At 46.5% G+C, this 143763-nt stretch overlaps 5 protein-coding genes and 4 pseudogenes across 27 annotated transcripts; 6 read left to right on the plus strand and 3 right to left on the minus strand.

The window, feature by feature from the left end:
• Positions 1–13397: 13397 nt before the first annotated feature.
• Positions 13398–14246, plus strand: LOC127326023 (uncharacterized). The gene has a single exon (XM_051352855.2). It carries the CDS (start codon positions 13608–13610, stop codon positions 14145–14147), a length of 540 nt encoding a protein of 179 aa, XP_051208815.1. The 5' UTR covers positions 13398–13607; the 3' UTR covers positions 14148–14246.
• A 494-nt stretch (positions 14247–14740) lies between these two features.
• LOC127325982 (osmotin-like protein) lies at positions 14741–16176 on the minus strand (annotated as a pseudogene).
• A 14754-nt stretch (positions 16177–30930) lies between these two features.
• Positions 30931–31604, plus strand: LOC127325983 (uncharacterized). Its single transcript, XM_051352824.2, has one exon. It carries the CDS (start codon positions 30954–30956, stop codon positions 31491–31493), a length of 540 nt encoding a protein of 179 aa, XP_051208784.1. The 5' UTR covers positions 30931–30953; the 3' UTR covers positions 31494–31604.
• Positions 31605–32568: 964 nt separating this feature from the next.
• LOC139831379 (uncharacterized) lies at positions 32569–36070 on the minus strand (annotated as a pseudogene).
• Positions 35542–53461, plus strand: LOC139829849 (uncharacterized). Of its 13 annotated transcripts, none has more exons than XM_071826075.1 (17): positions 35542–36105; positions 36202–36328; positions 36852–37036; positions 37143–37585; positions 38409–38760; positions 38867–39054; positions 40311–40384; positions 40472–40854; positions 44238–44469; positions 47418–48797; positions 49414–49556; positions 49868–49968; positions 50455–50715; positions 51184–51324; positions 52126–52236; positions 52445–52525; positions 52842–53461. In XM_071826075.1, exons 2-6 carry the CDS (start codon positions 36310–36312, stop codon positions 38903–38905), a joined length of 1038 nt encoding a protein of 345 aa, XP_071682176.1. In that variant the 5' UTR covers positions 35542–36105; positions 36202–36309; the 3' UTR covers positions 38906–39054; positions 40311–40384; positions 40472–40854; positions 44238–44469; positions 47418–48797; positions 49414–49556; positions 49868–49968; positions 50455–50715; positions 51184–51324; positions 52126–52236; positions 52445–52525; positions 52842–53461. The 13 variants fall into 13 exon arrangements, with proteins under 13 accessions (XP_071682176.1, XP_071682180.1, XP_071682178.1 ...); XM_071826079.1 differs by having other exon boundaries at positions 52911–53461; XM_071826077.1 differs by having other exon boundaries at positions 52445–52521.
• An 8250-nt stretch (positions 53462–61711) lies between these two features.
• LOC127325984 (uncharacterized) lies at positions 61712–62361 on the plus strand (annotated as a pseudogene).
• A 1325-nt stretch (positions 62362–63686) lies between these two features.
• On the minus strand, positions 63687–64929 carry LOC139831381 (thaumatin-like protein 2; annotated as a pseudogene).
• Positions 64930–66652: 1723 nt separating this feature from the next.
• LOC127325979 (uncharacterized) lies at positions 66653–84576 on the plus strand. Of its 9 annotated transcripts, none has more exons than XM_071826052.1 (18): positions 66653–67217; positions 67964–68148; positions 68255–68696; positions 69520–69704; positions 69811–69871; positions 69978–70165; positions 71422–71495; positions 71583–71965; positions 75351–75582; positions 78528–78719; positions 79624–79907; positions 80524–80666; positions 80978–81077; positions 81564–81824; positions 82296–82438; positions 83241–83351; positions 83560–83640; positions 83957–84576. In XM_071826052.1, the coding sequence occupies exons 1-6, from the start codon at positions 66918–66920 to the stop codon at positions 70014–70016; spliced, it is 1212 nt and encodes a 403-aa protein (XP_071682153.1). In that variant the 5' UTR covers positions 66653–66917; the 3' UTR covers positions 70017–70165; positions 71422–71495; positions 71583–71965; positions 75351–75582; positions 78528–78719; positions 79624–79907; positions 80524–80666; positions 80978–81077; positions 81564–81824; positions 82296–82438; positions 83241–83351; positions 83560–83640; positions 83957–84576. The 9 variants fall into 9 exon arrangements, with proteins under 9 accessions (XP_071682153.1, XP_071682155.1, XP_071682158.1 ...); XM_071826054.1 differs by having other exon boundaries at positions 83560–83636; XM_071826057.1 differs by having other exon boundaries at positions 83241–83346.
• A 1890-nt stretch (positions 84577–86466) lies between these two features.
• LOC127325977 (cytochrome P450 CYP72A616-like) lies at positions 86467–91510 on the plus strand. 3 transcript variants are annotated; one of them, XM_051352787.2, is made up of 5 exons: positions 86467–87125; positions 89764–89984; positions 90090–90337; positions 90440–90818; positions 90888–91510. In XM_051352787.2, exons 1-5 carry the CDS (start codon positions 86780–86782, stop codon positions 91329–91331), a joined length of 1638 nt encoding a protein of 545 aa, XP_051208747.1. In that variant the 5' UTR covers positions 86467–86779; the 3' UTR covers positions 91332–91510. The 3 variants fall into 3 exon arrangements, with proteins under 3 accessions (XP_051208747.1, XP_051208748.1, XP_071682198.1); XM_051352788.2 differs by lacking the exon at positions 86467–87125 and adding an exon at positions 88715–89096; XM_071826097.1 differs by lacking the exon at positions 86467–87125 and adding an exon at positions 88716–89066.
• Positions 91511–143763: the final 52253 nt, after the last annotated feature.

Raw genomic sequence — 143763 nt, forward strand, 5'->3', positions numbered from 1 at the left:
TTCCTACCGCGAACACGCAATCCAAGCCAAGATGCAATCTAGAAGACGGTAGCAACGAGGGGATTATCGAGTCTCACCCTTGAAGAGATTTCAAAGCCTACAAGATGAGGCTCTTGTTGCTGCGGTAGACGTTCACTTGCCGCTTGCAAAAGCGCGTAGAATATCTTGATCACGGCGCCACGAACGGGCAGCACCTCCGTACTCGGTCACACGTTCGGTTGTTGATGAAGACGACGTCCACCTCCCGTTCCAGCGGGCAGCGGAAGTAGTAGCTCCTCTTGAATCCGACAGCACGACGGCGTGGTGTCGGTGGTGGTGGAGAAATCCGGTGGAGCTTCGCTAAGCGTGCGGGATGTGGTGGAGGAGAGAGGGCCGCTAGGGTTTGGGAGAGGGGGGCGCCGGCCACTAGGGGGTGCGGCCACCTTCTGGTCTTGGGGTGGCCGGCCCCCTCCCCTTGGCCCCTCATTATATAGGTGGAAGCCCCAAGTGTTGGACTACAAGTCTTCGAATAAGACCCGAACCCAAAACCTTCCATGTGATAGGGAAACCTACCCAAGGTGGGAATCCCACTTGGGGTGGGATTCCCCCCTTCCATGTGGGGGGGTGGCCGGCCCCCTTGGTGGAGACCAAGGTGGACTCCACTCTCCTAGGGTTGGCCGGCCATGGGAGGTGGAGTCCCTCCGGGACTCCGCCTTCCTTAGTGGTTTCTTCCGGACTTTTCTAGAACCTTCTAGAACCTTCCATAGAACCTTCCGGATCATTTTAAATCTTATAAAATGACTTCCTATATATGAATCTTATTCTCTGGACCATTCCGGAACTCCTCGTGATGTCCGGGATATCATCCGGGACTCCGAACAAATATTTGAACTCCATTCCATATTCAAGTTCTACCATTTCAACATCCAACTTTAAGTGTGTCACCCTACGGTTCGCGAACTATGCGGACATGGTTGAGTACTCACTCCGACCAATAACCAATAGCGGGATCTGGAGATCCATAATGGCTCCCACATATTCAACAATGACTTTAGTGATCGAATGAACCATTCACATATGATACCAATTCCCTTTGTCACGCGATATTTTACTTGTCCGAGGTTTGATCATCGGTATCACTCTATACCTTGTTCAACCTCGTCTCCTGACAAGTACTCTTTACTCGTACCGTGGTATGTGGTCTCTTATGAACTTATTCATATGCTTGCAAGACATTAGACGACATTCCACCGAGAGGGCCCAGAGTATATCTATCCGTCATCGGGATGGACAAATCCCACTGTTGATCCATATGCCTCAACTCATACTTTCCGGATACTTAATCCCACCTTTATAACCACCCATTTACGCAGTGGCGTTTGGTGTAATCAAAGTACCTTTCCGGTATAAGTGATTTACATGATCTCATGGTCATAAGGACTAGGTAACTATGTATCGAAAGCTTATAGCAAATAACTTAATGACGAGATCTTATGCTACGCTTAATTGGGTGTGTCCATTACATCATTCATATAATGATATAACCTTGTTATTAATAACATCCAATGTTCATGATTATGAAACTAATCATCCATTAATCAACAAGCTAGTTAAGAGGCATACTAGGGACTCTCTGTTTGTTTACATATCACACATGTACTAATGTTTCGGTTAATACAATTATAGCATGATATATAAACATTTATCATAAACATAAAGATATATAATAACCACTTTTATTATTGCCTCTTGGGCATATCTCCTTCAGTCTCCCACTTGCACTAGAGTCAATAATCTAGATTACATTGTAATATACCTAACACCCATGGCATTCTGGTGTTGGTCATGCTTTGCCCTAGGGAGAGCTTTAGTCAACGGATCTGCTACATTCAGATCAGTGTGTACTTTGCAAATCTTTACTTCTCCATCTTCGATGTACTCGCGAATCGAGTGGTAACGCAGCTTGATATGCTTCAGCCTCTTGTGTGACCTTGGCTCTTGTGCATTGGCGATGGCACCCATGTTATCACAGTAGATGATTAATGGGTCCAATGCACTAGGAACCACACCGAGCTCTACAATGAACCTCTTCATCCATACCGCTTCTGATGAAGCCTCTGAAGCCGCTATGTACTCTGATTCTGTTGAAGACTTCGCCACCGTGCACTGCTTCGAGCTTGCCCAGCTTACTGCAGCACCATTCAATATAAACACGTACCCAGACTGTGACTTAGAGTCATCAGGATCAGTGTTCCAACTTGCATCGGTGTAACCACTTAAAATGAGCTCTTGGTCACCTCCATAACAAAGAAACATATCCTTAGTTCTTTTCAAGTACTTCAGGATATTCTTGACCGCTGTCCTGTCTTCCATTCCTGGATCACTTTGATATCTGCTAGTCAAACTAACAGTATGTGCTATATCCGGTCTAGTACATAGCATGGCATACATGATAGATCCTACTGCCGAGGCATAGGGGATATTACTCATCCTTTCTCTTTCTTCTGCCGTAGCCGGTCCTTGAGTCTTACTCAAGACCTTGCCTGGTAACATAGGTAAGAACCCTTTCTTACTTTCGCCCATTCTAAACTTCTTTAGAATCTTATCCAGATATGTACTCTGTGATAGCCCTATTAGGCGTCTTGATCTATCTCTATAAATCTTGATGCCTAATATATACGATGCTTCACCAAGGTCTTTCATTGAAAAACTATTATTCAAATAACCTTTTACACTGCTTAATAGTTCTATATCATTCCCAATCAATAATATGTCATCTACATATAATATTAGGAATGCTACAGAGCTCCCACTCACTTTCTTGTAAATACAGGCCTCTCCATGACACTGTATAAACCCGAAGTCTTTGATCACCTTATCAAAGCGTCGGTTCCAACTTCTTGATGCTTGCTTCAGTCCATAGATTGAACGCTGAAGTTTGCATACTTTGTGAGCATTTTTAGGATCGACAAAACCTTTGGGTTGTACCATATACAACTCTTCCTCAATGTCTCCATTAAGGAACGCCGTTTTGACATCCATCTGCCAAATCTCATAATCGAAAAATGCAGCTATTGCTAACAAAATCCTCACAGATTTTAGCTTCGCTACTGGTGAGAAAGTCTCATCGTAGTCAACTCCTTGAATTTGTCGGAAACCCTTTGCGACAAGTCGAGCTTTATAGACAGTAATATTACCATCAGCATCTGTTTTTCTCTTGAAGATCCATTTATTCTCAACAGCCTTGCGGCTATCAGGTAAGTCTACCAAAGTCCATACTTTGTTATCATACATGGATCCCATTTCGGATTTCATGGCTTCTTGCCATTTGTTGGAATCTGGGCTCATCATCGCTTCTTCATACGTCGCAGGGTCCTCATCATTGTTATCCACAATCATGACATTTAGACAAGGATCATACCAATCAGGAGTGGCACGTTCCATTGTCGATCAGCGAGGTTCAGTAGTTTCCTCGTTCGAAGTTTCATGATCATTATCATTAGCTTCCTCTGTTGCTGGTGTAGGTGGTACAGGTACAACTTCCGGTACTGCGCTACTCTGATCAACGAGTATAGATTCATCAATCTCATCGAGTTCTACTTTTCTTCCAGTCACTTCTTTAGTGAGAAATTCTTTCTCAAGAAAGGTTCCGTTCTTAGCAACAAAGATTTTGCCTTCGGATCTGTGATAGAAAGTGTACCCTATAGTTTCCTTAGGGTATCCTATGAAGACGCATTTCTCCGCTTTGGGTTCTAGCTTGTCCGGTTGTAACTTCTTTACATAGGCTTCGCAACCCCAAACTTTAAGGAACGAAAGCTTAGGTTTCTTATTAAACCATGATTCATACGGTGTCGTTTCTACGGATTTTGATGGTGCTCTATTTAAAGTGAATGCGGCTGTCTCTAATGCATAACTCCAAAATGATAACGGCAAATCAGTAAGAGACATCATAGAACGAACCATATCTAAAAGAGTTCGATTACGACGTTCGGACACACCGTTTCGTTGTGGTGTTCCCGGCGGTGTCAATTGTGAAAGTATTCCGCATTTCTTTAAATGCATGCCAAACTCATAACTCAGATATTCACCTCCACGATCAGATCGTAGAAATTTAATCTTCTTGTTACGTTGATTTTCTACTTCACTTTGGAATTCCTTAAACTTCTCGAAAGTTTCGGATTTATGTTTCATGAAATAGATATACCCATATCTACTCAGATCATCTGTGAAGGTTAGAACATAACGATAACCACCGCGCGATGCTACGCTCATTGGTCTGCACACATCGGTATGTATGATTTCTAATAAGTCAGTAGCTCGCTCCATCATACCAGAAAATGGAGTCTTAGTCATTTTTCCCATTAGACATGCTTCGCATCTATCAAGTGACTCAAAGTCAAGTGATTCAAGTAATCCATCGGTATGGAGTTTCTTCATGCGTTTCACTCCAATATGACCAAGACGACAGTGCCACATATAAGTAGAATTATCATTCAATTTAATTCGCTTAGCATCAATGTTATGTATATGCGTATCACTACTATCGAGATCTAACAGAAATAAGCCATTCTTTTCAGGTGCTCGACCATAAAAGATATTATTCATAAAAATAGAACAACCATTATTCTCAGACTTGAATGAATAACCGTCTTGCATTAAACAAGATCCAGATATAATGTTCATGCTCAACGCGGGTACAAAATAACAATTATTTAGGCTTAAAACTAATCCCGAAGGTAGATATAGAGGAAGTGTGCCGACAGCGATCACATCGACTTTGGATCCGTTTCCAACGCGCATCGTCACTTCATCTTTCAGTAGTCTTCGTTTATTCTTTAGTTCCTGTTTCGAGTTACAAATATGAGCAACCGAACCAGTATCAAATACCCAGGTACTAGAACGAGAACCAGTGAGATAAACATCTATAACATGTATATCAGATATACCTTCTTTCTTCTTCTTGACAAGGCCGCTCTTCAGATCAGCCAGATACTTGAAGCAATTACGCTTCCAGTGTCCCTTCTCCTTGCAGTAATAGCACTCAGCATCAGGCTTAGGGCCATTCTTAGGTTTCATAGGAGGCGTGGCAGCTTTCTTGCCACCCTTCTTGAATTTTCCCTTAGACTTGCCCTGTTTCTTGAAACTGGTGGTCTTGTTGACCATCAACACTTGGTGCTCTTTCTTGATCTCAATCTCAGTAGCTTTTAGCATGCCAAAGAGTTCAGGTAACTCCTTGTTCATGTTCTGCATATTTTAGTTCATCACAAAGTTCTTGTAACTTGGTGGCAGTGATTGAAGGACACGATTAATCCCTAGTCTGTTAGGAATCACTATTCCCAAGTCACTGAGTTTCTTCGCATGCCCGGTCATGGCGAGCATGTGCTCACTAACGGAGTTGCCTTCTTCCATCATACAGCTGAAGAAATGTTTCGATGCTTCATAGCATTCCACTGCCGCATGAGTTTCAAATATATCTTTCAGCTCTTTCATCAACTCATGAGGATCGTGGTGCTCAAAACGTTTTTGAAGATCGGATTCCAGACTGCACAGGATAGCACACTGAACTTGAGAGTACCGAGTTTTTCGAGTCGCGTAAACAGCTTTTACTTCATCGGTTTCAGTTTCTGCAGGAGGGTCACCTAGCGGTGCATCAAGCACATATTGCAGATTTCCGCCAGAGAGGAAGATCCTTACATGACGGAACCAGTCGGTGAAGTTGCTACCGTTGCTCTTAAGTTTTTCTTTCTCTAGGAACTGGTTAAAATTGATTGGGGACGCCATCTCTACAACATATATTTGCAAAAGTTTAGACTAAGTTTATGACAAATTGAGTTCAAATTTTAATTCAACATAATTAAAAATCTAGGTGAACTCCCACTCAAAACAATATCCCTCGCATTGTCTTAGTGATCACACAAACCAAATCCACCGCACCTAAGTCCGATCATCACGAGACAAGGTGTGATTTCAATGGCGAACACTCAAAGTGTTCATCATATCAACCATATGATTCATGCTCTACCTTTCGGTATCACGTGTTCCGATACCATGTCTGTACATGCTAGGCTCGTCAAGGCCACCTTAGTATCCGCATGTGCAAAACTGTCTTGCACCCGTTGTATGCACTTGTTGATTCTATCACACCCGATCATCACGAGATGCTTCGAAACGACAAGTCTTGGCAACGGTGCTACTAAGGATGAACACTTTATTATCTTGAGATTTTATTGAGGGATCATCTTATAATGCTACCGTCGCGATCTAAGCAAAATAAGATGCATAAAAGGATTAACATCACATGCAGTTCATATGTGATATGATATGGCCCTTTTGTCTTTGCGCCTTTGATCTTCATCTCCAAAGCACGAACATGATCTCCATCATCTTCGGGCATGATCTCCATCATCGTCGGCGTAGCGTCAAGGTCAATGGTGCCGTCTTCATGATTGTCCTCCATGTAGCAACTATTACAACTACTTTGAAATACTACTCAACATGAAATTTAAAGACAACCATAAGGCTCCTGCCGGTTGCCACAATACAATAATGATCATCTCATACATATTCATCATCACATTATGGCCATATCACATCACCAAACCCTGCAAAAACAAGTTAGACGTCTCTAATTTGGTTTGCATATTTTACGTGGTTTAGGGTTTTCGAGAGAGATCTAATCTACCTACGAACATGAACCACAACGTTGATACTAATGTTGTCAATAGAAGAGTAAATTGAATCTTCACTATAGTAGGAGAGACAGACACCCGCAAAGCCACTTATGCAATACAAGTTGCATGTCGAACGAGGAACAAGTCTCATGAACGCGGTCATGTAAAGTTAGTCCGAGCCGCTTCATCCCACTATGCCACAAAGATGCAAAGTACTCAAACTAAAGATAACAAGAGCATCAACGCCCACAAAACCATTTGTGTTCTATTCGTGCAACCATCTATGCATAGACACGGCTCTGATACCACTGTAGGATAACGTTGCATAGAAAACAAAAATTTTCCTACCGCGAACACGCAATCCAAGCCAAGATGCAATCTAGAAGACGGTAGCAACGAGGGGATTATCGAGTCTCACCCTTGAAGAGATTCCAAAGCCTACAAGATGAGGCTCTTGTTGCTGCGGTAGACGTTCACTTGCCGCTTGCAAAAGCGCGTAGAAGATCGTGATCACGGCGCCACGAACGGGCAGCACCTCCGTACTCGGTCACACGTTCTGTTGTTGATGAAGATGATGTCCACCTCCCGTTCCAGCGGGCAGCGGAAGTAGTAGCTCCTCTTGAATCCAACAGCACGACGGCATGGTGTCGGTGGTGGTGGAGAAATCCGGCGGAGCTTCGCTAAGCGTGCGGGATGTGGTGGAGGAGAGAGGGCCGCTAGGGTTTGGGAGAGGGGGGCGCCGGCCACTAGGGGGTGCGGCCACCTTGTGGTCTTGGGGTGGCCGGCCCCCTCCCCTTGACCCCTCATTATATAGGTGGAAGCCCCAAGTGTTGGACTACAAGTCTTCGAATAAGAGCCGAACCCAAAACCTTCCATGTGATAGGGAAACCTACCCAAGGTGGGAATCCCACTTGGGGTGGGATTCCCCCCTTCCATGTGGGGGGGGGTGGCCGGCCCCCTTGGTGGAGACCAAGGTGGACTCCACCCTCCTAGGGTTTGCCGGCCATGGGAGGTGGAGTCCCTCCGGGACTCCGCCTTCCTTAGTGGTTTCTTCCGGACTTTTCTAGAACCTTCTAGAACCTTCCATAGAACCTTCCGGATCATTTTAAATCTTATAAAATGACTTCCTATATATGAATCTTATTCTCCGGACCATTCCGGAACTCCTCGTGATGTCCGGGATCTCATCCGGGACTCCGAACAAATATTCAAACTCCATTCCATATTCAAGTTCTACCATTTCAACATCCAACTTTAAGTTTGTCACCCTACGGTTCGCGAACTATGCGGACATGGTTGAGTACTCACTCCGACCAATAACCAATAGCGGGATCTGGAGATCCATAATGGCTCCCACATATTCAACGATGACTTTAGTGATCGAATGAACCATTCACATATGATACCAATTCCCTTTGTCACGCGATATTTTACTTGTCCGAGGTTTGATCATCGGTATCACTCTATACCTTGTTCAACCTCGTCTCCTGACAAGTACTCTTTACTCGTACCGTGGTATGTGGTCTCTTATGAACTTATTCATATGCTTGCAAGACATTAGACGACATTCCACCGAGAGGGCCCAGAGTATATCTATCCGTCATCGGGATGGACAAATCCCACTGTTGATCCATATGCCTCAACTCATACTTTCCGGATACTTAATCCCACCTTTATAACCACCCATTTACGCAGTGGCGTTTGGTGTAATCAAAGTACCTTTCCGGTATAAGTGATTTACATGATCTCATGGTCATAAGGACTAGGTAACTATGTATCGAAAGCTTATAGCAAATAACTTAATGACGAGATCTTATGCTACGCTTAATTGGGTGTGTCCATTACATCATTCATATAATGATATAACCTTGTTATTAATAACATCCAATGTTCATGATTATGAAACTAATCATCCATTAATCAACAAGCTAGTTAAGAGGCATACCTGTTTGTTTACATATCACACATGTACTAATGTTTCGGTTAATACAATTATAGCATGATATATAAACATTTATCATAAACATAAAGATATATAATAACCACTTTTATTATTGCCTCTTGGGCATATCTCCTTCAGACGGCCCCTCTCACGCGCGCCCGTGCGGGGATTCGCGTCCCGAGTCCGCGGTACCCCTCAGACGAGTACGTCTGCACCGCGTCGACTTCCGCGCCTTCACCAGTCCTGTCATCACCCCTGCCCGCCTCTGCCCGGGCCGCTCTGCAGCGGAACCAGACATGGAGGCTTGTTCCCCGCCCCCCTCACGCCAACATCATCACCGGGAAGTGGGTCTTCAAGCACAAGTTCCATCCGGATGGTACCCTCAACCGCCACAAGGCGCGGTGGGTGGTTCGCGGTTTTCGCCAGCGCGCCGGCGTCGACTTCACCGACACCTTCGCCCCGGTTGTCAAGCCCAGGACGATCCGCACCGTTCTTCAGCTCGCGGTCTCCCGCGCATGGCCCGTGCATCAGATGGACGTCTCCAACGCCTTTCTTCACGGCCATCTCGAGGAGCAGATCTTCTGCCAGCAGCCCACTGGGTTCGTCGACAGCGCCCACCCCGACCATGTGTGCCTGCTCTCGCGCTCGTTATACGGGCTCAAGCAGGCCCCACGCGCCTGGTACCAGCGCATCGCAGCGTTTCTTCACCAACTCGGCTTCCGCTCCACCCGCTCCGATGCATCGCTGTTCGTGTACAACAATGGCGCCACCAACGCGTACCTGCTGCTCTACGTCGACGACATCATCTTAACGGCCAGCTCCACGGACCTACTGCGCTAGCTCACCGACCGTCTTCGCGCTGAGTTTGCCCTCAAGGACTTGGGGCCTCTGCACTACTTCCTCGGCATCGAGGTCGTACGTCGCACCGACGGCTTCTTCCTTCATCAGCGCAAGTACGCCCATGAGCTCCTGGACCGCGCCGGTATGCTTAATTGCAAACCCGCGGCCATGCCTGTCGACACGAAGTCCAAGCTCTCCGCCACAGATGGTTCCTTGGCCACGGACGCGTCATCTTACCGCTCCATCGTCGGTGCCCTGCAGTACCTCACCCTGACTCGCCCCAACAGAAGTGGACAATTCCTTGATTCATGGTCTGGGCTCTAACAACAATCACAAATCTGAGGGTCATTAAGACAATGTCCTGGTTTCCCACAACGAAAACACCCGGATCCCTTCTTCTTCTTAGCCATGCGATACTATTCTCATATACTACATCGGTACGATGGATGAGCTTATTATTTCCCCAGAGGTTGATTGTGTCTTTTGCTGTGCATATTCAGTTCGAAGTCCACTTTCCTGTTTGGTTCCAAGGTTCTTAGGCAGCCTTGAGCTTGTTAGATCCACCTGTAAGGAGAGGAATAGATCTGAGAGTGGACATATTATACTTCTAACTTGATTAATTCATGTGTCTCATCTGTTTAGGTGAATGATTTATTAGTCTCATTTAATCTGTGTGTCGAACAAATTACGAGTCTCATCTAAGAAACTGAACATCCTTTGTAATGCAAAGAGCGATGTGGTACAGGCTGCACAAGTGACAGGCTAGTCAACCATCTTCTAGCGCTCAGTGCAAAATACGGGTGAAGCCCTCCTATGGCAACGGTGGAATGCTAGAATCAAGAAGAACGCTGCTGAGAACTTGAGAAGGAGATGACTACCGGCATAGCAGAAACTACAGTTTTTGGGTTTTAAAGTTTCAGAAGTTGTTGAAGCCTGAAGGGGTCGCTTGATCGGGAGATGGCTTGACACGTTTTGCTCAAAATGCTTTGCATATTGGAAAGCGTGCATCCAAGCGATCTCGGCGGCGAGTCATTTTGGGCACGACCAACACCCAGATCGAGACGGACTGCCAAGTGCCAAGTTCTTGGTTCAGGACCTCGGACTATGATTGATCGAGTCATATATGGAGTCGTGGCTTCGTTTAAATTTGGATTCAGTTTCGGTTGGTTTGGTACTTGGAGTTGGACGTGAGTACATGTGTTCATTTCGCTGGTTCGTATTCGGATTTGGATTCAAGGCGATGTCGGTGGATTAATTGATTGATTTTTTGCATCGGTTTCCAACCGCAGGCTCGGAAGCTCGAAAAAGAAAATGACTGCAGGCTCGAGGGTCGCTCTGTAGAAGAGTTGAGGTGAGAGGGAGGGGATCAGCACATCAGACCAGACCTGGGTCGTAGGTGTGTATAGAAAGAAACAAGGTCAAGGAGGGTGCCGAAGAGGCGCTCCGATGTTTCCTGAAAGGCTAATACCCTCTCCCCCATTCTTCTGCCGCAAAAAAGATGATGCGGCGCGTAACCCTAGTCGCCACACTCAATACCGTCTCCCCCATTCTTCTGCCGTGCACGTGAAACCAAAGTTACCACATCATTTTGTGCCGCTATGCTAGGCTTGACCGAGATCCTTTGAGCATCAGCGAAGCTCCACCACCTTTCCACCGACACAAGCTTGGTGGGAAGCTCAGAATCGAGCCAATCAATCTCATATATTCGAAGTCTTTCCAACACCGTCCGGTCATCTCTAGCCACACAAACCCCTCCATTGCAAATGTGGCAAGTCTCTAGTCCATGGACTCCTCTCCATCTCCCTCTCGCTCGGCAGCCTCCCCGCACAAAACACCATCGTTTGCCACCGCTCGACATCATTGCCTGCATCAGTCCAGTGGTCAATAACAAATGGCGCAGCCCCTATTTGGTGCCCATTAGTCGTCAACATCCAACATGCTTGCTCGCGTAGACCCTCTTTGCCCTCCTTTGTCGTAGGGTTGGTTATTTGGAGAGCAGCCAGCCATGCTGACCAAGCACAGAAGTTTGAGGAGAACTGTAGGTCGGCAAAAAAGTTTTCTTAGTTTTTACTATAGTTATGTAAAGAATTGATAGAAATAAGATTGCGTCCAATAGATTTGAACCCCTCTGTCTCCTACATGGACCCAGTAAAATTGAATTCTCCGTGAAGATTGTAAGCATTATGAGAAATACAAAAACAATAGGTCGAAATGTTTGGCGTAATAAGCTCTATCTCAACATAAATTTTAATCATGTAGATATGTTCACGGTGATCTTGCAAACTTAAAGTTGATATGTTGATTCTTGTGTGGTAAACTATTTTACATCATCTGTGATGGAAGTGTGCTCTATTTTACATCATCTGCTAGGACAAAATGTGTTTGATGTTCTAAAATAATTTCTAGGTGCCTTAAAATACATCATATATTCGATGCACTTTTACATTTCAAACTCATAGTACTACATTGGATAGTAGTCCATTTATGGCCAATTATGTCAAAATTATTTCATGATAAAGGCATATATTTACTTTTGCCTTTTGTCATGTTATCTTACCATTAGCTGTGCATTCATTAAGAAGATCCAAAGATAATGTGTCTGATTCCTGTGGTTGGCAATTTAGCACAGCTGGCTCATAGGCCGGCGAGGCCATCTTGGATGGGCAAGCGGTCCAAAGTCCAGGATCTGCTCTGCATTGTTAATTTTTTTTTCGAGAATACACCCTGGAAGGTGTACTAATCATATAGAAGAAAGGGCAAGAAAGCCCGAGCCACGAGTATCACTGCCAACAAGGGGTGGCAACTCCCCTTTTGAACGAAAGCCTAATCTCCATCTCGCCAGGAGAAAGGAAAAGGCTCAGGAAATCCAAAGGACTCCGAGCGGAACAGCCTAGCTACACGCCATCTCTGGTACTCCTCCCTAATCCTATGCCTAATGGCCGCCCCTGCCGGGGTGGCGCCATCGAACACCACCTCGTTCCGCCGCACTGTTAATTTAAAGATTGAACAGTATTAAGTACCTTCTAAAATATAATTGATAGAAATAAGATTGCGTCCAATAGATTTGAACCCCTCTGTCTCCGACATGGACCCAGTAAAATTGAATTCTCCGTGAAGATTGTAAGCATTATGAGAAATACAAAAACAATAGGTCGAAATGCTTGGTGTAATAAGCTCTATCTCAACATGTCGAAATTATTCATGCATAAATAAATTTTAATCGTGTAGATATGTTCACGGTGATCTTGATAGGTGTGTGGTACCCTATTTTACATCATCTACGATGGAAGTGTGCTCTATTTTACATCATCTGCTATGACAAAAAGTGTTTGATGTTCTAAAATAATTTCTAGGTGCCTTAAAATACATCATATATTCGATGCACTTTTACATTTCAAACTCATAGTACATTGGATAGTAGTACATTTATGGCCAATTATGTCAAAATTATTTCACGATAAAGGCATATATTTACTTTTGCCTTTTGTCATGTTATCTTACCATTAGCTGTGCATTCATTAAGATCCAAAGATAATAATGTGTCTGATTCCTGTCGTTGGCAATTTAGCACAGCTGCTGGCTCATAGGCCGGCGAGGCCACCTTGGATGGGCAAGCGGTCCAAAGTCCAGGATCTGCTCTGCACTGTTAACTTAAACATTGAACAGTATTAAGTCCCTTCTAAAATATAAGTATTTTTAGCTTTCCATAAATGTTTATATTTCAGGAACGAGGTAACGTTTATGTGTCTTAATTCCCGCATTGGAAGCTGTACGTTTATGGTGAATAATATAATTGAAAAAAAAATATGCCGCAAGACACTTCTTTTGTTTATTGCTAGCATAATAAAGTATGACCAAGACTCGTTCGTCTTCATTAAGAAAATCCATTTATGGCGCAAATACACCTATCTCAACAAATTTCATCTCCCATTGTCACTTCATAAAGAAAATCCATTTTAGCAGCGTATCACAAAAGATTTGCCTCACAAAAGATCTCCCATTGTTTATTGCTAGCATAATAAATCTCCCAGTTATGCCTCAAGATTTGCCTCATCTTACTACATAGACCCACCAAATTAAAGCCTCACGATTTGCCCACGGGATCTTACTACATAAACCCACCAAAAGCCTCAAGATTTGCCTCCTCTCCATTCTCCCCAAACGAGACACCCAAAATGGCAGCGAGGCTTCTCATCCCCATCCTCCTAGTGCTCCTTGTCGTCTCCCAGGTGGCGCTCGCCTCCATCGTGGAGGAGACGTGCGCGAAGGTGGAAAACATATCGCTCCGCAAGGAACTGGAGGCCGTCTGCGTGACCACGCTCCAGGCGGCGCCGGGGAGCGCCACCGCCGACACACACGGGCTGGCCGTGATCGCCACGAACCTGACGCTGGTCAACTACACGGCGGCGGTGGCCACGATCAAGGACCTGCAGCGGCACGGCGGCTGGACGGACGGCCAGCAGGCTGCGCTGGCCACGTGCCGTGAGCGGTACACCGAGGCGCTCAACGCGATGCATAGCGCCATCCACGCACTGGCCACGGGGCAGAAGCAGGCATACGAGGACAACATGATCGCAGCCAGGAGGGCCTCCACCGACTGCACAGCCGCGGCCGTGGCCGCGGATAAGGAGGAGTCGCCTCTGCGCAAGGTGAACGCCGACGCCGAGCACCTCACCGTCGTGGCCATGGTGATCTTTTTCTTGTTGTACTTGTAGCAAGCAGGATACCTGTGGATCTTGCCGTGTGACCTGTGTTACATAGATCGATAGATCTTTGAAAATAAAAACAGTAATTGAATGCGTGATTTGATTGCTTTGTGCCATTAATTTCATGTTCGTAATATTGAGATTTAGCTGTCTCCTTCGTGCTTCCCGTGAATGAGAACGGCCATCGTTACTGCTTCAGAACTTGACAAGTTTCAAGTCCAACTAGACGCAGACGCAGCGCGGAGCTTCACAGGTCTCAGAGGCAAAAAGAGCGGTCTACAAGCCCACGTGTCTTGAAGCTAAATTCCAGTGTTGCATGGATAGAGGATTGTGGAAGATCGCTAGTAGAGGGCCGGAGGAACGTGAGCACTAGAGGCCAGGCCCTTTTTCTTCTCTTAGCGGGGCAGCTCTACACTTTTCTTTCTTGCTCGAGCCGGATGATGATAAATGACATACAAAATGAATTGGAAAAGGGATGACGCATGAGCACCGGAAGGTAACTTAGCTACAACAGTTAAATAATTGTGTCATCTTCCAAAAGCATTCTGTCATCTTCCAATCTATTCATCATTAGTTGTGGGAGCTCATTGGAAGTATTCGTCATTAATTATAGCATGTTCAGCCTTTCAGGCATCCATACATGCCAACCAAAATCTAATGAACACAACAAGCACATCTGTCAACATTACGAACATCGATCCCAGTCCCATTGCTTCTCTTTTCTCGTGAACAAGCTGCACACCAGTGCGACATACAGTTTCAGAAAAGAGGCTTACCAATGGTCGGAAACTTTTTGATAAGTGTTGACGTTGCATGGCTGATGATATCTTGGTTCGAATTGGTAACTTTCTTGGTAATCCAGCGCGGTAATCCTGGACGTACGGACCAATAGGCTTACGGAAAATGTACGGGCTGACATGGGCTACATTGGTTTGTTGAAGTTTCATCCCCTCCTGAAAAAACCGGGGCTGAGTTTGGATTTCCGGCTCTGCTATGTGAGTCCGTATGACTTTTTTGTAAAATATTTTTGTAGGTGTAGCATTACTCAATCCAGCGTGTGTTGTTCATTCCTCCTTATTATCTTCACATGCATTCATTTGCTTAAGGAATTCAATTTTATATTTGCAAAGAATGGGACTTCACTATCATCATTTAATTTATGTGTGGGCTGCCTCTATATCGACCGGCCAGTTACAATGGAGGCGGCACCGACCATGGTCAGATGGGCGAGCTCCGTCTGGCAGAAGACGACCTTGAGCTCGCGGGGCGCGATGCAGCTCTGTAGCAGTGGCTCACACGGTCGGTACCGTTCACCCGCGTCAGCGGGCACCACCGCTTGAAGTACCCGGGGTCCCCCTTGCACGCCACCATGACGCCGCAGTCGTCGAATTTGACCTGATCCACGGGGCACCCGTTGGTGAGGTTCAGCGGGCAGCCCAGCGCCGAGCACTGCCCGCCGCGGCTGAACAGCGGGGTGACCACCGTCGCCAGGTTGAAGCCGTCCTCGAGGCTGACGCTGTACGTCGCCAGGTCCTCGGTGGAGTGCACGGCCAGCTGCACCACCGTCCTCGGCGGCGACGAGCCCGTGTCGCAGCTGGTGGGCGTCCTGCGGAAGGTGCGCGCCACCACGCTGCCAGCCCAGAAGGTGTCCGGGAAGGGGAAGGAGACCAGCCCCCCGTTGGGGTCGAGCTCGATGGTGTTGTCGGAGATGGAGGAGAAGTTCCCGTTGGGGGTGACCAGCGGGCGCACGGGGAACGGGCACAGGTTCTGCAGGGTCAGCTTGGTGTCCACCGCCGATGCCGCCAGAGCGGCGGCGGCCGCAAGCAGAAAGGCGAGGGCGAGGCGCTCGGCCATGGTAGCCATGTGCTCTTGTTTCTTGGCTTTGCAGGGGTGGTGATGAACTGGTGATATCGTTTAGGCGGACGTGCAAGGCTGTTTATATAGGCAAGGCGCCGTGAGTGCTATGCGTGTTAGAATAACCATGGAGTTCTACGGTTACTTAGCTACGAAGGAGAGCAGCATCACAATGATTTTTATTCACTCTGCATTCCAGCCCGTATGGATCGATGGATGCCTGGATTGGTCCCGTCATGGCGAGTGGTTACTATTCTTGAGAATGTAGCGTGCCCTTGTTGAGCAGAGATGCATCTAATTTCTTCCCGGAGGTTACATTAGCTACTTCCGGATGTGGCGTGCTGGTGTTCTCCTGCCCGGTGCATAGCTAAGTATGTGAAGAATCAGTATAAACTGGTCACCGCCCAGCCAAACTGAATTCAGTTCTGCAGGGGAATGGAGCTTCCACTTATAAAGTTATCACCAACTCATCATCAGGTTTCTCTTTCTGTACTAGGCACACTCGCAGACCTCAGAGTCATGGACTTATCCTCAAGATATGGTCTCTTGCAGTTATCAACTGTGCATCCAAATTAGTGATCTTGCTAATAAAAGAGCCATCGTCATCCTCGTTGGGACGCAAGAAGGCCTCCAACGTTGCGGCTATTTCTTTATTGATACCATCCTCATCCTCATTGGGTATGTGAAGAATCAGTATAAACTGGTCACCGCGCACCCAAACGGAAATTCAGTTCTGTAGGGGAATAATCAGGAACCCTTCAAACACAAGGAACAGATCATACATAGGAAACTAATCTGCGTAGACGTTTTGGGTTTTTCAGAATGTTTTGAGGATGCACCATGAACAGCACCCGCCGTTAATAACTTCGAATAATAAGCACATGAAAAATAAGTGGGTTCAGCCTGAACAGGCATCTTTTCCTTTATCCACTAAGCAGAATGTAAATGTGGCAACTAGCAGAATAACAGGTTTCAGCATGTCACAAGAATATGCTAGGTTCTGATGGCCATATTGTGTTTCGAAGAGCTGGTTTAGTGACTGAATAATTGTTTACAGGACAGTGGAAAGGGTTATCCATGAATTGAGTATCCGTTGCATTTGGTTGCCTCATCCGGACTTGTCATCTTTATTTTGGCTAGTAATCCCATTTACTTGGAGGAGCCGAGGTGTTCCTGGTGTGCATCACGAGTGTTATGATAATATGCTTGTTGTATTACCAGGGGGCCAAAGGCCACAATATATAGTACATGTACAGGTGCACATATGCAGAAAGTCCCCTAACATATGGGGAAACTACAATATACATATATATACATCTAACACCCCCCCTCAAACTCATGGTGGATCCACAACACTGAGTTTGGAGAGAAAGAAATCATGCTGCGCTCGAGTCTGTGCCTTCGTAAAGAAATCCGCCAACTGCAAATCTGAAGGCACATAATGAACCGCAACAACATCATCCTGTACCTGTGCACGCGTGTAAAAAGCATCAACACCGATATGCTTGGTCAGCTCATGCTTGACCGGATCACGTGCAATACTGATAGCACCTGTACTGTCAGACAAAAGTGGAGTGGGTGCCGTAACAGAGACCCCAAAATCTGCAAGCAACCACCGTAACCAAGTCACCTCAGCAATCAACAAAGCCATAGCCCGCAACTCAGCCTCAACACTCGAACGGGAAACTGCGACATGTTTCTTCGTCTTCCAAGCAACAAGCGAACCACCAAGAAACACACAGTAAGCAGAAAGCGAACGACGATCCGTAGGATCACTCGCCCACGTAGCATCCGAATAGCACTGGAGCTGGAGAGAGCTGGAACGAGGAAAGAAAAGGCGACGAGTGATCGTGCCACGAAGATAACGAAGAACACGGAGGAGATGACTATAGTGAACAGTGGTAGGAGATGAGACAACCGACTCGAGAATATGAACAGGATAAGAAATATCAGGACGAGTGACAGCAAGATAAACAAGACTCCCAACAAGATGGCGATAACGGGTGGGATCAGGAAGAGGATCACCATCAGTAGGACGAAGCTTAACATTAAGCTCCATAGGAGTATCGACTGTGCGCTCATCCCCAAGAGCAGCACGAGCAAGAAGATCCTGAATGTACTTTTCCTGAGAGATAGAAAAGCCATCAGAAGTGGAGGAAACCTCAATGCCAAGAAAATAGCGAAGAGGACCAAGATCAGTCATAAGAAACTGATCACGAAGACGAGCCTTGACGAAGGCAATATACTCAGGATCATCACCAGTAATGATCATATCATCAACATAGAGAAGAAGAAGAGTACGTCCACGAGGAGAAGTGTGAACGAAAAGTGCTGGATCATGAAGACTAGGAGAGAAACCAGCAGCAGTCACCACAGAGGCGAAGCGCTCAAACCAGGCACGAGGGGCCTGTTTGAGACCATAGAGAGAACGTCGAAGACGACAAACCATCCCATCGGGAACAGAATACCCAGGAGGAGGCTGCATGTAAACCTCCTCACTCAACTCGCCATTAAGAAAAGCATTCTGAACATCAAGCTGGGAGACAGACCAGCGGCGAACAGAAGCAACAGCAAGAAGGGTACGCACAGTAGTCATATGAGCCACCGGGGCAAATGTCTCATCATAGTCACGGCCGTGCTCCTGCTGAAAGCCACGAGCCACAAGACGCGCTTTATAGCGCTCAAGAGATCCATCAGAGCGAGTCTTAATTTTATAGACCCACTTACACGTGATAGGACGAACACCAGAAGGGGGAGAAACAAGATCCCAAGTGCCAGTGCGCTCAAGCGCAGCGATCTCCTCAGCCATGGCAAGCTGCCATTCAGGATGACGCTCGGCATCCCGATAAGAAGTCGGCTCGGAAACTACAGAAAGACCATACTGACTAGGAGAGTAACGAACTGGAGCACGACGCTGACGAACAGGTCGAGAAGGGGGAAGCTCATCGGTAGAAGACAAGTCATCAGAAGAAGAGGAAGAAGGGACAGCATCGGAAGGAGCCGAAGCCGGAGAACGAGGAGTACTAGGTGGACTAGACGAACGAGAGGATGGCGCCGAAGGGGGCGCATCAGAAGTAGGTGGGAGGGGAGGAGGGACAGCAGGGGGTGCATCCGGAAAAAGAAGAAAAGAGATATCATCCACCGGGTAAGTACCCGAGGTGGGGCGAGGATAGAAGGGACGCGTCTCATCAAACTTGACGTCACGAGAGATGCGCATCCGACGACCAACGGGGTCCCAACAGCGATAGCCCTTATGCTCATCACTGTATCCGAGAAAAACACACTCAACAGACTGAGCGGTCAGTTTGGTGCGTTCGCGAGGAGGCAGAAGGACATAGCAGACGCAACCAAAAGAACGGAGAGTCGAGTAGTCTGGAGAAACACCAGAGAGACGCTCGAGAGGAATGCCACCCTGTAGAGCAGCGGAAGGCTGAATGTTAATGAGGTGGGCCGACGTAGCGACAGCCTCAGCCCAGAAATGTGGCGGAAGAGAAGAGGCAATCATCATAGCACGGGTGGTCTCAAGAAGATGACGATGCTTACGCTCGGCGACGCCATTTTGAGCATGCGCGCCGGGACAAGAAAACTGAGCGAGGGTGCCCTCCTCAGCAAGGACACCAAGAAGGTGCTGAGAGATATACTCACCAGCAGAATCAGCACGGAACACGCGAATGGGTGAGGAATACTGAGTGCGGACCATGGCCGCAAAACGCTGATAAATAGAGAGCACCTCACTGCGAGAGTGCATGAAAAACACCCAGGTGTACCGTGAAAAATCATCAATGAATAAGATATAGTATCGATGGCCCCCTTTCGAAGCGAAGGGAGCCGGACCCCAAACATCTGAATGGACTAAATCGAACGGTCGTTGAGTGACAGACACACTAGTAGGATAGGGAAGCTGAATCTGTTTGCCTAACCTACAACCCTGACAGTGTAACGACCCATCTCCAGAAACAGACCCCAGAAGGCCACGATGAACCAAGGACGACAGGCGAGAGTCACAAAGGTGACCAAGACGATGATGCCACTGCTGAAAAGAGCCGGTGACAGAGGCAACAACCGGAGGAGAACTGGCAGATAAAGTGGCAGCGGAAGGAACACGAAGCCAGTCTAACTCCCAAAGCCTCGGAGACTGACGGCTACGAGGGCCAGCTCCAACCAGGGCATGTGTGCGACGATCCTGAACCGCACAAGACTCGGCGTCAAGAATGACGCGACAACCAGAATCGGTGAGCTGGCTAGCAGAGAAAAGGTTCAGCTGAAGGAGAGGAACATGAGAAACATCAGGGACAGAAAAAGAGGGAGTAGAAAGGGTGCCTGTACTAGAAACAGGAATAGAGGTACCATCAGCCGTGACAACACGGACAGGAGAAATAAGAGACCGAAAAGCAGACAGAATAGAGGACTCAGAGGTCATATGAAAGGAAGCTCCAGAATCCAGATACCACGGGGACGTACCTGACTGTGTAGAAAGTGGTGGTCGCGCAGTGCCAGAAGGGCCAGTCACAGAACCAGCAGCGCCCGGCGAGGAAGAGTGCAGGTAGCGAGCAGACCACGAAGACCCCACGAGAATGTCCTGATCAGAGAGTGCAACTGCAGAAGATCCTGAAGAGCCAGCCTGCTGACGATCCTGGAACTGCTGACGTAAACTGGGATCCCGCGTCCAACAGGTGGAGGAAGAGTGGCCAACCTTGCCACAGTAGGTGCAATGAGGACGAGGGCAAAGACTCGGACCGCGACGCTGCTGACGTAAACTGGAATCCCAAGCATCAAGCAGGCGGTGAACCTGCGCTATCTCATGCGCAGAGAGGGGCGCGACTGGAGAGGTCGACGTACAATCAGGTGCCGACGAGGAGCTATCACTCACACGCACAGAGGCCACCAAAGGGGGTGACGGAGAGCAACACGCCGATGAAGACAGAGTCGGCAAAGCGCGGCCATAACCACGTGAAGAGGCCGCGAAAGTCGATGTAGAGCGGCAAGCCGACGTAGATGGAGTCGACGAAGCGCGGCCATAACCGCGGGAAGAGGCCGCAAAAGTCGATGTAGAGCGGCGGGCCGACGTAGTCGAAGTCGGCGAAGCGCGGGCAGAGCCGCATGAAGAGGCCACAAAAGTCGATGTAGAGCGGCAGGTCGAGGGAGACAAAATCGGCGAAGCGCGGCAAGAGCCGCGGGAAGAAGCCGCGAAAGTCGGTGTAGAGCGGCGAGCCGACGTAGACGGAGTCGGTGAAGCGCAGAGAGAGCCGCGTGAAGAGACCGCAGACGGCGACAAAGAATGAGCCGTCATACACGGAGGCAGCGGACAAAGACCAAGTACCGAAGGGAGGCCCAAAGATAAGGCGGGATCAGCGGAAGAAGACATCGGATAACAACAGCCGACGACAGTATTTTTTTTTTGCTTTTTTTTTGCTTTTTTTTTTTTTTTTTTTTTTTTTTACTCAGACGGAAGTCAACTGAGGGAAGGAGATCAATCTCAGCACGGCCACGCGCGAGCCGATCGGAGCCACGCAGGGAGATTGATCGGGCGGAGCTACTGCAGGAAGTAGATTGAGCCACGCAGGGAGATTGATCGGGAGCCAGCAGGGAGATTGATCGTGCGGCCGGAGAACAGGGACGGGGGACGGCGACACGCAGCAGGATCGATCGGGCCAAGCCACGCGCGGGACGGGCGACGGGCGACGGAGAGCAGGCCAAGGACGAGGCCTGGCGCGATCCGGATCGGGAGCGGGCGTCTGGCGTCTGGCGTCTGGCGTCCTGGCGATGGAATCGAGCAGGGCGATGGAGATCGAGGGCGCGTCGCGATGAAGATCGAGGGCGTCGCGATGGCAGAGCAGCGGCCTCACGCGGGATCGGCGGCGGGGCAGAGCAGCGGCCTCACGCGCGGATTCGGCGGGGCAGAGCACGGCCTCACGCGCGGATTCGGCGGGGCAGAGCAGCGGCCTCGCGCGCGGATTCGATCGAGACGGAGAGCAGAGGAAACGAGCAGGAAATCGAGGGCGTCGGAGAAGAGGAGATCAAGAAGTAACTTCGGCCGGGAACAAGCAACTTCGGCCGGGAACCAGAATCGATTTTAGCTCTGATACCATGTTATGATAATAGGGAAATTCTATATAGAGGCGCCGCACTTTTGGCTTCGCGTGCAGCGGTACATCACGATTAGCAAAACGTCATCGCGCCCTATAGGAAACCGCATATCGTGTAACCCCACCACCACCCACTCTAGTACTTCACCTCATGTTTATCCCGTGAGCTGCTCTTCACCAAACAATCCTCATCTCTCTCTCTTACCCTGGGAAGCTGCGCCGCCGCAAGCGGTGACATCGAGGAGCCGTCGCCGATGAGCAAGGAGGAGGAGGCGTGACGCAGCGACAGCTCCACCAGGATGGGTCTGCTCGTTTGCCGTCCTTGAGCCGTCGCCGATGAGCAAGGAGGAGGGGGCGTGACGCAGTGACGGCTCCACCAGGCCGCCGACGGCGAGGGAGGAGGAGAGGCGTGACGCTGCGACGGCTCCACCAAGGAGAGGCGTGACCTGCGACGGCTCCACCAGGCCGCCGCCGGCGAGGGAGGATGAGGAGGAGGTGTAGCGCACCAACGGCTCATCCATGTCGCCGTCCTCAAGCCGCCGCTGGCGTGGCGGACAGACACCTCGCTAGGTCGCCGTCCTCAAGGCGTGGACAAATGCGCATCAGGGGTGGCCTCCCCCGACGAGAAAGCCACAGGCGAGCGGCAGGGACGCTGTCTCTGACGATCTCGCGGCAGGGAGCAAGATGTAGGTGAGCACCTGAGGCATGCGGGCGAGTTGGAGGCGCTCGTTGGCCAGGCAGGGAGGTTAGTACCCGGCAAGCATGGCATCCTCTGGAAAGTGCGTGGGGGGAGCTCGCCGGCGATAGGCAGACGGAGGGCAAGCACGGGATGACAAGTCCGGCAACCGGCACATCTTTTCCCTCTACAGCTCAATCAATCGGCTTTTTTTCTCTCTTTGTGTCTTGATTTCCGTTAAGTTACTTATGTCGCTTTTGCATGTGAACTATCCAGTGACTTCTTCCCAATTGCATGACTCCAGTTCTTGAATTTTTGTTTGGAACAAATCACAATTAGCAAGCACAATTATATTGCCATCTAGGCGAGAGGGATTTTGGCAGCTAGCTTTTGGAATTTGGTAGCTCGGCGGTAGAAATTTGGCAGCTAAGCACAAGGAATTGTGCAACTAAGAGCAGTGAATTTTTGGGAGCTAGGGACAACGAATTTGGAAGCTATTCCCAAAGAATTTGGTCGCTAAGTGCAAAGAAATTTGGCAGCTAGGCAGTAAGATTTTGGAAGCTATTCCCAAAGAATTTGATCGCTAAGTGCAAAGAAAATTTGGCAGCTAGGCAGTAAGATTTTGGAAGCTATTCGCAAAGAATTTGGTAGCTAGGAATAATGAATTTGGGCAGCTAGCCATCAGAAATTTGATTTTGGAAGCTATTCGCAAAGAATTTGGTACCTAAGAATAATGAATTTGGGCACCTAGCCATCAGAAATTTGGCAGCTAGGCAATGTGTCCTTTTTGCAACTTTGACTTTCCAAGTCGATTGATTGACAATTAAATTGGTTTCTTTGTCAAGAGATGACTTCGTAAGTGTTGTGTAACAGAAAAATTAAGGTAGATAAATAGTGCTAGAGGAGTATTGTAATATGTGTTGTGTAGAAAAGTAGCACCGTCGTGCAGCAGGTTGCTTTTGCATCGGCTTTTTGTGTAGGGCCACCCGTGGGCTGGACCAGCTCTTCTGAAGAGGGCAGCGCAACGGACGTCGGACGAAATGTTGCCAGGCTGGCGCCGCACGGAACGAGATATGTGCGGCGCCGCTACGTAGCACAGTCCATGATAATATGCTTGTTGTATTACCAGGGGGCCAAAGGCCACAATATATAGTACATGTACAGGTGCACATATGCAGAAAGCCCCCTAACATATGGGGAAACTACAATATACATATATATACATCTAACAACGAGCACAAAGGAAGAGCACCAACTCCAAGAGGACCGCACTGCCGTGATCATGAAGATGAGAGACAGCAGGATCATGAAGACGATGTGCACGATGCTAGATCTGCACGAGTTCTTTGGTTACTTAGCTACGAAGGAGAGGATCACACTGATTTTTATTCACTCTGCATTCCAGCCCGTATGGATCAATGGATGCCTGGATTGGTCCCGTCATGACGAGTGGTTTCTATTCTTGAGACTGTAGCGTGCCCTTGTTGAGCAGAGATGCATCTAATTTCCTCCCGGAGGTTACATTCGCTACTTCCGGATGTGTTCTCCAGCTGGTGCATAGCTTCTTTCACATGGAGTGGTTCAGACGATATATCTGATATTAGAGCATGTCTAAGAGCAGGTCTAACAGACCCCGTAAAAGGGGCAAACCCGTATAATAACCGCCGATTTGGGGGTTTCGGCTCTACCCGGCCATCTAGCACGCCCCGTAAAAACGGTGCCCGCATCGTTTTTTGCTGTTTTCGAGTACGGGGTGGGTCGTCGCCCCCTACTTGTGCGGGGTGGGAGCGGGGATAGTGGGCGAAACCAGTATCGCCCACTCCACTGCGCGCGAAGCATTTCGCAGAAGCCAACCGCCGCCGCCGCCGCCCGATCTCCTCCCCCGCGCCCTTCCCGGCCGGATCCGGCCGCCATGGACCGTCCGCAAGAGCCGCCTACCACCGGCGGTACACCTCCTTCGGGCGCGGTGGTTGATGTCCCCGTCGGAGGTCCGCCGACCGCCGGCGTCGTATCGGCCATGATCGCCTCCACCATCCCGTCGAAGAGGAAGAGGATCCCGAAGCAATTTTTTGATGCACCTGCGGCGGCCGCCGATTCAGTGGGTGAAGCGCCGCCGGCTGCCAAGAAGGCGGGCCGGGTGAAGACCAAGGCGGCCGGGCCGAGGGGCGCCGCGCCGGCCAAGGTGCGGACAAAGGCAATCAGCCGCATCGGCCTCGCGCCTCCACCGCCCTCCAAGGTCACGACCCCTGCTCCGTCCGTTCCGGCTGTTGCGCCGCCCGCGCCGCCGCCACCCACCGTCGATGTAGACAAGGTGTTCGATGTTGAGTCCACAACATCCTACTTGGACATGCTCAACGAATCCACGGTGAATTTGGACGCCGGTATCGGTGCATTCGATGGGGAGTGCAACGTTGAAGACTTTGATGACGAGGAGGAGGATGAGGGTGACGAGGAGGAGGTGGTTGAGGTTGATCCGGCTGCCGCCGGTTCTTCGTCGACGCCGAAGCCACGCACGGCGAACTACAGCGAGATCGAAGACGCCATCTTGGTCCGTGCTTGGAGCAAGGTGGGGATGGATGCGTGCACCGGAGTGGACCAAGGCGGCAAGCGCTATTGGCAGCGCATTGAGGATCCATTGATGGTTGATCACATTTGGGAACTTCCGTGGCTTGAACATTGCCTATGATCGCGTTGTGATGTTAAAACTATGAATTATGCATCACATATTTTGGATGTGCTATGTTTGATGTGAAATTGTTGTGCAAATTGCTGTCTAAAACCCTGTTTTGAGGGGCAGGAAACTCGGAGGAGCTAGCAGAACCCGTATCCCCACCCCGTAAAACAGAATATTCTGTTTTACGGGGTGGGGATACGGGTTCTGCTAGCTCGACCGAGTTTTCGGCCGGTGAAAACCGGATACGGGGCCCTCTACTCGCGTTTTACGGGGCGAAAAAATACGGGGCCTGTTAGACATGCTCTAACAGGCCCGTATATTTTCGCCCCTTAAAACGCGAGTACAGGCCCTGTATTCAGTTTTCACCGGCCGAAAACTCGGGTTTTAGACAATAATTTGCACAACAATTTCAGATTAAACATAGCACAGCCAAAATATGTGATGCATAATTCATAGTTTTTAACATCACAACACGATCATAGGCAATGTTCAAGCCACGGAAGTTCCCAAATGTGATCAACCATCAACTAGTCCATCGCCAGTGGCGCCACCACTCGCCGGAGACTCACCTTGAGCACTTCCACCACCAGCTTCACGCCGGCGAAGCTGCAGCCGACGAAGCTGCGGCCTGCGAAGGTGCTTCGAAGAATTGCTTCGGAATCCTCTTCCTCTTCAACGGGATGGTGGCGTAGATCATGGCCGACACGTCGCCGGCGTTCGGCGGACCTCCGACGGGGACATCAACCACCGCGGCCGAAGGAGGTGCACCGCCGGCGGTAGGCGGCCTTGCTGCACGACCCATGGCAGCGGGATCCGGCCGGGAAGGGCGGGGCGGAGGAGATCGGGCGGCGGCGGCGGCGGTTGGCTTCAGCGAAACCCTTCGCGCATCCCCGCTCTCACCCCGCACAAGTAGGGAGTGAAGACCCGCCCCATAATCGAAACCAGCAAAAATCGGAGAGGGGACCATTTTTACGGGGCGTGCTAGATGGCCGGGCAGAGCCGATACCCGTATTCAGGGGTTATTATACGGATTTGACCCTTTTAAGGGATCTGTTAGACATGCTCTTAGTGATTTTGCTTGCCCGCGCGCTGGGTTCTTGCTCAATGAAGAATACTTAGTGACCATGCATTTCTATCAATTTTAGGAACAAACAAGAACCAGTAGCACGTTTCGCGGTGCTGGGGACAAAAATGGTCACCGCCCACCCAAACTGAACGAAGGCGTGTCGGTCCAAAGAGGTGGGCGGCCTGGGGATCCGGTGCCTATACACGCAGAACCTCAAGCTCCTTCATCGTCTGCACTCCCACAGTGACGCGCCTTGTGGTGCCTCGTCGCCGCTCTGCTCTGGCCGGACATCACTGACTGCAGCTGGTGCCGCTAGCTCTCTGGGTTGATGCCTGGCTCTCCGAGATCCTGCTATCCCCGCCTTGTTCACGCACGCACTGGCGGACGATCACGTCAGTGTGCGCACGGTGTTCATCGGCACCAAGATTGGTTTGGATCGGAGTCGGGAAGTAGCCGTCACAGCTAGGAGTCGGGGATTCGATCTCCCTGACTGCGGTAGTTTTGGCGTTGGCGTTGGCGTCGGCGTGGCGGATGTTAAAGAAATCGGTGGCGACAAGGTCAGGGTCGCAGCTGCGCCATGGGCATGAAAAGTCCGGGGCCACTTCAAAGTTGGGCTCGAGGAAAAATGCGAGGAGAGGCGGCGCGCGGAAACTGCGGCGGAAGGCCGGGGATGAGCGGACGCGGCGGAAAGCGTAGCAAGCGAAGGCGGCGCAGACGAGGCTGGGGAGGGGGGGGGGGCGTAGGAAGATCTCGCGGACAATATAGCATGCCTTGTACCAATCAATGGAACCATCGGGTTTCTGCTTGAGCTTGAAGACCCATTTGCAGCCAACTATATGATGATGAGGAGGTGGCGGGACGAGGCGCCAAGTGTTGTTGTGACAGAGAGCCTAAAACTCTGAATCCATAGTGACGACGTGGGCTTAGCCTAGTGGTTGAGGTCGCAAATGGGTCTATCTTGTATCTTATCTGGCGCCTATTGTTCCGAATCATGTCCTCCTTCGCGTCTATCTTGTATCTAGAGATTCGAGCGGAACTCATCGAGAGGACCATGCTTGCCTGCAAATGGTATACATAGAACAGGAAATTAGAACCGCAACAAATGCACACACATGCATGGGCCGTACCTCTCCTCAAGGTATTACATGGAGCGGAAAAATTCGGCATGACCTCTCCTCAAGGTAGGACATATGGGTAGTGCAAAATTAGCCGAAACGGAAATGAATCAACATTTCGGCAAACATCCATGCACCACACCGGCACACACACAAGCGCTTCACCTGCAACAAGCATCCATACACACGACGGCCACACAAGATCTACAAGCATATGCATGTCTCCTCCAAGCATATGTATGTCTCCTCCAACTACTCACCTTGTAGATTCGATACCGAGACGAGACCGCGATCGATGAGTTCGAGAGGAGGAGAGAGTATGGAGAGCCTTCTCCTCAACTCCAATTATGTATCAACCAAAGTAAGTGCAATAAATACCCAAGCAAGTGAAAAGTAGAGCCAAAATGGTATGAGAGAGAAGGGGGGACGAGCTAGATGGAGGAAGAAGAATGGCTTGTGTAGTGTGGTAGGTGGGAGGTTGGCTCACTTTTGTATATCTGGTTCGCTAATTCTGTGGCGCACCGAGCACAGTGTGCCACAGAATACCTTATTTCTGTGCCGCACCAGGCAAACTGCGCCACAGAATAGCTTATTTTTGTGGCGCACAGTGGGACTGCGCCAGAGAATAAGGAATTTCTGTGGCGCACTCGGGTAAGTGCGCCATAGAAATAGTAAAACCAATGATTGGGGGTGACAGGTTGTAGGGTCCACCAAGTTTTTGTGGCGCACGGTTCCCTGGTGCGCCACAAAATTAAGCTATTTCTGTGGCGCACCTTGCCTGGTGCGCCACAAAATAAATTTATGTGGCGCATTTTTAATGGTGCGCTATAGAACTAAGCTCCGCCTATAAGGGTTTTCCTACTAGTGCATGGTGAAGTCAGAAGAAGAGAATATCATGAAGGCCGGATTGGAGAACTAGCTAATGGAGGTTCAAGTCTTTGCGCTGTTGATGGGCTTGCTTGGTGTTTCGGACTTCGCAGCAGTGGTATGGAAGTGGAGGCGGCAGCACATGTGAAGTTCGGAGTCTTACCTTTCAGGGTGAAAATCCAAGGTCTGGCCTTAACTGGTTGTGCCTGGCAATGCCTTTGTTGAAGGGATTGTTTTGAGAGCGAAGACTATCTTCAGGGTGAAAACCTAAGATCTTTGATCGGGCGACGGCGGCGCTGGTGCACTGTTCCCTTCTTGGAGGAGTTGGTTTTGAAGAGTCTGATTTTCAGGTGTTGTCTTGGTGGTGGTTGTATTACTGTTGCTAGGGCTGTGATACTGTAGCGGGACTTTTATTTCTTAGTTTTCTTTTTCTCTTTTTTGGCTATGTGCATCCGTAATGTTTTAGGGCATTGCGTTGTTGTAGAGGCTGGGTGTAATTGGTATCCTTCGATATTAATATATTCCCTTTATCGAAAAAGACAACAACAAGGTCGAAGAGGGTGCCGAAGCAGCGCTCCGATGTTTCCCGGAAGGCCAATACCTTCTCCCCCATTCTTCTGCCACAAAAAAGATGATGCGGCACGTAACCCTAGTCACCACACTCAATACCCTCTCCCCCATTCTTCTGCCGTGCACGTGAAACCAAAGTTACCACATCGTTTCGTGCCGCTATGCCAGGCTGCCCGAGATCCTTCGAGCATCAGCGAAGCTCCGCCACCTCTCCGCCGACACAAGCTTGTTGGGAAGCTCACGATCGAGCAAATCAACCTCACATATTCGAAGTCCTTCCAACGCCGTCCGGTCATCTCTAGCCACACAAACCGCTCCATTGCAAATGTGGCAAGTTTCTAGTCCCATGTACCCCTCTCCATCTTCCTCTCGCTCTGTAGCCTCCCCGCGCAAAACACCATCGTGTGCCACCGCTCGGCATCATCGCCTGCGTCAGTCCAGTGGTCAATAACCAATGGCGCAGCCCCATTTTGGTGCCCATTAGTCGTCAACATCCAAAGGCTAGCTCGCGTAGACCCTCTTCGCCCTCCTTTGTCGTAGGGTTGGTTGTTAGGAGAGCAGCCAGCCATGCTGACCAAGCACAGAAGTTTAAGGAGAACTGTAGGTCGGCAAAAAAGTTTAGCTCACTTGGTTAGGGAAGTGGATGTACAACCCAGCCACCCAGGTTCAAGTCTCCACGGACGCAGATTTGGGTTCTTATTATTTCACACAAAAAAACCACTGTAGGGGCTTCCCTACCGTATTCCTTTCAAAAAAAGAAAGTTTTATTAGTTTTTAGTATAGTTATTTAAAGAATTGATAGAAATAAGATTGCATCCAATAGATTTGAACCCCGCCCTCCGACATGGACCCAGTGAAATTGAATTCCCCGTGAAGATTGTCAGCATTATGAGAAATACAAAAACAATATGTGGAAATGCTTGGTTTAATAAGCTCCATCTCAACATGTCCAAATTATGCATATGCATAAATAAATTTTAATCGTGTAGATATGTTCGCTGTGATCTTGCAAACTTAAAGTTGATATGTTGATACGTGTGTGGTACCCTATTTTACATCATCTGCGATGGAAGTGTGCTCTATTTTACATCATCTGCTATGACAATAAGTGTTCGATGTTCTAAAATAATATCTAGGTGCCTTAAAATACATCATATATTCGATGCACTTTTACATTTCAAACTCATACATTGGATAGTAATACATTTATGGCCAATTATTTCAAAATTATTTCATGATAAAGGCATATATTTACTTTTGCCTTTTGTCATGTTGTCTTACCATTAGCCGTCCATTCATTAAGAAGATCCAAAGATAACGTGTATGATTCCTGTGGTTGGCAATTTAGCACAGCTGGCTCATAGGCCGGCGAGGCCATCTTGGATGGGCAAGCGGTCCAAAGTCCATGATCTGCTCTGCACTGTTAATTTAAACATTGAACAGTATTAAGTCCCTTCTAAAATATAAGTATTTTTAGCTTTCCATAAATGTTTATATTTCACGAAGGAGGTAACGTTTATGTGTCTTAATTCCAGCATTGGAAGCTGTACATTTATGGCGAATAATATAATAGAAAAAAATATGCCGCAAGACACTTCTTTTGTTTATTGCTAGCATAATAAAGTATGACCAAGACTCGTTCGTCTTCATTAAGAAAATTTATTTATGGCGAAAATACAGCTATCACAACAAATTTGATCTCCCATTGTCACTTCATAAAGAAATTCCATTTTAGCAGCGTATCACAAAATTTGATCTCCCATTTATGCCTCAAGATTTGCATCATCTTACTACATAGACCCACCAAATTAAAGCCTCAAGATTTGCCCATGGAATCTTACTACATAAACCCACCAAAAGCCTCAAGATTTGCCTCCTCTCCATTCTCCCCAAACGAGACACCCAAAATGGCAGCGAGGCTTCTCATCCCCATCCTCCTAGTGCTCCTTGTCGTCTCCCACGTGGCGCTCGCCTCCATCGTGAAGGAGACGTGCGCGAAGGTGGAAAACATATCGCTCCGCAAGGAACTGGAGGCCGTCTGCGTGACCACGCTCCAGGCGGCGCCGGGGAGCGCCACCGCCGACACGCACGGGCTGGCCGTGATCGCCACGAACCTGACGCTGGTCAACTACACGGCGGCGGTGGCCACGATCAAGGACCTACAACGGCACGGCGGCTGGACGGTCGGCCAGCAGGCTGCGCTGGCCACGTGCCGTGAGCGGTACACCGAGGGGCTCAACGCGATGCATAGAGCCATCCAAGCACTGGCCACGATGCAGAAGCAGGCATACGAGGACAACATGATCGCTGCCGTGAGGGCCTCCACCGACTGCGCCGCCGCGTCCGTGGCCGCGGATAAGGAGGAGTCGCCTCTGCGCAAGGTGAACGCCGACGCCGAGCACCTAACCGTCGTGGCCATGGTGATCTTTTTCTTGTTGTACGTGTAGCAAGCAGGATACCTGTGGATCTTGCCGTGTGACCGGTGTTAGATAGATCGACAGATCTATGAAAATAAAAACAGTAATTGAATGCGTGATTTGATTGCTTTGTGCCATTAATTTCATGTTCGTAAGTATTGAGATTTAGCTGTCTCCTTCGTGCTGCCCGTGAATGAGAGCGGCCGTTGTTACTGCTTCAGAACTTGACAAGTTTCAAGTTCAACTGGACGCAGACGCAACGCGGAGCTTTTCAGGTGACAGAGGCACTTGAACCTAAATTCCAGTGTTGCATGAATAGAGGATTGTGGAAGATCGCTAGTAGAAGGCCGGAGGAACGTGAGCACTAGAGGCCAGGCCCTTTTTCTTCTCTTAGCAGGCAGCTCTACACTTCTCTTTCTTGCTCGAGCCGGATGATAATAAATGCCATACAAAATGAATTGGAAAAGGGATGACGTACGCAAGCAGCTGAAGGCAACTTAGCTACAACAGTCATCGCTGCAAATAATTGTGTCATCTTCCAAAAGCATTCTGTCATCTTCCAATCTATTCATCATTAATTGTGGGTGCTCACTAGAAATATTCGTCACTATACCATGTTCAGCCTTTCAGGCATCCATACATGCCAACCAAAATCTAATGAACAACAAGCACATCTGTCAACATGATGAACATCGATCCCAGTCCCATTGCTTCTCTTCACTTGTGAACAAGCTGCACACCAGTACGACATACAGTTTCAGAAAAGAGGCTTAATTACCAATGGTCGGAAACTTATTGATAAGTGTTGACGTTGCATGGCTGATGATATCTTGGTTCGAATTGTTAACTTTCTTGGTAATCCAGCGCGCGTGTGTTGTTCCTCCTTATTATCTTCACATTCATTTGCTTAAGGAATTCTCAATTTTATATTTGCAAAGAATGGGTCTTCGCTATCATCATTTAATTTGTGCGTGGGCTCTATATCGAGAGGCCAGTTACGATGTAATAAGCTCATTTTCGAAGATTTACAGTATGATAGAAACCGATTGGCGCATCAATCTGTTTCTCCTTACAGTAAGTTGAATGCTGACCAGCTGCTTATTTATCATGAAATTACATGTGCTCTGCGCGCGGAGGCGGCACCGACCATGGTCGGATGGGCGAGCTCCGTCTGGGCGGAGGCGGCACCGACCATGGTCGGATGGGCGAGCTCCGTGCGGCAGAAGACGACCTTGAGCTCGCGGGGCGCGATGCAGCTCTGTGGCGATGGCTCACGGTCGGTACCGTTCACCCGCGTAAGCGGCCCCCGCCGCTTGAACTACCCGGCGTCCCCCTTGCACTCCCCGATGATCCGCCAGTCGTCGATTGTGACCTGATCCACGGGGCACCCGTTGGTGAGGTTCAGCGCGCAGCCCAGCGCCGGGCACTGCCCGCCGTCGGCGAACAGCGGGGTGACCACCGTCGCCAGGTTGAAGCCGTCCTCGAGGCTCACGCTGTACGTCGCGAGGTCCTCGGTGGAGTGCACGGCCAGCTGCACCACCGTCCTCGGCGGCGACGAGCCCGTGTCGCAGCTGGTCGGCGTCCTGCAGAAGGTGCGCGCCACCACGCTGCCAGCCCAGAAGGTGTCCGGGAAGGGGAAGGAGACCAGCCCCCCGTTGGGGTCGAGCTCGATGGTGTTGTCGGAGATGGAGGAGAAGTTCCCGTTGGGGGTGACCAGCGGGGTCACGGGGAACGGGCAGAGGTTCTGCAGGGTCAGCTTGGTGTCCGCCGCGCGCCGATGCCGCCAGAGCGGCGGCGGCCGCAAGCAGGAAGGCGCGCGAGGGCGAGGCGCTCGGCCATGGTAGCCATGTGCTCTTGTTTCTTGGCTTTGCAGGGGTGGTGAGGAACTGGTGATATCGTTTAGGCGGACGTGCAAGCCTGTTTGTATAGGCAAGGCGCCGTGAGTGCTATGCGTGTTTTAGAATAACCATGGAGTTCGTTGTACGGTTACTTAGGTACGTACGGAGGAGAGGTAGCATCACACTGATTTGTATTCACTCGATGTGTGGCAGTGGCTCACGGTGGGTACCCGGCCGGGGTGGGTCCCCCTTGCACGTACGTTACGTACGCCACCATGATGCCGCGCGCGCGCACTCGTCGATTTTGACCTGATCCATCCACGTACGGGGCACCCGCTGGTGAGGTTCAGCTGTCAGACCGTGCGACGGTGCACTCCAGCTGTCGATCGCCTTCCCTCGCGCGCGTTACCGGCCGATGGGCATGCACGCACTCCTGACTCGTGACTCGCGCGGGTGTGCACGCAACGTGAGCCCTCCCGCCGACATGAGCCGCGTTCCGCCACACCTCACCTCCATGGCACACAGGTGGCCGCCGAGGGGACTCTCTAGGCCTAGGGAGAATACTTTATCCATCTAAAACTCGTCAAATATACTATATTGCTAGAAGTACATAAATTCTGATACTAGATACCCGATGATTTCTTCTTAATTACACCGGTCGGTAGGTACCAAGAAAGCCCACATTTGCTATCTCCAACGACATGCATCGTATAAACGACACGACACGGGTGGACGCATGCCCGTATTTGCAATACATAACGTATCTAGGGGTTCCCTACTTCCCAAGCCCTAGCACGACACGTGATAGCCACATTCTATCATTAGCACGTACGAAATTCGCATAAAGTAACCTATTTTCCAGAGCCGTAGAACACGGTGAATTGGGGAAACATGTCATCACGACCCAAAACGCTAGAAATCCAAGATTACCACTTGGGTGTTTTCTTTTACGTTGTCCCATACAAAGTTGGCTAGCTACGCGTCTTTAATTAGTTAGGGTGGCGCCACCTTTTGACCATGGCGACGACACCTTGGTGTCGCATGGTATCGATCATGTGTTGTCCTTAGGCTTCACCGATAATACACAAATGTCGTTGCTTGCTATCTTCTATTGAATGCCTTCTGATCGTGCCAGAGACACTACTCCGTGTTATTGTGTTTGCTGTATGCATACCCCCTCGATTCATCCGGTGGTCTTCCCACCATCGGTGTCATGAGGGGTTCTCAACGGAACACATGCACCCAACTAGAGTCTTTCATTTGGCTCGAGGTTTCCCTTTCGCGTTGTATTGGTTTGCGTTCGACTACGCATGTATAGCCTATTTATGGGTGAAATGGACATCATATCGGTGCATGTGTCGTGGTATCGACTCCGATATAGGTCCTTCGGCACCATCAACCCACCGTATCTTCACTCGAGGTGTCAAGGCCTTTAATTTGTGTTTGGTGTACGTATACCCCCCAAGTTCATGCGGTGGTATTCCCGCCTTCGGTGTCGCGAGGTTCTAAACAAAGCATGCACCTAGCTAGAATCTAGCATTTCGGCTGCAAGGTTTTCTAGCTATGGGAGTCTTCTTAGTTTGTGTTCGACTCCGCATAGCCTATCAACGGGATAAATTGACATCACACCGATGCATGTTCCGTGGTCTCGACTCCGCCGTAGGTCCTCTGCTACCGTCAACCCACCGACGCTTCACTCAAGGTATGCACGCCTACACTAGAATCCTTGTCATCCCAAGTCGACTCATCGCCGCCTCAACGGAATTTGTCCCTGATGAGACCTTTCGAAGAACAATCATTGGAAGTTTAAAGCTATCTCCAACGACATGCATAATGTAGATGAAGCGGGTGGAAGTATGACCACATTGCAATTCATCACCTAGCTAGATTAGCTTGTGCTGGTTGAGGAGCTCAAATTCAGAATTAACGGCAATGTTAGGACGTGGACAACGCAAGTGAAAGATCTATATACGTAGTATATTTATTTTGGAGATGGAGGAGCGCAAGAGATTTTGAGGTTGGCGTAGAGGTGGGAATATTTTTGAGGTTGGCGAAGGGGGTGCCACTCACCCCGAATTCCTTGAGCCAATTAGATCACACTAATTGCGTACATGTGGATCGTCCTGTTAAACTCGATTCGAGCCGTCCATCTGGGCTGAATCCAACGATCAAAGCCGTGCATATATTTGTCTCAGGTCCCGAGGCGCTAATTAGACTCACACTAATTGCGTTGCTGAACCCAACCTGTTCGATACGCCCGCAAACCCTCACACTAATTGCGACTTCGATCTCAGGATTCATTCCCCGACGCCTCCTCTCCCTGATCCATCTCGCCGCCGGCACACTCGCTCCGCCGCCTCCCTCTCGCCGTGGCCCCTCCCTCCATTGCCGGGCACCCTCCGCCGCTCCCCAAAATCCTCACCGCAGCGCCGACCCGCCTCCTGGACGAATACCCAACGGAAGAGGATGCTCGCGCGCGGGGATCCCGGTGGTGGCCGCCGCCCATGCCTGCGGGGCTCCTGGCTGTGGCCGCCGTCCTTGCTCGCGCGCGGGGATCCTGCTGGTGGAGGCCGTCCGAGCAACAAGGAAAACAAGGGCGGCCAGGCCGTGGCTGTCGGCGCCGCCGGACGCCGGCAGGGGGGATCGACGGAGGACGCCGGCAGGGCGGACCGACGGATGCTGCAGCCGGCGACCACCTCCCCCATCTTCTCCCCACGCGCGCCGGCAAAATCCCTGGAGGCTGGACCTGCTGCTCCCGCCGCGCGCCATCCACCTCTCTGTCCCGATGCTGCCTCCCAGTCCCGGTGAGCAAATCCTTCCAAATCCCCTTGCTATTCATCACGTTGGGTGAAATACTCTTTTGTGGGTCAGAAGTAATGTTCCTTCACCTTACTTTCCAGGGATGTATTCAGATTTGCCTCACATGTGCGTATTGGTCTGCAGTCCGTTGAAGAATTGATGATTTGGGTCACTTGTTGTTGCATAACTGTTTGCTTCGACTGTGTGATATGGTTAGTGCAGAGTGGGGTATGATTAGCGGACAGTGGGTTCATCTTGCTTTCTCCTGTAGGACACGACTATATTTCTCACTAGTCAATCTAATTCTTTACCTGATATGATGCCATACTACTAGACTGCTCATATTAATCTTGTATCTCCATGAAGTTAGCATACTGCACGTGTATGTCACCCAGCAGTTTATGCATGCCTTATGTAGAATAACAGGTTCAGATATATTCAGATAATTTAACCAGCTATCTCCAACATTAAGAAGAAAAGAAGCTCTACATTTTAAAATTTGTGCTTATCATCAGAGTTTAAGCCGCCTTGTGATCTCCTTGAAGAACCAATAGCCTTTTTTAACTGAAAATTGTATGCACTCTGTTTTGCTTACAGTAGTACATCTCTGTCCTTCTTTGGTTCCTAATTGAATGGGTTACTTGTGTAACCCCAACGTTTTGACCATGGGCAGCGAGCTCTCTGATTTTTCCTGAAAATTCAAGGGCTCTGCTCTACGCTGAAATTTTCAATCATTGTTTTTGGTTACCAGGAATGCTTGACGGGCCGGACACGGAGAATAGTAGAGCTGCGGTGGACCACTTGGCGTCGGCTGACCTGTGGGAGCACTTTGCTGAGAGCAGCGCCTATGGCCTCGCCGTGCTTGTCCACCTCCTCGGCCATGTCCTACCTCTCCGCCATCCAGCTATACACAGCCACCAGCCTCACCATCTCCAGGTAATCAAATGGTTCTAGTACTGAGCATTTTCTTATTGCAAACTTCAGAATTCGATTTGGAACCGACCACTGGTTTGTTGATCCTTGCCTGACAACTTACATACAGGAGAAGCATGGGGAGTGCAATGGATTCCTGGAGGGGTGTTGGCTCGCGGGGCTCCTGGTGGTGGCCGCCGGCCATGCCTGCGGGGCTCCAGGTTGTGGCCGCCGTCCTTGCTCGCGGGGCTCCTGGTGGTGGCCGCTGGCCATGCCTGCGGGGCTCCAGGTTGTGGCCGCCGTCTTTGCTCGCGGGGCTCCTGGTGGTGGCCGTCCGAGCAACAAGGACAACAAGGGCGGGCAGACCATGTGGCTCTCGGCGCCGCCGGACACCGCCAGGGGGATCGACGGAGGAAGGCCTGGTGTGGTGGTGGCCTCACCAGGATGCTGCAGCCGGCGACCACCTCCCCTGATCTTCTCCCCACGTGCGCCGGCAACATCCTTGGAGGCTGGACCTGCTGCTCCCGCCGCGCGCCATCCACCTCTCTGTCCCGCTGCTGCCTCCCAGTCCCGGTGAGCATCCTTCCAAACGCCGTTGCTATCTATCACGTTGGGTGAAAATACTCTCTGTGGGTTACATATAATCTCCGTCCGCCTAGCTTTCCATGGATGTATTCAGATTTGCCTCAGATGCGTATTGGTCTGCAGTTTTATGTTTGATAAACAATTGATTTGGGACAAGTACTTGCATAATTGTTTGCTTCGACAGTGTGTGATATGGTTAGTGGAGAGTGGGGTATGATTAGCGGACAGTGGGTTGATCTTGCTTTTTTCGCCTATTTCTCACTACTCAATCTAATTCTTTACCTGATATGATGCCATAGTAGACTGCTCATATTAATGAGCTAAGTGTGCAAATGCCGCTGACCAGAAATGATAGGTACATTTAGATGTGCCTAATATTCTACTGAATTTATACATGTACCTCACAACTATGGTTTCACATTGGTAATCTTGTATCTTCATGAAGTTATCAGACTGCACGTGTATGTCACCCAGTCGTTTATGCAAGGCCTTATGTATACTAACAGGTTCAGATAATCTAACCACCTATCTCCAACATTAAGAAGAAAAGAAGCTCTACAGTTTAAAATTTGTACCTATCCTCGGAGTTTAAGCCGCCTTGCAATCTCCTTGAAGAACTAATAGCTTTTTTAAAGTGACAATTGTATGCACTCTGTTTTGCTTACGGTAGTAGATTTGTGTCCTAATTTTCTTCCTGGTTGAATGGGTTACAACGTTTAAACCATGCGCAGCGAGTTCTCTATTTTATTTTCAGAAAATTCAATGGCTCTGCTCTACTCTGAAATTTTCAATCTTTGTTTTTGGTTACCAGGAACGCTTGGATGGGCCGGACACGGAGAAGAGTAGAGCTGCGGTGGACTACTTGGCGTTGGCTGACCTGTGGGAGCACTTTGCTGAGAGCAGCGCATACGGCCTCGCTGTGCTCGTCCGCCTCCTTGGCCATGTCCTACCTCTCCGCCATCCAGCTATACACAGCCACCAGCCTCACCATCTCCAGGCAATCAAATGGTTCTAGTGCTGAACATTTTCTTACTGCAAACTTCAGAATTCGATTCAGAACCAACCACTGGTTTATTGATCCTTGCCTGCAAACTCATGCGCTGGAGGAGCATGGGGAGCGAAACGGATTCCTTCACTCAATTAGAAACTTGTCATCTTATCATGTAAACAACTCAATTCTTTTTTCCTTCACTCAATTATTCTTGTTTGAAGCAATTACTTACTAGTCGTTTTGGTTTTCACCAAGGTTTCCTTACTAACTTATTGCAGATACCTGTGGCTGCGGTTTATGGCTCGGCATCAGCATAGGTGGTGGATGAACCCCTGGAGCCAACCTTCCACTTGTCTCTCGCGCCGTAGTAGAGACCGGTGGTGATCTCTCTTGGCAGCGGATGAGGGGCGCTGCTGGTGCCGCTAGAGAGAACACTGTCGTCCTCGCGTCCTGCTGCTTGGATGAGGTAATCCCACTCTCTTCAACCCTACTGATTTCCTATGCATGGTTTCTGCAAATGGTGATCTGTTGTGTGTTCTTGCCAAATGCAAGGAATAGGCTAGGAGAGAGCAGGGTTTCCGTAAGATACCTTTCTAGGAAAAGTCGGTGTCTTGAGGCCAGTCTGGATGTATGTACATGTTTGCACAATGTTCAAATTATACACATGTTTTCTCTAATTTGCAGAAGCCGTCTAGACAACTAGTGACCTTTGTGTTGTCACCTGTGCCCCTTCATATTTCATTGTGATGTGATCGTTTTATAATTGTACCTTCATTCATGTTGTCTTGGGTAGAGGGTTAAGCCCCTTTATTCTGGTACATGTTTTGGCCTATTATATTTTATTTTACAATGGCGAACCTCTGCTTCGCTTCTTACTATTCTTTTCGTGATGTGGAGAATTCTTCGCTGCTTAGAAAAATATAAACTTTTTTGTTCATAATCGTTTTTTGAGTCTGGTTTAGCTTTTTACAAAATCTGGAGACCGCGGTGATGTTTTTCTTGTTAACTACACAAGTGCTTACTAATGCGAAGACAAGATTGAACTACTTATACCTGCTTAGAAAATATCATTATTTCTCTGTTCCTTTTCTTTTGTTGTTTTAAGTTATTTGCAAAATTTGGAACTTGCGCTGATGTGTTTCTTGTTAACCTAAGAAGTGGTATTAATATGAACACAATCTCAAACCATTAAAAGCCATTGAACTCAGTGTCTCTGCTTAGAATAAAATATCTTATTCATTCAGTTCCTTTTCTGTTTCTGATTTCAATTTTGACAAATTTTGTAGGTAGCGGTGGTGTTTTTCTTTTTAACATGAGAAATGCTAACTGTTAAACTGGGCATCTCTACTTTTCTTGCATGGAAATAATTCTGACACGTGCCTTCGATGATTCCGATTGAGCTTTATTATAATATACTTGAAGGCTTCTGTAAAATTTTCTCGTCTACCTGTGAAGTTCTAATATGAAGGCAAACTCACAACATTCAAAACTGTTAAACCGAGCTCATCCACTTCTAATCTTATTTGGCTTGAAGTCTATTTTTTGTTCAATTGGTGTACATACAGTATTGAGTTCTTGTTCTAAACTTATTCATTTATGCATAATTTGTGCTGCCTCTTATGTTATTCTTCTGTGCATGTGACCTTCTATAATCATGCGTATATCTGTAACCTGTACTAGGATAAACCTTCATTTTTTGGTTCAACTCCTTCAATGTTGCAGGTATCTGGCCAAGATTTTAGTACCAGAAGGTTCAAACTATGTTTAGGTTGGACATCCCGTTTTTTTTTTTCACGGTATAGCTCCATGCTTGACTGGTGGTTTTTTGTTCACTGGCCATTTCATTTTAATGTCAGCAGTACTTATGTCATGTCCGTTTGAAGGTTGAAGACTCCAAGGATATTGCAAAGATGCCTGCGGATACCTCCTTTAGAGGTCAGCATGAAGAGGATCAGGCAAGTGGAAGTGCATCACAAAGTATTGAAGTTGATGCCACTGAACAAAGCCTAGAATTGAGACACATCAGCCCAACAGCTAAGACGCTCATCAAGTAACATGGTCTTAAGATCTCCTTGCTGAAGGCATCATGTCCATGTGGGACTCTTCTGAAAGGTGACGTTTTGGCTGCATTGAAGGCATGCACTGCTTCAAGTTCAGCCAAAGAAAAGACAGCTCCCAACCAGCTTGTGATTCCCAAACTCAATCTCTAACCATTTCACAAAAGAGCGGTACATTTCAATATATGACCAATACTCAGATATGCAAGGTACAGTGTCTGGCTGCGTATTCATTTCTGTTGCATCAACATGTACTTTATAAAAAAAATCTTACTTCAGATTTGTATTGGGAACATATGACAACCTCTAAAAGAAGGATAACCAATCTAACTCAAATCTATTTTATATTTAGGTTAACGTTAGAATTCATGTCTTTTTTTTACCTTGTTGGTAGCAACCACATTATTGGTTCGTTTTTTTTGCCTAATTGTTTTGTTTAGTTTCCCTGATTACTATCAGAATTTGGTTTCGTCTGTCACGATTAACCCACTGATATTTTCTTGTCCATCATGTTATATACTAGTAGCTCAAATGGCACATGGCTTGATTGTAACGAGTATTCCAAGAAGTGATATTTCCATCTTGTTTTCTCTTCCTTTTATTGGTCGCAAAAACCAATTAATGGAGAACAAGTAATGCTGGTGTATTGACGAGTTGATAATCGTCTAGATGCATACGAGTTTTTAAGCATGATGTGTGGAACTGTTGATGTGGTCAATCTTAAATTCCCGAGCTATATTTGCCACTTTATTTATGCCGCATGAGGCTCCTTAGCTGAAACAACAATTATCTTTTCCTGGTTGATGTATTGAGCATTCCCCGAGGATCAATGATATTGGAGGTGGGGATTTTCCTGTTAGTTATATGAAACTTTACAAGCTCCTCAGCTGAAACGTCAATTATCTTGTCCTGGTTGATATATTAAGCATTCCCTGTGGTTCAATGTTATTCAAGGTGCCGAATTTCTCTGCTATATGAAACTTCACTTGATTTGGTATATGGATATCAATATTCTCATGAGAAACAACTAGTCTCTTCGCAAGCTCAGACTTGTTTTTTTGTGGACTTTCTTAGCTTTCATATAAGTGGGTTCTAATATATATTGGTTGTGCTCGGAAGGCAGTTGTGAATCAGAAAGAATTCTGACCTGTCCTTCTCTGATTCCGATTGAGCTTTGTTACTATACTTGGAGGCTTATGTAATGTTTTACATGAGCAGATCTTACTGATAGGAAAGCAGTCTCACAACATTCTAAATTGTTAAACTATGCACCTCCACTTCTAATCTTATTCGGGTTGAAGTCCCCATTTCTTTGATACACTTTTGTTCATGGTTTGACACTTCTAGTTTCGGTGAAAGCTTTTCTCTGCTTATTCCTAAGATAATACGGTCCTCTTTTTAACCTTTCTTGCTGTGCACATGCTTTTCAGTATCTTCTCATCTTGAGTTTACCTTTTTGTTTCCTTTGGATTATGTGTTGTTTTACTTTTTCTTCCTCAAATTGCCAACCAGCTTGGTTAGGTTTGAGCTTATGGTGATTGCTAGCTAAAATTTAAAAGCTTTTGGCTCTTTTTTCTCTCTAATGAAGTCAAGCTTTTCAAAAGCTATGTTTCATGTTACTGTAGCCTTTCTGCAGTTTTTGTATTGGGTTACTACCCTATAGATACTTTTTGATAATCAGACCTCCCTTTTTTCCATGAAAACTCAACGTTTAAAAAAGTGTACGCTCAGGCGCACTTAAGCGGGGATTATAGCGAAGTAGTGGAATACCGCTTCGTTTCAGGCCTGAGCGGGAGGTTAGGCGCTGAGTGCGATTAAGTGTTGTGATTAGGCGATGAGCATCACCTAAGCGCGCAGAAGCGGGCAGAAGCGAAGGAAAGCGCAGTGTTGAGCGTCCATGGTCGCCGGCGGGAAAGTGAAAAATTAAGGGTAGGTGGGAGGGACAAGTAGAATATAGGGTTCCTGGGCACCCCAATGGATCATTCCCCCGCACACGAGACACAAAGAGAGACAGGGGAGAGAAGCAGCGGCGGCACACCCTTGCTGCTGCGCCTCCAGTGCCCTCTAGGCCGGTGGGATGTCTCTCCCCTCTTCCTCTAGGCCGGTGGGATGTCTCTCCCCTCCTCTAGGCCGGTGGGATGTCTCTCACCTCTTCCTCTAGGCCGGTGGGATGTCTCTCCCCTCCTCCAAGCAGGCTGCCCGTCCCGCTCATCCCCTCTCTGCCCAGGCGCCCGAGGCCCAGATCGAGGTTGACCTCGTCTCCGCCGTCCGTCATGCCTCGGCCCTCAGGTACTCCTTCACGTGTATGTGCTACTGGCGTGCTGCTGTGTCCTGTGTGTATGTGCTGCGTTGGTGTGGTGCTATCTGCAGACTGTTGTAGATGAATCGATCTATTATGATTTGGGATGCTGCTTGCTAGCCCGCTCGTGTATGTGCTGCTAGGTTGCTACTGCTAAGGTTGTACTAACTAATGAACTGTAGATGATATCTGCTGCTAGGTTGTTGCTGCTACTAATTAATTAATGGAGTTAGCTTAGTTGATTGCTGCAGTTGGTATTTTGTTGCTGCTAAGCTTAAGATTTTCTTGCAATTTGTAGGTATCGTCAAGAAATTGACATTGATCCAGCTGGCATTCTTGCAATTGTAGCAAAATTTAAACATATTATATAGTTTGTTCTCTGTTTGTACGCTTCCCAGCCCCTGTTTGTACGCTTTTATCTTGCACGCTTAAGCGGCGCTTAAGCTCGCCTAAGCTGTAGTTCCTCTAGGCTGAGCCTCACCGCTCGCTTAGCGCTCAGCGCTTTTTTGAACCTTGTGAAAACTAAGTGCTTATATTAGCTTATTATGTAGCTTGGAAAGAACATCAATGATGCCTTGTGTTTTTCTCCTGGTTCTTTCTCTCCAGTATCATAAAACTCCCATGAGCAATTAAGATAAGCAGGTCCATCTCTTTCTTGCACATTTATTAGGAAAGCCACTCCTCGCCTTGCATCCGTAACGCGCTGGTAGAAGCATCTTTCAGCAGTCTTATATTGTTCTTAACAAGGTGCTCATGTAAAATAACTAGTACTCACCCAATACTCAATTATGTACGCAATTTTCTTGTTTGACCTTGGTTTTCTGTGTAACATGTTTTTATCCATATGGTTGGATTAAAAACACATGGGCACTCTTGCAATTATTTGATTCTGGTTTCTCATGGTATTCGATTATTTGTCCTGGTATAAATTGTAGGAACAAGCATACATTCTCCCTATCTTGCAAGGGAGAGAAGGTGCTCCAAAGATTTTTTGATCTATCCGTTCTGAAAGTTGAAGGACCACTTTGTGCCTTTTAGCTTGCAAATCTACAGTGCCAAAACTGAGCCTGGACCTCAATTTCGAGTTATCTCTTCTGAGTTCTACTGCTGCAGCCCACAGAAGTTTTTTTTTATGTTGAGAGTGTCCCCAAAATCTTTCATTCTTTATTACAAACTTTTATGTCTTAATTATTGACATCAGTCTTCCATTTCATAGTAGAAACAATCATTGTGCAAGTATTAAACTTGGTTGGAATCTTGTAGTTCTAATCAATTAAATGCTTGTGCTGGCAGGGGATCTATTCCTAACGGCGGCATTGTTGGGAGATGCACGGTGTTCTTCATAAGAACCCGTTTCCAATAGCCAAGCTGAAGACATTCAGTGAGGAACCCCCATCCATACCGCCACTTATGGCTTCGACGTTGCTGGTCATGGCCTCCTGGGCCTTGTGTGCGATTGTAGTCCTGGCCAAACCTTGGCTTGGCCTGCTTCTTGCTTTGCCTCCGCTCTGGCTGCATGGTTTAGGTGTGTATCTTCCTCTCCCCCTTTTTCTCCTCTACATGCTCTGTGATGTAAAAACTATCAGGAGTATGCAGGCAAGAGATCACAGGCAATTGCAAAAACTAAATTTCTACATCTTTTTGAATTAATAACTAGCTTTATTATTCTACATCTTTTCTAATTAATAACTAGCTCTATTTTATTTAGTGCACTAACATTTTAGTGTCCGTTGATTCCCTCCTCATTTGACGGTTTCTCCATTGTTTGTGAACAATTAAAATGCACACTGTTGATTCTTTTTGGTTTCCTCTCAGATTTGGATACAACCAAAGAATTTAAAGCCACCTTGTTGCTTAACTATTTACAACCTTTCTTTCAGTAGTTTTAATCATAAAGGCGGCCATATTTTTTGCCAGTGGAATCGCCAGAGATTGCTTCCTTCTATGGATGCTCCATAAAATATAGCATTACAGGTTTATGGATGATTTACAGAATTTCTTGGCAGAACCTCAACATGGTAGAAAGGACACTGTGAATGATTGTTTTTATATCCTGGTTGTTTTGTTTTGTTTACCTATTACTATCATAATGTGGTTTCATCTCTCACAAATAACCCGCTGATATTTTCTTTTGCATCATGTTATATACTAGTAGCACAAATGACACAGGGCTTGCCCGTAACGAGTACCCCAAGAAGTGATATTTCCATCTTGTTTCCTTTCCTTTAATTGGTCACAAAAACCAACTAACTGAGAACCAGTAATGCTGTTGTTCAACGAGTTGATAGCCGACTAAATACATCATTTTATTTAGATGTATGATATGTGAAACTGCTTTTGGTCTATCTTAAAGTTCCTGAGCTATATTTGCCACTATATTTATGCCTCTTGAAGAGCCTTAGCTGAGACGTTAATTATCATGTTGTGGTTGATGTAATGAGCATTCCCTCGGGATCAATGCTATTCAAGTTGGCGACTTTCCTGTTAGTTATATGAAACTTTACAAGCTCCAAAGGTCAATTATCTTGTCATGGTTGATGTACTCCCTCGGCTCTATATTAATGGACTCAACTTTGTCTAGATTCGCATGCATCTAGTCTAAAAAAACTTTACTAGATATATAGGAATCTAGGCAAAGTTGAGTCCATTAATATGGACCGGAGGGAGCATTAAGAATTCCCCGGGGATCGATGTTATTCGAGGTGCTGATTTTCTCTCATTTTTTCCAATTTTTGTGTCGTTTGGTTGTTGTTCTATGGATACTAGTCAGTGGGACCCTTAACCCTGTCTTCTTCGGCATAAGTATGTACTCCACCTGTCTCCTATCATCACACTTTTCATTAGTTCCTTGTGGTTAATATGTACACAAAAATTGTTGCATGAAGTGGTTCGACCTATAAATGTTTCTGTTACCTGCACTATAGTCAAACTAATATTTATATTCAAATGGTAGATGACCGGCTTAAATAACTATATTGTGAAGTTAAGAGTCTTTTATAGATCATTACACATATGTAAACCACATGAGTTTTACTGCAATGCAAATGTATATCCACCGTAATCCTGGATTTGGGTCATGGTAACATCAGTCACTGTCACTGCATAATTACTCATAACTGCTAAGTACATATGGTTACATATGGTGAATACCTGTCCAGTGTCTTCTGTTCTCATTATTTCAGTCTTTTAGGATAGCTTAAATATAAGGAAGGGCTTAGTTTGAATACAAAATTGCATCCAATAGGTGATACGTAGTAAATATTGACTTTTGGTTACTTTACTATGTCATACATTTTTTCGAATAGCAGAGTACTATGGCTCTATTGCCATCTCTGGCATGTAAACGCTAACATTTTTCTAGCTTTATTAAGTCATTCCTCTTTGTTTGAAAACTTGTACTCTGTACTAAATTATGGCCAATATGTAATTCTTCATAAAAGCTAGGAATAAATGGGGGCTTCTGGAATAAATCCATCTGTCTGCTTCATGATTTTTTTTTTATTTTCTTTAGCTTGTATTAGTTACTGCTACTACGATGCCAAATGAATTCACTTATAATATTGACATCTCGTAATTCTTTTTTTTTTCATTACAACGTCGTAGTTGACACTTGTGTTTCCATGGATGAGTGGGTTGGTCATCCAATAGAACACACTACTCTCTGGATGACATTATCCCCTGTGTGGACCCGACTAACGCGAGTGAGTCCCTGAAGAACCAGGGAAGTCACATCCCATCTTGTGAATCTCTGGTGATCACAAAGTCATGTCAAACAGGAACTTTCCTACGTTGGCAACACCTTTGTACTACAACCAGTGAACTGATCCGAGTAACCACATGTGCACCCGTGGGGAGGTTACCTTGGATAACGCAACCCACGTAAATCTATGGTTCATTGGCTCCATGGGTTAAATGGCCATGGAGTGGATAAGATGGCTAAGCTACAGATTTATCCAGGAATGAAATGAAACAGCTGATGTACCTGGGAATGGATTGATTTGCTTCCTTGCTACTACTATGAGCCTTGATTGTGACAACTTGGCCAAGAGATTTCATATGTTTCTTCTGTGATTTGTCTTTGATTTATTTACTCAGAATTGACTTGAATATGCATGGTAGTGTTGATGTGAATTTAGTTTCATATGCTAGTATGATGCTAGCTGTTGATTATGTTACATAATGGATATGTATGCTTGCTTGCTGTTGCATATGCTTGTGATGACTGAGTCTTGGTATTATTTTCAAAATCAAATTTGATGTTGCATTATTCACTATTATTGAAGGTGGAAAGGCCTGTTAATGTCTTATTTCAGTCTATAAGCAAGCTGTATTGCATCCATGGTCTCAGACCTGGAATATCCATGGTCTATAAATATGAAACTTTACTTGATTTGGTGTATGGATATCCATTCATATGCTCATGAGAAACAGTCACTCTCTTGGCAAGTTCAAACTTTTTCCGCTTTTATGCAGGTTGTTGAGGTGAGTGAGAGCGATACGGACTTACTGCGCTTGGCTGGTATGGAGGTAGAACAGCGACAAGCTTGATGGTAGCAGGCATGGCCGGCACAAACATTTTCCAATGTTTTGTTGGTTGGTTGTTGTTGGATGGATACTAGTCGCTTGGACCTTTATCCATTGTGGTGTATTCCTTCTTTCCCGCATAGTATGTACTCCAGTTGTCTCCTATGATCACACTTACCATTAGTTCCTTGCGGTTAATATGTCCACAAAAAAGTTGTTGTGTGAAGTCATTATGTGAATGTTTCTGTTAGCTGCATTGTGGTCAAAATAATATTCATATTCATATGGTAGATGACCGGCTTATTTATAACTATGTTGTGAAATAAAGTGTCTTTTGTAGATTATTACACATGATATGACACGATGTAGTGCCATCATCAATCCATCAATAGACTACCTAATCTTGCAAATATATGTAGACCGCGTGAGTCTTGCTGTAATGCAAATGTATATCCACAATAATACTGTATTTGGGTCATGGTCACGTCAGTCCTGTCACTACTCAATTACCCATCACTGCTAAGTAGATATGGTGAATACTTGTCCAATGTCTTATGTTCTCATAATTTCAGTCTTTTAAGATACCTGGAATAAAAAAGGGCTAAGTTCGAATACAAAATTGCAGCCATTAGGTGATAGTAGTAAATAGTGGCTTTTGATTACTTTACTATGCCATACTTTATTTTTGCCTTGCAGAGTACAATTATGGCATCTAGTGCCATCTCTTGCATGTAAACATATATCTGCTTACATTTTTGTAGCTTTATTAAGTTATTTCTGTTTGTTTCGAAACTTGTATTAAATTACTATCAATATGTAATTCTTGGTAAACCCTGGGAATAAATGGGGCTTCTGGAATAGAGCCATATTTTTGCTTCATGATTTTTATTTCCTTTACCGCTTACTAGTTGCTGTTGCATGCAATATTTGTCCTCATCAAGTTACTTATACACTACTGTCTGGTACTTTTCTTCCAAGAGCAACTCTGATGATGATATGAATTCACTTATCATATCAACGTCTCATAATTTTTATTTTCATTATAGCGTCGTTGGTGACACTTGTGTTTCGTTGGACGAGTGGGCTGCTCATCCAACAGAACACACTGCTAACTGGATGGCATTATACCCTGTGTTGACCCAACCACCGTGAGTGATTCCCTGAAAAGAACCAGGAAGTCACATCCCAGCTAGTGAATATGGTGATCAAATATTTGTGTCAAACGGAAACTTCACTGCGTTGGCAAAGCCTTTGTACTACAACCAGTCAACTGATCTGAGTAACTGTACCTGGACCTGTGGGGAGGTTACCATGGACAATGCAACCCAGGTAAATCTATTCATCGGCTCCATGGTTGAATGCCCATGGAGTGTATACGATGGCTAGCTAAGTACAGATTTATCTTGAAATGAAATGAAATTGTTGTCTTACCTTTATGTAATAATGTAGTAGTCTGTCCGGGCATAGATTGATTTGCTTCCTTGCTACTACTATTAGCCTCGATTATTACTATTTGGCCGAAAGATTTGATATTTTATATTGTGATTTGTCTTTGTTTTATTTTGCTCGGAATTGACTTGAATATGTATGTTAGTGTTCATGTTAATTCAGTTCCATATGCTAGTATGATGCTGGCTGTTGATTAAAGTTAGATAAATGGATGTTTATGCTTGATTGCTTCTGCATACGCTTGTGATGACGAAGTCCTGGCATCATTTTCGAAATTACATTTGATGTTGCATATTCACTATCATTGAAGGTGGAATGGCCTCGGTAGCATTGCTATATGTATTCTTTATGTCTATAAGCAACCTGTGGTGCATGTATGGTCTCAGACCTGGAATATCTAGTTATTGTTTTTTTTTTCTTATTATCCCTTTTGCATTGCTGGTTGTAGATAGACGGTATTGAAAAGTTTGATTAATATGTGGAATTTTTTGCACAGCTCATCATGTGGTCTATCGATAGGAGGCTGACGAATCCTCCCCTCTCCGGTGCAAACTCGTCGACATGATTGCCACAGAGGGGATGACGGCCTTCCTAGTCCTTGGTCTATCAGCCATCCTTTGCTGGTTGATTTACGAGCAGGTGAGCTCGATGAAACTTGTCGATAGGATTGCCACAAGGCTGGCTGGATCAGATCCGGCTATGTCAACCGTGGAAACTTGGACCTCAATTGACTAGCTAGATTTGCTCAATGTTACTTCAGTTTCACCTGGGCATCTCATTCTCCATATACCTACTTGTGTAGTTTCTCAGGTTACACATAATTGAAGCCATTTGAAGGAAACAAAGTTGTTATCCCTTAGTGGATGCACGGATGCTGCCTAGTGTACAAATTAATTTATTCTTGATAGTTCTGCTCTAGAGACTGACCATAAAACTTTTTCTTGTGCAAGGACAATGAGGAGTAGATGACGGCTTGAGTAAGCTATAGTTGGAACCTGATGCATCAGTTTGATGGAAAAAAAGCTAGAAGACTCCAGCGATGTCATAATACGTATGCCTTGGCACTTGACATGTCTCTTTCCTCCGTTTTATTTTATCTTCACCCATCCACCAATGGGAGATTTGACTATTTGCCACACTTCTCTTCCAATTTGATTATTTGCTAGCAAGTAATCAAATTTTAGAGAAAAGTGTGGAAAATCATAAATTATCCAAGGCATAAACCTAATAGTGCCTTCTCATGCTCTTGATTGAATGTGTTGGTCCTAGTTCCTGTGTGCTGCTTTCTATTGTTGCTTACTAGGGTTTCCTGTTGCTACTGCATCCTAGATATGTATGAAGTTTGCTTCTGGAATGGATCCATATGTTTGCTTCATGATTTTTTTATTACCTTTTCCTCTTACTAGTTAATGTTGTATGAAATGTTTGTCCTAGTCAAGTAGCTTGTACTCTATCTTCTAAGAGAAACTACGATGATGTATGAATTCATTTATCATATTGACATCTCATCATCCTTTTTTTCATTACAACATCTTAGGTGACACTGTTGTTTCCTTGGATGAGTGGGTTGCTCATCCAACAGAGCGTACAACTCTCTGGATGTCAACCTGACTAACGCGAGTGAGTCCCTGAAAAGATCCAGGGAAGTCACATCCCAGCTAGTGAATCTGGTGATCAGAAAGTCATGTCAAACATGAACTTCCCTGTGTTGACAACACCTTTGTACTGCAACCAGGCATCTGATCTGAGAAACTGCTCGTGCACCTGTTGGGAGGTTACCTTAGATAACGCAACCCAGGTAAATCTAATGTTCATCGGCTCCATGGATTAAATGCTCATGGAGTGAATAAGATCGCTAAGCTACAAATTTATCCTTGAATGAAATGAAACATCTTATGTACCTTCTTGTATATAAGGTAGTAGTCTTCCTGGGCATGGATTGATTTTTGCTTCCTTGCTACTACTATGAGCCTCGATTATGGCAATTTGGCTGAGACATTTGATATTTTTCTGTTGTGATTTGTCTTTGATTATTTACTCGGAATTGACTTGAATATGTATGGCAGTGTTCATGTGAATTCAGTTTCATATAGTATGATGCTAGTTGTTGATTAAAGTTACATAATGAGCAACCTGTATCATATCCATGGTCTCAGACTTGGAATATCTAGTTTTAATAATTTTTTCCTTATTATCCCTTTTCCATTGCTGGTTATCGATAGACGGCATTGCAAAATATGATTTATCTGTGGATTTTTTTGCGCAGTTTGTCATTGGGTCTATGGCTAGGAGGCGGATGACTCCTCCTCTCTGGTGTAAACTCATCGACATGAATGCCACAGAGGATCTGGCTGCGTTCCTAGTCCTTGGTCCGGTGGCCCTCCATTGCTGGCCGATTTTCGAGCAGGTGAGCTCGTTGAAACGTGTTGACATGATTGCCACAAGGCTGGCTGGATCAGATCCGCTTATGTCTACTGTGAGAAAACATGGATCTCAAGTTTGCATGTTTTGTATTTGGTGTCTATTATGTTTTCATGTGCAGATCCAAATACTTCTCTGTCTACTTCCAGTATTCCTTTCTTGTTATTAACTACTACTTTGTTTGATGCACATGCCCAAACAAAATGTAACATCTCCGCATTGTCCCTCTGCTCACCTGCCAATTATCTGTTGGCAAACAGTCTGAATATTCTTGCTTCGAATGTGCGCTTTATGTTGTATCTGATTAGTGCTTGTTCTCTCCATGTGATAACTTTTTCAGTATAATGACCCAGTATAGTTATTGCATCGAGAAGCTGGATATGCATGAATACTTGATTAGGTGGCAAGCTGACTTCTATCTAGTATGTCCACAAAACAAATTTATGCTATTGAAGATCTTGTCGTTGTGCCATGTTCATATATATGTACTCAGCTACACATAGATTGAGGTCCTAGACCTGGGAGCATTTGGCTCTTTGACTAGCTAGATTTGCTCCGTGTTATTTCAGCTTCACCTGGGCATCTCATTCTGCTTGTACCTACTTGTGTACTTTGACTACCTACTGTTTTTCTTAGTCTTTCTCAGCTTACACATAAGTGAAGCCATTTCAAGAAACCAAACATGCTAGCCTGTAGTAGATATGCACGGGTGTTGCCTAGTGTCGAAATTAATTTAGTCTTGATAATTATGCTCTAGAGACTAACCATGATGTTTTTTATTGTCTAGGGAGAATGAGGAGCAGATGGCGACTAGAGCAAGCAATTGCTGGAACCTGATGCATCACTTGGAAGGAACAAAGCTAGAAGACCCTGGCGATGTCACGATATCTATGGTTTGGTACTTGGGCTGTCTGACCTTTGGTCCATTTTATTTCATCTTACTGCCTTTTCATGCTCTTGAATGGAAGTGTTGGTCCCAGCTCCTGTATGTTGCCTTCTGTTATTGCCTACTAGTGTTCCTATAACCTACCAGATATTTATGAATTTGGAATGACGGTAACAAGTATTTCAACATTTTAACAGATGGTTCTTCATTTTTCCCGCAGCTTATCGTAGAAGCCGTGACCTCCAGAGCTCAGTCCCTGATATAAATTGGGAGACAGGACACCTCCTCCCTTCCCTGGCATGTAAACATATAGTATCTGCTAACATTTTAATAGCTTTATTAATTTATCCCTCTTAATTTTGGAACTTGCACTAAATTATTATCAATATGTAATTCTTGGTAAAATCTTGGAATAAATGGGGCTTCTGGAATTGTTTCAGATGTTTGCTTCATGACTTTTTATTTCCTTTACCGCTTACTAGTTACTGCTTCATGGAATGTTTGTTGTGGTGAAGTCACTTGTACTCTAGTGTATGGTCTATCTTCTGAGAGCAACTCGGATGATGAATAAATTCACTTATCGTATCAACATCTCATAATCCCTTTTATCATTACAGCGTTGTAGGTGACATTTGTGTTTCCTTGGGCGAGTGGGTTGCTCATCCAATAGAACACACTGCTTTCAGGATGATATTATCCCCTGTGTCGATCCGACAACCATGAGAGTCCCTGAAAAGAACCAGGGATGTCACATCCAGATGGTGAATCTGGCGATCACAAAGCCATGTCAAACACGAGCAGCTTGTCATGGAAGCTCTGATCTCCGTTGCTTAGTCCCTGAACACTGCTGGGATATTGATTGGGAGGCGGATGACTCCTCCCCAACCTTGCGCAACCTTGACGCCATGTCGACATGAGCATTCACCTCGTTGCAGTTAGCACTTATGTTTGTTGATTGGATGGCTTCTGACCGTGAAGAAGCCATGGGATGGGCTGTCGTTGCTTCATTACTTGTGATACCTATAACCAGTGTTCCTTATTTAGTAGTTGGTATGTGCCTTAGCTGCTGATGCATGTATTTCCCCTGATTTTTAAAGCTGCATATGTATAGAAATGAAGGTCAGCACAGCCTTGTTAGTGCGTGTTTGTAGCCTTTGTGGAGTTTGGCTTTTCCATAACGTTGTGAGATTGTTGGATATTTTTCTGGTTGATTATATGTAACATTGCCTGTGATGTATGAACTGTTGTCTTAGCTGAAGTGAGCTATTTGCTGTGCATGTTTAAATGTATGAAATAGAGGCAATGTATAGCCAAAATTTTGATTGGTTAACTGGCTTCATAAGTAGTTCCATTTAATCTAGGCAAAGAGTCGAGTGAAGTTTGAAATATTTGGCTACATTCTTATAGGATTTCTTCAGCTTGCTGTTTGAAAGTATGTGGAATGCTGAAGTAGGCACTGACCACTGGATGCTTTCTTTTGCCATAGCGTTGTTCTGTGTCTGGCTGTTTTCACTTGTCTACACATTCTACTTGTCTACTATTTTATTTTGTGCTATGTGCACTGGTATAGTTCATATTTTCATTTGCGTTCTGAATGTCCCTAAAAAGGCAAACTTAATTGCGAAATTTTGAGATAACTATACTTCCATGGATGAGTTACCTTAGCTAATATTTCATTTGTCAAAGAAAAATTTGATGCATCACTTGGGCCAGAAAGCACTGGAGTTAAAGTAGCTAGCTAAATAGCTACAATGTCTCAATCGATCGAAGTATTTGGGCAGAGAAGAAAAAGAGTAGCTAGCTAGCTTTGGGTGTGCAAGAATAAGATCGTAAGGACCCATGCAGCCGCACCTACATGCGTATGACCTTGGCTCTTATCTGGCGCCAGCGATGAGGCGGTCTGGCATGGCCAAGGCGCAAGAGCGGCGCTGCGAGCAAGACATCAACATGGCAGTGTGAAAAACAACCTTAATTTCTACCTCTTTTGCTGGGCTTTTGCTAGAGCCATCCACTTTTGGTTGTATGAACTTTTGCTAGAGCCATCCACTTCAGTCCCTCCTTCGGAGCCTCAACTTGATCTTCAAATATTAGGTCATCACACTCGTCCTCATGAATACCCATCCTGTGTAGCATGTCGTCAATTTCTTGCAGTTTCTTGATCCCCGATCCGCCGGCGGCGGAAGATGAATTTGCACACAACTCCATGGATTGCCCACGAACAGCAGCCCATGTCCCGTCTGGACACAACCCACACACCATGCAAGAGGCGCGCTCGAGATCTTCAAGCAGGAAGAGAAGCCAGAAGAAACCAGGACCTGAGAGAGATCGAGATCAAACCGGAACCCTAGTCGCCTAAGTCAAAAACCCTAATCGTCTCACCTAGGTCAAACACAACCTTATCTGTTGGTCAAGGAAGCGATGATGTTTTAATTTCTTCCAATCTCCTAGGAAGAGTAGAATAGTAAACGTCAATGATTTACAAGATCAGAGCTAGCGGGGTATCCAAATTCCTATAAAACAGGGATTCCTCAAGCAACTGATTTGGTGGTAATCCAGCATAAAATCCTAATTCACTCATTAATGATTTACCAGCGTGTCCCAAATATAGAATTTAGTCATATTTGGATATTACTGGTGACAGCTTTCTCCGTATCTCCAAAATGACATGATTGACGTAGGGCCGGGAATGGCATGCCTAAACAGATCTCCATAATTTATGTGCCATGCATCAATGTAGCTGAGCAACAGATTTGCATGGATAAGCAGCTATGAGTAATAAGAAGGAATCTGCTCACTGAATTCTAGGAAAGCAATAAATTTTCAAAGGAAACCAAATACTAGTTCCTGATCCTTCCTCTCTCGAGGCCTCTACAATTAGTACCACGGCATGCACGCAATTAGAGGTTTGTGGACTGGCTTCCAAGTCATCCATCCGTGACAAGAATCATCTTAGCCAGTCATCCATACTGAGGGATCTTTGAAAAGAATCATCTCAGCCGTCCCTCCATCCATCGCTATCCAACAGAGACGGGATTGCTTCTCATCTTCTTCTTCCATCTAATCCTCTCCATCTATAAGTAGAGACCCTTTGTTACTGTCCGCGTGTGGCGAGCGCGTGTGACTTTTGTGACTTAGACTTTGACTCTTGCTCGGCGAGGGGAGGGGAGCGGCCTGCCGTGATGCTCCGGCACGGCGGAGGCGCGCGGCCATGTCGACTTGGTCGGAGGCGCTTGCGCGGTTTCCGGCCGGTGGCGATGCTGGGCCGGGGAGGGCTCGGCCATGGTGTTCCGGAGGCGAAACCACGCACGCACGTTGGCATGGTGGGAGGCGCGCGATCGGATGAGATCGATTGGGGGTTTTTTTCTTGGCCAGATCGAACAACGGCCGCCCATTTCTGTCTTCTATTCGCTTCTCGCTGTGCCCCTCTTTTCCTTCCAGCATGGGCATGGGCACTAGCTGCGTAGGACGAGCGTCACTTGGCATGGAGGAGGCGGCGGCAGCTCTCCCGCGGGCGTCTCCTCAGATTCTGATGCTCGCCGTGACCGCCGTCCTGGCGTGCTGGTGCGCCGGGCGCGCGCTGGAGTGGGCGTGGTGGAGGCCGCGGCGGCTGGGCGCGGCGCTGAGGTCGCAGGGACTCCGTGGCACGGCGTACCGCCCGCTGGCCGGCGACGAGCCCCTCAACGGGCGGCTCAACCGCGAGGCCAGGTCCCGGGCCCTGCCGCTGCGCTGCCACGACATCGCGCCGCGGGCGATGCCGCTGATCCATCAGCTCATCAAGGAAAACGGTGTGTGCTCTGCTTGTCCTTGTGTTTGGCTCACTCTGTTTCGAAATTATTTTACGCCGCTCTGCTTGTGTTTTAGCTAACTAGTCACTCCCCTGTTTCGAAAATTTGCTTACGGACACCATTATTTTACGGCGTTTGTTAAAACACACTGCCCGATTATATCTTTGCCATGAACACACTGCCCGATTATATCTTTGGCATGAAGGGCCAGGGCTAGCGGGGGACAGTCTGCCTCCCTATGATTAATATTTTTCACAAACATCCCTTTAAAATTTGCAGATTTGGCACCTAAATTTGGCAAATTTTAGCTATTACCCCCTCCAACTTATGTGATGCATATTTAGCCCCCCTTTTTTTGTAATCCTGGCTCGTCTCTGTTGCCAGGTACCATTACAATTCTGTGACACAATTATCAAAATACACTACTAGGCTAAAAACGAAAAGTTTTGCACCTTGTCTTCAAAACCAGTCAAAGCATGGTCATCTCTCATCCCAGGCTAAAGACGGATCTAAGGATGGTGAAGCTGTGTTGGCGGCGGGAGAGGGTTTTAACACCACCGGAGCTAGTGTAACTAGTCGAGCGGCGACTCGATTCACAACAAAGAATAGGTGGGGAAGGTACGGAATGGTGGCGAGACGAAGGCAGGAAAACAACATAAGCCTACTGCCCCCGAACTTGGTCGGGGGGAGGGGACGATGGGACGCAAGGTGGAGCGTTTGGAAGTTTCAACACACGTAGTTGGTTGCTCCTCCTGCACGTGTAAACTGAGTTTTGGGTCTCCTCATGAGTCCCAACTTGGAGGAAGCCAGATATGTTTCTCCCTTCCAAAAGTATTTGGAAGTTGATGGTCACTTTGTTCGTTTTCTAAAACTAGGGATGAAAATAGAGCGGAAAATTTCTGACTTCTCCATGGAAATACATAAATGGAACTGGAAAATATGAAAATAGAAAGGGAATTTTTCGAAATAGAAACCAAAATAGAATTATTTTGATAGAAACAAAAACAAAAGCAAAGACAGAACAATCGTGGTCCGAGCAACAAAAGTGTAAACATAATTTATGTTTCCTTCTAAGACGGAATTTTTGTTTTAGGGTTTGATGTGCATGACCTATTCCAACTATCATAATATGTGACCTTGTCAATCCCATCCCAAAGCAGACCAAGTAATCCCTTAGTTACTTCGAGGAAGCTTTCATGGTTGGACCCTTTCCATATTGTCGAGTATACTGAGCATCAATAGTAGGGTTAGGGGTAAGATTTGTCGGTTTCTTGTTTTGCTTGATTTTTTTTTCACGATTCAAGTGGTATCTTGGTTTCGATAAACATCTGCTTTTCGCTCTGTCTCCGTACTGTATTTTGTGTGCATCTTCTTTCGACAGTATCTGTTTTCGTATTTATTTCCTGGTTTTTTATTTGTTTTTTACTACCACAAAAAATATGAAGATAAATGTGCCACCCAGTTTTGTCCTTTCCGCTCTGTTTTAGTCCCTAGCTAGAATTGTGATTTTAACGATTTTTCTTTTTAGGAGTTCCACATCCCCTTTTTTTTTCTTCTATCGTAGCTTAGCCTCTAAATGGAGTTTCCAGGAACTAGATATTTTATATACTACTACATCTGAAATACAGCCCATGTTTCCCAAGCTGAGATGTGGCCGACTTCCATCAACTACACCGTGGGATGGCGCCGGAGATCTTCCGCACGGCGGCGATCACAAGTTCCAACACCAGCGGCGACGGCAGCCTGGCCTTCCTCTCTCTTGGCCATTCCACGGAGGTGATGTGCGCTGAGCGGCAGCTCAGGGTGGCCCGCGTCCGGCGGCCAGGGAAGCCCTCCGAATTGATCCCGGGACGGCGCGGCCGCGTCCTCCACCTTAATTAGAGCGGTTCCCTCAGCCGCGTCGGAATCTATTCTACCGCACTGCTAGTGCGCACCCTATCCATGTATGGGAATCTTTCATACAGACAAATGCGGTATCTTTTGGCACTCCCAGTCTCCCATAGTTCCATTCCTGCCTATGTCCTACTGTTTTGAATCAAGGAGTTGAAGATTATTTCTATGTTTCCTAGTATATGTTAATTTGGGGACCGATGCGAAGTTTTGCCACAAGTTTCTATGTTCTGAATCTTGAGCATTACTGCCAGTACAAAATTGATTCCTTGGCTGGAGCTTTTTATCTTTTGGTAAAATTATTCCCAAAATGTTGCACTTATTCATACTTCAATGAATATCATTTCATTTCTTTAATTTTCACCTGTTAGTTCTGCTTCAGCTCACTATTCCGAGGAAAGAATGCACCACATACCATTATATTCACTCTGCTGTATGCTGGTTTCATTGCTACATAGTTACATACAGGGGTAGGTTATTTGCAGGGTCCCTAACAAGCACCCCCAAGAGATACGTGTATCAATCCAGCAAATACTGCAAACATACATTGATTGTTAGAATCACATAGTTTTAAAGAGCTGGCTTTAGCACCGCTATAGCTGTTTGAGCATTTTTCCGCTAAACGAAATCATGTATAATTGTCCGGTATAGCCTCATTTTGCTCCACTATAGCACCAATATAGCTGTTTTGGAAGGCTGCCGCTATTTTCCACAGCGGGCTATTTAAAACATTCAATCACTTGATTTACAGGTGAGATGTTCATCAGCTGGTTTGGGCCTGTGCCTAGAGTATGGAGAGCCTTCTCCTCAACTCCAATTATGTATCAACCAAAGTAAGTGCAATAAATACCCAAGCAAGTGAAAAGTAGAGCCAAAATGGTATGAGAGAGAAGGGGGGACGAGCTAGATGGAGGAAGAAGAATGGCTTGTGTAGTGTGGTAGGTGGGAGGTTGGCTCACTTTTGTATATCTGGTTCGCTAATTCTGTGGCGCACCGAGCACAGTGTGCCACAGAATACCTTATTTCTGTGCCGCACTGTGCAAATGCGCCACAGAATAGCTTATTTTTGTGGCGCACAGTGGGACTGCGCCAGAGAATAAGGAATTTCTGTGGCGCACTCGGGTAAGTGCGCCATAGAAATAGTAAAACCAATGATTGGGGGTGACAGGTTGTAGGGTCCACCAAGTTTTTGTGGCGCACGGTTCCCTGGTGCGCCACAAAATTAAGCTATTTCTGTGGCGCACCTTGCCTGGTGCGCCACAAAATAAATTTATGTGGCGCATTTTTAATGGTGCGCTATAGAACTAAGCTCCGCCTATAAGGGTTTTCCTACTAGTGCATGGTGAAGTCAGAAGAAGAGAATATCATGAAGGCCGGATTGGAGAACTAGCTAATGGAGGTTCAAGTCTTTGCTTGTTGATGGGCTTGCTTGGTGTTTCGGACTTCGCGGCAGTGGTATGGAAGTGGAGGCGGCAAAGACATGTGAAGTTCGGAGTCTTACCTTTCAGGGTGAAAATCCAAGGTCCGGCCTTAATCGGTTGTGCTCGGCAATGCCTTTGTTGAAGGGATTGTTTTGAGAGCGAAGACTATCTTCGTGGTGAAAACCTAAGATCTTTGATCGGGCGTAGGCGGCGCTTGTGCACTGGTCCCTTCTTGGAGGAGTTGGTTTTGAAGATTCTGATTTTCAGGGGTTGTCTTGGTGGTGTTTGTATTTCTGTTGCTAGGGCTGTGATACTGTAGCGGGACTTTTATTTCTTAGTTTTCTTTTTCTCTTTTTTGGCTATGTGCATCCGTAATGTTTTAGGGCATTGCGTTGTTGTAGAGGCTGGGTGTAATTGGTATCCTTCGATATTAATATATTCCCTTTATCGAAAAAGACAACAACAAGGTCGAAGAGGGTGCCGAAGCAGCGCTCCGATGTTTCCTAAGGCCAATACCTTCTCCCCCATTCTTCTCGCCACAAAAAGATGATGCGGCACGTAACCCTAGTCACCACACTCAATACCCTCTCCCCCATTCTTCTGCCGTGCACGTGAAACCAAAGTTACCACATCGTTTCGTGCCGCTATGCCAGGCTGCCCGAGATCCTTCGAGCATCAGCGAAGCTCCGCCACCTCTCCGCCGACACAAGCTTGTTGGGAAGCTCACGATCGAGCAAATCAACCTCACATATTCGAAGTCCTTCCAACGCCGTCCGGTCATCTCTAGCCACACAAACCGCTCCATTGCAAATGTGGCAAGTTTCTAGTCCCATGTACCCCTCTCCATCTTCCTCTCGCTCTGTAGCCTCCCCGCGCAAAACACCATCGTGTGCCACCGCTCGGCATCATCGCCTGCGTCAGTCCAGTGGTCAATAACCAATGGCGCAGCCCCATTTTGGTGCCCATTAGTCGTCAACATCCAAAGGCTAGCTCGCGTAGACCCTCTTCGCCCTCCTTTGTCGTAGGGTTGGTTGTTAGGAGAGCAGCCAGCCATGCTGACCAAGCACAGAAGTTTAAGGAGAACTGTAGGTCGGCAAAAAAGTTTAGCTCACTTGGTTAGGGAAGTGGATGTACAACCCAGCCACCCAGGTTCAAGTCTCCACGGACGCAGATTTGGGTTCTTATTATTTCACACAAAAAAACCACTGTAGGGGCTTCCCTACCGTATTCCTTTCAAAAAAAGAAAGTTTTATTAGTTTTTAGTATAGTTATTTAAAGAATTGATAGAAATAAGATTGCATCCAATAGATTTGAACCCCGCCCTCCGACATGGACCCAGTGAAATTGAATTCCCCGTGAAGATTGTCGCATTATGAGAAATACAAAAACAATATGTGGAAATGCTTGGTTTAATAAGCTCCATCTCAACATGTCCAAATTATGCATATGCATAAATAAATTTTAATCGTGTAGATATGTTCGCTGTGATCTTGCAAACTTAAAGTTGATATGTTGATACGTGTGTGGTACCCTATTTTACATCATCTGCGATGGAAGTGTGCTCTATTTTACATCATCTGCTATGACAATAAGTGTTCGATGTTCTAAAATAATATCTAGGTGCCTTAAAATACATCATATATTCGATGCACTTTTACATTTCAAACTCATACATTGGATAGTAATACATTTATGGCCAATTATTTCAAAATTATTTCATGATAAAGGCATATATTTACTTTTGCCTTTTGTCATGTTGTCTTACCATTAGCCGTCCATTCATTAAGAAGATCCAAAGATAACGTGTATGATTCCTGTGGTTGGCAATTTAGCACAGCTGGCTCATAGGCCGGCGAGGCCATCTTGGATGGGCAAGCGGTCCAAAGTCCATGATCTGCTCTGCACTGTTAATTTAAACATTGAACAGTATTAAGTCCCTTCTAAAATATAAGTATTTTTAGCTTTCCATAAATGTTTATATTTCACGAAGGAGGTAACGTTTATGTGTCTTAATTCCAGCATTGGAAGCTGTACATTTATGGCGAATAATATAATAGAAAAAAATATGCCGCAAGACACTTCTTTTGTTTATTGCTAGCATAATAAAGTATGACCAAGACTCGTTCGTCTTCATTAAGAAAATTTATTTATGGCGAAAATACAGCTATCACAACAAATTTGATCTCCCATTGTCACTTCATAAAGAAATTCCATTTTAGCAGCGTATCACAAAATTTGATCTCCCATTTATGCCTCAAGATTTGCATCATCTTACTACATAGACCCACCAAATTAAAGCCTCAAGATTTGCCCATGGAATCTTACTACATAAACCCACCAAAAGCCTCAAGATTTGCCTCCTCTCCATTCTCCCCAAACGAGACACCCAAAATGGCAGCGAGGCTTCTCATCCCCATCCTCCTAGTGCTCCTTGTCGTCTCCACGTGGCGCTCGCCTCCATCGTGAAGGAGACGTGCGCGAAGGTGGAAAACATATCGCTCCGCAAGGAACTGGAGGCCGTCTGCGTGACCACGCTCCAGGCGGCGCCGGGGAGCGCCACCGCCGACACGCACGGGCTGGCCGTGATCGCCACGAACCTGACGCTGGTCAACTACACGGCGGCGGTGGCCACGATCAAGGACCTACAACGGCACGGCGGCTGGACGGTCGGCCAGCAGGCTGCGCTGGCCACGTGCCGTGAGCGGTACACCGAGGGGCTCAACGCGATGCATAGAGCCATCCAAGCACTGGCCACGATGCAGAAGCAGGCATACGAGGACAACATGATCGCTGCCGTGAGGGCCTCCACCGACTGCGCCGCCGCGTCCGTGGCCGCGGATAAGGAGGAGTCGCCTCTGCGCAAGGTGAACGCCGACGCCGAGCACCTAACCGTCGTGGCCATGGTGATCTTTTTCTTGTTGTACGTGTAGCAAGCAGGATACCTGTGGATCTTGCCGTGTGACCGGTGTTAGATAGATCGACAGATCTATGAAAATAAAAACAGTAATTGAATGCGTGATTTGATTGCTTTGTGCCATTAATTTCATGTTCGTAAGTATTGAGATTTAGCTGTCTCCTTCGTGCTGCCCGTGAATGAGAGCGGCCGTTGTTACTGCTTCAGAACTTGACAAGTTTCAAGTTCAACTGGACGCAGACGCAACGCGGAGCTTTTCAGGTGACAGAGGCACTTGAACCTAAATTCCAGTGTTGCATGAATAGAGGATTGTGGAAGATCGCTAGTAGAAGGCCGGAGGAACGTGAGCACTAGAGGCCAGGCCCTTTTTCTTCTCTTAGAGCATGTCTAGTAGAACCCTTAAAACTATAAAAGTTTTCTAGGATTTACAGGCTGAGATTTGCATGTTTTGGACACATTTACAGGTTGAAAAATAGGGGCAAAGAATAGAACCCCTAAACCCATAAAAAACGGTTATTTCCCTCCCGCCCGAAATGCAGTTTAGAGGGTCAACCCCTCTCCAACCCGTTTTTTTACAGGCCAAGAATAGATTCCCAGGTCGGACCTGGGAAATTTTTTACAGTTTTACAGTTTTAGGGGCTCTAGTCTTTGCGATTTTTTCGTCAAAAACTGTAAAAAAGCGGTTATTTTTACAGATTTAGGGGTTTAGGGGCTCTACTAGACATGCTCTTAGCAGGCAGCTCTACACTTCTCTTTCTTGCTCGAGCCGGATGATAATAAATGCCATACAAAATGAATTGGAAAAGGGATGACGTACGCAAGCAGCTGAAGGCAACTTAGCTACAACAGTCATCGCTGCAAATAATTGTGTCATCTTCCAAAAGCATTCTGTCATCTTCCAATCTATTCATCATTAATTGTGGGTGCTCACTAGAAATATTCGTCACTATACCATGTTCAGCCTTTCAGGCATCCATACATGCCAACCAAAATCTAATGAACAACAAGCACATCTGTCAACATGATGAACATCGATCCCAGTCCCATTGCTTCTCTTCACTTGTGAACAAGCTGCACACCAGTACGACATACAGTTTCAGAAAAGAGGCTTAATTACCAATGGTCGGAAACTTATTGATAAGTGTTGACGTTGCATGGCTGATGATATCTTGGTTCGAATTGTTAACTTTCTTGGTAATCCAGCGCGCGTGTGTTGTTCCTCCTTATTATCTTCACATTCATTTGCTTAAGGAATTCTCAATTTTATATTTGCAAAGAATGGGTCTTCGCTATCATCATTTAATTTGTGCGTGGGCTCTATATCGAGAGGCCAGTTACGATGTAATAAGCTCATTTTCGAAGATTTACAGTATGATAGAAACCGATTGGCGCATCAATCTGTTTCTCCTTACAGTAAGTTGAATGCTGACCAGCTGCTTATTTATCATGAAATTACATGTGCTCTGTCTGCGCGGAGGCGGCACCGACCATGGTCAGATGGGCGAGCTCCGTCTGGGCGGAGGCGGCACCGACCATGGTCAGATGGGCGAGCTCCGTCTCGGCGTAAGACGACCTTGAGCTCGCGGGGCGCGATGCGGCTCGTGGCGGTGGCTCACGGTCGGTACCGTTCACCCGCGTCAGCGGGCACCGCCGCTTGAAGTACCCGGGGTCCCCCTTGCACGCCACGATGATGCGGCAGTCGTCGATTTTGACCTGATCCACGGGGCACCCGTTGGTGAGGTTCAGCGGGCAGCCCAGCGCCGGGCACTGCCCGCCGTCGCTGAACAGCGGGGTGACCACCGTCGCCAGGTTGAAGCCGTCCTCGAGGCTCACGCTGTACGTCGCGAGGTCCTCGGTGGAGTGCACGGCCAGCTGCACCACCGTCCTCGGCGGCGACGAGCCCGTGTCGCAGCTGGTCGGCGTCCTGCAGAAGGTGCGCGCCACCACGCTGCCAGCCCAGAAGGTGTCCGGGAAGGGGAAGGAGACCAGCCCCCCGTTGGGGTCGAGCTCGATGGTGTTGTCGGAGATGGAGGAGAAGTTCCCGTTGGGGGTGACCAGCGGGGTCACGGGGAACGGGCAGAGGTTCTGCAGGGTCAGCTTGGTGTCCGCCGCGCGCCGATGCCGCCAGAGCGGCGGCGGCCGCAAGCAGGAAGGCGCGCGAGGGCGAGGCGCTCGGCCATGGTAGCCATGTGCTCTTGTTTCTTGGCTTTGCAGGGGTGGTGAGGAACTGGTGATATCGTTTAGGCGGACGTGCAAGCCTGTTTGTATAGGCAAGGCGCCGTGAGTGCTATGCGTGTTTTAGAATAACCATGGAGTTCGTTGTACGGTTACTTAGGTACGTACGGAGGAGAGGTAGCATCACACTGATTTGTATTCACTCGATGTGTGGCAGTGGCTCACGGTGGGTACCCGGCCGGGGTGGGTCCCCCTTGCACGTACGTTACGTACGCCACCATGATGCCGCGCGCGCGCACTCGTCGATTTTGACCTGATCCATCCACGTACGGGGCACCCGCTGGTGAGGTTCAGCTGTCAGACCGTGCGACGGTGCACTCCAGCTGTCGATCGCCTTCCCTCGCGCGCGTTACCGGCCGATGGGCATGCACGCACTCCTGACTCGTGACTCGCGCGGGTGTGCACGCAACGTGAGCCCTCCCGCCGACATGAGCCGCGTTCCGCCACACCTCACCTCCATGGCACACAGGTGGCCGCCGAGGGGACTCTCTAGGCCTAGGGAGAATACTTTATCCATCTAAAACTCGTCAAATATACTATATTGCTAGAAGTACATAAATTCTGATACTAGATACCCGATGATTTCTTCTTAATTACACCGGTCGGTAGGTACCAAGAAAGCCCACATTTGCTATCTCCAACGACATGCATCGTATAAACGACACGACACGGGTGGACGCATGCCCGTATTTGCAATACATAACGTATCTAGGGGTTCCCTACTTCCCAAGCCCTAGCACGACACGTGATAGCCACATTCTATCATTAGCACGTACGAAATTCGCATAAAGTAACCTATTTTCCAGAGCCGTAGAACACGGTGAATTGGGGAAACATGTCATCACGACCCAAAACGCTAGAAATCCAAGATTACCACTTGGGTGTTTTCTTTTACGTTGTCCCATACAAAGTTGGCTAGCTACGCGTCTTTAATTAGTTAGGGTGGCGCCACCTTTTGACCATGGCGACGACACCTTGGTGTCGCATGGTATCGATCATGTGTTGTCCTTAGGCTTCACCGATAATACACAAATGTCGTTGCTTGCTATCTTCTATTGAATGCCTTCTGATCGTGCCAGAGACACTACTCCGTGTTATTGTGTTTGCTGTATGCATACCCCCTCGATTCATCCGGTGGTCTTCCCACCATCGGTGTCATGAGGGGTTCTCAACGGAACACATGCACCCAACTAGAGTCTTTCATTTGGCTCGAGGTTTCCCTTTCGCGTTGTATTGGTTTGCGTTCGACTACGCATGTATAGCCTATTTATGGGTGAAATGGACATCATATCGGTGCATGTGTCGTGGTATCGACTCCGATATAGGTCCTTCGGCACCATCAACCCACCGTATCTTCACTCGAGGTGTCAAGGCCTTTAATTTGTGTTTGGTGTACGTATACCCCCCAAGTTCATGCGGTGGTATTCCCGCCTTCGGTGTCGCGAGGTTCTAAACAAAGCATGCACCTAGCTAGAATCTAGCATTTCGGCTGCAAGGTTTTCTAGCTATGGGAGTCTTCTTAGTTTGTGTTCGACTCCGCATAGCCTATCAACGGGATAAATTGACATCACACCGATGCATGTTCCGTGGTCTCGACTCCGCCGTAGGTCCTCTGCTACCGTCAACCCACCGACGCTTCACTCAAGGTATGCACGCCTACACTAGAATCCTTGTCATCCCAAGTCGACTCATCGCCGCCTCAACGGAATTTGTCCCTGATGAGACCTTTCGAAGAACAATCATTGGAAGTTTAAAGCTATCTCCAACGACATGCATAATGTAGATGAAGCGGGTGGAAGTATGACCACATTGCAATTCATCACCTAGCTAGATTAGCTTGTGCTGGTTGAGGAGCTCAAATTCAGAATTAACGGCAATGTTAGGACGTGGACAACGCAAGTGAAAGATCTATATACGTAGTATATTTATTTTGGAGATGGAGGAGCGCAAGAGATTTTGAGGTTGGCGTAGAGGTGGGAATATTTTTGAGGTTGGCGAAGGGGGTGCCACTCACCCCGAATTCCTTGAGCCAATTAGATCACACTAATTGCGTACATGTGGATCGTCCTGTTAAACTCGATTCGAGCCGTCCATCTGGGCTGAATCCAACGATCAAAGCCGTGCATATATTTGTCTCAGGTCCCGAGGCGCTAATTAGACTCACACTAATTGCGTTGCTGAACCCAACCTGTTCGATACGCCCGCAAACCCTCACACTAATTGCGACTTCGATCTCAGGATTCATTCCCCGACGCCTCCTCTCCCTGATCCATCTCGCCGCCGGCACACTCGCTCCGCCGCCTCCCTCTCGCCGTGGCCCCTCCCTCCATTGCCGGGCACCCTCCGCCGCTCCCCAAAATCCTCACCGCAGCGCCGACCCGCCTCCTGGACGAATACCCAACGGAAGAGGATGCTCGCGCGCGGGGATCCCGGTGGTGGCCGCCGCCCATGCCTGCGGGGCTCCTGGCTGTGGCCGCCGTCCTTGCTCGCGCGCGGGGATCCTGCTGGTGGAGGCCGTCCGAGCAACAAGGAAAACAAGGGCGGCCAGGCCGTGGCTGTCGGCGCCGCCGGACGCCGGCAGGGGGGATCGACGGAGGACGCCGGCAGGGCGGACCGACGGATGCTGCAGCCGGCGACCACCTCCCCCATCTTCTCCCCACGCGCGCCGGCAAAATCCCTGGAGGCTGGACCTGCTGCTCCCGCCGCGCGCCATCCACCTCTCTGTCCCGATGCTGCCTCCCAGTCCCGGTGAGCAAATCCTTCCAAATCCCCTTGCTATTCATCACGTTGGGTGAAATACTCTTTTGTGGGTCAGAAGTAATGTTCCTTCACCTTACTTTCCAGGGATGTATTCAGATTTGCCTCACATGTGCGTATTGGTCTGCAGTCCGTTGAAGAATTGATGATTTGGGTCACTTGTTGTTGCATAACTGTTTGCTTCGACTGTGTGATATGGTTAGTGCAGAGTGGGGTATGATTAGCGGACAGTGGGTTCATCTTGCTTTCTCCTGTAGGACACGACTATATTTCTCACTAGTCAATCTAATTCTTTACCTGATATGATGCCATACTACTAGACTGCTCATATTAATCTTGTATCTCCATGAAGTTAGCATACTGCACGTGTATGTCACCCAGCAGTTTATGCATGCCTTATGTAGAATAACAGGTTCAGATATATTCAGATAATTTAACCAGCTATCTCCAACATTAAGAAGAAAAGAAGCTCTACATTTTAAAATTTGTGCTTATCATCAGAGTTTAAGCCGCCTTGTGATCTCCTTGAAGAACCAATAGCCTTTTTTAACTGAAAATTGTATGCACTCTGTTTTGCTTACAGTAGTACATCTCTGTCCTTCTTTGGTTCCTAATTGAATGGGTTACTTGTGTAACCCCAACGTTTTGACCATGGGCAGCGAGCTCTCTGATTTTTCCTGAAAATTCAAGGGCTCTGCTCTACGCTGAAATTTTCAATCATTGTTTTTGGTTACCAGGAATGCTTGACGGGCCGGACACGGAGAATAGTAGAGCTGCGGTGGACCACTTGGCGTCGGCTGACCTGTGGGAGCACTTTGCTGAGAGCAGCGCCTATGGCCTCGCCGTGCTTGTCCACCTCCTCGGCCATGTCCTACCTCTCCGCCATCCAGCTATACACAGCCACCAGCCTCACCATCTCCAGGTAATCAAATGGTTCTAGTACTGAGCATTTTCTTATTGCAAACTTCAGAATTCGATTTGGAACCGACCACTGGTTTGTTGATCCTTGCCTGACAACTTACATACAGGAGAAGCATGGGGAGTGCAATGGATTCCTGGAGGGGTGTTGGCTCGCGGGGCTCCTGGTGGTGGCCGCCGGCCATGCCTGCGGGGCTCCAGGTTGTGGCCGCCGTCCTTGCTCGCGGGGCTCCTGGTGGTGGCCGCTGGCCATGCCTGCGGGGCTCCAGGTTGTGGCCGCCGTCTTTGCTCGCGGGGCTCCTGGTGGTGGCCGTCCGAGCAACAAGGACAACAAGGGCGGGCAGACCATGTGGCTCTCGGCGCCGCCGGACACCGCCAGGGGGATCGACGGAGGAAGGCCTGGTGTGGTGGTGGCCTCACCAGGATGCTGCAGCCGGCGACCACCTCCCTGATCTTCTCCCCACGTGCGCCGGCAACATCCTTGGAGGCTGGACCTGCTGCTCCCGCCGCGCGCCATCCACCTCTCTGTCCCGCTGCTGCCTCCCAGTCCCGGTGAGCATCCTTCCAAACGCCGTTGCTATCTATCACGTTGGGTGAAAATACTCTCTGTGGGTTACATATAATCTCCGTCCGCCTAGCTTTCCATGGATGTATTCAGATTTGCCTCAGATGCGTATTGGTCTGCAGTTTTATGTTTGATAAACAATTGATTTGGGACAAGTACTTGCATAATTGTTTGCTTCGACAGTGTGTGATATGGTTAGTGGAGAGTGGGGTATGATTAGCGGACAGTGGGTTGATCTTGCTTTTTTCGCCTATTTCTCACTACTCAATCTAATTCTTTACCTGATATGATGCCATAGTAGACTGCTCATATTAATGAGCTAAGTGTGCAAATGCCGCTGACCAGAAATGATAGGTACATTTAGATGTGCCTAATATTCTACTGAATTTATACATGTACCTCACAACTATGGTTTCACATTGGTAATCTTGTATCTTCATGAAGTTATCAGACTGCACGTGTATGTCACCCAGTCGTTTATGCAAGGCCTTATGTATACTAACAGGTTCAGATAATCTAACCACCTATCTCCAACATTAAGAAGAAAAGAAGCTCTACAGTTTAAAATTTGTACCTATCCTCGGAGTTTAAGCCGCCTTGCAATCTCCTTGAAGAACTAATAGCTTTTTTAAAGTGACAATTGTATGCACTCTGTTTTGCTTACGGTAGTAGATTTGTGTCCTAATTTTCTTCCTGGTTGAATGGGTTACAACGTTTAAACCATGCGCAGCGAGTTCTCTATTTTATTTTCAGAAAATTCAATGGCTCTGCTCTACTCTGAAATTTTCAATCTTTGTTTTTGGTTACCAGGAACGCTTGGATGGGCCGGACACGGAGAAGAGTAGAGCTGCGGTGGACTACTTGGCGTTGGCTGACCTGTGGGAGCACTTTGCTGAGAGCAGCGCATACGGCCTCGCTGTGCTCGTCCGCCTCCTTGGCCATGTCCTACCTCTCCGCCATCCAGCTATACACAGCCACCAGCCTCACCATCTCCAGGCAATCAAATGGTTCTAGTGCTGAACATTTTCTTACTGCAAACTTCAGAATTCGATTCAGAACCAACCACTGGTTTATTGATCCTTGCCTGCAAACTCATGCGCTGGAGGAGCATGGGGAGCGAAACGGATTCCTTCACTCAATTAGAAACTTGTCATCTTATCATGTAAACAACTCAATTCTTTTTTCCTTCACTCAATTATTCTTGTTTGAAGCAATTACTTACTAGTCGTTTTGGTTTTCACCAAGGTTTCCTTACTAACTTATTGCAGATACCTGTGGCTGCGGTTTATGGCTCGGCATCAGCATAGGTGGTGGATGAACCCCTGGAGCCAACCTTCCACTTGTCTCTCGCGCCGTAGTAGAGACCGGTGGTGATCTCTCTTGGCAGCGGATGAGGGGCGCTGCTGGTGCCGCTAGAGAGAACACTGTCGTCCTCGCGTCCTGCTGCTTGGATGAGGTAATCCCACTCTCTTCAACCCTACTGATTTCCTATGCATGGTTTCTGCAAATGGTGATCTGTTGTGTGTTCTTGCCAAATGCAAGGAATAGGCTAGGAGAGAGCAGGGTTTCCGTAAGATACCTTTCTAGGAAAAGTCGGTGTCTTGAGGCCAGTCTGGATGTATGTACATGTTTGCACAATGTTCAAATTATACACATGTTTTCTCTAATTTGCAGAAGCCGTCTAGACAACTAGTGACCTTTGTGTTGTCACCTGTGCCCCTTCATATTTCATTGTGATGTGATCGTTTTATAATTGTACCTTCATTCATGTTGTCTTGGGTAGAGGGTTAAGCCCCTTTATTCTGGTACATGTTTTGGCCTATTATATTTTATTTTACAATGGCGAACCTCTGCTTCGCTTCTTACTATTCTTTTCGTGATGTGGAGAATTCTTCGCTGCTTAGAAAAATATAAACTTTTTTGTTCATAATCGTTTTTTGAGTCTGGTTTAGCTTTTTACAAAATCTGGAGACCGCGGTGATGTTTTTCTTGTTAACTACACAAGTGCTTACTAATGCGAAGACAAGATTGAACTACTTATACCTGCTTAGAAAATATCATTATTTCTCTGTTCCTTTTCTTTTGTTGTTTTAAGTTATTTGCAAAATTTGGAACTTGCGCTGATGTGTTTCTTGTTAACCTAAGAAGTGGTATTAATATGAACACAATCTCAAACCATTAAAAGCCATTGAACTCAGTGTCTCTGCTTAGAATAAAATATCTTATTCATTCAGTTCCTTTTCTGTTTCTGATTTCAATTTTGACAAATTTTGTAGGTAGCGGTGGTGTTTTTCTTTTTAACATGAGAAATGCTAACTGTTAAACTGGGCATCTCTACTTTTCTTGCATGGAAATAATTCTGACACGTGCCTTCGATGATTCCGATTGAGCTTTATTATAATATACTTGAAGGCTTCTGTAAAATTTTCTCGTCTACCTGTGAAGTTCTAATATGAAGGCAAACTCACAACATTCAAAACTGTTAAACCGAGCTCATCCACTTCTAATCTTATTTGGCTTGAAGTCTATTTTTTGTTCAATTGGTGTACATACAGTATTGAGTTCTTGTTCTAAACTTATTCATTTATGCATAATTTGTGCTGCCTCTTATGTTATTCTTCTGTGCATGTGACCTTCTATAATCATGCGTATATCTGTAACCTGTACTAGGATAAACCTTCATTTTTTGGTTCAACTCCTTCAATGTTGCAGGTATCTGGCCAAGATTTTAGTACCAGAAGGTTCAAACTATGTTTAGGTTGGACATCCCGTTTTTTTTTTTCACGGTATAGCTCCATGCTTGACTGGTGGTTTTTTGTTCACTGGCCATTTCATTTTAATGTCAGCAGTACTTATGTCATGTCCGTTTGAAGGTTGAAGACTCCAAGGATATTGCAAAGATGCCTGCGGATACCTCCTTTAGAGGTCAGCATGAAGAGGATCAGGCAAGTGGAAGTGCATCACAAAGTATTGAAGTTGATGCCACTGAACAAAGCCTAGAATTGAGACACATCAGCCCAACAGCTAAGACGCTCATCAAGTAACATGGTCTTAAGATCTCCTTGCTGAAGGCATCATGTCCATGTGGGACTCTTCTGAAAGGTGACGTTTTGGCTGCATTGAAGGCATGCACTGCTTCAAGTTCAGCCAAAGAAAAGACAGCTCCCAACCAGCTTGTGATTCCCAAACTCAATCTCTAACCATTTCACAAAAGAGCGGTACATTTCAATATATGACCAATACTCAGATATGCAAGGTACAGTGTCTGGCTGCGTATTCATTTCTGTTGCATCAACATGTACTTTATAAAAAAAATCTTACTTCAGATTTGTATTGGGAACATATGACAACCTCTAAAAGAAGGATAACCAATCTAACTCAAATCTATTTTATATTTAGGTTAACGTTAGAATTCATGTCTTTTTTTTACCTTGTTGGTAGCAACCACATTATTGGTTCGTTTTTTTTTTTGCCTAATTGTTTTGTTTAGTTTCCCTGATTACTATCAGAATTTGGTTTCGTCTGTCACGATTAACCCACTGATATTTTCTTGTCCATCATGTTATATACTAGTAGCTCAAATGGCACATGGCTTGATTGTAACGAGTATTCCAAGAAGTGATATTTCCATCTTGTTTTCTCTTCCTTTTATTGGTCGCAAAAACCAATTAATGGAGAACAAGTAATGCTGGTGTATTGACGAGTTGATAATCGTCTAGATGCATACGAGTTTTTTAAGCATGATGTGTGGAACTGTTGATGTGGTCAATCTTAAATTCCCGAGCTATATTTGCCACTTTATTTATGCCGCATGAGGCTCCTTAGCTGAAACAACAATTATCTTTTCCTGGTTGATGTATTGAGCATTCCCCGAGGATCAATGATATTGGAGGTGGGGATTTTCCTGTTAGTTATATGAAACTTTACAAGCTCCTCAGCTGAAACGTCAATTATCTTGTCCTGGTTGATATATTAAGCATTCCCTGTGGTTCAATGTTATTCAAGGTGCCGAATTTCTCTGCTATATGAAACTTCACTTGATTTGGTATATGGATATCAATATTCTCATGAGAAACAACTAGTCTCTTCGCAAGCTCAGACTTGTTTTTTTTGTGGACTTTCTTAGCTTTCATATAAGTGGGTTCTAATATATATTGGTTGTGCTCGGAAGGCAGTTGTGAATCAGAAAGAATTCTGACCTGTCCTTCTCTGATTCCGATTGAGCTTTGTTACTATACTTGGAGGCTTATGTAATGTTTTACATGAGCAGATCTTACTGATAGGAAAGCAGTCTCACAACATTCTAAATTGTTAAACTATGCACCTCCACTTCTAATCTTATTCGGGTTGAAGTCCCCATTTCTTTGATACACTTTTGTTCATGGTTTGACACTTCTAGTTTCGGTGAAAGCTTTTCTCTGCTTATTCCTAAGATAATACGGTCCTCTTTTTAACCTTTCTTGCTGTGCACATGCTTTTCAGTATCTTCTCATCTTGAGTTTACCTTTTTGTTTCCTTTGGATTATGTGTTGTTTTACTTTTTCTTCCTCAAATTGCCAACCAGCTTGGTTAGGTTTGAGCTTATGGTGATTGCTAGCTAAAATTTAAAAGCTTTTGGCTCTTTTTTCTCTCTAATGAAGTCAAGCTTTTCAAAAGCTATGTTTCATGTTACTGTAGCCTTTCTGCAGTTTTTGTATTGGGTTACTACCCTATAGATACTTTTTGATAATCAGACCTCCCTTTTTTCCATGAAAACTCAACGTTTAAAAAAGTGTACGCTCAGGCGCACTTAAGCGGGGATTATAGCGAAGTAGTGGAATACCGCTTCGTTTCAGGCCTGAGCGGGAGGTTAGGCGCTGAGTGCGATTAAGTGTTGTGATTAGGCGATGAGCATCACCTAAGCGCGCAGAAGCGGGCAGAAGCGAAGGAAAGCGCAGTGTTGAGCGTCCATGGTCGCCGGCGGGAAAGTGAAAAATTAAGGGTAGGTGGGAGGGACAAGTAGAATATAGGGTTCCTGGGCACCCCAATGGATCATTCCCCCGCACACGAGACACAAAGAGAGACAGGGAGAGAAGCAGCGGCGGCACACCCTTGCTGCTGCGCTCCAGTGCCCTCTAGGCCGGTGGGATGTCTCTCCCCTCTTCCTCTAGGCCGGTGGGATGTCTCTCCCTCCTCTAGGCCGGTGGGATGTCTCTCACCTCTTCCTCTAGGCCGGTGGGATGTCTCTCCCCTCCTCCAAGCAGGCTGCCCGTCCCGCTCATCCCCTCTCTGCCCAGGCGCCCGAGGCCCAGATCGAGGTTGACCTCGTCTCCGCCGTCCGTCATGCCTCGGCCCTCAGGTACTCCTTCACGTGTATGTGCTACTGGCGTGCTGCTGTGTCCTGTGTGTATGTGCTGCGTTGGTGTGGTGCTATCTGCAGACTGTTGTAGATGAATCGATCTATTATGATTTGGGATGCTGCTTGCTAGCCCGCTCGTGTATGTGCTGCTAGGTTGCTACTGCTAAGGTTGTACTAACTAATGAACTGTAGATGATATCTGCTGCTAGGTTGTTGCTGCTACTAATTAATTAATGGAGTTAGCTTAGTTGATTGCTGCAGTTGGTATTTTGTTGCTGCTAAGCTTAAGATTTTCTTGCAATTTGTAGGTATCGTCAAGAAATTGACATTGATCCAGCTGGCATTCTTGCAATTGTAGCAAAATTTAAACATATTATATAGTTTGTTCTCTGTTTGTACGCTTCCCAGCCCCTGTTTGTACGCTTTTATCTTGCACGCTTAAGCGGCGCTTAAGCTCGCCTAAGCTGTAGTTCCTCTAGGCTGAGCCTCACCGCTCGCTTAGCGCTCAGCGCTTTTTTGAACCTTGTGAAAACTAAGTGCTTATATTAGCTTATTATGTAGCTTGGAAAGAACATCAATGATGCCTTGTGTTTTTCTCCTGGTTCTTTCTCTCCAGTATCATAAAACTCCCATGAGCAATTAAGATAAGCAGGTCCATCTCTTTCTTGCACATTTATTAGGAAAGCCACTCCTCGCCTTGCATCCGTAACGCGCTGGTAGAAGCATCTTTCAGCAGTCTTATATTGTTCTTAACAAGGTGCTCATGTAAAATAACTAGTACTCACCCAATACTCAATTATGTACGCAATTTTCTTGTTTGACCTTGGTTTTCTGTGTAACATGTTTTTATCCATATGGTTGGATTAAAAACACATGGGCACTCTTGCAATTATTTGATTCTGGTTTCTCATGGTATTCGATTATTTGTCCTGGTATAAATTGTAGGAACAAGCATACATTCTCCCTATCTTGCAAGGGAGAGAAGGTGCTCCAAAGATTTTTTGATCTATCCGTTCTGAAAGTTGAAGGACCACTTTGTGCCTTTTAGCTTGCAAATCTACAGTGCCAAAACTGAGCCTGGACCTCAATTTCGAGTTATCTCTTCTGAGTTCTACTGCTGCAGCCCACAGAAGTTTTTTTTTATGTTGAGAGTGTCCCCAAAATCTTTCATTCTTTATTACAAACTTTTATGTCTTAATTATTGACATCAGTCTTCCATTTCATAGTAGAAACAATCATTGTGCAAGTATTAAACTTGGTTGGAATCTTGTAGTTCTAATCAATTAAATGCTTGTGCTGGCAGGGGATCTATTCCTAACGGCGGCATTGTTGGGAGATGCACGGTGTTCTTCATAAGAACCCGTTTCCAATAGCCAAGCTGAAGACATTCAGTGAGGAACCCCCATCCATACCGCCACTTATGGCTTCGACGTTGCTGGTCATGGCCTCCTGGGCCTTGTGTGCGATTGTAGTCCTGGCCAAACCTTGGCTTGGCCTGCTTCTTGCTTTGCCTCCGCTCTGGCTGCATGGTTTAGGTGTGTATCTTCCTCTCCCCCTTTTTCTCCTCTACATGCTCTGTGATGTAAAAACTATCAGGAGTATGCAGGCAAGAGATCACAGGCAATTGCAAAAACTAAATTTCTACATCTTTTTGAATTAATAACTAGCTTTATTATTCTACATCTTTTCTAATTAATAACTAGCTCTATTTTATTTAGTGCACTAACATTTTAGTGTCCGTTGATTCCCTCCTCATTTGACGGTTTCTCCATTGTTTGTGAACAATTAAAATGCACACTGTTGATTCTTTTGGTTTCCTCTCAGATTTGGATACAACCAAAGAATTTAAAGCCACCTTGTTGCTTAACTATTTACAACCTTTCTTTCAGTAGTTTTAATCATAAAGGCGGCCATATTTTTTGCCAGTGGAATCGCCAGAGATTGCTTCCTTCTATGGATGCTCCATAAAATATAGCATTACAGGTTTATGGATGATTTACAGAATTTCTTGGCAGAACCTCAACATGGTAGAAAGGACACTGTGAATGATTGTTTTTATATCCTGGTTGTTTTGTTTTGTTTACCTATTACTATCATAATGTGGTTTCATCTCTCACAAATAACCCGCTGATATTTTCTTTTGCATCATGTTATATACTAGTAGCACAAATGACACAGGGCTTGCCCGTAACGAGTACCCCAAGAAGTGATATTTCCATCTTGTTTCCTTTCCTTTAATTGGTCACAAAAACCAACTAACTGAGAACCAGTAATGCTGTTGTTCAACGAGTTGATAGCCGACTAAATACATCATTTTATTTAGATGTATGATATGTGAAACTGCTTTTGGTCTATCTTAAAGTTCCTGAGCTATATTTGCCACTATATTTATGCCTCTTGAAGAGCCTTAGCTGAGACGTTAATTATCATGTTGTGGTTGATGTAATGAGCATTCCCTCGGGATCAATGCTATTCAAGTTGGCGACTTTCCTGTTAGTTATATGAAACTTTACAAGCTCCAAAGGTCAATTATCTTGTCATGGTTGATGTACTCCCTCGGCTCTATATTAATGGACTCAACTTTGTCTAGATTCGCATGCATCTAGTCTAAAAAAACTTTACTAGATATATAGGAATCTAGGCAAAGTTGAGTCCATTAATATGGACCGGAGGGAGCATTAAGAATTCCCGGGATCGATGTTATTCGAGGTGCTGATTTTCTCTCATTTTTTCCAATTTTTGTGTCGTTTGGTTGTTGTTCTATGGATACTAGTCAGTGGGACCCTTAACCCTGTCTTCTTCGGCATAAGTATGTACTCCACCTGTCTCCTATCATCACACTTTTCATTAGTTCCTTGTGGTTAATATGTACACAAAAATTGTTGCATGAAGTGGTTCGACCTATAAATGTTTCTGTTACCTGCACTATAGTCAAACTAATATTTATATTCAAATGGTAGATGACCGGCTTAAATAACTATATTGTGAAGTTAAGAGTCTTTTATAGATCATTACACATATGTAAACCACATGAGTTTTACTGCAATGCAAATGTATATCCACCGTAATCCTGGATTTGGGTCATGGTAACATCAGTCACTGTCACTGCATAATTACTCATAACTGCTAAGTACATATGGTTACATATGGTGAATACCTGTCCAGTGTCTTCTGTTCTCATTATTTCAGTCTTTTAGGATAGCTTAAATATAAGGAAGGGCTTAGTTTGAATACAAAATTGCATCCAATAGGTGATACGTAGTAAATATTGACTTTTGGTTACTTTACTATGTCATACATTTTTCGAATAGCAGAGTACTATGGCTCTATTGCCATCTCTGGCATGTAAACGCTAACATTTTTCTAGCTTTATTAAGTCATTCCTCTTTGTTTGAAAACTTGTACTCTGTACTAAATTATGGCCAATATGTAATTCTTCATAAAAGCTAGGAATAAATGGGGGCTTCTGGAATAAATCCATCTGTCTGCTTCATGATTTTTTTTTTATTTTCTTTAGCTTGTATTAGTTACTGCTACTACGATGCCAAATGAATTCACTTATAATATTGACATCTCGTAATTCTTTTTTTTTTCATTACAACGTCGTAGTTGACACTTGTGTTTCCATGGATGAGTGGGTTGGTCATCCAATAGAACACACTACTCTCTGGATGACATTATCCCCTGTGTGGACCCGACTAACGCGAGTGAGTCCCTGAAGAACCAGGGAAGTCACATCCCATCTTGTGAATCTCTGGTGATCACAAAGTCATGTCAAACAGGAACTTTCCTACGTTGGCAACACCTTTGTACTACAACCAGTGAACTGATCCGAGTAACCACATGTGCACCCGTGGGGAGGTTACCTTGGATAACGCAACCCACGTAAATCTATGGTTCATTGGCTCCATGGGTTAAATGGCCATGGAGTGGATAAGATGGCTAAGCTACAGATTTATCCAGGAATGAAATGAAACAGCTGATGTACCTGGGAATGGATTGATTTGCTTCCTTGCTACTACTATGAGCCTTGATTGTGACAACTTGGCCAAGAGATTTCATATGTTTCTTCTGTGATTTGTCTTTGATTTATTTACTCAGAATTGACTTGAATATGCATGGTAGTGTTGATGTGAATTTAGTTTCATATGCTAGTATGATGCTAGCTGTTGATTATGTTACATAATGGATATGTATGCTTGCTTGCTGTTGCATATGCTTGTGATGACTGAGTCTTGGTATTATTTTCAAAATCAAATTTGATGTTGCATTATTCACTATTATTGAAGGTGGAAAGGCCTGTTAATGTCTTATTTCAGTCTATAAGCAAGCTGTATTGCATCCATGGTCTCAGACCTGGAATATCCATGGTCTATAAATATGAAACTTTACTTGATTTGGTGTATGGATATCCATTCATATGCTCATGAGAAACAGTCACTCTCTTGGCAAGTTCAAACTTTTTTCCGCTTTTATGCAGGTTGTTGAGGTGAGTGAGAGCGATACGGACTTACTGCGCTTGGCTGGTATGGAGGTAGAACAGCGACAAGCTTGATGGTAGCAGGCATGGCCGGCACAAACATTTTCCAATGTTTTGTTGGTTGGTTGTTGTTGGATGGATACTAGTCGCTTGGACCTTTATCCATTGTGGTGTATTCCTTCTTTCCCGCAAGTATGTACTCCAGTTGTCTCCTATGATCACACTTACCATTAGTTCCTTGCGGTTAATATGTCCACAAAAAAGTTGTTGTGTGAAGTCATTATGTGAATGTTTCTGTTAGCTGCATTGTGGTCAAAATAATATTCATATTCATATGGTAGATGACCGGCTTATTTATAACTATGTTGTGAAATAAAGTGTCTTTTGTAGATTATTACACATGATATGACACGATGTAGTGCCATCATCAATCCATCAATAGACTACCTAATCTTGCAAATATATGTAGACCGCGTGAGTCTTGCTGTAATGCAAATGTATATCCACAATAATACTGTATTTGGGTCATGGTCACGTCAGTCCTGTCACTACTCAATTACCCATCACTGCTAAGTAGATATGGTGAATACTTGTCCAATGTCTTATGTTCTCATAATTTCAGTCTTTTAAGATACCTGGAATAAAAAAGGGCTAAGTTCGAATACAAAATTGCAGCCATTAGGTGATAGTAGTAAATAGTGGCTTTTGATTACTTTACTATGCCATACTTTATTTTTGCCTTGCAGAGTACAATTATGGCATCTAGTGCCATCTCTTGCATGTAAACATATATCTGCTTACATTTTTGTAGCTTTATTAAGTTATTTCTGTTTGTTTCGAAACTTGTATTAAATTACTATCAATATGTAATTCTTGGTAAACCCTGGGAATAAATGGGGCTTCTGGAATAGAGCCATATTTTTGCTTCATGATTTTTATTTCCTTTACCGCTTACTAGTTGCTGTTGCATGCAATATTTGTCCTCATCAAGTTACTTATACACTACTGTCTGGTACTTTTCTTCCAAGAGCAACTCTGATGATGATATGAATTCACTTATCATATCAACGTCTCATAATTTTTATTTTCATTATAGCGTCGTTGGTGACACTTGTGTTTCGTTGGACGAGTGGGCTGCTCATCCAACAGAACACACTGCTAACTGGATGGCATTATACCCTGTGTTGACCCAACCACCGTGAGTGATTCCCTGAAAAGAACCAGGGAAGTCACATCCCAGCTAGTGAATATGGTGATCAAATATTTGTGTCAAACGGAAACTTCACTGCGTTGGCAAAGCCTTTGTACTACAACCAGTCAACTGATCTGAGTAACTGTACCTGGACCTGTGGGGAGGTTACCATGGACAATGCAACCCAGGTAAATCTATTCATCGGCTCCATGGTTGAATGCCCATGGAGTGTATACGATGGCTAGCTAAGTACAGATTTATCTTGAAATGAAATGAAATTGTTGTCTTACCTTTATGTAATAATGTAGTAGTCTGTCCGGGCATAGATTGATTTGCTTCCTTGCTACTACTATTAGCCTCGATTATTACTATTTGGCCGAAAGATTTGATATTTTATATTGTGATTTGTCTTTGTTTTATTTTGCTCGGAATTGACTTGAATATGTATGTTAGTGTTCATGTTAATTCAGTTCCATATGCTAGTATGATGCTGGCTGTTGATTAAAGTTAGATAAATGGATGTTTATGCTTGATTGCTTCTGCATACGCTTGTGATGACGAAGTCCTGGCATCATTTTCGAAATTACATTTGATGTTGCATATTCACTATCATTGAAGGTGGAATGGCCTCGGTAGCATTGCTATATGTATTCTTTATGTCTATAAGCAACCTGTGGTGCATGTATGGTCTCAGACCTGGAATATCTAGTTATTGTTTTTTTTTTCTTATTATCCCTTTTGCATTGCTGGTTGTAGATAGACGGTATTGAAAAGTTTGATTAATATGTGGAATTTTTTGCACAGCTCATCATGTGGTCTATCGATAGGAGGCTGACGAATCCTCCCCTCTCCGGTGCAAACTCGTCGACATGATTGCCACAGAGGGGATGACGGCCTTCCTAGTCCTTGGTCTATCAGCCATCCTTTGCTGGTTGATTTACGAGCAGGTGAGCTCGATGAAACTTGTCGATAGGATTGCCACAAGGCTGGCTGGATCAGATCCGGCTATGTCAACCGTGGAAACTTGGACCTCAATTGACTAGCTAGATTTGCTCAATGTTACTTCAGTTTCACCTGGGCATCTCATTCTCCATATACCTACTTGTGTAGTTTCTCAGGTTACACATAATTGAAGCCATTTGAAGGAAACAAAGTTGTTATCCCTTAGTGGATGCACGGATGCTGCCTAGTGTACAAATTAATTTATTCTTGATAGTTCTGCTCTAGAGACTGACCATAAAACTTTTTCTTGTGCAAGGACAATGAGGAGTAGATGACGGCTTGAGTAAGCTATAGTTGGAACCTGATGCATCAGTTTGATGGAAAAAAGCTAGAAGACTCCAGCGATGTCATAATACGTATGCCTTGGCACTTGACATGTCTCTTTCCTCCGTTTTATTTTATCTTCACCCATCCACCAATGGGAGATTTGACTATTTGCCACACTTCTCTTCCAATTTGATTATTTGCTAGCAAGTAATCAAATTTTAGAGAAAAGTGTGGAAAATCATAAATTATCCAAGGCATAAACCTAATAGTGCCTTCTCATGCTCTTGATTGAATGTGTTGGTCCTAGTTCCTGTGTGCTGCTTTCTATTGTTGCTTACTAGGGTTTCCTGTTGCTACTGCATCCTAGATATGTATGAAGTTTGCTTCTGGAATGGATCCATATGTTTGCTTCATGATTTTTTTATTACCTTTTCCTCTTACTAGTTAATGTTGTATGAAATGTTTGTCCTAGTCAAGTAGCTTGTACTCTATCTTCTAAGAGAAACTACGATGATGTATGAATTCATTTATCATATTGACATCTCATCATCCTTTTTTTCATTACAACATCTTAGGTGACACTGTTGTTTCCTTGGATGAGTGGGTTGCTCATCCAACAGAGCGTACAACTCTCTGGATGTCAACCTGACTAACGCGAGTGAGTCCCTGAAAAGATCCAGGGAAGTCACATCCCAGCTAGTGAATCTGGTGATCAGAAAGTCATGTCAAACATGAACTTCCCTGTGTTGACAACACCTTTGTACTGCAACCAGGCATCTGATCTGAGAAACTGCTCGTGCACCTGTTGGGAGGTTACCTTAGATAACGCAACCCAGGTAAATCTAATGTTCATCGGCTCCATGGATTAAATGCTCATGGAGTGAATAAGATCGCTAAGCTACAAATTTATCCTTGAATGAAATGAAACATCTTATGTACCTTCTTGTATATAAGGTAGTAGTCTTCCTGGGCATGGATTGATTTTTGCTTCCTTGCTACTACTATGAGCCTCGATTATGGCAATTTGGCTGAGACATTTGATATTTTTCTGTTGTGATTTGTCTTTGATTATTTACTCGGAATTGACTTGAATATGTATGGCAGTGTTCATGTGAATTCAGTTTCATATAGTATGATGCTAGTTGTTGATTAAAGTTACATAATGAGCAACCTGTATCATATCCATGGTCTCAGACTTGGAATATCTAGTTTTAATAATTTTTTTCCTTATTATCCCTTTTCCATTGCTGGTTATCGATAGACGGCATTGCAAAATATGATTTATCTGTGGATTTTTTTTTGCGCAGTTTGTCATTGGGTCTATGGCTAGGAGGCGGATGACTCCTCCCCTCTCTGGTGTAAACTCATCGACATGAATGCCACAGAGGATCTGGCTGCGTTCCTAGTCCTTGGTCCGGTGGCCCTCCATTGCTGGCCGATTTTCGAGCAGGTGAGCTCGTTGAAACGTGTTGACATGATTGCCACAAGGCTGGCTGGATCAGATCCGCTTATGTCTACTGTGAGAAAACATGGATCTCAAGTTTGCATGTTTTGTATTTGGTGTCTATTATGTTTTCATGTGCAGATCCAAATACTTCTCTGTCTACTTCCAGTATTCCTTTCTTGTTATTAACTACTACTTTGTTTGATGCACATGCCCAAACAAAATGTAACATCTCCGCATTGTCCCTCTGCTCACCTGCCAATTATCTGTTGGCAAACAGTCTGAATATTCTTGCTTCGAATGTGCGCTTTATGTTGTATCTGATTAGTGCTTGTTCTCTCCATGTGATAACTTTTTTCAGTATAATGACCCAGTATAGTTATTGCATCGAGAAGCTGGATATGCATGAATACTTGATTAGGTGGCAAGCTGACTTCTATCTAGTATGTCCACAAAACAAATTTATGCTATTGAAGATCTTGTCGTTGTGCCATGTTCATATATATGTACTCAGCTACACATAGATTGAGGTCCTAGACCTGGGAGCATTTGGCTCTTTGACTAGCTAGATTTGCTCCGTGTTATTTCAGCTTCACCTGGGCATCTCATTCTGCTTGTACCTACTTGTGTACTTTGACTACCTACTGTTTTTCTTAGTCTTTCTCAGCTTACACATAAGTGAAGCCATTTCAAGAAACCAAACATGCTAGCCTGTAGTAGATATGCACGGGTGTTGCCTAGTGTCGAAATTAATTTAGTCTTGATAATTATGCTCTAGAGACTAACCATGATGTTTTTTATTGTCTAGGGAGAATGAGGAGCAGATGGCGACTAGAGCAAGCAATTGCTGGAACCTGATGCATCACTTGGAAGGAACAAAGCTAGAAGACCCTGGCGATGTCACGATATCTATGGTTTGGTACTTGGGCTGTCTGACCTTTGGTCCATTTTATTTCATCTTACTGCCTTTTCATGCTCTTGAATGGAAGTGTTGGTCCCAGCTCCTGTATGTTGCCTTCTGTTATTGCCTACTAGTGTTCCTATAACCTACCAGATATTTATGAATTTGGAATGACGGTAACAAGTATTTCAACATTTTAACAGATGGTTCTTCATTTTTCCCGCAGCTTATCGTAGAAGCCGTGACCTCCAGAGCTCAGTCCCTGATATAAATTGGGAGACAGGACACCTCCTCCCTTCCCTGGCATGTAAACATATAGTATCTGCTAACATTTTAATAGCTTTATTAATTTATCCCTCTTAATTTTGGAACTTGCACTAAATTATTATCAATATGTAATTCTTGGTAAAATCTTGGAATAAATGGGGCTTCTGGAATTGTTTCAGATGTTTGCTTCATGACTTTTTATTTCCTTTACCGCTTACTAGTTACTGCTTCATGGAATGTTTGTTGTGGTGAAGTCACTTGTACTCTAGTGTATGGTCTATCTTCTGAGAGCAACTCGGATGATGAATAAATTCACTTATCGTATCAACATCTCATAATCCCTTTTATCATTACAGCGTTGTAGGTGACATTTGTGTTTCCTTGGGCGAGTGGGTTGCTCATCCAATAGAACACACTGCTTTCAGGATGATATTATCCCCTGTGTCGATCCGACAACCATGAGAGTCCCTGAAAAGAACCAGGGATGTCACATCCAGATGGTGAATCTGGCGATCACAAAGCCATGTCAAACACGAGCAGCTTGTCATGGAAGCTCTGATCTCCGTTGCTTAGTCCCTGAACACTGCTGGGATATTGATTGGGAGGCGGATGACTCCTCCCCAACCTTGCGCAACCTTGACGCCATGTCGACATGAGCATTCACCTCGTTGCAGTTAGCACTTATGTTTGTTGATTGGATGGCTTCTGACCGTGAAGAAGCCATGGGATGGGCTGTCGTTGCTTCATTACTTGTGATACCTATAACCAGTGTTCCTTATTTAGTAGTTGGTATGTGCCTTAGCTGCTGATGCATGTATTTCCCCTGATTTTTAAAGCTGCATATGTATAGAAATGAAGGTCAGCACAGCCTTGTTAGTGCGTGTTTGTAGCCTTTGTGGAGTTTGGCTTTTCCATAACGTTGTGAGATTGTTGGATATTTTTCTGGTTGATTATATGTAACATTGCCTGTGATGTATGAACTGTTGTCTTAGCTGAAGTGAGCTATTTGCTGTGCATGTTTAAATGTATGAAATAGAGGCAATGTATAGCCAAAATTTTGATTGGTTAACTGGCTTCATAAGTAGTTCCATTTAATCTAGGCAAAGAGTCGAGTGAAGTTTGAAATATTTGGCTACATTCTTATAGGATTTCTTCAGCTTGCTGTTTGAAAGTATGTGGAATGCTGAAGTAGGCACTGACCACTGGATGCTTTCTTTTGCCATAGCGTTGTTCTGTGTCTGGCTGTTTTCACTTGTCTACACATTCTACTTGTCTACTATTTTATTTTGTGCTATGTGCACTGGTATAGTTCATATTTTCATTTGCGTTCTGAATGTCCCTAAAAAGGCAAACTTAATTGCGAAATTTTGAGATAACTATACTTCCATGGATGAGTTACCTTAGCTAATATTTCATTTGTCAAAGAAAAATTTGATGCATCACTTGGGCCAGAAAGCACTGGAGTTAAAGTAGCTAGCTAAATAGCTACAATGTCTCAATCGATCGAAGTATTTGGGCAGAGAAGAAAAAAGAGTAGCTAGCTAGCTTTGGGTGTGCAAGAATAAGATCGTAAGGACCCATGCAGCCGCACCTACATGCGTATGACCTTGGCTCTTATCTGGCGCCAGCGATGAGGCGGTCTGGCATGGCCAAGGCGCAAGAGCGGCGCTGCGAGCAAGACATCAACATGGCAGTGTGAAAAACAACCTTAATTTCTACCTCTTTTGCTGGGCTTTTGCTAGAGCCATCCACTTTTGGTTGTATGAACTTTTGCTAGAGCCATCCACTTCAGTCCCTCCTTCGGAGCCTCAACTTGATCTTCAAATATTAGGTCATCACACTCGTCCTCATGAATACCCATCCTGTGTAGCATGTCGTCAATTTCTTGCAGTTTCTTGATCCCCGATCCGCCGGCGGCGGAAGATGAATTTGCACACAACTCCATGGATTGCCCACGAACAGCAGCCCATGTCCCGTCTGGACACAACCCACACACCATGCAAGAGGCGCGCTCGAGATCTTCAAGCAGGAAGAGAAGCCAGAAGAAACCAGGACCTGAGAGAGATCGAGATCAAACCGGAACCCTAGTCGCCTAAGTCAAAAACCCTAATCGTCTCACCTAGGTCAAACACAACCTTATCTGTTGGTCAAGGAAGCGATGATGTTTTAATTTCTTCCAATCTCCTAGGAAGAGTAGAATAGTAAACGTCAATGATTTACAAGATCAGAGCTAGCGGGGTATCCAAATTCCTATAAAACAGGGATTCCTCAAGCAACTGATTTGGTGGTAATCCAGCATAAAATCCTAATTCACTCATTAATGATTTACCAGCGTGTCCCAAATATAGAATTTAGTCATATTTGGATATTACTGGTGACAGCTTTCTCCGTATCTCCAAAATGACATGATTGACGTAGGGCCGGGAATGGCATGCCTAAACAGATCTCCATAATTTATGTGCCATGCATCAATGTAGCTGAGCAACAGATTTGCATGGATAAGCAGCTATGAGTAATAAGAAGGAATCTGCTCACTGAATTCTAGGAAAGCAATAAATTTTCAAAGGAAACCAAATACTAGTTCCTGATCCTTCCTCTCTCGAGGCCTCTACAATTAGTACCACGGCATGCACGCAATTAGAGGTTTGTGGACTGGCTTCCAAGTCATCCATCCGTGACAAGAATCATCTTAGCCAGTCATCCATACTGAGGGATCTTTGAAAAGAATCATCTCAGCCGTCCCTCCATCCATCGCTATCCAACAGAGACGGGATTGCTTCTCATCTTCTTCTTCCATCTAATCCTCTCCATCTATAAGTAGAGACCCTTTGTTACTGTCCGCGTGTGGCGAGCGCGTGTGACTTTTGTGACTTAGACTTTGACTCTTGCTCGGCGAGGGGAGGGGAGCGGCCTGCCGTGATGCTCCGGCACGGCGGAGGCGCGCGGCCATGTCGACTTGGTCGGAGGCGCTTGCGCGGTTTCCGGCCGGTGGCGATGCTGGGCCGGGGAGGGCTCGGCCATGGTGTTCCGGAGGCGAAACCACGCACGCACGTTGGCATGGTGGGAGGCGCGCGATCGGATGAGATCGATTGGGGGTTTTTTTCTTGGCCAGATCGAACAACGGCCGCCCATTTCTGTCTTCTATTCGCTTCTCGCTGTGCCCCTCTTTTCCTTCCAGCATGGGCATGGGCACTAGCTGCGTAGGACGAGCGTCACTTGGCATGGAGGAGGCGGCGGCAGCTCTCCCGCGGGCGTCTCCTCAGATTCTGATGCTCGCCGTGACCGCCGTCCTGGCGTGCTGGTGCGCCGGGCGCGCGCTGGAGTGGGCGTGGTGGAGGCCGCGGCGGCTGGGCGCGGCGCTGAGGTCGCAGGGACTCCGTGGCACGGCGTACCGCCCGCTGGCCGGCGACGAGCCCCTCAACGGGCGGCTCAACCGCGAGGCCAGGTCCCGGGCCCTGCCGCTGCGCTGCCACGACATCGCGCCGCGGGCGATGCCGCTGATCCATCAGCTCATCAAGGAAAACGGTGTGTGCTCTGCTTGTCCTTGTGTTTGGCTCACTCTGTTTCGAAATTATTTTACGCCGCTCTGCTTGTGTTTTAGCTAACTAGTCACTCCCCTGTTTCGAAAATTTGCTTACGGACACCATTATTTTACGGCGTTTGTTAAAACACACTGCCCGATTATATCTTTGCCATGAACACACTGCCCGATTATATCTTTGGCATGAAGGGCCAGGGCTAGCGGGGGACAGTCTGCCTCCCTATGATTAATATTTTTCACAAACATCCCTTTAAAATTTGCAGATTTGGCACCTAAATTTGGCAAATTTTAGCTATTACCCCCTCCAACTTATGTGATGCATATTTAGCCCCCCTTTTTTTGTAATCCTGGCTCGTCTCTGTTGCCAGGTACCATTACAATTCTGTGACACAATTATCAAAATACACTACTAGGCTAAAAACGAAAAGTTTTGCACCTTGTCTTCAAAACCAGTCAAAGCATGGTCATCTCTCATCCCAGGCTAAAGACGGATCTAAGGATGGTGAAGCTGTGTTGGCGGCGGGAGAGGGTTTTAACACCACCGGAGCTAGTGTAACTAGCTGAGCAGCAGCTCGATTCACAACAAAGAATAGGTGGGGAAGGTACGGAATGGTGGCGAGACGAAGGCAGGAAAACAACATAAGCCTACTGCCCCCGAACTTGGTCGGGGGGAGGGGACGATGGGACGCAAGGTGGAGCGTTTGGAAGTTTCAACACACGTAGTTGGTTGCTCCTCCTGCACGTGTAAACTGAGTTTTGGGTCTCCTCATGAGTCCCAACTTGGAGGAAGCCAGATATGTTTCTCCCTTCCAAAAGTATTTGGAAGTTGATGGTCACTTTGTTCGTTTTCTAAAACTAGGGATGAAAATAGAGCGGAAAATTTCTGACTTCTCCATGGAAATACATAAATGGAACTGGAAAATATGAAAATAGAAAGGGAATTTTTCGAAATAGAAACCAAAATAGAATTATTTTGATAGAAACAAAAACAAAAGCAAAGACAGAACAATCGTGGTCCGAGCAACAAAAGTGTAAACATAATTTATGTTTCCTTCTAAGACGGAATTTTTGTTTTAGGGTTTGATGTGCATGACCTATTCCAACTATCATAATATGTGACCTTGTCAATCCCATCCCAAAGCAGACCAAGTAATCCCTTAGTTACTTCGAGGAAGCTTTCATGGTTGGACCCTTTCCATATTGTCGAGTATACTGAGCATCAATAGTAGGGTTAGGGGTAAGATTTGTCGGTTTCTTGTTTTGCTTGATTTTTTTTTCACGATTCAAGTGGTATCTTGGTTTCGATAAACATCTGCTTTTCGCTCTGTCTCCGTACTGTATTTTGTGTGCATCTTCTTTCGACAGTATCTGTTTTCGTATTTATTTCCTGGTTTTTTATTTGTTTTTTACTACCACAAAAAATATGAAGATAAATGTGCCACCCAGTTTTGTCCTTTCCGCTCTGTTTTAGTCCCTAGCTAGAATTGTGATTTTAACGATTTTTCTTTTAGGAGTTCCACATCCCCTTTTTTTTCTTCTATCGTAGCTTAGCCTCTAAATGGAGTTTCCAGGAACTAGATATTTTATATACTACTACATCTGAAATACAGCCCATGTTTCCCAAGCTGAGATGTGGCCGACTTCCATCAACTACACCGTGGGATGGCGCCGGAGATCTTCCGCACGGCGGCGATCACAAGTTCCAACACCAGCGGCGACGGCAGCCTGGCCTTCCTCTCTCTTGGCCATTCCACGGAGGTGATGTGCGCTGAGCGGCAGCTCAGGGTGGCCCGCGTCCGGCGGCCAGGGAAGCCCTCCGAATTGATCCCGGGACGGCGCGGCCGCGTCCTCCACCTTAATTAGAGCGGTTCCCTCAGCCGCGTCGGAATCTATTCTACCGCACTGCTAGTGCGCACCCTATCCATGTATGGGAATCTTTCATACAGACAAATGCGGTATCTTTTGGCACTCCCAGTCTCCCATAGTTCCATTCCTGCCTATGTCCTACTGTTTTGAATCAAGGAGTTGAAGATTATTTCTATGTTTCCTAGTATATGTTAATTTGGGGACCGATGCGAAGTTTTGCCACAAGTTTCTATGTTCTGAATCTTGAGCATTACTGCCAGTACAAAATTGATTCCTTGGCTGGAGCTTTTTATCTTTTGGTAAAATTATTCCCAAAATGTTGCACTTATTCATACTTCAATGAATATCATTTCATTTCTTTAATTTTCACCTGTTAGTTCTGCTTCAGCTCACTATTCCGAGGAAAGAATGCACCACATACCATTATATTCACTCTGCTGTATGCTGGTTTCATTGCTACATAGTTACATACAGGGGTAGGTTATTTGCAGGGTCCCTAACAAGCACCCCAAGAGATACGTGTATCAATCCAGCAAATACTGCAAACATACATTGATTGTTAGAATCACATAGTTTTAAAGAGCTGGCTTTAGCACCGCTATAGCTGTTTGAGCATTTTTCCGCTAAACGAAATCATGTATAATTGTCCGGTATAGCCTCATTTTGCTCCACTATAGCACCAATATAGCTGTTTTGGAAGGCTGCCGCTATTTTCCACAGCGGGCTATTTAAAACATTCAATCACTTGATTTACAGGTGAGATGTTCATCAGCTGGTTTGGGCCTGTGCCTAGGGTAACCATCACTAAGCCTGACCTGGTGCACAAAGTTCTGTCCAACAAATTTGGGCATTTTGAGAAGTTCATGTTTAGCCATGTTTTGAAGATGCTGCACAACGGTGTGAGTAGCCAGGAGGGTGAAAAATGGGCCAAACATCGTAGGATCATCAGCCCTGCTTTCCATCTAGAGAAGCTGAAGGTGACATATATTTCCATCGTTAACATGGCAATGATTAATTATTAGCTAAGTATTTAATAGTTGTTTCAATTTGTGAAAATGAAAAGCTTTGGCTTCAACTTTCAGCGCATGTTGCCTGCTTTTGCTGCATGTTGCATCGAGTTGGTTGATGGATGGGAAAGTATGGCCACCAGGGATGATGAGACAATTGAGGTGGATGTTTGGTCTGAGATGCAGAGACTGGCAGGGGATGTTATCTCCCGTGCCGCGTTTGGCAGCAGCTACCTTGAAGGAAGGAAGATTTTCGAGCTTCAGGGGGAGCAGGCTAAGCTCACTGTGCTTGTCCTGAATAAGATATACTTCCCTGGTTACTTGTGAGCTTTAATCTGTTACTCTTATTCTGCATTGGAGTAGTTAGTGATGCTCTGCTCTGTTGGTCTACAATACATTTATTGATGGATTTCTTGCGCATGCAGGTCCTTGCCTACGAGAACTAACCGAAGGAGGAAGCAGATCGCTGCCGAGGTTGAGGGGATCCTGAAAGGCCTCATTGCGAAAAGAGAGGAGGACCTGAGAACTGGCCAAGGTACAAGCGATGATCTTCTTGGCCTGCTGCTGGAGTCGAACATGGCTCACCGCAGAGGGGGCGGCGGCGGCCTCATGACGGATGAGGTGATCGGAGAGTGCAAGCTGTTCTACTTTGCTGGCACGGAGACCACATCGGCTCTGCTCACTTGGACTATGGTCTTGCTGTGCATGCACCCGGAGTGGCAGCACCGCGCGAGGGAGGAGGTCCTGCAGGTCTTGGGCAGCAGCAGCACCCCAGATTATGACTGTTTAAATCGCCTGAGAACCGTAAGTCCTTGGTAATTTCTTCATTGGTAAGTCATCCGGTCGTTGTACTGAAACAGATTGCATTTGCAGGTGAGCATGGTTTTGTACGAGGTGCTTCGGCTCTACCCACCGATAACAGCGATCCACCGCCGGACATACAAGCCGATGGAGGTCGACGGGATTAGGTACCCGGCTGGCGTGATGCTGACTATACCTGTGTTGTGCATCCACCATGACAAAGACGTCTGGGGGGCAGACGTGCACGAGTTCAGGCCAGAGAGGTTTGCCGATGGAATCTCCAAGGCGACAGCTTCCGGGTCCAGGAACACGCCGGCACCCTTCTTCCCGTTTAGTGGGGGCCCCCGGGTCTGCATCGGACAGAACTTTGCACTGCTCGAGGCTAAGATGGGGCTCGCCATGATCCTTCAACGTTTCTCCTTGGAGCTCTCACCAGCCTACAAACACGCACCATTACCCATTGGCATGCTGCAGCCACAGCACGGCGCACAAATCAAGCTCAGGAGGCTTCATTGATTTGCTTATGCACATAATATACTTGCTGTACGTTGTATCAGATAATGTTAGACTCTAGTACGTACTATATATGTTGCATACCATTCCACATGGGTTGATTTTTATATAAGATGTACTCCTATATAAGGTGTGTTTTGATAAATGTAGTCCCGTCAAAGATTAGCTTTGGCCTTCCATTTTTTGCATGGGGTAACCTTTTTCTCATCCGCTTTGTTTGCTCCCTCCTTTTTATGTTCGGTGGGTTCACAAATTCCTTCGATGCTGTAATAAAATCTAGTTGCCTTTCTTCCTCATCTCTACTTAGACAATCATTGTAATCCATGTATTTTGTATTGTTTGAATATCCAGTTTGATGAACTCTTCATCCTACGTATTCTTCTTCGAAATTTCATATGACCACTAAGTAGCGTTGATTATGCCTCTACTTTGAGTTTTTTTTTTATCAGGAAGGAAAACTGTGCATATAGCCCCAATGAAGGATAAAATGTTGGGCTGTTAGTCGACAGCAAACCACATTGTGTAAGACCAAAAGGTACTTCCCTCATAACTAATTCTGAAGCCTGAACAAACATTACAGAGAACCTATAATGCAACATCGAGCATCTTATTAAGACGGAAGGCTCAAGGTGAGCCCGGCTTTAAATTAATGAAGCCACAACGGCAGAGTACACAAGACAGACAGACAACACGAACAATCCATACATGCTCCTAACCGAGCAAAGCATCCATAGCATCAACGAAAGGGGTCGCCCCAACGAGCCTCTCGGAGATGCACACTGAACTAGTCCGACGCACGGGATATCATAAGGTGGAAAAAGGAAAAAAACTAGCTCGACTCGGTCCGCCGACGTAGATCCTCACGCCGAACGGTCCCGGATGTTGGCGTGGAGAGAGCGGAGTCTCCCGATCGCCAACTCCAACGCCTCGCGGTCCTGCCGCCTAGCCACTGGCTTCCACACCTGTAGGTACATCAACATTTTATATAAGGCGTCAGCGGGCTGCGAAGGAAAAATCCCCTCAATAGTAAACTTGTTTCTAATGTTCCAAAGCCCCCAGCATAGGGCCGTACAGCACATCCAAAGAACCCATTTCGTTTGGCCTGAGAGGTCATCCAGAAGCCTATAGAGCTCCGCAAAACAGGTAGGGTTCCAGGCACAACCAAGCAGTTCCCGAACTGCACTCCACATGAATCTTGCCAGCGGGCAGAGGAAGAAGATGTGGGTGGTGTCTTCCCAATCCGAGCAAAGGGCACATCGCCCCGACGATGGGCCCCTTCTCCGGCGGATGTTATCATTCGAGGGTAGTCGTTTCCGAAGGAGTTGCCAAATAAAGATGCGGATTTTCATGGGCAGCGCGATTTTCCAGATGTCACTGAAGTGCTTACGCGGCGTCCCCTGGCAGAGCTTCCTATATAAGGATTTGACCGAGAACTTGCCCGAGGGTTCCAGGGCCCAGGAGATGATGTCTGGGCCATCAGAGAGTTGCGTCCCAGCAATCTCTGTCAAAAGGAGCGCAAGCTCATTACGGGCAGGGGATCCCAGGCTTTGGCGAAAGGCTGGGGTCCCACCCATCGCCCTAAAGCATCTGGACACCGTGATCTGTGGGTCCGCGGCGATGGAGAAGAGCGCGGGAAACCGGGAGCATTAGGGTCCCGACCCTTGCCACCAGTCACTCCAGAATAGAGTGGAGGATCCACTACGCACCTGGTGTCTCGCTCCCAGGCGAAACACCGATTTAATTTTTTGGATGGCGTTCCAAAATTGAGAGCCCGACTGGTGGGAGTCCACCAGGAGATCCCTCGATCTGAGATACTTATTCCTGAGGATCTCAGCCCAAAACCCTTGCTCCCCAGCATAGAGCTTCCAAATCCATTTGGTCATGAGACAGATGTTCATGAGCCTGGTGTCGATGATGCCCAGTCCCCCCAAGGACTTGGGTTTGCAGAGCGCATCCCATCTGACCCAGTGGTACTTGCGCCTCGGGCCATTGGCTTCCCAGAAAAATCTGGCCCGGTGTTTCGTAAAGACAGCATGGACGCCCTCTCCCAAGAGGTACACCCCCATAGCGTGAAGAGGAAGGTTGGAGAGGCAAGCGTTGATGAGGGTCAAGCGAGCCGCGGAAGACATGAATTTCCCCATCCATGGGTCCGCTCTCCGCCCCACCCGAGTGGTAAGAGGACCCTAGTCCGAAGCCTTAACGGCGCGATCACTAATGGGTAGCCCCAAGTAGGTGAAAGGGAATGTGCCCTTCTTGCAGTTAAGCAAGTTGGCGATCGTTTCCTGCTCTTGGTCAGTGGACCCCAATACCATGACCTCACTCTTGTGGAAGTTAATGCGAAGGCCGGACATGTTCTCAAAACAGAGAAGGAGGAACTTGAGATTCGCAAGTCCAAGCACATCAGGTTGGAGCATGATGATGGTATCATCGAGCATCTTATTCAAATTCACTGTGTGCTGCTTACAGAAAGAGGTAACCACTCTACCTAGTTCCACTTCTGTTTGACACGAGTCCTGCAATTTCAACATGTAAGTGCGAAAATTGCGAGTCAGGCATCTCCGCAGGACAAGGAATAATGACAAATTACACTACTCTTGCTTCTCGATGCAGGGAATGATCATCTCACCCTCCCGTAGAATTTGGCTCCTCTATACCTTTGCTTTCAGAAGAGCACGCAAAGCACCTCCCACACAAGAGCAATTACAACAGTACTAGAGGAAACTACTCCATCTGTTCACTAATATAAGGTTTTTTTTTAACTTTTTAAAGATTCATCTATTTTGGTATGTCTCTAGTTTACATTTAGTGTTTAGGTACACTAGTTATGTTATGTATATAGTTTGTTTTGAAATATCTAAAACATCTTATGTTTATGATCAAAGAGAGTATAATCTACTAGGAGCGATTGGATGTCCCTGCCGACTTGTGCTTCCTGAATTACCGAATTCAATTGCTTCGCCTGTTCGTTCATCCCTCAAACCAGCGTCCAGTTGCACAAGCTATATGTTGGGGGGACCACAAGTCACATATGACTTTCGTACAGCATAATGAATACCAGAAAAATCTCAAAATACAAGCTATCAATTTTTTTTTTCGAAATGGGTGTGAAAACCCCGGCTTCTGCATCCATAGATGCACATGGCCCTTTTATTGCAAAAAATATCCGAGTGTACTATATCAAGTTTACATCACCAGCAAACTCAAAGCATTGGCACAGACACCCATCAATTGAAAAGAAAATAATGAACTAATCGCTCTAACAAAGTAGGGACAATGTTTTTATTCTTTGATAAACTGCTTGAAATTTGGAGATCTAAAACTCCTACTCAGATCCTCAGTTAGGGTCAAGATGGTAGTCATAGGACCTTCAAATTGAAAAATATTGAAAATATTGAAAAGAAAATAATGAACTAATCACTCTGACAGGCTAACCAAAACAAAGAATTGAAAAATGGAATAACAACTGGCCAGGTGTTACCCCAGTCTATACTACCAATATCCCATTGGAAAACTTATATTGTTCTCTATCCCTTAAGAAAACAAACTTATCTTCCGTTCAAAGCAGAAAGAAACAAACAACAGAAAAAAGTTAGATACCGTTAAATAGAAAGAAATAATCACATAAAAGAAAGGAAGTGTTAAGCTGCAAATTTTATGTACCCCTCTATATATGTATCAATATAGAAAGGACGGTCGATAATACGATATTACTGCAAACGGTAACCATTTCAAATGAAAAAAATAGAGACTCATGGATAACATCCTTTGACCGTGATGCCACATCTCTATATTTTTGAATTCTAAAAAATTACTTAAGTAAACAACAATGAATATATATAAATAATAATAATAATAATAGAATTTGGAAAACAATTAAATAATTATATTTTTTGTCTTTTTTATTTAATATGGAATAATTAATATCAGTAAATGCGAATTTGGCAAATAATATGTCTAAATTGATCAGAAAAATGAGAGGAATACAAATATGACATCCATATCATATTTTAAGCCTATAAAGTTAATTTACCCAAAAATCATGAGCATTAGATCAAGTACCTGTAGTTTAAATCTGATTGAATTTATCGGAAGTGAGGTGGGAAACGGCCTCGGCATGGTATAGTTTGCCGAAATAAGGTCATATTTGGCACATGTGTGGGCCCAAGGATGGGAAGCAAGACCCCGGACGCGGATTTCTAATCCGACCCACGGACGACCATCTTTTCATTTTTAGCATGCCCAAACGGTTTTTATTTGTGAAGCAGCTACATGGGGCGCATTTTAGTATGACGTGAAACCTTCGTGCGATGATAGTAGACCACCTACACACCACCTATCACATGACATGTGCACGCGTTTGATTTTTGGAAACACATGCGGCTTCCGGCTGTGTCCCGCCGAAACCGCTGGAAACTGACCGGATTTGAACTAGGGGTCAACTATCCGTCGCACCAGAAATTCCGGAAAAATGCTTTTATTTCTACGACGCATCATTATATGTGCTAAATTTTGTCCATTTAGTTTGTTCGCGAATGGGTGTACCCGCACGTCCGGTACGGCGATACCGCATGTCCCGGGGCCCTGTTTGGCCAGATGGCAATTTGAACGAAGTCAAAAAATCTCACGGAGCCGCTTGGCGTCATTTTATATGTCATTGTAACTATTCCATTTGTCAAAACTGAGATATGGCAATTATTTTAAAAAACCCTTCACGAAAAGGGCTATCACGTCCGGAGTTCTATGGATTTTAAATGAGGTGGGAAACGGCCTCGGCATGGAATAGTTTGCCGAAACAAGGTCATATTTGGCACGTGTGTGGGCCCTAAGATGGGAGGCAAGACCCCGGGTGTGGATTTCTAATCGAACCCACATGCGACCATCTTTTCATTTTTAGCGTGCCCAAACGGTTTTTATTTGTGAAGCACCTACATGGGGCGCATTTTAGTATGACGTGAAACCTCCGTGCGATGATAGTAGACCACCTACGCACCACCTAACACATGAAATGTGCATGCGTTAGCTTTTTTGGAACCCATGCGGCTTTCGGCGGTGTCCCGCCGAATCCGTTGGAAACTGACCGGGTTTGAACTAGGGCTCAACTATCCGTCGCTCCAGAAATTTCGGAAAAAATGTTTTTAGTTCTACGACGCATCATTATATGTGCTAATTTTTTTCCATTTAGTTTGTTCGCGAATGTATGCACCCGCATGCCCGGTACGGCTATGCCGCATGTCCCAGGGGGGCCTGTTTTAGCCAGATGGCAATTTGAACGATGTCAAAAAATCTCACGGAGCCGCGTGGCGTCATTTTATATGTTATAGTAACTATTCCGTTTGTCAAAACTGGGATATGACAATTGTTTTGAAAAATCCTTCACGAAAAGGGCTATCACGTCCGGATTTGTATGGATTTCAGGGGAAATAAGGTGGGAAACAGCCTCAGCATGGCATAGTTTGCCAAAACGAGGTCATATTTGGCACGTGTGTGGACCCTAGGATGGTAAGCAATACCCCGAATGCGGATTTCTAATCCGACCCACGAGAACCATTTTTTCATTTTGGGAGTGTGTGAAAGCCATGAAACCTCGAACATTGTAGCTCATTTCTATGAAGATTTGTTTAGGTATTTGAAATATTCTATTTTTGATATTTTTCTATGATAGATATTGTTTTTCTGCAAAATTTGATATAGTATACTTATTTTGAGAGATTTAGTTATGCTTTTTTGAAGACTGCCGAGGAGAAATAGAAAAAAGCTATGCCGACGGTTATACCGTCGGCACAGGTCTGTAGTGAAAAAAAGGGAAAAAATGTTTTGTCGACGGCTAGACTGGTCCTGTGCCGACGGCCAGAACTGTGCCAACGGTGGCCATTGGCACCTCCATCCTGTACCGCCGCGCTCTGGAGGCTCCTGTGCCGACGGTCTCGACATTTGGCCGTCGGCACATCGCCTGGCCGTCGGCGTACGGCAATTCTCCCGTAGTGCCATGCGGCTATCTCCTACGACTGGTGGCTCCATCGCTAACTCCGGTCGCCGGGACTAGGGCTTGTGGTCCGGTAATGATCGGGGCTGTGTATTTTTCGCAATGTTTTTCTTGATAGGGAACAGAGTGTGACACCGGGAGATATATAGGCTCCAATGCTGTGTAACTTCTCGGTAGGCCTCCGTTAGTTTTTTTTTTGAAATGGGGAAATATCGCCCCAGCTTCTGCATCCAAAGGATGCACACGGCTTTTTTATTAGATTATTCACGAAACCTTACAAGAAAAAATACAAAAGATCAAACTCGAAGCAACCTTACTATACCTACAGTGGGATGAAGAGGGTGACAATACACCAACTCAAATCATCCAAAACTAAATGCCTTCTCAGACCGCCCAATAGCAGGTGAGAAACACATCAAGTCAAGCAGACTCTCAGCGCACGCCAACGCACACGCCACAGGAGTTGCTCCCGCCGTTTTTCCTCGACTCCATCTTCAAGAGAGATCAACGCATTAACCTTGCAAGACCTGCCGTCGATGCCACCATGACGCCAGACGGCTCCACCCTCCTGCACATATACATCATCCCGTATATGTCGTCGATACCCTGCAGCACCATGCCACTGAAACTCGGCGCCAACAATGTGGTAGATGAACACCACTCCACCGAAGTCCGCCAACATCCAGCAGCTGCTCCAAAAACGATGCCCCAAGAGGTAGAACGACGCAGGACGCGCCGCCATCGTTCGATCCGGGAGACCCGGACCTAGGGTTTCCCCCGGAGCAGCACGAATGAGAAACCGCAGACTGCGTCGACGATGCCTTCAAGAAGGTTGCGGCACGACGTGTCGCCATCGTCCGCCAACCGAGGTCGGAACACGGTTTTCACCGGTAGCCGTGCATCCCCAACTCGCCGAGTGTAGTGCCAAGACGGGCAAAGATGACGCCTTCGACAAGGTAACGACGTCGACCGACGACGCCATCATCCGCCAAGACCGAGGTCGAGGCTCAGTTTTCACCGGCCGCCATGACACCCCAGACTAGATCACCATCGCCGGAAACCTGTGTGAGATCTCATGATCCCCCACACAGGACTACCAGCCTGGCCGACCACCTCCGACGAAGAAGAAGGCCGCCTCCTCCATCGAACCCGAGGTTGTTGCCCCGGGCGTTCTCGAACCGCGGAGAAACCCAAGGTCACCACCCCGCACCGGTGAGAAGCGGAGGGGATGGCGCAAACCGTCCCACCACCAGCCACCACCGGTGTGCCACCGACGGGAGGCAGGGGAGGCCGTAGCACTCTGGCCACCGCTGCCCCTTCTTCCTCTGACCGCCGCCGCCCCGCCATCACACGGGATGGAGGAGGTCTACCGCCGCCATCGTCGAGGGGATGACCCAGCCGCCGTCCCATCCGCGTCAAGAGGGAAAGCCCCGCCGCCGCCACGCCCCGAGGTCTTTGCCCCGACGGCGCTGCCAGCGGCGGCGGCGGCGGGAGGAGGAGGGTTGGGGTTGTGGGCGGCTAGGGTTGGGAGGAGGAGGATTGGGTATCAAGCTCCCCTTTTGCAGTTAACTTCTCGTGCAGGCCTCCGTTAGGTTGTCAGCTCTTGCAATCTAAATAAAAACAACAGCTCTTGCGATTAGTTTCTTTTTGTAGGAAAAGCGAGAAGAAGTTCTTGCGATTAGTTTTTTCCATCAAACAAAATGTCAGTTACATGTAGTTGTATACGACAGAATTAGTAACATTGCCCACACCTTAACTTATTCTTGCAAACCATGATAAATTGGTCCTCAACTTGTAATGCGGATACAAATCGTACGTCCTCATAATGATTATGTGGTGTTATTTATTTTTGCAAAAGCCCACCTTTATATTTTAATTTTGCAGTCTGCCGTTCAACCACCTTAATTTCCCGATAATTCACCATTGTATTGATGTCAGTTACTCCCTCGATTTATATTAATTAACTTAACTTTTTCTAGATATAGATGTATATAGTCAACAAATGCGTTGAGATACGTTGGATCAAAGGGATCAAGGGAGTACAAAGAATCGTTCAAGCACTTTAGCCCTTGCAACAAGTTTTTTACAGGAAAGCGAGGCAGAAGTACAAGTAACCGTTCTCACTTGTATTGATGTCAGTTACATTCACTACTGTAAGTAATTTTCCGAATTCTCTTAATTTTGAGCAACTGTTATTTCTGAAAATATTTTTTATCTTTTGAGTTTAAAAAATGTAAATTTTTTCTGTCAAGTAATTATTACAAAAATCAGTTCTATATATATGAGTAATAATTTCCTAAAGGAAGTTCCTTACTTTGGTACTCTTTTTATAATTTGGTAACCTCTGAAATCAACAAACATATTGTTGGCCTAAAAAACATATTGTTTTAGTTTTTCTAACGATCGAAGAAGCTTTGATATTTTAATTGATTAAGAGTGGTAGTTATTACGACGTGTGAGACAATAGCCAAAAAAGAAAGACTACTCGGTATCAACTTTGGCTTCTATTTCTCGTTGGGATATGTGATTAATTATTACCCAACTATGATCTAATGATTTTTTTTCATGAGAATCCTAATGTTTGGGTGAGCAAGCAATTTTTGAAGACATAATAACTCGAAAACACTAACTGTTGTGGGTATACTTTATGGGTATATCAACGGCATGGCCTAGATCCGGCAAGCCCGGGTGGTCCAAAGACGGTGATGTGGCATGTGGTCCATCGGGCGACCCAGTTACTGTAGATTCTGAAGGATGAAGTCCAGCCTAGGAACAAGAAGCCGGATCCCAACCGACCTACGAAGGAGGCCGGATTCGTGAAGGCCCATGAAGTATCCGGATCCAGCACGGTCCTGATGGAAGGCGGATCCTTGACGTACATGGCAAGATATTGTACCGTAGTTAGGCAACTTGTATTCCGGCTAGGACTCTCCATGTAAATCCTAGATCCGTGCGCCTTTATAAGCCGGATCCCGGGAGCCCTAGAGGGACGATCACAACCACAACCATTGTAACAACGCGAAAGCGCCCAGATAATCCAGACAAGCAACAGTAGGCCCTGTCATCGTGCAGGTGTTCCGAAGCTGGGTAAATCGCGTACCACCGTCCCGTGTGCACTCCGCCCAATGGCCCCTACTTCTTCTCCCCCTCGTGAGGATCCCTCCTCCAAGGCACCGTCGAATAGGCAACGACAGTTGGCGCCCACCGTGGGGCTAGCGGCGTCTGGAGGCCGGAACCGGGAGGGTTCCACCATGGGAAGCTACGACGACACCATCGTTGTGGGGCGTGTCCTCTACGCCGGGAACCTTCCGATCGTCCCTCCGTATGAGTGCTGGATTCCGGCTAAGACTAAACCCGTCAAGCTCTCCATCGTCCCAGTTGGCGGCATACACATCTTCATCGGCGAAACCGTCGATTCTGACGGAAACGCTCTGGTAAGTAGCGCTGACGCGACCGCCGCTGAGCAGGACGCAGTCGCGAAGATCCGAGCTGAGATGCAGGAGCTTCCTAAGAAAGACTTCGCCTTAGATCTGGAAAAAACAATGCCCACCCAATCCGCCCCTGAGCAGGAAACAAAGGTGGAAGACCAATGCAGATCCGCCTGGGTCTCCCAGGTGTTGGAAAAGCAAAGGTGTCACTTTGTGCATTACCTCACACATACCGCTGGAACCACTCGTCCTCCGAAAGACGCAGGACCCATGCAGGTTGATGATGCCGGAACCGACGACGCCCCGGAACAACACGAGGCTGCCGGAGATAGCAGCGCACCAGATCAGCAAGATGATGCCGGAGAAGAATCAATCCTGGGCAACCTCAGCCCAGTCTCCGATGACGCCTCCTCTATGGATACAGAAGAGTACAATCACCTCACGAAGGAATTTGAGGACGAGGAGGCAGCTGAGGCGGAGTCTGCCCCGCCCAAGCAGGTCCTCGCAACTTTGGCGGCGTTGGATCAGCGGGAATCAGAGGATGAGCAAACTCACTCTGATCCACAGCCATCCCATGCAGGATCTCCGCTATCGCGGGAACGTCCGCATAAGGAAGTCCTGTCCCCAGAAGAATTTGTTGAGCGGGCAGGCATGGATGCAATCGCACACTCGGATATCCTCAAAAAACCCATAACTCCCGAAGACGCAGTAAATGCGGAAGCTCTAGAAGCCAAAAGACAGGAGATGCTGGCCACAGCCAAAAAATTCGCATCCACCGCAGCAGCAATGCTAGACGAGAGGAAGGAGGCCGCGAACTTCGTGGATAATTTTCTCCAGCGAGAACGTCAGGTGGATGAGTCACTGGCAAAAGTAAAGCAACCCCGGAAGCATTGGGAAGACAAGATCACCGAGGCTCAACAGGAAGCTGATAGAATCAGGCGAGAAGCTGTAGCTCCCCGCAAGATCACCTTCGCAACTCCCACCGAGCAACATCCGTTCTCCACTCCAAAGGATAACATGAAGAAGGCTGCAGAGATCTTGAAAAAGAAGAACGAGGAGATTGATATCGACTACGTCCGTACGCTCGTTGCTTCAGCAGTGAAGCAGCAGAGCAAGGCAGATACTTCGCGCAGGTTGGAGTCCAACCCGGAACATTGCATCTCTACCGCGTAGAAGGACGCCGACGAAAATAACCATCGCGATGATGAATCGCGAACCGGATCCTCGGAACGCAGAAGAAAAACCAGAGAACACCCAAATCCAATCCCTGTGCCATCAAAGACGCCCCCGTCAGATCCAAAAAAAGGGAAAGGATGCGAAGTACACTGGTAAGAACAAGTACCGTAATCCCTCACCTCCGCCCAACAGATACCCGCGTCCCCCACTCCCTCGCCGCCGTAGTCCAGCCGGAAACACCAGACCCCATGGGCCTGGTGGAATCAATATCCGCGACAACGTCCCTTCTCCAAGGAATGGGAACAGGGAGCGTACACCGGAACCCCGCCGAAGCCGGAACGTTGATCGTGAGCCCGAGCCTAGGAGGAGTCGGAACGAGGAGCGTGACCCGGAACCTCGCAGAAGTCGGAACGGCGAAGGCAGCCAACATCACGGTGAAGGCAGCCATCGAAGCCGGAGTCAGCATCGCGAAGGGCGGGGAGAGTCAGTAGGCGGAAGCAAAAGGTCGCATCGGCCCCTCGCAGGTCTCCCTCGCCACCACCTAGCGGTGGAGGCGGAGGTGGAGGCGGAGGCGGTGGGCGGAGATCTTGTTCACGCTCAAAATCCCCCCGCAACGGCTCGCGTGATGCGCGGGAATGTCTCAACGAATACAAAACTGACTACATCGGCCCAAAGTGCTTTGGCAGGATGATTCGAGAGGAACCAAAGCCAAGGATGAACCTCAAGTTACCTGGAAATCTGAAGAATTATGATGGCACGGAAAGGCCGGATACCTGGATTGAGGATTACTATAATGCAGTAACCTTCGCCGGAGGAACCCCTAATATCGCCTGCCGCATGATTCAGATGTACCTTGTAGGTCCAGCCCGGATCTGGCTCAGCGACCTCGAGAAAGAACTCCATCTTTTGCTGGTTCGACCTGAAGAACGCCTTCGAAAAACACTTCAGAGGTAGCTATAAGAGACCTACCACGACAAGCGACTTACATGCATGTATACAGAAAAAGGGAGAAACATCAAGGAATTTCCTCACATGATGGTTGGCAACCAGGAATGAGTGCGAAAACGTTGATAATCGCACAACCATGCATGCCTTCATAGGTGGATTGCAGAGAGGAGGACTGATGCGGCACAAGCTCACTTGCTTGGTCAACGCAAATAAACTGACTTTGGATGACATGATCACCATTGCCAGCGATCACACTACCGCTGATGACGATGCATGCGGAGATCTCGCAGCTACAACAATTCCCCTGCATCAGCAGAATAAGAACCGTGATAACAGTAACAGCAGCGGCACTAAGCGGAAAAATCCCCCTGATGACCAGAAGAGTGGCGGATCCGAGATGGTCGCCATGGCTTTCCAACGCGGAGGTCAAGGAGGCGGAAGAGGCCGCGATCGCGGAGGTGGAGCCGGCAGGGGCCAGCAGCGTGGTGATGAACCTTACCAAGGAATAGCTCAAACATAGCACCACTGAATTTCATGGTGTGGTCCCGGGTAAAAAGGCGAATTCCCTCGGCAGCATCAGACTTCCCGTGGCCTTCGGCGATATCAATAATTTCCACGAAGAGATGATCACGTTTGAGGTCGTGCCCTTCAAGAGTTCCTACCACGTCATCTTTGGCAGGCCCACCTACCACAAGTTCCACGCAAGAGCGTGCTACATCTACAACAAGCTCAAGATTCCGGGTCCCAATGGTATAATTACCGTATCCGGAGACTACAAGAAGACTCACGAGTGCGAGTTGGGCGAAGCCGCCTTCGTAGAGTCTGTGATATCTGGAGAGGAGCTGCAAGGCTACAGAGCCACGGTGGATCCGACAGAGATGCATACCACCAAGAAGCAGATTTCCGAACAGAAAACCTCGTTCAAGGCCACGATACAGACCAAGAAAATCGACTTCAAGGAAGGAGATACCACTAAGCAGGTCTCGGTCGGAGCCAACATGGACCCCAAATAGGAAGACGCGCTGATATGGGGTGGCCCGATCTTCTCAGTAAGCAACGGTGGTGATGATGATCACGGGTGATGGCGGCGGAGAAACACGATGATGTAGTGGATGATAAATTGTATGACGCAACAAGATCTCTCGATTGGTCCCTGTCGCCAATGCAACAGCTCTCAACCCTGCAAGATATTCGCAACTCCACACACTTGCGCACGTAGCCGCCGACCACGAAGAGGTAAGTTGCAACCGTCTAATTCCCAATGGAACATCAGATCACACAAGACTTTTTCAGGATCTACACAATATCAAGCAATATGGTGTAGGGATTCAATAGTTTTGCTAAAGCAAACAACTAAGAACTAGGGTTTATCTGAAACGTGGTCTAAAGCAGCTAGGGGGCGTCCTGCGCACTTATATAGGCATACGGGACGACTTCTGGTCGAAAAGATACAAAAATAAACGACCCATAATAGATCTGGTCGAGACAGACTCGGACTGGTCCGGTCTGGAATCCGGTTGACCGGGCGGTGGACCAGACTGGCCGGTCTGGAACCTGGTTGACCGGGTGCTGGGACGGGCTGGCCAGTCTAGACCGGGCGGCAACCGGAAGTGTCGCAAAACTCCGTTCGGTTGGCCCCGGTACGACGCCCGGTTGGCACCGGGGTGAATCCGGTCTGCCGCCCGGTTGGACCGGGCCAGGGACCGGGCGCGCCGGCGTGCCGACCGGTCTGACCTGGTGCTGGACCGGCCTGGACGACTTCTTCTCCTCTCGCGCTTGCCTCCCGCTCCTCCCTCTCGCGTCCATGAGATATCTTCATGTACAGCTCCATGTCCAGCCTCACGTCCTTCTTCATGTCCAGCTGCTTCTCTTCTCCTCGTGCGATGCTTGTCTCCTCTTCATACCTGATGATACATAAATAACAAGACTTAGGCAGTATAAAGTTCTCATCAATCAAGGTATCATTTAGAAACAAGTTCACCTGTTGCTTAAGTAGCTTCGCACGAGCCCTTGTAATTGGTCCAATCCGAACTTCATTGGACTTGAGCTTCACAACAGGTTCATCTTCATTTATCAATGAAGGAGGTAGTAGTGAGGTAGGGATGTCCTCATCATCTCCCCCCCCCCTTCAAAAGGCGTCGACCCCGACGCTCCAAGGTCTTCTCCGTCATATGGTGTCAAATCAGCAAAATTGAAAGAATTACTGACACCAAACTCATCAACTTGAAGATCTATTGAGTATGCATTATCATTGATCCTGGCAAGCACTTTGTAAGGACCAGCACCACGAGGCTTCAACTTAGACTTCCGTAGCTTCGGGAACCTATCCTTGCGAAAATGTACCCAGACCATATCACCAGGCTTGAACAACATCTCTTTACGCTTCTTATTCATCCTTGTAGCATTGCTCTTGCCTTTCTTCTCAATCAACTCTTTAGTCTTCACATGAATCTTTCGCACAAAATCTTCCCTCTTGGATGCCTCCATATTAACTTTCTCATGTATGGGAAAAGGCAACAAGTCAAGTGGAGTAATAGGTTTGAAACCATACACCACCTCAAAAGGACACAGCCCCGTGGTAGAATGTACCGCCCTGTTGTAAGAAAACTCCACATGCGGCAAACACTCTTCCCACTCCTTCAGGTTCTTCTTGATCATGGATCTCAATAGTTGTGACAAGGTTCGATTCACCACCTCAGTTTGACCATCAGTTTGGGGATGACAAGTAGTACTGAAAAGTAGCTTTGACCCCAGCTTCCCCCAAAGTGTCTTCAAGAAGTAGCTCATGAACTTCACATCACGATCAGAAACAATAGTCTTCGGGACTCCATGTAGTCGTACAATCTCCCTGAAAAACAGGTTAGCAATATGCGACACATCGTCGCTCTTATGGCAGGCAATAAAGTGTGACATTTTAGAAAATCTGTCCACTACCACAAATATAGAAACATGGCCTCTTTTAGTACGCGGAAAACCCAACACAAAATCCATACTAATATCCTCCCAAGGTGTAGTAGGTGCCGGTAAAGGAGTATACAAACCATGAGGCTTCAGCTTGGACTTGGACTTGTTGCAAGTAATGCATCTCTTCACATACCTGTCCACATCCCGCCTCATCTTTGGCCAATAAAAGTGGTCAGCGAGCATGAGTAGCGTCTTCTCACGCCCAAAATGACCCATCAAACCTCATGCATGTGATTCCTGCAATAAGAGCAAACGCACAGACGATTCTGGAACACATAGTTTGTTAGCTCGAAACAAGAACCCACCATGTATGTGATATTTGTCCCATGCTTTACCAAGAGCACATAAGCGATATGGTTCAGCAAAATCAGGATCAGTAGCATACAAATCACATAGTACTTCTAATCCAGGAATTTTAACATCAAGTTGAGTTAATAGCATATTCTTCCTACATAGAGCATTAGCAACCATATTATCTTTTCCCTTCTTATGCTTAATAATGTATGGAAAAGACTCAATGAACTCAACCCACTTAGCAAGACGCTTATGCAAAGTAGATTGGGCTTTCAGATATTTCAAAGCTTCATGATCAGAATGTATGATAAATTCTTTTGGCCACAAGTAATGTTGCCAAACCTCAAGAACTCTAATTAAAGCGTACAATTCTTTATCATATATAGGATAGTTCAACTTAGCACCAGAAAATTTCTCAGAAAAATATGCAACTGGGCGACCCTCTTGCATCAACACACCACCAATTCCAATACCACTAGCATCACATTCAATCTCAAATTGCTTATTGAAATCAGGAAGTGCAAGCAACGGTGCAGAAGTTAACAATCTCTTAAGTTCATCAAAAGCATGATCTTGGACTGCGCCCCACTCAAATATAACACCCTTTTTAGTCAAGTCATTCAAAGGTGCATCAATAGTACTAAAGTTGGGCACAAATCTTCTATAAAACCCAGCTAGACCATGAAAACTTCTAACTTGACTCACATTCATGGGAGTAGGCCAATTTTGAATAGCTTCAATTTTAGACACATCTACTTCTACTCCATGCTTAGAGACAACATAACCTAGAAGTATGACCATATCTTTGCAAAATGTGCACTTCTCAAGATTACCATAGAGTTTATTATCACGCAACACTTGCAAAACATGTCGAATCTGTATAGTATGATCTGATTCATTACGGCTGTAGATTAATATGTCATCAAAATACACAACCACAAACTTGCCAATAAATTCACGCAAAACATGGTTCATCAGTCTCATGAAAGTGCTAGGTGCATTAGTCAAACCAAAAGGCATTACTAACCACTCATATAAACCAAATTTTGTTTTAAAGGCTGTTTTCCACTCATCCCCTTCTTTCATCCTAATTTGATGATAACCACTACGCAAATCAATTTTAGAGAACACAGCAGCACCACTCAATTCATCTAGCATATCCGCTAAACGGGGAATAGGATGACGATATCGAATAGTAATGTTGTTTATAGCTCTACAATCTACGCACATACGCCATGTACCATCTTTCTTAGGAACTAGAATAACAGGAACAACACAAGGACTAAGGCTTATGCGGATATAACCTTTGTCGAGTAGCGCTTGTACTTGCTTCTGTATCTCCTTCGTTTCTTCGGGGTTCGTTCTATATGGTGCCCGATTGGGTAGCGAAGCTCCGGGAATCAAGTCGATTTGATGCTCAATACCTCGCAATGGTGGAAGTCCTGCGGTACCTCATCCGGAAACACGTCGCCAAATTCCTGCAAAACATTAGAAACACCAAGAGGAAGAGGGGTCATGTTGTTAGAAACCAAAACCGTACCCCTGTACAAAAGCACAAGAGGCATGGCTGTAGGATCCTCACTAAATTCTCTCATGTCTTCTTTGGTGGCTAATGAGACTAAGGAATTCACTCTCTCACTTTTCGTTATATCAGTCACAACATTACAATTTTCTCGCCTATCTAAAGAAGCATCCTCCAAGTTTGCTTCAACTTTCTGACGAGACTCATTGACAATTTGCTGTGGTGTCATAGGCTATAAGTTAATTTTCTTGCCCTTGAACTCCAAGTGATATGTGTTGGCACAACCATTGTGTTGCATAGAACGGTCATAGAGCCAAGGCCGACCCAATAGTAGGTGACACACCGTCATAGGAACCACATCAAAATTGCAATCCTTATACGGTCCAATAGCAAACTCAACACGCACCATGTGGTTTACCTTCATCTCACCATTGTCGCTCAACCACTGAATATAGTATGGATGTGGGTGCGGTAGATACTTCAACTTCAGCTTGGTACACAACTCCTTGCTTGCTAAATTGCGGCAACTCCCGCCATCAATAATGACATTGCAAGCCTTGTCAGGACCAACTAAACCCTTTGTTTAGAACAAATTGCAGCGCTGCGTAGATGCACTAGGCAATACATTAAGAGCACGCTGCAACACAACAATGGTGCGAGCGTCACACGGATAAGCATCTTCACCATCAGTGTCATAGTCATCATCTTCTGGAGCATTAGGATCAACATCATCTCCAGTCTCATACTCATTGTCCTCATTAATAATCATGACTTTGCGGTTAGGACAATCTCTCTTGAAGTGACTTTTGCCACCACATGTATGACAAGCCATATCACGGTTACGCGCAGTAGACACATTAGAGCCACTCGTACTTGCAGCAGATTCAGACTTCTTTGTGTTAGACACATTGGAGACCGGCTTACTAGGTGGAGTAGAGTAAGGGGCGGAGCGCGTCGAAGGCGCCGGCGCCATAGATGGGGCCGCGCGGGGTGTGAAACGCCCAGCTCCTGTAGCTCGACCTTTGATCTTTGCTTCGTCAACCAACTGTGCTTCAGATTCTCTTGCGTGATGTAACAATTGATTCATGTTGGTGTAACTGTAGTGACGAACAGTGCCTTTGATATCATACTTCAAACCGTTGAGGAAACGCTGTATTGTCATCTCAAGAGACTCACGGACACGGCCACGCTGCATAAGCATCTCCATCTCCATGTAGTATTCGTCCACAGTCTTCACACCTTGTCTCAATAGAGTCAGCTTATCATATATATTCCGCAAGTAATTTGTAGGCACAAAGCGAGAAGTCATCGCCTCCTTCATAGCACACCATGTGCGTATAGGTTGCTCACCATCCTCGTCGCGATTACGAACAAAAGCATCCCACCAACGCAAAGCATAGCCATCAAATTCGGAAGAAGCAAGCTTGATCTTCTGATCTTCAATATAATGTGGATGTAAAATCCATAACTTCTCAATCTTGAGCTCCCAAGTGAGGTATTCTTCAACATCAGCTCCTCCTTCAAACTTGGGTATAGAAAACTTGGGCTTACCCAATCCATCTTCCTCATCTTGTCCACGACCATTACGGCCAAGTGGAGCCCAACCGCGAGGACGATTACCACGTGGCGCACCACGAGCATTGTGTGCGTCATCTCGAAGCTCAGGATCGTCGTCATCTTCTTGTTGTTGTTGCGCGGTCAAATTCTCAACAGCTAAGCGCAAATCAGCAAGACTGCGCTGTACATCTGTCATTTGATCTTGCATTGTAGTGACGGTCACATGAGTAGCATCCAGCTTTTGGGAGATCTCTTCAACCTTCCTATTAAGCACATCGTCCTGAGTGCGAAATTCACGTCGCATCTCATTAAGAAGGGCCTCATACTCCCTCCATGTGATGATATCTGCAGCACTCTTGTTTTCCTGGTTAACAAGTTTATGATCACTAGCAGACATCGTTAGTAGATTAGTGCACTAAATCAAAAATATATGGTGGTACTCTCACAACTCATTCAAAACTGATAAGAAAAGGAAATCTTACCGCTCCAAAGTGAATTAGTGTTGCTTACCACTTGTAGTAACAACTCATGCACGGATGTAGCGAAGTGAATATCAAGGGTATAAGAACAAATCACACGGCAAAGCAGGATATATGTGGGGCTGTAGATAGGCTACCTATTTGCACCAATAACAAGCTCTAGCGCTGACCGGAGAGAACCAATGATACTCACACAAGGTGATATGATGGGACAATGCAACTATATGGAGGAAAGGTTGCAATGCACTAGAGAGACGCTAGCAAAGCTCAACGTCACGGTGGGCAAAAAAACCGATGACCGAAGATCGAAACCGAAAAGACCGAGACCGAACCCGAAAAGACCGAGACCGAAATAACCGATAAAATATTGGGTAGAAAATGTTATAGACCGAATTATGTTTGGTTAATTCGGTCATTTTGTTCTAAGTAACCGAATAGACCGAACTGACCGAATTTTACGTAAGACTGTCCCAATCTTTAGATTTTGTGATATGCGTGAGATGTGATATTGTTGAATGTTCATAAACTTCTCTAGCATTGTTACATTTTTGTTTAGATTGTTGAACATTTATTCGTGCCAATTGATAATAATATATGCAATGAAAAAAACATCCAAAATACATCTAAAATGTTGCCAACCTTTTACTAAATAATGTCTAAGTTTTGCATTGACAACGTCGGCCACACTGTTCGGTCATGACCGAACCCGAACCCGAATTATTGGGTACCCGAATTTGTCGGGTAGTAAAAGTAACAAGTATATTTCGGTCTTCATTTTTTTCTAACCGAATTTAAAATAGACCGAAATACAAAAACCGAATTTTCGGTCATGACCGGACTCCCACTCCTAGCTCAACGAGACATGCACAAGATTGCTCAACTACGGGTGCAGTAAAGTAAACTTAGGCCTTCACTTGATTCTACTAGCACTTCACTTTTTTTTGTATTTTCTCTTTGTACAACAGACGCAGCTATGTAGCTCTTTTTGCTTCTTTTCAATTTTCTCTTTTTTTTTTGATTTTATGACACAACTCCTTGATAACACGGCCAAGAAGATATGCAAAGCACCAAAATCCTAATGAGCAGCCTGTCGAGCGGTAAAACTAGTCTCTTCTGGGGAAGTTCCTAATCACGTATATCGATAGGCTGTGGCTATGGTTGTGAAAAGCACACTGTACGCTATGTGGACTCGGAGTAACAAAACTGAAACTAGATGATAGTAGAGACTCAAACCCTAACAATACTAGATGCAAGAAAAAGATACGCAAAAACAACTACGAAAAGCAACTAAAACTCGAAATTAGTGCAATCTAAGGCTATGGCAAACCCTAACCCTAATATTTTTGGCCTTTTCTGGATAGGAAAACACTCACAACTCAACTATGGGGTGGGTTGTGGATGGCTTACCGAGGAAAACTAGAAACCTGATACCAAGATGATATGGAGTGGCCAAATCTTCTCAGTAAGCAACGGTGGTGATGATGATCACGGGGTAATGGCAGCGGAGAAACACGACGATATAGTGGATGATAACTTGTATGACGCAACGAGATCTCTCGATTGGTCCCTGTCGCCAATGCAACAACTCTCAACCCTGCAAGATATTCGCAACTCCACACACTTGCACACGTAGCCGCCAACCACGAAGCGGTAAGTTGCAACCGTCTAATTCCCAATGGAACAGCAGATCACACAAGACTTTTTCAGGATCTACACAATATCAAGCCTCAATAGTTTTGCTAAAGCAAAAAAACTAAGAACTAGGGTTTATCTTAAACATGGTCTAAAGCAGCTAGGGGGGCGTCCTGGGCACTTATATAGGCGTCCGGGACGACTTCTGGTCGAAAAGATACAAAAATAACCGACCCAGAATAGATCTGGTCGAGACAGACTCGGACTGGTCCGGTCTGGAATCCGGTTGACCGGGCGGTGGACCGGACTGGCCGGTCTGGAACCCGGTTGACTGGGGGCTGGGCCGGGCTGGTCGGTCTAGACCGGGCGGCAACCGGAAGTGTCGCAAAACTCCGTCCGGTTGGCCCCGGTACGGCGCCGGGGTGAATCCGGTCTGCCGCCCGGTTGGACCGGGCCAGGGACCGGGTGCGCCGGCGTGCCGACTGGTCTGACCGGGTGCTGGGCCGGCCAGGACGACTTCTTCACCTCTCGCGCTTGCCTCCCGCTACTCCCTCGCGCATCCATGAGATATCTTCATGTCCAGCTCCATGTCCAGCCTCACGTCCTTCTTCACGTCCAGCTGCTTCTCTTCTCCTCGTGCGATGCTTGTCTCCTCTTCATACCTGATGATACATAAATAACAAGACTTAGGCAGTATAAAGTTCTCATCAATCAAGGTATCATTTAGAAACAAGTTCACCGGTTGCTTAAGTAGCTTCGCACGAGCCCTTGTAATTGGTCCAATCCAAACTTCATTGGACTTGAGCTTCACATCAGGTTCATCTTCATTTATCAATGACAGAGGTAGTAGTGAGGTAGGGATGTCCTCATCACGCGCTCGTCGAGTTCCTCCGCGCTAACATGGACATCTTCGCATGACAGCCTTCTGACTTGTCCGGAGTACCAAGGGAACTCGCCGAGCACTACCTCAACATAAACCCGGGGGCTAAACCGGTGAAGCAAGCTATGCGACGCTTTGGAGATAAGAAGCGCCGCGCCATAGGAATGGAATTAGCAAAGTTACTAGAGGCAGGTTTTGTAGTAGAAGTTATCCATACTGATTGGGTCGCAAATCCCGTCCTTGTACCCAAAAAGAATTCTGAAATACTAAGAATGTGCATCGATTATTCCGGCTTGAATAAGCATTGTCCGAAGGATCCGTTCCCCTTGCCGCACATTGACCAAGTCATTGATTCGACGGAAGGGGCGGAACTTCTGTGTTTTCTTGACGCATATTCCGGGTATCATCAGATCCGGATGAAAAAATCCGACCAAAAGGCGACCTCGTTCATCACCCCGTTTTGCACTTACTGTTATGTTACCATTCCCTTTGGTTTGAAAAACGCAGGTGCCACCTATCAACGTATGATGCAGCGGTGCTTGAAGGACCAAATCGGCCGGAACGTACACGCTTACGTCGACAACATCGCTGTCATGACCCAGAAAGGATCCGACTTGATCAGCGACCTCACAGCAACCTTTGAGAACCTCCGACGGTACAAGATGATGTTGAATCCGCTGAAGTGCGCCTTTCGCGTTCCAGCCGGAAAACTCCTTGGCTTCATCGTCTCTAACAGGGACATTGAAGTTAACCCGGAGAAAATCAAGGCAATCCTGTGCATCAAAAGGCCAAATTGTCTTAAAGATGTGCAACGACTAACTGGTTGTGTTGAAGCAATCAGTCGGTTCGTTAGCCGTCTTGGCGAGAAGGCGCTACCCCTGTACAAGTGATGGCGTGTAACTCACACGTTCGTTGGGAACCCCAAGAGGAAGGTATGATGCGCACAGCAGCAAGTTTTCCCTCAGAAAGAAACCAAGGTTTATCGAACCAGGAGGAGCCAAGAAGCACGTTGAAGGTTGATGGCGGCGGGATGTAGTGCGGCGCAACACCAGGGATTCCGGCGCCAACGTGGAACCTGCACAACACAACCAAAGTACTTTGCCCCAACGAAACAGGGAGGTTGTCAATCTCACCGGCTTGCTGTAACAAATGATTAACCGTATTGTGTGGAAGATGATTGTTTGCAGAAAACAGTAGAACAGTATTGCAGTAGATTGTATTTCAGTATAGAGAATTGGACCGGGGTCCACAGTTCACTAGAGGTGTCTCTCCCATAAGATAAACAGCATGTTGGGTGAACAAATTACAGTTGGGCAATTGACAAATAAAGAGGGCATGACCATGCACATACATATTATGATGAGTATAGTGAGATTTAATTGGGCATTACGACAAAGTACATAGACCGCCATCCAGCATGCATCTATGCCTAAAAAGTCCACCTTCAGGTTATCATCCGAACCCCCTCCAGTATTAAGTTGCAAAGCAACAGACAATTGCATTAAGTATGGTGCGTAATGTAATCAACAACTACATCCTTAGACATAGCATCAATGTTTTATCCCTAGTGGCAACAGCACATCCATAACCTTAGAGGTTCTTGTCACCCCTCCAGATTCACGGAGACATGAACCCACTATCGAGCATAAATACTCCCTCTTGGAGTTACTAGCATCAACTTGGCCAGAGCATCTACTAATAACGGAGAGCATGCAAGATCATAAACAACACATAGACATAACTTTGATAATCAACATAACAAGTATTCTCTATTCATCGGATCCCAACAAACGCAACATATAGAATTACAGATAGATGATCTTGATCATGTTAGGCAGCTCACAAGATCCGACAATGAAGCACAATGGGGAGAAGACAACCATCTAGCTACTGCTATGGACCCATAGTCCAGGGGTAGACTACTCACACATCACTCCGGAGGCGACCATGGCGGCGTAGAGTCCTCCGGGAGATGATTCCCCTCTCCGGCAGGGTGCCAGAGGCGATCTCCTGGATCCCCCGAGATGGGATCGGCGGCGGCGGCGTCTCTGGAAGGTTTTTCCGTATCGTGGCTCTCGGTACTGGGGGTTTCGCAACGGAGGCTTTAAGTAGGCGGAAGGGCAGGTCAGGAGGCGGCACGAGGGCCCCACACCACAGGGCCGCGCGGCCAAGGGGGGGGGGGGCGCGCCGCCCTAGGGTGTGGGCACCTCGTGGCCCCACTTCGTCTCCTCTTCGGACTTCTGGAAGCTTCGTGGCAAAATAGGACCCTGGGCGTTGATTTCGTCCAATTCCGAGAATATTTCGTTACTAGGATTTCTGAAACCAAAAACAGCAGAAACAAAGAATCGGCACTTCGGCATCTTGTTAATAGGTTAGTTCCAGAAAATGCACGAATATGACATAAAGTGTGCATAAAACATGTAGATAACATCAATAATGTGGCATGGAACATAAGAAATTATCGATAAGTTGGAGACGTATCAGCATCCCCAAGCTTAGTTCTGCTCGTCCCGAGCAGGTAAAACGATAACACAGATAATTTCTGGAGTGACATGCCATCATAACCTTGATCATACTATTTGTAAAGCATATGTAGTGAATGCAGCGATCAAAACAATGTATATGACATGAGTAAACAAGTGAATCATAAAGCAAAAACTTTTCATGAATAGCACTTCAAGACAAGCATCAATAAGTCTTGCATAAGAGTTAACTCATAAAGCAATAATTCATAGTAAAAGCATTGAAGCAACACAAAGGAAGATTAAGTTTCAGCGGTTGCTTTCAACTTGTAACATGTATATCTCATGGATATTGTCAACATAGAGTAATATAATAAGTGCAATAAGCAAGTATGTAGGAATCAATGCACAGTTCACACAAGTGTTTGCTTCTTGAGGTGGAGAGAAATAGGTGAACTGACTCAACATTGAAAGTAAAAGAATGGTCCTCCATAGAGGAAAAGCATCGATTGCTATATTTGTGCTAGAGCTTTGATTTTGAAAACATGAAACAATTTTGTCAACGGTAGTAATAAAGCATATGTATCATGTAAATTATATCTTACAAGTTGCAAGCCTCATGCATAGTGTACTAATAGTGCCCGCACCTTGTCCTAATTAGCTTGGACTACCGGATCATCACAATGCACATGTTTTAACCAAGTGTCACAAAGGGGTACCTCTATGCCGCCTGTACAAAGGTCTAAGGAGAAAGCTCGCATTGGATTTCTCGCTATTGATTATTCTCAACTTAGACATCCATACCGGGACAACATAGACAACAGATAATGGACTCCTCTTTTATGCATAAGCATGTAACAACAATTAATAATTCTTCTCATATGAGATTGAGGATATTTGTCCAAAACTGAAACTTCCACCATGGATCATGGCTTTAGTTAGCGGCCCAATGTTCTTCTCTAACAATATGCATGCTTAACCATAAGGTGGTAGATCGCTCTTACTTCAGACAAGACGAACATGCATAGCAACTCACATGAAATTCAACAAAGAGTAGTTGATGGCGTCCCAGTGAACATGGTTATCGCACAACAAGCAACTTAATAAGAGATAAAGTGCATAATTACATATTCAATACCACAATAGTTTTTAAGCTATTTGTCCCATGAGCTATATATTGCAAAGGTGAATGATGGAGTTTTAAAGGTAGCACTCAAGCAATTTACTTTGGAATGGCGGGAAATACCATGTAGTAGGTAGGTATGGTGGACACAAATGGCATAGTGGTTGGCTCAAGTATTTTGGATGCATGAGAAGTATTCCCTCTCGATACAAGGTTTAGGCTAGCAAGGCTTATTTGAAACAAACACAAGGATGAACCGGTGCAGCAAAACTCACATAAAAGACATATTGAAAACATTATAAGACTCTACACCGTCTTCCTTGTTGTTCAAACTCAATACTAGAAATTATCTAGACCTTAGAGAAACCAAATATGCAAACCAAATTTTAGCATGCTCTATGTATTTCTTCATTAATGGGTGCAAAGCATATGATGCAAGAGCTTAAACATGAGCACAACAATTGCCAAGTATCACATTACCCAAGACATTAATAGCAATTACTACATGTATCATTTTCCAATTCCAACCATATAACAATTTAACGAAGAAGAAACTTCGCCATGAATACTATGAGTAGAAACTAAGGACATACTTGTCCATATGCTACAGCGGAGCGTGTCTCTCTCCCATAAAGTGAATGCTAGGATCCATTTTATTCAAACAAAACAAAAACAAAAACAAACCGACGCTCCAAGCAAAGCACATAAGATGTGATGGAATAAAAATATAGTTTCAGGGGAGGAACCTGATAATGTTGTCGATGAAGAAGGGGATGCCTTGGGCATCCCCAAGCTTAGACGCTTGAGTCTTCTTGATATATGCAGGGGTGAACCACCGGGGCATCCCCAAGCTTAGAGCTTTCACTCTCCTTGATCATGTTGCATCATACTCCTCTCTTGATCCTTGAAAACTTCCTCCACACCAAACTTAGAACAACTCATTAGAGGGTTAGTGACAATAAAAATTAACATGTTCGGAGGTGACACAATCATTCTTAACACTTCTGGACATTGCATAAAGCTACTGGACATTAATGGATCAAAGAAATTCATCCAACATAGCAAAAGAGGCAATGCGAAATAAAAGGCAGAATCTGTCAAAACAGAACAGTTCGTATTGACGAATTTTATCGAGGCACCAGACTCGCTCAAATGAAAATTCTCAAATTGAATGAAAGTTGCGTACATATCTGAGGATCACTCATGTAAATTGGCATAATTTTCTGAGTTACCTACAGGGAAAACAGCCCAGATTCGTGACAGCAAAGAAATCTGTTTCTGCGCAGTAATCCAAATCTAGTATGAACTTTTCTATCAACGGCTTTACTTGGCACAACAAAACAATAAACTAAGATAAGGAGAGGTTGCTACAGTAGTAAACAACTTCCAAGACACAAAATAAAAACAAAGTACTGTAGGTAAAAACATGGGTTGTCTCCCATAAGCGCTTTTCTTTAACGCCTTTCAGCTAGGCGCAGAAAGTGTGTATCAAGTATTATCAAGAGACGAAGTGTCAACATCATAATTTGTTCTCATAATAGAATCAAAAGGTAACTTCATTCTCTTTCTAGGGAAGTTTTCCATACCTTTCTTGAGAGGAAATTGATATTTTATATTACCTTCCTTCATATCAATGATAGCACCAACAGTTCGAAGAAAAGGTCTTCCCAATATAATGGGACAAGATGCATTGCATTCAATATCCAAGACAACAAAATCAACGGCGACAAGGTTATTGTTAACGGTAATGCGAACATTATCAACTTTCCCCAAAGGTTTCTTTGTAGAATGATCAGCAAGATTAACATCCAAATAACAATTTTTCAGCGGTGGCAAGTCAAGCATATTATAAATTTTCTTAGGCATAACGGAAATACTTGCACCAAGATCACATAAGGCATTACAATCAAAATCTTTAACCTTCATTTTAATGATGGGCTCCCAACCATCCTCTAGCTTTTTAGGAATAGAGGCTTCGCGCTCTAGTTTCTCTTCTCTAGCTTTTATGAGAGCATTTGTAATATGTTGCGTGAAAGCCAAATTTATAGCACTAGCATTAGGACTTTTAGCAAGTTTTTGCAAGAACTTTATAACTTCAGAGATGTGGCAATCATCAAAATTCAAACCATTATAATCTAAAGCAATGGGATCATCATCCCCAATGTTGGAAAAAATTTCAGCAGCTTTATCACAGGCAGTTTCAGCAGTTTTAGCAGTTTCAGGCAGTTTCTCGCGCTTTGCATTAGAAGTGGAAACATTGCTAACACCAATTCTTTTATTATTAATAGTAGGAGGTGCAGCAACATGTGTAGCATGAGCATTACAAGTGGTGGTAATAGTCCAAACTTTAGCTACATTCTTCTCTTTAGCTAGTTTTTCATTTTCTTCTCTATCCCACCTAGCACGCAGTTCAGCCATTAATCTTATATTCTCATTAATTCTAACTTGGATGGCATTTGCTGTAGTAGTAATTTTGTTATGATGATTTTCATTAGGCATAACTTTCGATTTCAAAAGATCAACATCAGCAGCAAGACTATCGACTTTAGAAGCAAGTATATCAATTTTCCCAAGCTTTTCTTCAACAGATTTGTTAAAAGCAGTTTGTGTACTAATAAATTCTTTAAGCATAGCTTCAAGTCCAGGGGGTGAACTCCTATTATTGTTGTAAGAATTCCCATAAGAATTACCATAGCCGTTGCCATTATTATAAGGATATGGCCTATAGTTGTTACTAGAATTGTTCCGGTAAGCATTGTTGTTGAAATTATTATTTTTAATGAAGTTTACATCAACATGTTCTTCTTGTGCAACCAATGAAGCTAACGGAACATTATTAGGATCAATGTTAGTCCTATCATTCACCAGCATAGACATAATAGCATCAATCTTATCACTCAAGGAAGAGGTTTCTTCGACAGAATTTACCTTCTTACCTTGTGGAGCTCTTTCCGTGTGCCATTCAGAGTAGTTGATCATCATATTATCAAGAAGCTTTGTTGCTTCACCAAGAGTGATGGACATAAAGGTACCTCCAGCAGCTGAATCCAATAAATTCCGTGAAGAAAAATTTAGTCCTGCATAGAAGGTTTGGATGATCATCCAAGTAGTCAGTCCATGGGTTGGGCAATTTTTAACCAGAGATTTCATTCTTTCCCAAGCTTGAGCAACATGTTCAGTATCTAATTGTTTAAAATTCATTATGCTACTCCTCAAAGATATAATTTTAGCAGGGGGATAATATCTACCAATAAAAGCATCCTTGCATTTAGTCCATGAATCAATACTATTCTTAGGCAGAGATAGCAACCAATCTTTAGCTCTTCCTCTTAATGAGAAAGGGAACAATTTTAATTTTATAATGTCACCATCTACATCTTTATATTTTTGCATTTCACATAGTTCAACAAAATTATTAAGATGGGCAGCAGCATCATCAGAACTAACACCAGAAAATTGCTCTCGCATAACAAGATTCAGTAAAGCAGGTTTAATTTCAAAGAATTCTGCTGTAGTAGCAGGTGGAGCAATAGGTGTGCATAAGAAATCATTATTATTTGTGGTTGTGAAGTCACACAACTTAGTATTTTCAGGGTTGGCCATTTTAGCAACAGTAAATAAAGCAAACTAGATAAAGTAAATGCAAGTAACTAATTTTTTTGTGTTTTTGATACAGCAAACAAGATAGCAAATAAAGTAAAACTAGCAACTAATTTTTTTGTATTTTGATTTAGTGCAGCAAACAAAGTAGTAAATAAAACTAAGCAAGACAAAAACAAAGTAGAGAGATTGAGAAGTGGAGACTACCCTTGCAGCGTGTCTTGATCTCCCCGGCAACGGCGCCAGAAAAAGAGCTTGATGGCGTGTAACTCACACGTTCGTTGGGAACCCCAAGAGGAAGGTATGATGCGTACAGCAGCAAGTTTTCCCTCAGAAAGAAACCAAGGTTTATCGAACCAGGAGGAGCCAAGAAGCACGTTGAAGGTTGATGGCGGCGGGATGTAGTGCGGCGCAACACCAGGGATTCCGGCGCCAACGTGGAACCTGCACAACACAACCAAAGTACTTTGCCCCAACGAAACAGTGAGGTTGTCAATCTCACCGGCTTGCTGTAACAAAGGATTAACCGTATTGTGTGGAAGATGATTGTTTGCAGAAAACAGTAGAACAGTATTGCAGTAGATTGTATTTCAGTATAGAGAATTGGACCGGGGTCCACAGTTCACTAGAGGTGTCTCTCCCATAAGATAAACAGCATGTTGGGTGAACAAATTACAGTTGGGCAATTGACAAATAAAGAGGGCATGACCATGCACATACATATTATGATGAGTATAGTGAGATTTAATTGGGCATTACGACAAAGTACATAGACCGCCATCCAGCATGCATCTATGCCTAAAAAGTCCACCTTCAAAGTTATCATCCGAACCCCTCCGGTATTAAGTTGCAAAGCAACAGACAATTGCATTAAGTATGGTGCGTAATGTAATCAACAACTACATCCTTAGACATAGCACCAATGTTTTATCCCTAGTGGCAACAGCACATCCATAACCTTAGAGGTTCTTGTCACCCCTCCAGATTCACGGAGACATGAACCCACTATCGAGCATAAATACTCCCTCTTGGAGTTACTAGCATCAACTTGGCCAGAGCATCTACTAATAACGGAGAGCATGCAAGATCATAAACAACACATAGACATAACTTTGATAATCAACATAACAAGTATTCTCTATTCATCGGATCCCAACAAACGCAACATATAGAATTACAGATAGATGATCTTGATCATGTTAGGCAGCTCACAAGATCCGACAATGAAGCACAATGGGGAGAAGACAACCATCTAGCTACTGCTATGGACCCATAGTCCAGGGGTAGACTACTCACACATCACTCCGGAGGCGACCATGGCGGCGTAGAGTCCTCCGGGAGATGATTCCCCTCTCCGGCAGGGTGCCGGAGGCGATCTCCTGGATCCCCCGAGATGGGATCGGCGGCGGCGGCGTCTCTGGAAGGTTTTCCGTATCGTGGCTCTCGGTACTGGGGGTTTCGCAACGGAGGCTTTAAGTAGGCGGAAGGGCAGGTCAGGAGGCGGCACGAGGGCCCCACACCACAGGGCCGCGCGGCCAAGGGGGGGCCGCGCCGCCCTAGGGTCTGGGCACCTCGTGGCCCCACTTCGTCTCCTCTTCGGACTTCTGGAAGCTTCGTGGCAAAATAGGACCCTGGGCGTTGATTTCGTCCAATTCTGAGAATATTTCGTTACTAGGATTTCTGAAACCAAAAACAGCAGAAAACAGCAACTGGCACTTCGGCATCTTGTTAATAGGTTAGTTCCAGAAAATGCACGAATATGACATAAAGTGTGCATAAAACATGTAGATAACATCAATAATGTGGCATGGAACATAAGAAATTATCGATACGTTGGAGACATATCAACAAGCTGCTAAAGAAAACATGCAAATTTGTCTGGGACGACGCATCAGATGCAACACTTCAAGGTTGAAGGAAATACTCACCTCCCCACCTATCCTAGCAGCGTCAGAAGAGTTAGAGCCCATGCTCCTTTATCTGGCAGCTACCAACAGAGTCATCAGTCTCGTCATCGTGGTGGAGCGACAGGAAGAAGGGCACGAGTATGGAGTCCAAAGGCCAGTCTACTACATTAGCGAGGTACTGACGGAATCCAAACAAAGATATCCTCACTTTCAAAAGCTAGCCTATGGCGTATTCCTAGGTAGCAGGAAGTTGAGGCACTACTTCCAGGAGCATCCAATAACAGTCGTGAGCGAAGCTCCGGTGTCAACGATTCTCAATAACGCTGACGCAACATGACGCACAACAAAATGGGGCATTAAATTATCCGCCTTCAACATCAACTACAAAGCCAGGACTGCGATCAAGTCCCATATCTTGGCAGATTTCATCGCAGATTGGACAGAAGCTCCAGATACAAATTTGGAGCCGGAGCCAGAAACATGGGTTATGCACTTCGATGGATCCAAGCAGCATCAAGGCTCGGTAGCCGGAGTCACCCTGAAGTCCCCTACCGGAGAAGAACTGCAGTACGTTCTGCAGATCCACTTCGAAGCTACAAACAACATGGCGGAATATGAGGCTCTACTACACGGTCTGCGCATCGCTAAGGAAATAGGGATCAAGCACATCATTTGTTGCGGAGATTCCGACCTGGTGGCACAACAAGTAGCCAGAACCTGGAACGCCAGAAACTCCGTCATGGCGGCTTAAAGAGACGAAGTTGACGAGATCGCCAAATGCTTCCTCGGATACGAAGTCAAGTACGCCAGGAGAGACGATAATGCAGCGGCAGACATGCTATCCAAGCTCGGATCCGGCAGGAAACCAATTCCGCCTGGTATCTTACTGGAGCATCTACGGATACCCTCAGTGAAGGGCGCTAACCCGGAAAATCCAGATGTAGCAGTGTCTCCGGCTAGGGAAGTGATGGTCATCATTCCGGCATGGACGCATCCTTTCCTGGACTACCTCATTGATCAGAAGTTTCCAGAGAACGAGGTCCTCGCACGACAGATCATCAGACGAGCAAGATCCTACACAATCATGGACGAACAGTTCTACAAACGAAGTGCAACAGGAGTATTTCGCAAATGCGTCTCCAATCAAGATGGCATTGAAATCCTCAGAGAGATCATGCAGGGGACTGCGGGCATCATGCCGCCCCAGGTCACTCGTTGCAAAAGCTTTTCGGCTTGGGTTTTACTGGCTCACACCTAAAGAAGATGCTGACAAGCTGGTAAAGACCTGCCGAGGTTGCCAGTACTACGCTACTCAACCAAACGCTCCAGCCCAAGAGCTGAAGACCATCCCTATCACCTGGCCGTTTGCGGTATGGGGGCTCGATATGGTTGGAAAGTTAAAGAAATCATCTCCTGGTGGTTTTGAATACCTCTTGGTCGCTGTTGACAAGTTCAGTAAGTGGATCGAGACAAAGCCAGTGAGAAAAGCCGATGGTGCTACGACACTAAAATTTGTCTGCAGCCTCGTGACGAGATTCGGCATCCCACACAGCATAATCACAGATAATGGCACAAATTTCGCACAAGGAGAATTGAAGGATTATTGTGATGACGTAGGGATCCGTCTTGACCTCGCTTCTGTGGCCCATCGACAATCCAATGGTCAGGTCGAAAGAGCCAACGGTCTCATATTATCTGGGATTAAACCACGCCTTGAAGAACCGCTGCGATGTGCAGCCGGAGCTTGTGCTGATGAGTTAGATTCTGTCTTGTGGAGTTTGCGAACAACCCCTAACAAGTCAACCGGATTTACTCCGTTCTTCCTGGTATACGGATCCGAAGCCGTGCTCCCCTCCGACATCATCCACGATTCCCCACGAGTTTCCGCCTATAATGAAGAAACTGCTGACGAGGCCAGACAGCTATCTGTGGACCTGATACAAGAAGCTCGGAATTTAGCTGACCAACGCTCCACCATATACCAGCACAAACTCCGACGCTATCACAGTCGTCGAGTTTGGAATCGCTCATTCATGGCAGGAGACTTGGTCCTCCGCCTTCGTCAGGTGAAAGATCATAAATTGCAATCTCCATGGGAAGGACCCCTTGTCGTTAGCAAAGTGCTTCATAATGGATCGTACTACCTTGTTGATTTCCGAGAGTTAAAAGATAGACCTGCTAATTGGCACCGGAAACGCAAGCGAGAGGATCCGGACGACATATACGATGAAACAGAGCGTCCCTGGAATATTGCACAGCTACGTCCTTTCCACACTTAGCAAATTTTTTCCGAGTTACATACTCTGTAATAGTTATACATGATCAATGAAATAAAGCATTTGGTTCACTCTCTGAGTCTTTTACCTCCTTTACTTGTTCATTTTTCGATCGTGTATGTTTTCCGAATAAAACCGCAGAGCTGGATATTTCCGCCTAGGCGTGTATAAATTTGTGATTTTCAAAAATAGTCCTTTAGGACGTAAGCTTAAGTTTTCTGGTGGAAATATTTTCTGTTGCAAACTCATGGATTCCTGGTAGCGATTTACGGCACCTACGCTGGGGGCTTGTTTCCGCGGTTATTGACGGATCGCCATCGGGCTTCGTCGCCGCTGGCGAGCGTTTCCGGCTAATGGTCCTCCGGCTCGTGGAAGGTCAAGTGAGCAAGCCGGAAAACATAGAAACCAACACTTGCTTTCAACAAACGAAACATGCAAATACAAATAACGGATAGCAGGATAAGTTTTTTCCGCCCATGCATAAGTGTTTCGTTCCTAACTACTTAAGAATTTAAAGTTATATTACAAACCCTCTCGGGGCCAAAATGATGCATTGTTTTTTCTTCCCGCAGGAATAAGTTTTTTACTTCTCCTTAGCCGGAGAAGTTTCCCCCTTGTCATCAACCTTCGGAGCATCCTTCTCTTCACCTTTGGCTGGAGAAGAGACATCATCGTCATTCTCTTCTTCGTCTTCAGCCGGAGATGGAGTGCCACCTTGGTCCTTGGAGCTTGTCCAGGTGTACTGGCTCCCGGATTGAGCAGGTCGGGACTACGCCTCGCGTTCCTTGTGAAGCTCCGCTTCAAGGGGCTCGTCGGCTGGAAGAACCACCTTGTCATAAAATTCGTCGTGGCGAATTCTCCGGGCGATGCGGGTGTCGTAGCCGCTAACAGCATCCAGTAGTGCGTTAACGTCCGCGTACGGAGGAACACCAGCAGTTACTCTGTCAATGTCAAGATCCGGGTGTTGGCGTCCGAAACCCACCGGCGACCTACGGCTGGCAACACGAAGAGCCGGGAACAACCTAGGGCTGCGGCTGGCCCTGGTCCCTCCGAGCGACGGCCCGCAAAGCTCCTGGTACACACGTCCCGATGCTGGTGCAAGGGCGTGCCACCTGATCTATACCTGATCAGGAAGGTGATGGATTTGCTTTTCTTAGTTTCCTGCATGGCATACACGTAAACATTAAATACGAGCCTCGATCGGCTCTCAGGTTGTCCTGTGAATCGGCTCAAGGAGCCGATCCACCCATGGCTCGTATGGGGTTTACGATTGCATGGCGGTCCTGCTTGATCAGAACAAAGCTAAAACGACCTACGACGATCTAGGGTTTTCACCGCATAACCGGAACATCCTACTCGTGATTGAGCCTGGCAGCCACGCACGGTGATCATAAACCGACCCTAGACAAGGCCTAAAAACCAACATTAAGTTGATCCCCGGAACATCTTATCTAGGGTTAGCAAACTACACCCTACGTGCCACTGGATCATTCAACCCATTTGTAAGGCCTAACTATGCAGATATTAAACTAATCCTTGATGAATCAAGGAGCGATCATAACAGATCGGATCTACTAAACAACGATCAAGCAAGATGCCGCCCTTACACCTAAGAAAGGTGTAAGGATGGCTAGACATCTAAGGGTTGCATGGACGAAAACATGTAGCACGGTAAAGCAATGCTAACCCTGACACATCTATGATAACTACGTTGCTCGCCATAAAAAAGGCTTCAGTACGAGCAACGCATGGATAACGAATAAACGTATACTGATGCGATCTAGGTAGCATGATGCTTACCCGGAAGAAACCCTCGAAACAAGGGGTCGGCGATGCGCCCAGATTGGTTTGTGATGAACGTGATTGTTGTCTTTCTTGATAACCCTAGATACATATTTATAGTCCGTAGACTTTCTAACGTGGGAATAATCCCAACCGTGCACGAGCCAAACTCTAACTAACCGACACGTATCCTATTTATATTTACAGATACAAGGGCAAACTAGCCCAAACTTCGTGTAAAAGGCCGGTTCGCGTATTCTTCCATGTATATTTCTTCAAGCCCAATCTTGATCGCGGCCCACCTCTGACTCGGTCAAATTCTGGTGATAACACATGCCCCCTGGTTTTGGAATTGATAATTCCAAAATCACTCTGCTTTTTCTTCGTCGGGTCATGTCGTGGCAGAGCAAAACCATCGCAGTATCCTTCATCATGATGCCCTGCCTTCTCAACTTCTCCGCGTGATTTGACCGTTGTTTTTTTTCTTTGGGCACCACCTCCTCGGAAACTGCTGTTGCATTGAATCTCCACTATATCCCCTTTATTCAACTGCGCCGAACAGTTCGCCTCTTCATCCCCTTCGCATTAGCACTCCAAAAGCCCTCCTCTGCCACCATGTCTTCTTCCTCCTCTGCCTCGTCGGGTCTTTCCACCCAGTCCTCCCCCTCCAGCGAGCCGACGCCGGAGTGGGACCCAGAGGAGGCCCACGAGGCCCACATTCGCCGCGCCATAGAAGACGGGGACGAGTCCAGTCACGACTTCTCTGTCTGGTCTGAGGACGACAAGTCCTTGACCGACGAGGAAAGTGACCTCCGCTTCCTTGCCGACGGGGAAACGGAGGAGGAGAGCGATGACGATCGCTTCTCCTGGGACGACTTCACCTCCTTCGAGGAGGAGGAGGAGGAGGAGGACGACACCTCCTCCGATGAACCGCCGGCCAAGCGCTTCTGCCCCTGGCCGGGGAACCTCAGCGACTTCGACAGCGACGACGACACTGACGAGGATGACGAGGACAACGAGGGCCCTGCCGGCGGCCGCGGCAGCAGCGACGACGAGTCAGCCGGGAGTAGCGCCGACAGCGGCGACGATGGCGATGACGAGGGCAGCGACGGCCCATAGATAGGACCCTTAGTATAGTATCAGCAGTAGTAGATGGGGCAATGTATCCCCTGGTACTTCCTTTTGAGAGCAATCAGCTTTTTTATGTAAGGAATCCCGTTATCAATGAAGAATTTCCTTTAATTTGATTTTGCCGATTTCCTTTATGCTAATTTAGCCGATTTCCCCTCACACTGACTTTGCCAATTGTCAACTTAATCAACGCTCAATGAGCCGATGGCAACGCATCGGTCCCTCACAATCTATCCTTCATCTCTTCGACTGACGACTTTGAGATCTGGTGTATAATGTGGAAGACCCATGCCTTCAGGAGAGCCCTAGGACCGTTGCTGAAACAACTTGACGCTGAAGCTGATACTTCTGCAGAACAGGTGCCACTTGCTCGCAAATCTCCTCGCGATAGTTTCCAGTGATGCTTTATAACCCTGCTCTGTTTCTTTGCAGCAACAAGATGGCCCAGAGCCTGTCAATGATGATGGATCCCCTTTCAGATTCCTTTCAGCAGCTCTGGTGGTCTTCTCCTGCAACAATTCACCGCTTCTGAAGAAGGTTATGATGCAGGGCCAGCCGACGACACTCCAATCGGCTTCCAAAAAAAGAGTGTCTACCAGATCAGCTGCCCCCCGAGCCAAAGTTAAGGCGAGAACAGCGGCGAGGACACACAGTTCAGTCGAAGGGCCTCGAACTCAGGCAATTCTGAGACAGTCGCCACGCAGAGCCAGCCAGACTTGCCACCGTCGGCTTCCAAGAAAAGGTCAGCCCCTGAACCTGCCGTTTCCCAAACTCCCACCAAAAAAGGGCAGGGCAGCTCCATCCTCTCCTCGGCTCATGTTGCATGCTGACCCCTTGTCGTTCTTATCGGCTAACCTCTTCCTCTGCAAACTGATGACACCTCCAGTGGGGATGTCGAGGAGGCACCCATGCCATCCGCCACTCTGGCCTTAGCAACTTCTATGAATGCAGTTGAGAAGGTGGCCAACTTGGCCAAACCGACAGCAGAAACACCAGAGCCGATCACCTCTTCTTCCGTTGAAAGCCGATATTGCAGACGAAATGCCAACGGCTTGATGAGCAAAATGCTGCCTTGTACGCCCAAACTGACACCTCTAACAGCACTGCTGAACTGGCGACCTTGCACAAAGGGTTGGAGGTCCTCGAAGAGAAGGTTCGGGCAACAAAACAACTCATTGAAGCTGAGGAAGCTCTCATCGTTCACTCCCTCGAGGAAGCAGAAGGCCTCGGGGCTGAACTGAAGACCGACTTGGTCGAAAATCCGCGTCTTGAACACGCGGCTGGTAGATCCTGTGTAATTTGTACTAGAGTCGATGCCTGTGCATCGGCTTTGTTTCTTAGTTCTAAAGTCGATGTCTGTGCATCGGCTGTTCATCATGAGAATTTTTTTTTACTGGTCGATTTTTCTATCGGCCCCCAATATTTCACTGCACATGAATCGCACATGTTCATCTGATTAGGTGCCCCCCGAGCCGAATCTATCAGGTTACTGCAGAGATCGGCTATGCAGTTATCCAAAGAACTAGCCCTGAACATCGGTTCTGCAGACATGACCAATGCCGATTTCTTTGCACTCACAAGCCGATGTAAACCCGTACCGCAGCTTTCCGTCACCTGTTAGATCGACACTGAACACAGGGAAAACGTGTGGTAAAGATAATATGGGCCGATTGCTGGAATCGGCCCCCGTCTTGATTGCATTGCTCAAAAGAGGTTTGCATCTTGTTCGTGCTTCACTATCACTACGTGACATGCTTGAGACAAGATCATTACTTTTTATTTTTTGGGGCCGATCACAAGGATCGGCCTTCCCATGTACGCTCATAGACTTTGCTCCTATTACACGGTTAGGCCAGTGGATAAGACCAGCCTCACCCCGTTTTTTGACACGTCGATGTACTCGCAGTCGTCCAAAGTGATGCCTGAGAGTGGCTCTTGGCCTTCCGTCTCCCAAACGTTCATGCCAGCCGTTGAAATCTCGGCTGTATCGTCTGCCTGGACGACTTCTACCTCATCTCCATCCCACTGTATTAGGCATTGGTGCATCGTAGATGGAATGCAACAGTTGGCGTGGATCCAATCTCTCCCTAGCAGGACAGCGTAAGTGCTCTTGCTATCGACAATGAAGAATGTCGTAGGGATGGTCTTCCTCCCTACGGTCAGATCCACGTTCAGAACACCTTGTGCATCAGATGCTTGGCCGTTGAAATCGCTCAATGTAACGTTGGTCTTGATCAGATCCGAGCTAGAGCGTCCCAACCGACGTAGCATGGAGTATGGCATGATGTTGACCGCCGCTCCGGTGTCCACCAGCATCCTATTGACAGGCTGTCCATTGATATAACCTCGTAAGTACAGGGCCTTCAGGTGTCTGTAGGTTCTTTCACGTGGCTTCTCAAAGATAACCGGCCGTGGGCCGCAGTCAAGTTGTGCCACAGGTGCTTCGTCTAATCCTGGAGCACAAAACTCCGCTGGAAGGATGAACACCATGTTTGTACTAGCCGATGTCTCATCATCGGCTTTCCTTTGCTTGGGGCACCACTCCATCTTTTGTGGTCGACCCTCTTCGTCCAGGGTTCGTTGAATTTTCGCGGCCAGATCGGGCCGCGCCTTCCTTAGCGTGTGCAGGTATAACCTTTCGGCTTCCTCCAAGCCACGCAGTCGCTGAACCCTACGCTTTTGGGAACGACTGAGTCCATCAGGGCACCACCTTGGTCGGTGGTACCTGTCCTCTTCTTCTTCGTAGTCATCTTCTAACTCCTCGAGGTCTTCTTCCCGAGAGGACTCAGTTTGCTTGTTCCTAGATGGGAGAGGCCCTAGACGTTTGAACACTGACACGTCTGTTGCACCCTTCTTCTTCTGTCTACATTCTGGGCAGTTGCCGATTGTGGGCAATCGGCTCGTTCCTGAATCCCAGTAGTGTTTGAAGAAAGGACAGTCCCAGTGCTTGTCCACGTCGTCTTTTTCTCTTGACCTTCCCTTGGCACGGCGCTCGTATCTCTCCTCATTGCGATCATGCCGACGATGTCTCCTGGCGTCACTGCTAGCTAGACGATCCCTTTCATCGTCGCTGTTGTACCGCTGGCGCTGGTTGTACTGACTTACATATTTGTTGAGGAGATGATCAGAGAGAGGTCGTTGATATCGCACATTCTTTACTTCTCCCTCTTTGATGTAGCGTTTGCCATCGTGCCGGAGCCGATCGCGTGGAGCGGCTTCCTCTTTGTCCTTGCTGCTAGAGCGGCTGCCCTCGCCTTTGTCCTTACCAGAGTGGTGCCCAGGCTCGACCATGTTAATGCTCAACGAGAAACCTGGCTGGCACCCTTCCGGGTAAGCGTACACCACCGTGTTAACGGCGGGGAAGGGGTGTGTGTCGACTTTCATGGCGTACTGGTTGAAAATTAGACGTCCTTGTTCTATCGCCATTTGGATCTGCTGACGCCACACCCTGCAGTCGTTGGTGGTATGGGAGAACGTGTTATGCCATTTGCAGTATGGCTTTCCGTTCAGCTCCTGTACCGTGGGGATTTTGAGGCCTTCGGGTAACTTCAGCTGCTTCTCCTTAAGTAAGAGGTCGAAAATTTGCTCAGCTTTAGTTACGTCAAAATCAAACCCTCTTGGAGGACCTTGTGGCTTAACCCATTTGCAGGACACGGGGGTTGCCCCCCGAGTCCATTCAGCCACTGCTACCTCTTGATCTCCCGCAGACCCTTCATCTTCCTCTGTCTCAACCATGACTACTGCACGCTTGAACTTGTCCTGGTACAGCTCTGGGTGGCGCTGTTCATATAATGACAGTTTCTGAACCATGTGCGCCAGTGAAGGGTAGTCTGCTTGGGAAGCCATATCCTTGATCGGTGATGCGAGACCCACCACCGCCAACTCGACTGCTTCTTTTTCAGTTAAACGAGCCGAATAACATCGGTTCCTCACGGTCCTGAAGCGCTGGATGTACTCTGACACTATATCTCCGCGCTTCTGACGTACTTGTGCTAGATCGGCTATGCCAGCCTCGGAAGCTTCTGAGTGATACTGCATGTGGAATTGCTCCTCCAACTGCTTCCAAGTCCGGATCGAATCTGGTGGCAGTGATATGTACCACCCAAAAGCCGATCCTGTGAGGGACTGTGCGAAGAACCTCACGCGTAGTGCATCTGCAGCTGAGATCGTGCCCAACTGCGCCAAATATCGGCTTACATGCTCGATAGAGCTGGAGCCATCTGACCCACTAAACTTGGAGAATTCAGGGAGCCGATATTTGGGCGGTAGTGGGATCAAATCATAGTCGTTGGGGTACGGCTTGGAATAGCCGATTGCCCTCCTTTTCGGCACCATGCCGAACTGGTCTCTCAAGATCGTGCTGATCTGATCCGTAGTGCTAGCTGCAGGAGTGGAGCTCTGAAGATTCGCTGGCGTGGCATACTTAGCTAGCCACGCTTGCTTCTCAAGATCTGAGCTAGCTGCAGGAGTGGAGCTCTGGACGTTCGTCGGAGTGGCGTATTTAGCTAGCCACGTCTGCTTCTCAAGATCTGATCCAGAGGCTCCTCCTGCTGTTGCAGCCTGGTTCGTGAGTGCCCAGTTACTGCTATCTGGCACGTATGTGCACGTGTATCCGTGAGGGATCTCCTTAGGCGCCTCATACAAGAACTGGTAGTCGCTAGGATCGCCACCGATTTTGTAGACGACGAATGCCGGTGTACTCGGCACCTCTGGTGCTGCCAGCGCGAACGGCAGCGGTGGTCGGCTCTGGAGTGGTAGCTCTCCTTGGTGAGTGCCTAGAGCAGGTCCTGACGGAGAGTACTGATGCCTCAAGATTTCATGGAGCACCCGAAGGGCGACACGCTCCAAAGTGTTCACCAGGCTCTCAGAATGGCGGTATAGCGAATGAGCTACCATGAAATTGATCTCCTGACGCAAGGACCTGGTACGTTCTTCTGAAGGGGTGGACAGGTCAATTCCATCGAGCGCGCCTTCAGGTGTGAACCCTCTCCACCTGATGCCATGCGAGCGAGTCCTGTGGAAAGAGCCGATGAGGTCGGCTTCGAGGATAGCTTTGACGTTGTCATACTTCTTCTTGAGCTCCTCGGGCAGATCCTCGTACGTGACTGGGGTACCTTCTGCCATCTCAGATGTAGATGGCGATGCAGTTGATGTCGAAGACTGTCCCACCGGGCGTGCCAGAATGTGTTGGCGTCCGAAACCCACCGGCGAGCTACGGCTGGCAACACGAAGAGCCGGGAACAACCTAGGGCTGCGGCTGGCCCTGGTCCCTCCGAGCGACGGCCCGCAAAGCTCCTGGTACACACGTCCCGATGCTGGTGCAAGGGCGTGCCACCTGATCTATACCTGATCAGGAAGGTGATGGATTTGCTTTGCTTAGTTTCCTGCATGGCATACACGTAAACATTAAATACGAGCCTCGATCGGCTCTCAGGTTGTCCTGTGAATCGGCTCAAGGAGCCGATCCACCCATGGCTCGTATGGGGTTTACGATTGCATGGCGGTCCTGCTTGATCAGAACAAAGCTAAAACGACCTACGACGATCTAGGGTTTTCACCGCATAACCGGAACATCCTACTCGTGATTGAGCCTGGCAGCCACGCACGGTGATCATAAACCGACCCTAGACAAGGCCTAAAAACCAACATTAAGTTGATCCCCGGAACATCTTGTCTAGGGTTAGCAAACTATACCCTACGTGCCACTGGATCATTCAACCCGTTTGTAAGGCCTAACTATGCAGATATTAAACTAATCCTTGATGAATCAAGGAGCGATCATAACGGATCGGATCTACTAAACAACGATCAAGCAAGATGCCGCCCTTACACCTAAGAAAGGTGTAAGGACGGCTAGACATCTAAGGGTTGCATGGACGAAAACATGTAGCACGGTAAAGCAATGCTAACCCTGACACATCTATGATAACTACGTTGCTCGCCATCAAAAAGGCTTCAGTACGAGCAACGCATGGATAACGAATAAACGTATACTGCCTAGATCGCAAGATGCGATCTAGGCAGCATGATGCTTACCCGGAAGAAACCCTCGAAACAAGGGGTCGGCGATGCGCCCAGATTGGTTTGTGATGAACGTGATTGTTGTCTTTCTTGATAACCCTAGATACATATTTATAGTCCGTAGACTTTCTAACGTGGGAATAATCCCAACCGTGCACGAGCCAAACTCTAACTAACCGACACGTATCCTATTTATATTTACAGATACAAGGGCAAACTAGCCCAAACTTCGTGTACAAGGCCAGTTCGCGTATTCTTCCATGTATATTTCTTCAAGCCCAATCTTGATCGCGGCCCACCTCTGACTCAGTCAAATTCTGGTGATAACACCGGGTTATGCGCCAGACACATAACCAGGGACATGGCAGCAGCGCCTCGAGCTGATGACGCCTGTAGATCCACCACCAACTCCGGAAGAACGTCCATCCTCTTGATAAGCTTGCGAACGTCGCAAGTTCGGCTTTTCTTGATGGATAGGTTGTGACAGATCTTCCGGGAGGCGGAGATGAGATTCTTGCAGTCTTCTCCGGCAAGCTGAAGCCGATCATCGTGAGGGAACTGGCTCCGACGTTCCTCATCATATCCAAGAGGATCTGGAGGACACAATTTCCGATAAGTATAACAAATTGAGCGTAACATATACATTACTGTATGAACTTCGAGGACATACCCATGAAATGAGAGTTAAGCAGATCCCAACATTGCTCTGCTGTCTCCATGTACTTCCGGAGTCCGCCAAGTTCTTTCTGTTGCTGTTGGATGGTTTCACTGTCAGTTTTCCTTTTCAACTGAAATTCACCCTCTTTTTTGATGAGCTCCGAGCTCTTCTCCGCCAGATTTTTCTCCGTCTCTGCAAGCTTCGATTCTACGTCTTTATGGGAGGAGCGCAGGGTCTCGAGCTCGGAGGAGGCGGCGGCAAGAGAGGTGGATGCACCTATCCAAGATAAATCAAGATCAGTTTGGAGTCCGAATCATGTATTATTTGAAACTAAGTCGTAAACCAACCTTGGGCGTCTGACAGTTGCTTCTTTAGATCCGCGTTCTCCTGCCTGAACTGCTGAATTTTCTTCGTCTGGCTTAAGGTAACGCGGCGCTGCAGAGCGATGTTTTTATGAAGCTCATAATGCACAGCCTGCTGTTCCTGTAAGTACAAACAGAGCAGGAGTAAATTTCCGATATTTTACAAGTAAGTCTCTTTGAAGCACTGTTGCCGGAAAAATTTCCACCACAATTCTTGGGGGCTACTACGACATTTTTTACACAAAATCTTCTTCAGTTTGAGATTTCTTCTAAGTATTTAGGTGCTAACTATTGACTAGTTTCCGCCTACATACTTGGGGGCTACTGGGGAGTACCTTTCGCTTGCAGAGGAGCTTGTCAAGGAATTGGCCAACTTCCTTCTTAAAATCCTGAATCTCCGATGACTCGGCGTCAGGCTTGCCCCATGCATTGTCCAGCATAGAATTGAGCAGATCTTGCTCAAGCTCCCATTTTTCCGCTTCAGTTAGCTTGTTGCAAAACTTGGTCGCATATGCCTTTGGGGTGGAGGTAAGATCAGCCAGATCTCCGAAGTTCTTCGGAAAAACGATGATTTCACTCGCCGCATCTTCAACTTTTCCTGAGGAGTTGACTTCCGCTTCCTCTCGGCCTTGGACTTCAGTCTCGTCAGGGGCAGGGCCTTTTCCTTCGGAGCTTTCTCCGCCCACCTTCTCGCTGCTAACCGGAATTATTTCCGGTGGAGTGGTGGTGGCAGGAGGGGGAGATTGCTCCGCCTGAGGAGGAGAGGGCTGGGGAGTAGCATGGGAGGCGCTTGGTGGAGCTGGTGTGGCGGGACCAACGGCCGGAGACTTCTTCATGTACTTTGTTATAGGCTCTTGGACGTTGGGCCGCGCGGTGGTGGTACTAGGATTCCTACAAGCGGGCAAAGGAAATATATAAGTAACAAAGCTTACCAAGATAAAAGACGCGCTGTACTCGGAAACTTACGTCGCGCCAGGGATGTTGGGGCGTGAGCGTTTTCTTGCTATCGCCAGCAGTTTGAGACGCTCGCGCTCCGCCTTCTTGGAGTTCAGTGGAGGCGGCTTTGTGACCTTGTGCTTCTTGGCGGAGGCCTCGCCGCTAGCTCCGGCTTCGGAGCCGGATGCTTTGGCGCGGGGACGCTTTGAAGGTCGAGGGGCAGCCTTTCGGGGTGCTTGCTCCTCTTCTTCCTCGGCATCCTCCGGATCCTCCTCCGCCACATCGCCGCTGACGGGAACTCGAAGTATATTGCGCAAATCTTCCTCCACCAAAGTATCGAGCTGAGAGGAGGATTCGAGAATAAGTTAGAACACTTCAAAAATATGAGAAGTTGAAGAATAGCGAAGGAACAAGTGCTTACCGGAGGATATTGGTCATGCGTGTTGATGTCCTTAATCAGTTCCGGGATCGGTTGGCCCCGGCCTATCTTCACGAGTGTCTTGAATCTCCTTTTGAGAGAATCAGTAGGGAGATCATGGCGCGTCACGCGGAGAGGGTCGTCCGCCCTGATGTACGCGCACATTAGGCGTGCGTTGTATCGCAGAGGCTGGATTCTCCGGGAAAACCAGCTAAGGGCCAGCTGGGCTTTGGTCAGTCCGTCATGGACTAACCAAGAGATTCTCCGCGCAGCCTTCTCCAGTATCGGAGTTTGGGCGAGCGTGGGGATGAAGCTCCAGCTAGCCAGTTCTTCTGGAGGCTTGTTGTTGAACGTGGGAAGTCCTTCGTGGACCTTCGGAACTGAGATGTTCTTCTCATAGAACCATCCGGCGTTCCAGTACTGGACGGATTCGTGGGAGTCATGAGGCGGATACATGCGGCCGGGTCGGAGCATGAAGGTCATGCTCCCGCAGTTCAACATGACCTTGTCTTTTGTTTCTTTCTTTACCCGGAAGAAGAACTGCCATAACCGGACGTCTGGTCGGATCCCAAGATGCCCTTCGCAGAGAGTTGCGAAGTTGGAGAGAAGGAGATATGAGTTTGGGCAGATGTTGTGGGGTTGAAGTCCGTATGTGTCGAGGATAGAAAGGAAGAATTCCGAACAGGGGAGCGATAGACCGCGCTCAACCCAAGCTTTGGTCATGACTCTCTCGTCCGCATCACGCTTGGGGACGTCGGAGTCGCGCATGAAAGTCCAATTGGTGGAGATCATGCCCTCGTTCTGGAGCTCCCTAAGCTCTGCATCGGTAGTTTCACAGGGCCACCACTGACCCCTCACGCCTTCACGGATCCGGGCCATGGAGGCTTTCTTGTTTTCCGTCTCCTGTACCTTGGCTGCCATCCTGGCTTGTCCCTCGAGTTCTTCTTGAAATTCTTGGGGAGTAGGGATCCGGCCTAGTGCAGTGCTGGAAGAGGCGGAGAACGGCTGAGCTAACCTGATGTCGGAAACAAATGGTGGCAAGAATGCAATGGGATCCGGGCAGATTGGTTCTAATGTACTGGGTTCCGGGGTATTCGGAGAACTACCAGTACAGTTTGGTGAACCATGTGACATGCTTTCGGCTGCACCCATGCAAAGCTAATTTGAGTAACCGGATCTACGCTAAGTCTTCTTCTACAAGGCCGGCGCACGTACCGTTAATGGCGCAGTGGTCCGATGAGGTTCCGGTGAAGTAGAGGTCGCCAGACTTGGAGCAAACTTCGCTTTTTGACCACGAATCGGCGGCGGGAAAGATTTCCAGATCAACCGTGGTGATCTTGGTGTGAAGAGAGGATCGGAGGGGCGGCGCGCGAAGCTTTCCGCGGAGAGGCTCGCCGGAGTTGAGATCGGACTGGCAGCGCGGCGCGAGGAAGAAGATGAAGTGGGTAAGGAGGTGAAAGAATGAAAAAGTTACCACGCGTGGGGGTATTTATAGACCTCACGCGGAGATTCGTGTTTCGGATCCGACGGTGGAAACTGAACGGTCACGCCGTTGGATGCGTGACACATGTCTTAGGTTAAAAGTGGTGAAACGACGTGGAGGTAACTTTGACTGCGTGCTCCCGAAATTTCCAGCTACAAATTCGCATCTCCGAAAATTTAGCGCGGGAAAAGAGGAAGTTGTGCGCGGGAAAAGTGGAACACCTGTTACATTGCCGTTACTGAAGAAAAGGAGATTTCCGAGAAGATGATATCGGAAACGGGTAAAAGTTTTGAAGCTCTTCAAGATTCTCTTCGGATCCGAGCTGATTGAAGTTGGAGGAATGATGAATCTTGGAGAACTTCGGGGGCTACTGTTGTGGGTGTACTTTATGGTTATATCAACGGCATGGCCTAGATCCGTCAAGCCCGGGTGGCCCAAAGACGGTGATGTGGCATGTGGCCCATCGGGCGACCCAGTTGTTGTAGATCCTGAAGGATGAAGTCCAACCCAGGAACAAGAAGCCGGATCCCAACCGACCTACGAAGGAGGCTGGATCCGTGAAGGACCATGAAGTATCCGGATCCAGCACGGTCCTGATGGAAGGCAGATCCTTGACCTACACGGCAAGATATTGTACCATAGTTAGGCAACTTGTATTCCGGCTAGGACTCTCCATGTAAACCCTAGATCCGTGCGCCTTTATAAGCCGGATCCCGGGAGCCCTAGAGGGACGATCACAACCACAACCATTGTAACAACGCGAAAGCGCCCAGATAATTCGAGACAAGCAGCAGTAGGCCCTGTCATCGTGCAGGTGTTCCGAAGCTGGGTAAATCGCGTACCACCGTCCCGTGTGCACTCCGCCCAATGGCCCCTACTTCTTCTCCCCCTCGTGAGGATCGCTCCTCCGAGGCACCGTCGAATAGGCAACAACACTAACCTTTATTTTATTGATTTTGTTTGACTACTAAAATCTGTCTACAAATCAGTTGCATATCCAAATTGTCAACCCCGTGGTTGTATAACATGAACTTGTGCAACCATTGCTCCTCTCCACCACCGCCTTTTAAAAACCTAGAGCCGCCTCCACTTCCATTCCCTCCATAGATCGTCCCCTCCTATAGCCAGTCTTGCAGGTATGAGGAGGGCTGGGGAACCCGATCTATTCATGGAGATTCTATTAAAAATAGTGTTTTCATAGATTAAGTTAGGATCTTCGTAACTGTTTCTTTTGGGCTCCACCTCAATGAAGATGACACCGTATACACAAGTGATCTTTGGCTCTTTGTTCGACAACGAGATCTCCTTCCCAGTATCAATGGTGTTGTTGGAAGATAAAAATTCTCTAGGTATGGGCATCCAGATCTTGCTTCGCCAGATTGATTTTGGATCTTTTCTCATGGTTGCTGCAAAAATGATTGTCCTCACAATTGTCTCTGGGCTCTCCACCGTTTTGATCAAGTTGTTCGGTTATTTTTCATTGGCATATTGTGTTGGTAATCTTTCCGATGTGGATTGACTACTTTAACAGTTGTGCGCGTGAATGTAACCTTGTGATTGTGTATCAAATGAAAATTATGGGAGAACCTTCGTTGCTATCTACAGGTCTATGGTTTGGTATCTATATTTGGCTGCTTTTAAAATTACAAGACCGTGTCATGGAAGAAAAAAAAGTTTGAAAACCTTGAAGATTTCTTCGTTTTTGAGACTTTATTTTGTAATCGTTGAAATAAGCTCGTGTATTTCTACCATCACTAGTAGAAAATCTCTCATGCGTACCGGTTCCAGAGAGGCATTCGTACCGGTTTTGCAACCGGTACAAATTATTCGGCACTAAAGCCCCCCCCCTTTCGTACCGGTTGCTTACGAACCGGTATAAAACAGGCCTCCACGTGGGCCACCAGGAGAGCTCAGGGCTAAGGATCTTTGGTACCGGTTGGTAATATGAACCGGTACCAAAGGTTCCCCCCGCGGCAGGGAATTTTCCCAAATCTCTGCCGCGGCAGAGAATTGGCTCTTTAGGGTTTTGGAGAGGTTTAGGGATATCGGTTTGTTTCATATCGCGTCGATGCACCAGAAACGCGTTTGGGTTTAGGTAGTACATGAAGATCAAGATGATGCATAGCAAGTTGGTGCATATAATATAACACACATGTTATTGCATAAGATCGCAAATTAAGTAGCACTATGCATGAAGATCGATCTTCATGCATAGTGGTGCTCTCCGAGGCGTACTCTATATATGTCTATTACATGTAGCATAGTGGTACTCTTCGAGTCAACTATATATGTAACATGTACATCTTCATTCATAGTGGTGCTCTGCGAGTTGTGGTATGACGTCCCGAAGGAAAAATCCCGCCAATTCCTCGCCTATTGCTATGAAGCGGTCATCGATTGAGAGCTTGTTCCGCTTTCTTGCCAACTATAAAAGAATAAGATACAAATGAATACATGAAACAACTATTACTGAAACTCAGCACAACTTATGATAACAAAACAAATTTGTGAAGATTGTTTTTGTACCTCTTTATTTCTTTCATTATTCGTTCTCTCGTTGACAATTCTGCGGATGTACTCGCAAACGAAGAATCCACAGAGATCGGTCCCCGAAGGTTGTTGCGGGCATTTCTTTACAAGAATATAATTCAATCAAACAATAGTCAAGTATGATAATTGAAAGGTGTGTGGACCTAGGTAGTACTACTTACTTTCGCCTTCCATCGCAGCTTCGGTGTCCATTCACGGACGTATCTTCCTTGATGAAAGTTTCCCATACGCTGCTCGACAAAAGAAAATGCATAAAAGAGTCATCAATTAGTTCATAGCAGGAAATTAACGAAACAAACCGATAAGAATTAAAATTACCTTCGAGCATTAAATAACAAGACAAGTATAGTTCCGATTTTTTGCTTAGTGAGTCATAGACTTCAACTTCTCCAATTTCCAAATTGATGACGAGAAGAATAAAGTGAAACCTACGCACGTTTCAATATGTAGTCATTAGTTAAAATTTTGACATACGGTGAGCAAAATATAATGTCTTATAAGACAAGTAAGACTCACTCGAAGTTGTAAGGCCAAAGTATTAGCTTTTGTCACGTTGTCGCTTCAAAAACCTTAGCAAAGTCTGCGGTGTATCCTTGTTATAGAGGGGATCCTCTATGGTTTTAACATGCATTGTGTGCGGGTCAATGAACCCAATGTCTGTGATATCGTCCCTTTTGCATTCGAGCATCTTCGATCTGCATAATATAGCGCACAAAAGATTATAATCTGCAGACAATGAACGACTTCTCAAATTAAATAAATAAATCACTTACGAGACAATAGCAACCGATGATTGATTTGTCGAGGGCCCGGAGATTATATAACTGAAAGAGTTCGGCGAAGTCAACGTTCACACGGTACTCCTGGAAGTAGTGCTCTTCCCTAACTCGCACCATGATAGTCTCGATCCCTTCCTTTGAGGCCTTAAGGTACCACGAATGCAAGTTACGCATACATGTTGGTACCTTCCTGAGATTCTCGACCAAATCTTACCCTTGAACAAACTGATATGCTCGTTCAGCTATGGCGTAATCAGTTGCGTCTTGTCGAGAACTTTGAACGGTCTTCCCGTCAAACACCTTGAGAGGGGCGACCGATTGAACGGGTTGTTGTCCGAGCTGGTAGACACTGTGTATCCCTTTTATCTCACGATACCCGATTTAACGGGTTTTGTCGCCTCGATCATCTTGTCATACGACCTTTCAATAGAACGCGCATAGTCAGATAGCGGCGATGGTACAGGGTCATATAGATTGTCAACGGTACGCACAACTTTCTCCCGATCTAGTGTCTTCTCGAAAGGTATCTCTGGCACTTTCGGTGCAAAAAATTTCTTCACCTCGGCCTGAACGGCCTCCGCGTTTTCCTCTGGAGTTTTTTCCCAAGGTAACTTCTCAGGAGGCGGCAGTTGTTTCTCCTTTCTAGCTTTCTTCCTAGGCGGCGTACCGTTCCGCTTAACGGACGCTGTCTTACGCGGAGGATCTCGAGATGGTGGACTCACGCTGGGGTCCCTCTCAGGTAGGTGTGGACTTGGCTGCTCACCAGGACTGCCACCAGGAGGAGTCGATGGCATTTGCTGCTCATGAGTAGGAGTCGGTGGCCTTTGCAAAAGGACGACGTACTTCTTCGGCCATAGGGCGAAACCGTGCTTGACATCGCCCAGTGTCCTCTCATCTTCACCTCTAGGAATATCAAGCTCCACTTTTTCAAACCCCGAAACAACTTCATCCACCCCGACACGAACACAACCAGGTGGAATGGGCATATGATGGTGCATTGCTCCATCTTCACTTGGGTACACATAGCCGACCGCCACCTTAACAGACGCGGTCCTGATTAACATATGTAGCTCGCAATCTGTCTTCTCCGTGACATAATCCACGGGGTAGCTTCCTCCACATCCGTCAAGATGCGAGGAACCGACACTGCTTCTTCGCTGAGATGGGGCAGCATCGGCTTGTGGATCCTGTAGAAACAGCGGCTGATCAGGTGCCCTCTGATTTCTCTCAAGAGCCTCCACCCTAGATAACAACTCCGTTACAATGTCGGCGTCCTTCTTCTTCTTTCGCGAACGGCTTCTATAAGTGTCAGCGCTGTCCGGCCACGCTTCCTTCATGGTGAGACACAGGCGAGCTCGTACCCGTCCAACATGTTAAGGGTTCCCCAGAGCGAGTGTCAGCTCGTCATTCTCTCGATCGGGAATGTACTCTCCCTTTCTGACCTTTTCAATTGCATCTACAAGCTTCGGTACAATTGCCTCAATTTTTTCCTTCCATTTTCCCTTCGCAACGATCAACCCTGTCTTTGGGTCCAACCCTGCCCCATGAGCGAACAACCAGAACTTGGACCGTTCGGGCCAGTCCCATGTCTGTGGAGTGATTCCATGATCCATCAGTTTATTCTCAAACGCTGTCCACTTCGGAATGGCACTCTTGTAGCCACCTGACCCCAAATGATGCGGAAGTTTCTTCTTTGCAGCATTTTCGGTATTTTTCTTCGATCGGGACACAAACTTAGACGATTTCTTATACTCCTTAAATGCGGCCCAGTGATCTTTTATCTTCACTAGATTTTCGGTATTATCATCGAATACTGGATCTTCATTCTTATATTTGTCCCATAAATTTTTCTTGAAGCTCTGGAATTGTATGGCCATCTTCTTCCATGTCCATTCCTTGACTTTATCCTTCTGGCCTTCCGTCATGTCTTCCGGTAGGCTGAACTTTGTCAGTAGCGTTTCCCAAAGAAATTTTTTCATCTTGTCGTTGACATAAGTAGCAGCACTCTCCGGGTTCTTCGGCTTATGCCACTCTTGAATGCTGATCGGTACATGGTCCCTAACAATAACTCCGGATTGACTTGTAAATTTGCGGCAAAACTCCTTGGGCTCCACTGGTTCACCATTAGCCTTGAATGCCGTGAGGGCTAACCTGCCCTCGCCCTTTAGCACCCGCGTCGGGCCTCGTTTTGTTCTAACAGACTTGCTCGATGATCCAGAAGGCTAAAAGAAAAAATTATTCGTTAATAAGTGCAATACAAATAAATGAATGCATCTAGGGATGAACACAGACTAATTGATACATAGATATACACCTCGCCGGAGTTTGTGATGGACACTTCATTGTCTTTTCTAACTTGTTCAGACTCAAGTCCCTCGCCAAAATCATTCAGAAAGTCGGGGTACTCGTTGTCATCTCCATCGTCGGGTTCCGGACCACGGGCACTCTCATAGATCAATCGCTGCACCGCTTCTTCCCCCTCCTCATCTCGGACGAAGGTGCCGTCCTCTATACCTCAATGTCACTGCAAAATTAAGAAAGCAATTGTATTTCATTCATCATGTAATGATCATATAACAGATTGCTAGATGGATAACAATTGAAATGAAGAAAGCAAAAAAACCCTAACCACGGACTCGGCACCGCTACAGACCCTAACCCTAACACTCGGCGCTCGTCCTCTCGCTCTTCTCTCTATGTCGCGGCGTATGCAGTGCATCTGCTCGGCGAAATGCCATTGTCACCAACTCACTCGCCGTCTCGGATGCCAGAGCGCGCGCGCGCGGCGTGGGATAAAAGCAACGAAACAAGGGATGGTCCAACCAGAGCTGCCATCTCGCCTAAATAAAACACTCCCCCACACTTCACCACACTTCGTGGCGCTCTTCGCCGTCCCGCTCCTCTCCTTCCACTTCATCTCCACCAACGACTCCCGGCCTTGGCGTAGGCGTCTGCTAGCGCGGTGGCGACGAAGACGGAGGAGACGGCCGAGGACCCTCCTCCCCTCGTTCTTCTCTCTATTTCTCGACCCTAACACTCGGCGCCCCTCATGCTCAACGTCTACCCCTACTACGACTACAAGCGCTCCAACGGTGTAATCCCGCTCGACTACGCGCTCTTCCGCCCGCTCCCTCCCAACAAGGAGGTCGTCGACGCGTCCGCCAACGTCCCCGTCATGGTCACCAAGACCGGCTGGCCGCACAAGGGAGACGCGTCCGCCGAGCCCGACGCCAACACCGGCAACGTCGACACCTACAACAGCGACCTCATCCGCCGACGGCAAGAAGACGACTAGGCGTTTGCCGCGCGTCTCATCCGCATCTACGGCCGCGCGGACGATGTCATCGACGATGGCCATGTCCACCTCCTTGAGGACAAACGTCGAGTCCTTGGAGCAGCACTGGATGTCGCAGGCGGCCACGAGCTCCACGCCGGCGCCCACGCAGGCGTCATGCACGGCCGAGCTCGATCCCGCGCAGAAGTGGGGGCCGGCCGCGGAGAGCACGGCGGCGCGCGCCGCCGGGAGGCGGTCCAGGAGGGACATGGCGAGCGGGATCTCCGCGAAGGCCTCCGGCCCATTCAATGCCGTCCTCGCCCTCGTCGCTGCATTCCGTCGAGCACCTGGTGTGCGGCGTCGAGCGGTGGTGGGCGGCAGCGTGTGGCGCGGACGGCGGCCTCCGGGCGGTCTCGGGTGGCGCGCGCGGCGTTGCGCGTGGCGCGCGGCTGCGCGTAGCGGCGGCGCATCGGCGACGGCGACGGTGCCGGAGAAGGGGAGGGAGGCGATGGTCGGGCCGGGCGGCGCACGTGCACTGCAGACGGCGCGGAAAGGAGCGGCGCCGTGGACGAAGGTGATGGCGACGGTGACGGCCTGCTGCGGCGTGGCGCGGTCGACGCGGCGACAGCGTGGACGACGGCGACGGTGAGCTAGCGGCCGGAGCTTCGTCTTCGCGCGCGTCGTCTGCGGGAAAGTGTGGAAATTTGGGGATTTTGCTCGCGGCCAAGTGAAATCGAGCCGAACCCCCTTTGGTACCGGTTGGTACCACCAACCGTACGAAAGACCTTTCGTACCGGTTGGTGGTACCAA

Source organism: Lolium perenne, chromosome 1 (assembly GCF_019359855.2).
Source record: "Lolium perenne isolate Kyuss_39 chromosome 1, Kyuss_2.0, whole genome shotgun sequence".
Taxonomy (NCBI): Eukaryota; Viridiplantae; Streptophyta; class Magnoliopsida; order Poales; family Poaceae; genus Lolium; species Lolium perenne.

What these genes read in the sequence shown, in the direction of transcription:
- LOC127325977 (XM_051352787.2), top strand. Translation starts at nt 86,780, where the DNA reads ATGGGCATGGGCACTAGCTGCGTAGGACGAGCGTCACTTGGCATGGAG. An exon ending in ATATACTTCCCTGGTTACTT is followed by an intron (nt 90,338 to 90,439) that starts GTGAGCTTTAAT and finishes TTGCGCATGCAG; the next exon opens with GTCCTTGCCTACGAGAACTA. An exon ending in GTTTAAATCGCCTGAGAACC is followed by an intron (nt 90,819 to 90,887) that starts GTAAGTCCTTGG and finishes TTGCATTTGCAG; the next exon opens with GTGAGCATGGTTTTGTACGA.
- LOC127325983 (XM_051352824.2), top strand. Translation starts at nt 30,954, where the DNA reads ATGGCAGCGAGGCTTCTCATCCCCATCCTCCTAGTGCTCCTTGTCGTC.
- LOC139829849 (XM_071826081.1), top strand. An exon ending in GCTGCTGCCTCCCAGTCCCG is followed by an intron (nt 37,586 to 38,408) that starts GTGAGCATCCTT and finishes TTTGGTTACCAG; the next exon opens with GAACGCTTGGATGGGCCGGA. An exon ending in GAAACTTGTCATCTTATCAT is followed by an intron (nt 38,761 to 38,866) that starts GTAAACAACTCA and finishes AACTTATTGCAG; the next exon opens with ATACCTGTGGCTGCGGTTTA.
- LOC127326023 (XM_051352855.2), top strand. Translation starts at nt 13,608, where the DNA reads ATGGCAGCGAGGCTTCTCATCCCCATCCTCCTAGTGCTCCTTGTCGTC.
- LOC127325979 (XM_071826056.1), top strand. Translation starts at nt 66,918, where the DNA reads ATGCCTGCGGGGCTCCTGGCTGTGGCCGCCGTCCTTGCTCGCGCGCGG. An exon ending in GATGCTGCCTCCCAGTCCCG is followed by an intron (nt 67,218 to 67,963) that starts GTGAGCAAATCC and finishes TTTGGTTACCAG; the next exon opens with GAATGCTTGACGGGCCGGAC. An exon ending in ACCAGCCTCACCATCTCCAG is followed by an intron (nt 68,149 to 68,254) that starts GTAATCAAATGG and finishes ACTTACATACAG; the next exon opens with GAGAAGCATGGGGAGTGCAA.